General features: G+C 39.3%; 3 protein-coding genes across 4 annotated transcripts; 2 read left to right on the top strand and 1 right to left on the bottom strand.

Annotated features, from left to right (window-relative positions):
- Positions 1–38531: 38531 nt before the first annotated feature.
- On the top strand, positions 38532–48826 carry LOC127638363 (microtubule-associated proteins 1A/1B light chain 3B). Its single transcript, XM_052119851.1, has 4 exons — positions 38532–38771; positions 45357–45412; positions 46804–46910; positions 47200–48826. Exons 1-4 carry the CDS (start codon positions 38732–38734, stop codon positions 47372–47374), a joined length of 378 nt encoding a protein of 125 aa, XP_051975811.1. The 5' UTR covers positions 38532–38731; the 3' UTR covers positions 47375–48826.
- Positions 48827–49364: 538 nt separating this feature from the next.
- LOC127638351 (zinc finger CCHC domain-containing protein 14-like) lies at positions 49365–94758 on the bottom strand. Its single transcript, XM_052119834.1, has 13 exons — positions 93369–94758; positions 81580–81706; positions 64970–65040; positions 64691–64762; positions 64195–64280; positions 63666–63760; positions 62066–62102; positions 61626–61929; positions 59186–59274; positions 55649–55773; positions 55320–55463; positions 53483–54604; positions 49365–50861 (listed from the first exon to the last, which is right to left on the bottom strand). The coding sequence occupies exons 1-13, from the start codon at positions 94005–94007 to the stop codon at positions 50806–50808; spliced, it is 2967 nt and encodes a 988-aa protein (XP_051975794.1). The 5' UTR covers positions 94008–94758; the 3' UTR covers positions 49365–50805.
- Positions 94759–98741: 3983 nt separating this feature from the next.
- LOC127637906 (junctophilin-3-like) lies at positions 98742–143569 on the top strand. Of its 2 annotated transcripts, none has more exons than XM_052119148.1 (5): positions 98742–100139; positions 115064–115871; positions 133995–134119; positions 137984–138945; positions 142087–143569. In XM_052119148.1, exons 1-5 carry the CDS (start codon positions 99758–99760, stop codon positions 142165–142167), a joined length of 2358 nt encoding a protein of 785 aa, XP_051975108.1. In that variant the 5' UTR covers positions 98742–99757; the 3' UTR covers positions 142168–143569. The 2 variants fall into 2 exon arrangements, with proteins under 2 accessions (XP_051975108.1, XP_051975109.1); XM_052119149.1 differs by lacking the exon at positions 142087–143569 and adding an exon at positions 141111–141224.
- The last annotated feature ends 610 nt before the right edge of the window (positions 143570–144179 follow it).

Below are 144179 nucleotides of genomic sequence, written 5' to 3'. Positions count from 1 at the left end.
AAGGTGCCTGAAATTGAAGAACCCAGCAATGTAAACCCTAATGCTTAATATAATTAATTGTTTTGAATAGGGAAAAATGTAATTATCCAAATTAGTTCAAATAAATTAACCTTGATGAGTATTAATGACTTTCTCTTTCTTTTAAATTCATGAAACTGACACCTTTTAAGTAACCTGAATTGTTTCATTGTTTTGAGTTTATTGAACACTTCTCTTTAAATTTACAGTAACTTAAATTGAACTGAAACTAATACAAGGGATTTCTATTTCTCAGTATGCTTTGCATAGCACATGACAGGGAGAGTAAATGTTAAAGTTATGTGTGATACACAGTGCTGGGTAGTAGTGGAGTACATGTAATTCTGGAATATGTAATCAGATTACAAAGATCAAGAACTTGAATTGGTGGTGGCGTAGTGGGCTAAAGTACTAAACTGTTAAGCAGAAGGTTGTTGGTTCGATCCCCACAGCCACCACCATTGAGTCCTTGAGCAAGGCACTTAACTCCAAGTTGCTACGGGGGGGTTGTCCTTGCAATAAGGGCTCTGTAAGTCGCTTTGGATAAAAGCATCTGCCAAATACATAAATGTAAATGTAATTGGATACAATTATATTTTGAAATACTCAATCGGACCACGGTTACTTTTTATAGATTACATGATTCATATTAACAAGGCAATGACAGTAAATTGTTAATAATATATTGATCATTTTCATATAAATATCATATTCTTACCCTGAAGTGCAATAGTCTCACAGATGTACACAAATTCAACTGAAAAATGTGCAGCAATACAGAACAAAGCCCATCACTCTACTGTTACTGCTGATGCTGAGGCACCACTGCATAAAATGACATAAGAACCGGTCCACTACAGTCAAAACAACTGTGTTGCCATGGGAGGGGGGAGACCAGTTCCAAAGTCTCGAAAGGACAGGCGGTGGTTGGAGGAGCCCGGCTGGGGGTTCACAGGACGTCTTATTAGTCGCCCAAAAGGGGCAAATGGCTACAAATCGGCATTCATCCTGTGCTACTGATGGCCACCAGAATCATTGTCTAATGAGTGTCTGAGTTCGATTCACCCCTGGATGACAAGCGACCTTGGATGAGTGACTCCACTGTAGGATGTGCGGCAGATCACGGAACAAATAAACTTCAAAAAGGCCAATCATGGCGGGGGGTACTGTGTTTTGTAGCGCTGCATGGACTTTAGATAAGACAAGACAGCACAAATTTGAAATGCGTGAAAAATAGTGCCCAGCGAGCCTGCTTAGAGTTGAGGCATTTGGCACTACAAATATACACTAGGTTCTCATGATCTGTTCAGTCCACAAAAGGTACCCCCGAACCCTCTAACCAATGACACCACTTGCCGATGGCCAGCCGAGAGCCAATAATTCTCAGTTGCCAACGTTGCAATTCCGTTCAGCTGGTGATAAGAGGTGTGGAAAAAAAGCACACGGATGCATCTTTCTGTCCAAGGGAGAGCGCTGCGACAAGATTGCTCCGACACCAACCTCAAACACATCCAACTCCACCACAAGCTGACTTCCAGGATCGGGAGTAACGAGGATGTTGCGGTAGAAATCCGCTCATTTAATTTAGAAAATGCGGCCTCAGCTCACGGGGACCAACAAAAGTCAAAATGTCTGGAGGTGAGGTCCGTCAGAGGTGCGGCGAGCTGATTGTAGTTCCTTATAAACCTCAGATTAGGGAACCCAAGAAACCTTTGCAGTGCCATGCGAGAATCTGGGGTTGGCCAATCTGAGACAGCTTTAACTTTAGTTGGGTCCATGTGCACTCCCTCGGACAGAACAAAGAAAACCAGAAACGGAACTGACTGTACATGAAAGCACACATCTCTGCCTTGACAAACAGAAGATTCTCTAACAGTTGCTGAAGCACATGCCTGATGTGCTGTACATGGTCCTGGATATTCTGGGAGAAGATCAGAATGTCATCAAGATAGACAAACACAAAATGATCGACCATGTCTTTAAGCATGACATTCACAAGCCCCTGGAAGACGGTGGGGACATTGATCAAGCCGAAAGGCATAACCAAATATTCAAAGTGCCCACTATGGGTGTTAAAGCCGTCTTCCACTCATCCCCTTCCTAATCCGGACAAGGTGAGAAGCATTACGTAAATCAAACTTTGTAAAGACAGATGCTCCCTGCTCCCTGTACTTGCTTGATTATTGATTATCATCCCTGGCTAACTCAGTATTTCACATTAAGAGCAATTAACATGAATGTGCTGCGCAAAATCTTAATTTGAATATTCTATTAATTTAAACTTGTGAGTTTATTAACTTAAAACATTTTATGTAACTGATTGCCTAAAAAAAAAAAAATCTGCTAACTTATTAGGGTTTACACTTTACAGTGAGTCTTGTTGAGAACACCAGCCTTGTTGGAACACCAGCACACCAGCACTCTGTATTGTGGACCAGTATTTAAAACACAGCACATGCTGGTCCACCAGCTAGACAAGCATGACAACTGCTGGTTAAGCTGGTATTTTCAGCAGGCTATGTTTCTCTTGAAAGCATTGGTGAAGAGATCATTAGCTGATTAGTACGGTTACCTGGAAAGACTGCACCTTCTGCCAAGTAATCGGGGTTTCCTCGCAGGGGCTACTGAACAGATGCTGTTTCTGACTAAATACAATGAATTACTTATGGCCCTCTTAGCTAAACAAGGAATCACTCTGTACAGGTTTGCATAACACCAATACGGACATCTGTCAATGTGACTTTTGAACCGCCTCTGCCACTGCCTGGCAGGTAATCTGAGTCTTATCACTGCGTCGTTGGGCTATAGAGTAGATTAGGGCCACCCAGGGCACATAGATCTCTTTAATGAATAATGTAAACACCCACTAGCCCCAGCTGACCCTTAAAATGAGGTGATTTCTTCAGTATAATTGTTGTTCACATTTTAGAGATGACCAGCGATAAACATATTATGTACATATTAAAACGTCTATAAGTATAAAGTAACTTACATTATAGAGTCAGAGCCAGGCAAAACTGGCCCAACTTTTTTTAATCAAACCTATATATATATATATATATATATATATATATATATATATATATATAATTTTTAATTCTCAATTTCTCATTTCAGCTCATTATCTTCTCCTTAATCATACTGTGTGTTATAAAAATCAATTTTCTTTATTCAGTCATATATATATAGTAACTAACTACATTTTATTGGTATTTTGGCTATTATGCTTAGCATGAAAAGTAACTGTGTGATTTGAGATTACTTTTTTTATTTGAAAGGGGCACTTTCATACCTGTAACAAATTGGATCTCAAATTGCCCAGTTTTCCATGCATGCATTCCAGTAATAACATTGTATACCAAATGCCAATTTGCGTGTAGTGAGATTATTGGTTTTAATTAATTGATTGCCATCTCCATGATAAATACCCTCTTAATTTGGTGTTGATTACCCACATGTCATTTGTGTGGTGTGACAGCAAAAATACAAATTAATAGTGATTATGGAGGACACAATTCATAAGGGTGCCTCCAAACCCTTGTGTCTTCAGATGTGCTCTTTGTTAAATGCTGAGTTCTCATATTTACTCTGATGATTGTGTGATGTAGCTACGGCATTGTTTACAAACCATCTCAACAACTGTGCACTTGTGCTTATCACTGCAAATCTGTTATCAGTGCTCCTTGTGTAAAACGCATCAAGGATGAATGCTACACTGCTAAACAAAATCAATAAAATAACAGTACCTATATTGTAATCATCATACAAGCAGCCCTATACCAAAAAAAGGGAATAAAAATGCAGTATTGAAATACAAAAAACAGTCGTAAAAATACCCAAAAATGTACACACATAAATCTACAAAGGCCTCACAAAACAAACATTTGAGTCCCTAAGTAAACCAGAATAGTGTTGTGAACACAATAGGGGGACAAATAGCACATTTGTGCCTGAAAATAGACCTCTCGTGGCTTTTTTCAACCAAATTATGGGAATGTAAAATGGTTGTTTGAGCTTCCTTGCAGCTGCCATCTTCTAAGTGGATAAAATTCATGCTAAGTTAAAAACATAATTTCCCAATTTCTTTGTTGAACATAGACAGCACTTTATTCCCATGTATTATTGTGAAGGAGATTCTGGCACTTCAGATAGGCCCATCTTATGTAGGATGCACACAAATGTTCCAAGCTGAAACAAAACTGTGTTAGATTTAACAGGAAAAGTGGTTCATTTCCTTAGCTGGGGAAATATCAAGAATGACACACTAAATGTTGCTTAAATTGTCTCAGAGAGGAAGTCACAGTCCTACTGCATCTGTTTGGACATATGCTCACAAACATGTTACATGTCTTCAATTAGTCCTCTACTTTATAAAATCAATTATAAGGTGAATAATATTAGCCCCAAAAATCAACTTGTCTCTTGCTGTTGAAGGAGTCCATTTTAATGTATAAAATACTCAATTGGGTGTTTGTAAATAAGTATAGACAGATTTTAACTAAAGTCAAAGCACCTCCTCTGTGGACTCATCGGTGTCCTCACTGTAAAAACTGACTTTAAGGTTTAGTTGTATCAACTAGATTTTTTGAGTTGACACAACTAAAATTGTATGTACTTTAATCAGAATTATACTTAAAAACTCTAGGTGATGCAATGCATCCTGTGTAGCCTTGTGTGTCACAATGTTAAAGTTAGAACAAAACCTGTTAAATCCAAATAACTTGTTGTAAACGGTTGTGTCAATGGATTATCAAAACTTCTTAAGTTGAAAGAAATTGACATTTTTTGTTAATGTATCTTGACTGAGTCAAAGCAAAATGACAACTAGTGAGCAATTATTATTATTTTTTTTTTTACAGTGCTCTCCAATTGCGTAACATCTTCACTTCCTAAGCACACACTGAGGACATCGATCTCTTACTGGGGACAAACGGTCATTAGGTGTCCTTTATTGAGCTGAAAATTCAGCATCCCTGATTTATCACATCATAGGATTCATTCATTCATTCATTCATTCATTCATTCATTCATTCATATCTATCTATCTATCTATCTATCTATCTATCTATCTATCTATCTATCTATCTATCTATCTATCTATCTATCTATCTATCTACCTATCTATCTATCTACCTACCTACCTACCTACCTACTTCTAGTTAAAATAACTAGAATAAAATAATAAAATACAATCGCGTTCATAATTGAACCCTAGACCCTACTGTGCACATTTAAAATAATTTGTTACCACATGAAGAACTCTTTCTAGGTTAAAATACTGCCTTATAAATATATAATAATGAGGGCCAGCAACAGACAAACAGAATACAAATGGCTCTCCTGACAGCATAGAAGTAAAAAATACTCAGCCTTTCCTGTGCACTTTGAAAGAGTCCGATCAGGTTTTGTGTTTTAATTTGTTTGAATATTGATAGTATTGAACATGTGGCCTGGAAAGATGGTTAAACGATAAACCAGCTTTAAAATTAATTATTGATTTGTCAGAAGCCCTGCCCACTTGCATCCTTCTAAAATCATCTCAACCTGTGCGTAAAAGTGCATATAATTAAAAATAGTTTGTGAAGAAGACATAATATGATGCTAACCAAAAAAAAAAAAAAAAAAAATTAATAAATAAAAAGACACATTTGAATCAGTGATGCAGTATTATATTTGCTTAATTACACATGGACAACCAGTTTCGCAAAGATCCCTTGACACCGGTTCATCTCGTCGCTGCTCTTTAATGTTTTGACAGTGTGTAGCGCATCTGCTTATTCAAACAGGCAAAAAGGGACAGTAGGAATCTGTTGCAATAACTGTGTCCTATTTAGAGGCAGATGATTAACTTGCATAGCATTCAGTTCATTAAAGGAATATTCAATACAAGTTAAGCCAGGGCCGGCGCTACCTATAGGCGAACTAGGCTGTTGCCTAGGGCCTCGGCCTTGGAGGCGGGGCCTCCAAAACATACACATGCTTATCCACCAATCAAGAGCAGCAAAATACTATGCTGTTTGTCCATTGGATATAACAATTGTCATTCACCTGTCGTTAAACCAATTAATATCACCGTTTACATGCGAGTCACTCCCAACCTCTGAATTTATGAATGAAGAGATTGTAGAGGAATAAAATCCAACTTTTCTGCAAATTTATCTGATGGCGCCGAAGCGAACTCATCCTTCAGGGGCTGTTAAGTGTAAGGCTAAGCAGGCACGCAAAGAAAGTGCAGCTCGTGATTCAGGTATCATCTATTTTTGAGTGATTGTAATGTATTGTATAAAATAAACTGATTCTAACGATCAGCGTCATTTTGAGATAGATCATTTGACGGTTATTTCCAGTTCAAAAGAGCGCGAGCGCCGTTGATGGACTGAATTCGCTTCTGACACTTTGAATCCGAGCGTATGTAGTTACAATCGATTTCCAGCCCTAGTCAGGAGCTGACTCGCAAAACACTACAGAAAAAGTAAAGTTTGTCAGTCAAAGAGCAAACGCACTATACTAAAGCGTTGTTTATTATGTTTTAAAACAGTCTGTATATCTTCTAAAACGCAAATGTTTAGCCTACATTAACTGCTCTAGTCTGTCATAATAGACTATAGACCATAATAGACTTCATTTTTTTCGTTTTCCAATCATAAATACTGTTGCAATATTTATTGAAAATAAGTATGCAATCTTAAGCATATGAATAAGCACACAATTACAGTTGACGAAATTAACTTGTCTTTTCACTTCCACTAGCAGCTGATTTGTGTATCATAAGGTATTTCTCTATAATACATACCTAATGTGACTATATTTAGTCTATCAAAAACAAAACTGTTCATTATCCCAAATAGTGGGTTAGTGTGTTACCATAAATAAATTACTGAACAAATTACTGCAAAAAACTTCCTGACTGCTAAAAAAAAAAAAAGATGATTTTTTTTTTTTTTTTTTGTTTTTTTTTTTGTTTACCTTAATTAAAGTTACATTAATATGCACATTTAAGTAAAAATATAAAAATACTGATAACAGGTTTTGTATAAATAAAATGGTTAGGAATCATATTTGTTTTCAAGTCTTTTTTATTAAATGATGTTTTATTAACAAAGTTCAGGAGGAGCACATTCAGATAATCAACGAGATAAGAGGTATATATACTGCAGACTTACCTCTGTTCATTGACAGTTTATCAGCATCCCTTCACCACCCCCATCTCCTCACTTTGATTTTTAATAATCTCTTATTGGATGTAAACAACACAATCCAAAATACAATGCAATCCAATGTAATACTGTGTAAATCTGGCCAAAATTCAGAGCCTGGAGCCCTCCCCTGGACAGCATGCCAAATACGCATAATCTTTACTCTATTTAATTTGATGTAAGTGTGAACTCGTGAATTCTGTAAGGTGGAGGGGAGGAGGGCATGGCGGGGGGCCTCCAACATACATTTTGCCTAGGGCCTCCAAATGTCTAGAACCGGCCCTGAGTTAAGCTCAATCGACAGCATTTGTGGCATAATGTTGATTACCACAAAAAATAATCGTCCCTCCTTTTCTTTAAAAAAATTAAGAAAAAAGAAGAAAAAAAAAGTCAGAAATCGAGGTTGCAGTGAGACACTAACAATGAAAGTGGATGGGGCCAATTTTTTAAGGGTTTAAAAGGCAGAAATGTGAAGCTTAGAATTTTATAAAAGCACACATTAATTATTCTGTTAATAATCATGTATTATTTGAGGTGTACAGTTTAAATCGTTTTTACAGTCATCTTGGGGTTTTAGGCTTTGTTGACATTACGCATGTTGTAGTACAATTGGCTATATATGTAAACTTTACACAGGAAAGGTTTGTATGCAATTTTATTACACAAAACATCATGTTAAGAAGCATATTATTTACATATTACTATAGCCTACTTTTGAAATAGTGAGTATTTTAATTGTAAGTGTCTCATTGTAACCTATTTTTTCTTTTTCTTTTGTAAGAAAAGGAGGGCAAGTCAAATATATATATATATATATATATATATATATATATATATATATATATATATATATATATATATATTTAGTGGTAATCAATATACTACCACAAATGCTGTTGATTGAGCTTACCTTGTATTGAGCCTGGAATATTCCTTTAATTTATAAATTAAAGTAATTTAGAATTAAATAAGTGTGCCTTGAACTCACCCAAATGCATGCTCATCTCTGTGTATGTACACCATACTTTTTTATTATAATTTTTTACTTACTGTACTTCTTCCACCTTTCTATTCAGTGCTGCCCCTGACACTTGTAAGGGAACAGCGCAAACCAAGGCAATGCTGGTACCCATTTGCTTGACGCAGGGCTGCGGTGCACCTGACCAAAGTTAATCAAGTCCCTTCAGAGCAGAGCATTTCATTGTGCATCGTGCGCTTTTATAATTTTAAGACTTTTATAATACTGCTATAATGACCCAAGAAATAATGGGTCATTATAGTAGTAAGTGTAACTCTGATGTCAAAGGTAGGCTAAATCATAGGGCCTATATATTTCCATGCTTCATATAAATGCAGTTAAATGTAATAGCAAATAAAAAAAAACTAATTATTGAACGTGCACAGACAGAAAGAGCCTATATATCATACTGTGTTTTATTCAACAAGAACATCCACTTAGGTATATTTTGGTTGACTAGACAAATCTACAAATGCCAAAGAAAAGCACGATTTCAATTGACACGCCGCGTGCATGTCGCGCGTGGGTGGGCTCTTTACATTGCAAACATTAATTGCATGTTTTTAACCTTCTCGGTCTTCACTGGTAGCTGATGATTATATGTCATCTGTTTATAGTTGTATATTTTGAGCAAACCAACCAACATACTAACCAACCGAAAAAACCCCAAACATGTAATTAAATAAATAAAGAACTGATAGTTAAAAGAGAACAAATAAGACATAATACTTTTTTAATATTCAAAAATAAAACTCTCCAATGACTTTTATTATGAAAGTTGCCTCACAATGTTTTCAGCTATGCTATGACGTCATAGAGATCCACTAAATTGACAGGCCACCTGCAGGGACGCAGCAAGGCTTTAAAGGGACAGACATCGGATGCATAGGATGCTTTTGTTACAGCACATGACGAGAAGACGACGAGCTGTCATCTCCAGCAAAGCGTCCATCTCCACACCTTCAGCGAAGAAACGTAAGATAATTCATTTGACTTCTTTCTGTTACAGCACATTTGGTTTTCAAAAAATGTAGGGAAGACAATGTCAGGGAAAGAGAGGATAGAGTTCATGTAAGCTTTGCAAATAATGTCTTCTGAAAACATCCAACCGCCCAAGAAATGTAAGGCTGTGGACTGATTTGGGTGACAATTGATCTTAATATTTTCTCTATACGAATTAAATCCAGAAAACATTAATTTTTTTTATCACATGTATAAAATATGAGCTTTAAATGGTTTGATTTTGTATTTTAAATGTCTACTATATAAACAGAGATTGATATTGGAACTGAATGCATAAGTGCATGTATATGTGCCACAAAATAAAATTTGTGTTTTGGGGGGAAAGTTGCGAATAGAGGAGTGTTTATGATCCCGATCAACAGGTAGTGGACGTAATCCGATTGACAAGAGCATCAGCATGTTTTCTCTAAATAATTTTCTAGTTGTAATTTGCGTCGGGATTCGCATGAATAATGACGTCAGGAAACGATGATAAACGTATATTGTGAAACCATCGACCCTTATTAATTAGTTAAGTGAGAATGGTTCTATTTTTGGCGACGAAGAGCTTGATGGTCAAGATTAGCGACAATATTCATAATTATTATTATTATTAATATAAATATTAATTCCGTTCTCTCTCCGATTCAATCAAAATAATCGCTTTCTCCCCCAAGTCAATATGCTTGTGCAAAAGTGCCATTGATAATAGAAGAGGCGACCCTTCAAGATACGTAATTCCCCATCTGGTGTGCTGACCGAATGACTACAATTAGATTTGAAGAGCTGTTTATTATGGTTATCAGTGGCAAATCCAATATCGGAGCAGTCTTCAACATTCTCATTTTTCCTGGCGTGGCTAATCATATAGAGAGGGGTCCTGTTGGCCTTCCTTCAACGTTTATCACAAATGTATTCCGAAGGCAATTTAAAGCAATGAAGTGACATGCAGTCTTGGCCAAACTCCAAGCCCCTCGGGGTGAGCTCGTGGTTGGATTCGAGTGTTCAGCCTGTATCAGTGGGGGGATATTAGAATTCACGCATCTCCAGGTGGTCTTGTCTGTGCGTTGTTAGTCTTTCATATATCGTCACAAGATGCATTCAGTAGGCTACCATATGCAAGAAAAGGCTCGCTTAAGCAATTACGTTTATCTTTAACAAGAAAAATAACCTAACATTTGGATATACTGTAGCCTATCAGTTAGCGTACGTACTGTATAATTTAGGGGGGAAAGCTGCTAAAAGTGTGGATTATTTTGTGGTTGTCCATGTTGGGGAAAAATAATCAAGGAGGTGGACGACTATTTTTAAAAATCTCGTCCAAATGCCCACTCACAAAGAAATGTGCGTAGAAAAGGGCGCGTATAATTATCTTCCACCGGATATGCGCCTCAATCAATTTCAGCACCACAGTGGTGGACAGCTCACAATGTCACAGCGTTGAATGAGCGAGTCAATGGCAATCATTTCCAACGCCACGGGATCAGCCCTCGGGACAATTTAGCAAATTAATGAATTATGTGAAACAAGACACAATAATGTTAATGCCTCCCTTATATATATATATATATATATATATATATATATATATATATATATATATATATATATATAGGCCTATATATATTTGCAAATCGCAGTTGTGCCTCCAAAGTTTTCCTTTGATTGACTAATGTGAGCTCTTCAACGGTTCCGTCGTGTAGGCCTATGTTGGTGTGTAGTTACTTCACATTATATGTAAGAGCTTATAGGAATGGGGATATCATTTTAATTAGCTATTGAGTGACGTGTCCATTGCGTCCAAGTGCGAAAATAGACAATTAAATAAAAAAATAATAAATAAGTAAAATATCAGAGGAAGGGTACAGTTTGAACAAACTGTGCTGTTGGCTGTTAAATCTAGCTTTTAATCAGAATTAAAAATGTCTTGCGTGGGGTTCAGTGACGAACCTCTGTAGCGCTGAACAGATGTTCAGAACCACCTGTTAGAGGCTGACGCGCTCAAGTGCATATTCTGAAATGTTTAAAAATGATTAGCAAATTATGTGTTATGTTCTGTGCAGTGTTAAGTAGGCTACCAGTTTTGATTTAAAACAGTAAACAAACTGTAGGCTACTATCTGTTGGTGCTAAGTGTTTGTTGTTCTGTTGTCATGACTGTTACAGCTATACATCAATATGTCACTACAAAACGTTCGTAATGCTGTACTGCAACTTATAATGCCAATAAAGCTTAATTGAATAAAATTTAATTTGATGAATCAGCTTATCTAGCAATATATATATATATTGAAAACTAGCATCAAAATAAAACGTCTCTCACTCTGATATTCAATAACAATGAGAGAGAGAGAGAGAGAGAGAGAGAGAGAGAGAGAGAGAGAAGAGAGAGAGAGATAGAGAGAGAGAAAGAGAGAGAGAGATAGAGAGAGAGAGAATCCGCAAAAAACGTAATTAGCAGATAATATACAGCAAAATGATCGAGAATTCCTTGCTGTTTTTATTGACGCGTTTCGTCGCATCAGAGTTTATCGATCACGAGTAACGCGAGCAGGAGGAGGTGACAGGTTGTCTGTGAGCGTCGTGATGACACATTTACATGAAGAAGAAAAAAACACACAGCCCAAATGGTTAGGTTTGTGTCGCGGTCTGTTCATCTTAATAAAAGGGGGGAAACGTTTACAGCAGGTCGGTGTTCAAACAAGTGGGTATCAATTAATGCAATTAGATGCAGCTTGGCAACGCCAAAATTCTCGAGTAGGTCTTACTAAAATACAATGTGTTGAAGATAAAGTCACTTTGTCACCCAAAACCATTCAACAAAAGTTGCTTGCTGTCTTTATCATTTTCAACAGACGCTTTAGCCACTGCTTCTATTACACCGGCATACAAAAGGTATCCAATATCAAATAAAGCCTGTGTAAATGTATCAATCTTAAGAGTACCCATGTTTACTCAGTCCCCCAGTGGTAACAGTATCAGGAATACAGTACTGCACATTTGAACTGTTGCTCTGAATTGGATTTGAGCTTCAAGGACCTATGAGGCACCTCTTGTTAAAAAGATTGTGCATCGTAGATGATATAAACGATATTAGTCTGCAGGGTAGCCCTTGGTAATATGTGGAATCTATTGAAGCACCATCAATACCTCAAGGGCCTTTAAACACTACCAGCCTTTTTCACTTTGGCCCCTAACCTTGAGAAAATGACAATATGTTTTAAAGCAGAGCCTGAATACACACAAATGTATTTGCATGCTGCATTTCTTCAAAAGTAGGCTGAACATCAAAACATGATAGAATCTGTGTAAAAGCAATTGCCATTTGTGGCTGTGTTTGAAGTGTGAATACAATCAGGCAATGCCAGTGACAGCCTAGCAGTGGGGGTGACACACAAGGAAGGATGTGGAGCAGGGTTTGATCTGGCCCAGCTGTCCACTGGGGGACTGGAGGGAATGGGAGGGGTTCGTAAGTGGCCAGCGAGGAAAGTGTAAGGCCTTAAACCACATCCATTAGAGTAGCTGGTACATCGGTCAGTCCAGAACTGTTTGTGCCCCAAATTATGATTTCTCCTGTAAAAGGAAAATAGGCCAGGTTCTTTTTCCTATGCTGCCTGACTCAAAATTTTCACCTATAAACAGGTTTTTCTGTCCATGATTACTCTTCGTCTGGTGGTGGAAAATATCTTTGGTGCATCATTGTAAATAATGTAAATTAAATGAATGAATTGAAATTGTATTAATAAATCAGCATTTTTATTTAATTATGACACCATCATAATTCCTTCTCTCCTACACCTTGAAGAAAGACATCCACAACACCTCCTAGTGGACTCCATTGTAACTGTGAGATTTGGTAAGAGATTTAGAGGGGAAATGCAGCATATTCAGCGTTGCTTACGGCAGGCAAATGTTTAAAAGAAAATTAATTTGTGATTTCCGAGTAATGTTTTTAATAATCGATTAACTGGTGCAGAACGAGTTCTCAATTCCTTGATTACTTGTGCACATGCCTACTGGTCATGTAGCAAAACCTGCAACCATTAATTCAAAACACTTCACATGTTTTTGTTAATCTATTTCGGAATGCAGATTTTTCCTGTCAGAGGCTAAACGAAAAAGTATTTATGGTTCAATGTGTCATTTGCTTCTACGGAGAGATCAGCACACACATCCCAGGGGTATCCAGCCTAGAAGCTTGTCTTTCCTCCCAGTAAGAGAGTGTCTGTTAGGCCATGCAATTGAATTACAAAGCAGGAAGTGAGCAGGACTTAGATTGGGCACAGCAGGGTTCAGCAGCATTGGGGGAGATGCATGTATTCTGTGCAAATCCCAGCAGGTCTCGGGAGAGAAACTCAGAAGAGTTATTATCACATTTCTTTGCGGATGTGGTTTTAATTACAGATAAACATAGACTACGGAGACACTAAATGTATTGCATTATGTAACCATAATGCTAATTCTTGTGTTTCTTTTCAGCTCTTAAATAAGCAACTGAGAGAAATGCTGATCACGTCTGCCAGTGGTACGTAAGTATGTATTTCCTAACGTTTCCTGGAAAACAATCAAATTTTAACTACATCATAAGGCTGTAAATATAAAAAGCATAGCTTGATTTGTACTGCAGCATAAATCTGACCTGTGCATTCTACCTTAGCCTATACCTACTAAAACAATGCATTAAACCTTTTCGTCTTGGTTGCCTGGTTGAGATCAAACAGGTGTGGTATCCAGTTGCCACGATTCTCCTGTTGCTATGGACCTTTGTTCAGCGCAGAGCACAGGTGCACGCCACGAGTGTACACAAAAACATGCTGGAGGGACAAAAAGCATTTCACCTCACCGCTGTGGTGCCATAAACTGCCCAGCGATCTATCTGTGCTTCAGAAAGATTGATGGGGGTGGGGGGACCTACTATAAAGGGCGGAAAGGAAAAGGGGGATGGAGAGGAGAGTTATACTGAGATTCGACATCAGAGGTGGGCCCAGTGAGGGGCCTTGACTGGCATAGAAAGCTTGAATTCACACAGACACACACACACACACACACACAGCGCTCTCACTATCTACTGGCCTCCCACTGATAGCTGACTCCTTGCGTCCACCCTAGACAACACCCTGCTAGTGGGAGTGCGCAGCACTTCCCCCTTTCTGTTCGTTCACACACAATAGAGCCCACACATACGCACACACGCAGTTACTTGACACAGCAACTCCATTTGTTAACACTTGTTCTAACCCATCACACAATTTACAGCAGCTTTCTCCACCATCCTTTCTTTCTGTATCGAATCGAAATCAGACTACAGTGTTGCAATCCTCTATTTCACCATCTGAGTGTTTGATAACTGACATGGCACGATCAGGAAACTGCACCATCCCTCTTTTCATTAAATCTCCCTCAATGAAGCCAAAATGTGTTAAATCTCTACCCTTTGATTAACAAGAGACGTGCTTGTTCTGACACGTACCGCTATTCAAGTGAACTGAATTGATGGCAATGACTATAAGAGGCAGGTTTGATTTGAGCACAATGGCTATGACTTCATTGCCTTCATTGGCATTATGCAGTTTACAAAATGGCAGAACTGATTTTTGCAGCTATAAAAACAGGCTTGGATGATTTGCCATGGATGTACAATCATGTAATCTCATCGTAGTCAAGGAAATCTGGAATCTGAGTCTGAGCTTCCCAGAGGTTTTGCAACATAACACCTTGTAGCACCTACATGAATGTGTTTTTAAAGGGATAGTTCACACAAAAATAAAAATTCTGATATCATGTTTGTTCAAAACCTGTTTGACTTACTTTTATGAAACAAAATATTATATTAGGTAGCCTCAGTCACCATCCACTTTCATTGTATGGAAAAAAGGTGCATTGAAAGTGAATGGTGCCTACGCTTAACATCTGCTTTTGTGTTCCACTGAAAAAGTGGAAGGGTGAAGGGTGACTAAATGATGACAGAATTAAACATTTTGTGTGCATTATCCCTTTGAGTCGAGCACATGCTTTCAGAATTTGTAAAACCATTCCACACCCGCTGTGATGACCGCAAATGACAACAACCTCGAGTAGTAGAATAAGGCAAATCTGCATGCGTTCCCATTAGAATAAAAGAGAATTATGACCGACAAATGCAAAAATGGCAGATCTCTGCTCTTACACAGCTCACAGTTACTGTACCTCAACTAAAAGTTTATTTTTTCAACATCCCTTTGACAGGCAGATTGAGGGGGGGTGCAGAGCAAATTCACCACCTTCACATCTCTCCAATTTCAGCATTGTAAAATAAAAGGGAAAAACTGTAAAAGGCCGTTTCGACTGGGCTCTTGAGCATGTACAGGTAATTAAGTGTAGCTTCACTCAGCCCCCTTGTCAAGGCAATTACCCTAAATCATATGCTCTTACCCACGTTAATTACAGAGAAATTGGTCTGTATACCACTGACTGACAACCACGCGTTGGCCAGAACATATTTACAACAATAACAATTACCCTATGTACCGTTACATCTGTAACAGCCGTGGTCAAAATAGATGTTGCTTGTGAAATGAAACCACAGCTAGATTGGGAAAGAGGGGTGCTTCAATGTAGATTGCAGCTGCTGTTGGATCTCAATTGTAAAAACATATTTAATTTTATTGAGATTAGTTTGGAAAAAAATTAAGAGACCACTGAAAAATTCTCAGTTCCTCTGGATTTACTATTTATGGGTAATGTATGTGTTTTGAGTAAAATGAACATTTTGTTTTATTCTATTAAGTACTGACAACATTTCTACCAAATTCCAAATAAATGTTTTGTCTGTTTGAGCATTTATTTGCAGAAAATGACAGCTGGTCAAAATAATAAAAAAGATGCAGTGTTTTCAGGCCTCTAATAATGTAAAGATGTATATATAGATCAATAATGTTTTAACTTAGGAAGAGTTCAGAAATCAGTATTTGGTGGAATAACCCTGATTTCCAATCACAGCTTTCATGCGTCTTGGCATGCTCTCTGCCAGTCTTTCACATTGCTGTTGGGTGATTTTATGCCACTCCTGGTGTAAAAATTCAAACAGCTCAGCTTTTGTTGATGGCTTGTGGCCATCCATCTTCTTCTTGATCACATTCCAGTGGTTTTCAATGGGGTTCAGTTCTGGAGATTGGGCTGAAGAAAGAAAGTTTTCTTTCAGGATAACCTTGTACATTGCTTGATTCATTCATCCTTTACAAAGATGAATCTGCCTGATTCCAGCCTTGCTGAAGGACCCCCAGATCATCACCGATCCTCCACCAAATTTCACAGTGGGTGCAAGACACCGTGACTTGAAGGCCACTCCAGGTCCAACCATTAGGCGACCAGGTGGAGGATCGGTGATGATCTGGGGGTGCTTCAGCAAGGCTGTAATCAGGCAGATTCATCTTTGTAAAGGACGCATGATTCAAGTGATGTACAAGGTTATCCTGGAAGGAAACTTTTTTCCTTCTGCTCTGACAATGTTCCCCAACTCTGAGGATTGGTTTTTCCACCAGGACAATGCACCATGCCACACGGCCAGGTCAATCAAGGTGTGGATGGAGGACCACCGGGTCAAGACCCTGTCATGACCAGCCCAATCCCCTGACCTGAACCCCATTGAAAACCTCTGGAATGTGATCAAGAGGAAGATGAATGGCATAAAACCATCATACAAATCCAAGCAGCTTGAATTTTCACACCAGGAGTGGCATAAAGTCACCCAACAGCAATGTGAAAGACTGGCAGAGAGCATGCCAAGATGCATTAAAACACAGCATCTTTTCTACAAATAAATGATTTCAATGACTATGTTTTTAATTTGTACTTAAAAATAATTATTAAATGTAAGAAGAAATTGCATAACAGAAACCTTTTAATTTAGACCATAGGTTCCCACTGCATAAGTATAAATATATAAATAAAGACAAGCTTGAAACAAAAACATTATTCAGGCTTATTATCTTTACTATTAATTTAAGAAGCATCTGTTATAGTGAATCTGATTTCAGGCTTTACATTTGTGTTCAATATCTGCTAGGAGCTTATCTATTGTGATTTTGTAAGAGCTGAACAGTGCTGAGGAACCACAGGCACAGTTTGCCTTTCAATTCTCCAGCTCTCTCAACCCCACCCAGCAGCACTCAGAGAAAATCAGTGAGAGATGGCTTCAAGCATCTCTGCAGTGTTTCTTCCTCAAAGAATGAGCGAGTAGGAAGTGGGAAGTCACCTCCGTCACTGTAAGTCACCCACCTAATCAGCTCAGCACAGTGCCTGGGGAGAGAGAGAGAGAGAGAGAGAGAGAGAGAGAGAGAGAGAGAGAGAGAGAGAGAGAGAGAGAGAGAGAGAGGCAAAGAGAAAGTGAGAGAGAGGTAACAATTTTAAGGGGTGAATGAACAGCCACTTAAGGTGTTCGTGCTTTGTTCCCTCAAAGGACAGGTTCACTGGATGTGAAAGAAATCAAATTAGGAGAGGAGGACAGTCAGTGTGGGGGGCATAGTGAGGTCACAGACAGTGTTACTGGGGTGTTATTGCATTAAAGAAACATATCAGATATTGATTGCTTTTGGTTGGAATAAAAACAGGGCGTAATGTTTGCGAGCTAACAACCAATATATTTTCCCAGTGACAGTGATACAGTATTTGATGTTGTTTTATAAGATATTTTGGTTGACATTTCTGTAAGGGTTGGGGTTTGAAATTGGATTAGATGAAATTCAAAATATAGGTAGTTGGCTTGTGTTTTATAATTGTTTTATAATTATTATGAATGTAGCTTTAGTTATAGTGAGGCACATGCAATGGAAGTCAATGGAGCCACTCCGTAAACGTTAAAATACTCACCGTTTCAAAAGTATATTTCACTACGCCGTCTCATAGGCGTAAACATAGTATGTGTGTTAACATCATTTTAGTGTGATAAAATTGCTTACCTTGATGAAGTAACTCCATAAACCCTAAAATGACCATTAAAATGATCATTTAAGCAACCTTACAGCTTGATAGTACACAAGTATTAATGTGAGTGCTTTTATGAAATTATAAGCTTCACTTTTCAGCCTTTTTCAAATTCACCAAAAATTGGTCCCATGTTAAAAATCTTCATGTTAAAAAAAGAGTCCATGGACACTCAAATATTGTGCTTTATTGCTATGCATACCCTGAATTTTCCATATAAAATCTTTTAGGCCCCATTTTTTTTTTACACTTTTAAACTGATAAACGAGAACAGATTAATTTTTAAACATTTTATTTTGTCCATTTACTGCATTTAACCAAGCAAACCATACAGTAATGGTATTAGAATAATTTGTTACATTTAAAAAACTATTCATAAGTGACACACATTCACTATTTATCACTTTAGATGGAAATTATGCATTCACACTTTTATTGGTTGGATTGGTAATTGAGCTTTTTGAAATTAGTCATTATGGATGCTCCACATCTGCTGGGGAACATTTTCATTTAAACATCTGAACCTGACTCAAACACGTCTATGACAAGATTTTTTTCTAGCTAACTGACATCATTATCTATCTTTGTAGCTCCATAATCGGCCGCCCTAATGCATTTTTTAATTGTTTTTACCCCAATACCTTTCTAACACGTTCCACACGAGTACTATTAAATGAACATCTCGTCATCTGCCTGACCAGCTATTTCAGGTCCCTCCATTAGCGAGATGTGATAAATCCATCTGACGTCCAATCTGCCATGTTCCTGAGCCTATGAAGACCACTATAACATGCTCAACAATCCAAAAAATGGAGACAATTGATTTTCCTCTGCCAAGAATGATCGTAATAAAGTTTTACAAGCATGACGAATCCCCCAAGGTTATGATCTATGTGCGTACTCAAAGGAAAAAGATTTTTCTTTCTCCATTGAATCATCTTTAGACAAATGGCGGCGACAGTATAATTGGACATTAGTCTTAATTCAGATGTTATAGGAGCTGAATTGAATGCTTGCTCCTCTTGGCTGGACACCAAGCTCTTTTTCTCCACACGCTGCATTTCATTTTTCTAATTGTACCCAGTGAAAGGTGCCCATTCTAAACTGAAGAGCATAATTTAACTGGCCTTAATAAAGGATTACTATTCAACGTAGGAGCCCATTATTTTCCAGCTAGACTCCCGACCCAGAGATAAATAGGAACAGAACTCGCACCTTTTTTCTTTCTCCCACTTGCTCCCACTTCTCTGGAATCTTAAGTAAATGTATAAGTGCCTGCAGGAACCGGTTCAGCTACTTAAAGAAAATGAGAGAGAACACAAGAAAAAAGGAAGGCTCTATTTTATTCATATGAACTGAGAAGCCTATTATGGCTAATATGTTTTTTTAATGTGAAAAACCATAGTTGATCTGAGCTAATTTCCCTTGTGCTGGCTTGGGCTCTGAAAGTAATCCATCACCTCAGTATGAGGCGGTGACGTAGAGTAGCCATGTCTTTAATGAAACTCTCCTTCGGAGGGCTACAGAAACGCGCTTGTCAGTCTCCTCTCAATGCCACCTCCAACACAATGGCATCCCAATTGTTGCTTTATCTTTGTATGTGCTAACCCAAGCAGGGCCTTATACAAAATGAATGGGGCGATGTAACCTAAGCTTCGGCAGTCCCTTGTCATCCCAAATACATCAGTAATGCTTTTGTTGTCGGATACAGGTGAGTTTGACAGAGTACAGTGTTGTCTGAGACAAACATGCTGGTGTACACGTTTCTGTCTGAGATGAGCAAAGATGGCACTAGCGTGTAGGTCCGATAAGCAAAAATTCAGCGGTTCATGTTATGATGCATGTGTCGTGGACAAAGCTCCATGGCCGAGGAGAGTTTTAATTTGGATTTTATTGTTGTTGTTTTGTGGTAGAGCTCTTCATCTTCTGGACTGAAAGGAAAGAGAGTGTAGTTTTAGAAAGACTCATCGCCTGTGTCTTACAAGAATGGTAGAACTAAATGCACTCAACTGTCCTTCTTCAAATGTCACTATCAAAGGTCTAGGATGTGTGTGTGTATGTGCAGAAAGGTTTTTAGCAAAATAATGGACAGCTCGCTGCATCCTTCCTGCACAATCATTTGCGGTCGTTCTCTCTACTTGAATTGATCTGTCATTTAAAACTGATCACTTCAATATCTTCCCGAATGGCTAGCGTTAAGTGGGAGTCATGAGTATGCTTAACCAAGTACTTTCCTATTTATGGCTACCTTTTTATACCCAAGGGTAACCCCTTTCAGGGAATGCAGGACAAACAGCACTCAATGAAAATATTGTCGCTTTGAGGCTACACTCACTGTTATGGAGCATGAAATAATACATTTTTTTCATGTAATAAAGACATGCAGAGTCGGTGCTTTCCATGGCCAAGATAATATTATAGTTTAATTCTTTATATTGCATTTCTTTCCACTTGTTTTCTATTATTTATGTGTTTCAAACCTTTCAGGACTCTTCGAGCAGACCCTTTATTAGAACTAGGGTCTTGATGGCTGAATCATCTTTCATTTTGAATCTCATCTAACTGGACACAAGGACCCAAGGTTGCCAAAGTAGCCTTCAGATACGGGCGACATTTTGCAGGGAGTGTGATGTCTTCTCAATGGAAAGGGCAGATCCGCTTCAGGTAATGCCACATTATGAGCTCCCATCAGTCTGGATTTTGCTGGATTCACAAGCGAGCTTCGGCTTGGATTTCACGATGACATTGCCGAATACATTGAGAGTAAATCAATTTCATCTGATCTCCTATAAATCGTGTTTTGGGCATGCTGGTGGTTTGTGTCCCTTAAAGAAATATATATATTGAAAAAGAGATTACAGATAGCCTGTTCACAAGGATAATGATGTAAATCTTCTAATAAAATTATAATAAGAACTTCATTTCAACAGATACTGACTTCCAATTCAGTAGATGTTCAGCATTGGTCTGGGTCGCTGTGGAAGACTAGTGATTTTGTTGTTGTTCCTTCGGCTTTCTGACAACAAGTCACAGTCTACCTCAGTGACCAGGTCCCTTGGCTAATGGTCAGGTCAAGCAGATGCCTTGTGGCCGTGCCCAAATGAGAGTCTCGTATCCAATCAGATGCGTTTGTTTCCTGCATCATTAGAGCATACAGGTAAGTTGAGTCTGATTGTAGCTTGTGGCTAACGCTCATTATTAACTGTGTTTTGGACCCCTAAATATATTATCTAACAATACAGCTGATTAACTGGCTTTGGTTAAGCAATCCTGCCATTCTGAATTTTCAAATAGTGCTGTTAGCTATGTCCTTTCTCTAACCCGTATGATACTAAATGTGCTTGTACATCCCTAATGTGGCCTGAAAAGTTTGAATAAATTCAGCAGAGTTAATTTTATTTGTGTTGTTGCAAATATATCCCTGTAGGACCCGATCCTACAGGGCTGATTTTGTTTTGTATATATACCAACTTAAGGTGAATGTTTTTGTGTAGGAGGGTGATATTTTTTTCAAGGCCCCCGAGCTCTGAGTTGATCTTTTATTCATGCAAACCTTGTACAGTTCTGATGAAGCAATAATCCTGGAAGCAAATCTGAGCTTTTGTGTTGTCTGGTACATGATGTGCAATAGCCTCAACATTTTTATTTTAAACTGATTAAAGCCTTTTCTTACTAAAACCTGTTTGAGTTGCCTGTCTTTTTTAACACAAGTTCTAGGCTAGCCATACTTAGCCATATTAGCGTTGCATGTAATACTACCCGCATATAAAATGTAATCATGCTAGCATGCTAATTAGATTCACCCCTGTTGATTTATTAATCAAATCACAGAGTTTATTAATCTAGTCCCTCTTAATTTAGAGGCCATAGATAGGTGAATTGCAGAATTTGTAATGGTATTGTGCAGCTGATGGATACACAGACCAATAAAAGTGGTCGGTAATGGCTTCGCTGTGACTATGAATTTGCATTAGCCCAGCAAACGATGAACAATGAGAGTGGGTGTTACCTTCAACTCTCACCAAACAGTGTAGGATGTTTCCATGGCGACCACCATGGCAACCCATCACTGAATTACTAGCCTCGGCCTTTAGAGGGGCTGTTGTTGACAAAACTTGCTGCTTTTATCATGCTAAAACTACAGAATGCAGTAGGTTTTTACGACTCCATTACTCTAAGAGTAATTCATTTAATAAGATATTAGTCCTCAAAAAGCCCATTCAGGGTCAGGACGATCCTTGGATTGATCCGCGTGAACTCCTTCAGTGTTATTCAAGGGGAAAATGGATTGGAAATTGAAAGAGAGAGAGAGTGCGCCATTTTCATTTGCTATGATGCTCCACATTATGAGCAAATCTTTTCTTGGTCCTCTGGCCCTGCGATGGGTCAAAAGATTTCAATTACTTCTGCATGAGCTCTCCACATTCAGCGCCTGGATTATAAGAACAGGGTTCAACAGGTTCATAATTTCCGATTGCACTTTATAAGTGCAATAAGTGTTTTCCTTTTACTTCAAAATAAGAAAATAATAATTTCCAATCTTTTTACCCATCCAAAATGGTATATCTTGAGATAGTCACCCTACTGCCCAGATAGCAAAATTATTTTGGACCGAATTTGGCTGCAATCAGCCTGTGAGTTTGTCCCACAGGGGCCTACCGTCAATATATGTCCCTTGCAATGGAAGGGACTGTGGCCATCCCATTAACATTAAAATACACACTGTTTTAAAAGTATAGCCACAAGACATATACAAACTACATTTTAAAATTATTTAAATGTCGTAAAATTGCTTACTAACCTTTTCTTTGTAAAGTTATATCCAATATTAAAACTTTGCTGTAATGGCGACATAACGCTGGTAAACCCTGTAATCTGTAGGTATATATATATATATGTGTGTGTGTGTGTGTGTGTGTGTATATTTAAATATACTTTTGAAGGGGGAAGGTCAAAAATCCCTTGTCTCTTCGAGTTATATCGATACATATATAAAGATGTATTGATCACTATGTATCTATATTCTGTTGCTTAAACTTCTTTAATAAAGTGATGAATTAACTATATGCATTCGCACATAATCAATTTTATTTTTCTTATGCATAACTGAAATATACTTCGAATCATATGTGTGTTAAGAGTTAATTTTTGATTTCATGCACATTCCTTGAAGCCTCTCTCTCTGTTCTGCACGGAGGCTGACTTGAAGGTCGTCTTGGGAATAAGCTTGAGATGAGACACCAGGGAGAATGTTAAACATATGTTCCAGATGTATTCTGTGGTTGATTTTTACCTGTCCATGACTAATTATATGATTTAAAATCCTATGTAATAGCACTTGAATAAGTAGAAGTGTAAATGTTCTCTTATTATTTCTTTCCTCTCCTTTGCCTGAGGGGTGAATATTTCTTATCTCACTGTTTTAGTTAAAATGACCTGATAAATGTGTGCTCTGGTTCCCTTGTGCGCAGAGAAACACTGTCGTTCGTCAGTGTTTCGTGTGTGCGTATTGACCTTCTACCCAGGTTTTGAACCCAGGGAGACACAGCAGGCAGACTCGAAGACGCCCGAGACCATCTGCGAGGTCACTTCAGATGTAAATCTCGAGCCAGGACGACAATTGCGCTGATTAATGTTGATGTGCTATAGCTATCTATATGTTGTGACTTTATGCTCTGTTAGCCAATCAGTATACGTCTGAATAAAATATACGTCCTTGCAAATGGTATAATTGATGTAAAATTTTGTGTAAGGTATGAGTTAGCTTTCGATCTCCTCGTGAGACTTTGCTGGTGGCTCTACCAATTTCACTGCAACTATTCTTCAGTAAATTTTGGATTCTTTGATTGAACTTCTGACTCCTGGTTTTCTTTCTCCATATCTGATCCGGGTCAAAACTGTTATACCCCTAACACTTTAGACCTAAATAGATTTAAGCAACATTTTCATGAACACTTCTATTAGATGCATCCAAGATTATACTATATTTCAGGTTTACAGCACAGCTAGGCCTACTATAACTGCCAGAACAGAAATCTTTTGAGTTTCCTTGTTGATTTAAGTCTTAAATACTGCTATCACGAGAGAACAGGCTTGTTTCAGGAAACAAGATGTGTCATGAATGACAGACTGCCGCTCAAAGTCCCTTTAAAAGCTTGACGAGAATCAAGACGGACAGTGATTGTGCAAGAGCGCCCCCTACTGTACAATGACAAATCCTGCAGCTCCTCTGTTTATAATGATGTCATTCTGTCTCTTTTTCAATGTACGTAAGAACAGACGCCCACGCCTTAACGAACCTATGAGTACCTATCAACAATATGGACTTGGCCTATGAGGCTAACTGTGTTTCATAATTAATACAATTATAAAATACCTTATTATGCAAGTCAGAATCTTCATATGTGCGTGTGGTGTTCAAACCACAGGGATTTATAAAGATTCTACGCATTTTTGGATCAAAACTGAAACTGAATTATGTCCTATCAAGTGCTCAGTTGAAGCATTCAGTATTCATACTATGTCACAATGCCAAGGCAATGTAAGGGAGAGGGAGAGAGATCACAGATAAACCCCAGCCAACAGCACTTCCTACAAGACAGCTGCCATTAATTGAGTGCCCAGCCGTGAGTGAGCCAGTGAGCCTGCCCACCATCAGATGGCTGGGAGAATGACAGGAACATAGAGTGTGACTGAGAGTGATTCATAACAGACACGAGCGCGCGCCCGCGCCGCACTGAGAATAACAGATCACTCGGTACATCAGGGTCATGTGCTTGATAAAAGGAGAAATGAATAAACTGAACTGTCCTTTTTAGACACTAAAAAACGTATGCCCTTGTTCGTTTGGCTTTACAGTCTAAGAGCACATGTTGATCACATGCTGCAATTTCCACATACATCTCTCTCTCTCTCTCTCTCTCTCTCTCTCTCTCTCTCTCTCTCTCTCTCTCTCTCTATAAAAAGATTTGTGCACGTATGGGGATGAAACATAATGTAAAATGCTTTTACACAGACGATTTTGAAATCTGGAAGGCTGAATATGGATGCTCACAGAACATCTGGCTGACTTGAGTTGGAAGAAAACAGGCATTTACTGCAGAAATACTCATAGAATATGTATGACCATGTGTTTGCTGGGATTTATTCCAGATTAATCTCAGAGCATCTGTGACTCAAATAACAAAAAAGTAGTGGTAAAACAACTTTTTATGTATTAATTTATGTATGTATTAATAGTCTCCAAAATTGCCTCTTACATTGGTTAAAAGCTAATGGAGTCTCAGAATGCCTGGTGACAGAATATATTAGTACTTTTTTTTTTTCATTCATTTCACTGCATGTAAGTGTATAGCAATTGCAAAACATCCAACATAGCAGAAGGTAATTTTGAAAAATCTGTTGTGAGAGAGAATAAATTGATTTCTTTCAGCAAAAAAATACATTTGTTTCCTGTATTTTTGAATGAATCAATAATTTATATATATATATACAGGGTTGGGAGGGTTACTTTTGAAATGTATTCCACTACAGATTACAGAATACATGCTGTAATATGTAATTTGCAACATATTCCATTAGATTACTCAAGGTTAGTAACATATTCTAAATACTTTGGGATTACTTCTGGATTACATGTTAAAAATACATTCTCTGAAAAACCTAAATATCTTATGCAGTGTTGATTCTAAAACAAGATCTAATTGATCTTGTTTTAAGGATTTTTTGATATTTTTACATGAAAACAATACAACAATTATTATCAAGAATATGATTTTTGCCCTAATATCAAAAGTCTTACTAGAAAAAAAGAAATTATGATCCAACATGAATTTTCTTGATAAAAAAAATATGATCGTGTCTGGTAACGTGCATGTAAAATAGCTAGAAATAGCATTTTAGCTTAGCGTAAAGCTGACACTTTACACAAGGTTTATTTCTATTTCTTCTTCTGCATACTTACTTCAAACTTCTCTGTCTGCTCGTATGAATGTAACACATCATAAGAAAGTGTTTTGCTGCTGTTCACTTTAGATCGCATCATTTATATGTATAAATGTTTTCCATCTGAAAGGACTAAATATTAAATGAAACAAATGACAATAAAATGTAAAGTAATCTCTTCAGTAATCAAAATACTTTTTGAATGTAACTGTATTCTAATTACCAATTATTTAAATTGTAACTGTAGTGGAATATATTTTTCAAAATATAAGTTAAATTATGGATATCTGAAAACTTCCTCTTGCTTAATGAGGACAAAACCGAGGTCATTGCTTTTGGCTCTTCGTTACGTATCACTGACATTGAAAATCAGTTGGGTACTTTGTCTTTAACCATACACAATAGAGTTAAGAACTTGGGTGTCATCATTGATTCTGACTTATTATTTGATAAGCAGATAAATGCTGTTGGTAAAGGAAGCTTTTTTCATCTAAGGTTAGATTAAAAATGCTAAATTAAAAGTTTTCTCTCACAGAAGGACTTGAAAATAGTGATTCATGCTCTTATTACATCCCGGCTGGATTGCTGCAATGCCTTGTATGTGGGTCTGTCTCAATCTTCTTTCTCACGTCTGCAATTAGTCCAAAATGCAGCAGCTAGACTTCTAACGGGTACCAAGAAAAGAGAGCATATTACCCCAGTTCTCGCTTCCCTACATTGGCTTCTAGTTAGTTACAGAGTTAAATTCAAGGTTGTGCTGTATGTTTATAAGGCCTTGCATGGTTTAGCCCCTCAGTACATTGCCGATTTACTTCATCTACATTCGGCACCTAGGTTCTCTTCGATCATCAAATCAGTTACTCCTCTCTGTTCCTCGATCCTGTTTGAAAACCAAAGGTGATCGGGCGTTTGTGGTTGCGGCCCCCAGGTTGTGGAATGAACTCCCATTTGTTGTTAGGTCTTCTTCCTCATTGCCTATATTTAAATCTAGATTGAAGACACATTTTTTCTCTTTAGCCTATAATGTTGGTTGAGAATTATATTTTTTTTTGTGTAGGTTTTAAAATGTTTTATTAATTTGTTCTTTTTAACATTTTATAAGTTCTATTTAATTCTGTTATTAATGTTTGTAAAAAATGTTACATAATCCTGTTACATGCATTTTGTTACTCCCCAACCCTGTGTGTGTGTATAATATATATATATATATATATATATATATATATATATATATATATATATATATATATATATATATATATATATATATATATATATATATATATATATATATATATATTCCCCATAAAATATAGTATATGGATTATAGTACTATTTCAATGAATCTTCCGGGTTAAATACAAGTTAAGATCAATCGACAGCATTTGTGGCACAATGTTGTTTACCTCAATTTATTTCGAATAATGTCTCATTTTCTTTAAAAAATCTGGGTTACAGTGAGGCACTCACAATGGTGTGATTGGGGCCAATCCTTAAATGTAAAAATTTGTGTGATATAACATTTGCTAACTTTTTCTGTGTAAAGTTTTATCCAATTTTACAACGTTTTTGCCACGATGACATAAGGCTGTAAACACTAAAACCCCAATAATAAAATTACAAATTTTATCTAAATAATTCATAAAAATTCAGTTTAATAGAAGTATCGGTATTGATATCAGCGATATTGGCCTAAAAGTACTTGGTACTGGATCGAAATGAAAATATCGCCCATGCCTAGCTTAGGGAGGTGTTGAAGGTGTGTGTGAGATCAAAGAAACACAAGCAGGAGTTACAGAAGAAAACATGGCTGGTGACTCAGATGGGATGTCCCAATGTACAGATGATGGAATGAGAAATGAAGGGCAGTGGTCAGACGTATCTGATATAGCAAGAGTGGCTGAAAATGATATGTATACTTTTGAACAGATCGACTCTTTTCTAGTTGAAACAAAAGGAAAAGCAGGTGTAGAATTGAGTGATTGTTTTTCCAGATCTTGAAAAGTTTATTTCCTCTATTATGTGGGTGAGTAGCAATGAAGAGCTCTCACAGCAGAAGAGGTTTCATTAAAAAAAAGCACATTACTGCTATAACAGTTATTACTGTTAGTCTTGCGGGTGGGATCCCTTAATGTTAATGAGATGAGGGATGGGAGAAAGAATAGGTTACTTTCAGTGGTTATACATTTGAAAGATCTAGGTGGGATTTATTACAAGAGACTCATAGGCCTTGTTCAGACTGTCACTAAAAATCAGATATTTTTGCATATGCAGATTGTATCCAGATACGTTTTTGATAGTTTGGACAGCAAAAAAACCACATGAAGTCGGATTTTTCAGAATCTGATTCAAACCACATCAGGAGGTGGCTTCAAATACAATTGAAATCAGATTTTTTCTCAATCTGGATGCTCTGGCTGCTCAATTTGGATTTCAAATGGTCTTTTACGTCACTCTTAACGTGACACACAACAATGACGGCAAAAATCGGTGACTGCAGCACCGAACATCACAATATTTACCAGTCTCCTTTTTCGCTGAGTTTTTCTGGGTGCGACGGAGGAGTTCAGCATCGCGACTGGACAGGGCGCTTATTTGGAGAGCGAGACAATGCACCTCCATTTTTCCCACATCTGTTTTGAAAGCATCGTCACGTGGGTACGCCTACATCATTACCAAAGCAACCCATGCAGATAGGTTGGTTATGTCTGAACGCGCCAATCTGATTTGATCACTTGCAATTAATTGTGTGGACAGTCTGACTGAAAAGATCCGATTTGAGAAAAATCTGATTTGACTGCAGTCTGAACATAGCCATAGTGATCAAAACAATGAAGCTGAATGGGGCTTGTTGTGGGAAGGAGAGAAAGTCCTTAGTCATTGGTCCAATTTGAGTGCTGGGGTGGCAGTACTTTTTTCCCCCTATAGTTAAAGTGAACATCTTCAAAAGTTGAAACAGAGAGATTGCTTATTGTGAGGGCAGAAATTATTTGTGAATGTTTACGCTCCAAATATAGGTGCAGAGAGAATACGCTTGTTCACTGAACTAGAATATATTTTAAGACAGTAACGTGACAGAGACCTCATTATTTTAGGGAGAGATTTGAATTGTACATTGGATTTTACACAGGGCATGAATGGGGAAGAACCTCATGCAGAGTCTGCCTTGTGCTTAGCCAATATGATAAAAAAATTTAACCTCTCAGATATATCGAACATAATCTGTTTACACGTCAATATACATGGGTGAAGATTAGTAATGAGAAGGTTTCTTCTCCATGGTTGGACAGATTTTATACATCACGCAATATGAGGAATAGAGTTGTAAATTCAACTATTTTTCCCACATCGATGTCTGATCATAAATGTATCACTATTGAGTATACCTTGCTATAAAAAGAATGCATAGGAGTCATTATTGGCATTTTAATTTAAAATTATTAGAAGATAAATATATTTGTGAGAATTTCAATTTGTTTTGGGAGTCTTGGAAGAGTGAAAAAATTGCTATGAAAATTGCATTCAATGGTGGGAAATAGGGAAGGCACAAATAAGGAGTTTTGGCCAACAATATTTATCACATACTTTGTTGTGTATAAAAAGACATTGGAATGGCTTGAAAAAGAAATTATTGGTATTGAGCAAAGTATGATTGCAAATGACTCTGTAAACCTTAAAGATCTGTGGACTGAAAAGACGAACCAGCTGAGCTCAATTTTAAATGAAAGAGTGAAAGTAGCTCTTGTGAGGATTCGGTTTCTAACAGCAAGAGACATGGACACTCCTACTTTTTTCAACTTGGAGTGTAAAGCAAGACAAGAAAAACTGATGTACTGTTTAAAAGACTGTAATGGTCGAGACACTTCTGATCAAGTGGAGATGCGTAAAATTGCTGTGGTTTTTTATTCCAGTTCATACACTTCCGAAAATTCAGATGAGCAATGTAGAAACTAACTGCTTTATGGTTGCTTTATGACCTTCCAATTTTAACTTCAAAGCACAAAATATTTCTAGAGACTGAACTTGCCTATGAAGAAGTCACTGCTGCTGTTATGGAGCTTTCAATAGGTCGTACACCTGGAATAGATGGACTGCCTGCTGAATTCTATAAGACATTATGACCTGTTATTGGACATGATTACTTTAAGGTTCTTCAACATAGCATCAGTGAAGGAATCCTTCTTAAGAGCTTTCAGTGTGCAGTTCTAACGCCGCTCCCTAAGAAGCCGCTTTCCAAATGTTTGGCAAATAGATTAAACAATGTACTGAATGTATTCATATGTAAAGATCAATCTTACAGCATAAAATACAGATTTATTGTGATTGTTTTGATAACAAAATTGAGATGGGCTTTCTGTCTTTAGCTCAGGAGAAAGCTTTTGACAGGGTGGATCACCTTTTTCTCTTTGACACTTTAAAGGATTTTGGTTTTGGTGATAATTTTCTTTCAATGATGAAGTTGTTGTATACTAAAGCCACATGTAAGATAAAAATGGATGGTGGCTTAAGTATTCCTATGAAAGTCCAGAGGGGGAAAAGACAGGGTTGCCCTCTTTTAGGCCAACTTTATGTCATAGTCATTGAGCCCCTGCTATGTAGACTAAGAGGAGAACTAGCAGGTCTACAAATACATTTTCTAGATCCTCAACCATCTGTCAAATTATCAGCATATGCAGATGATGTTACAGTCTTAATCAGAGGAGATAGTGATGTTGAAGTGCTAAAAGATGCTCTAGAGTGTTATGGGAGAGCATCATCAGCCAAAGTTAACTGCCATAAAAGGGATGCTGTGTGGTGTGGCCAAGCTGTTAAAATTCCATCACTGCCTGGTGGTTTACTCAATGTACAAATGAGTACAGAAAGCAAAATTGGGAGGGCCTGCAGGAGAAAGTGTGTGCTTGGTTGCCTCATTGGAAATGGATGTTGCCCCAGCTGTCCTACAGGGGAAGGGTGCTGATATGTAATAACCTCTTCGCCTCATCCCTTAGACACAGAATGATGATCCTTGAACCTCCAGAAGTCCTTGTGAGACAAATTCAGAGATATCTGGTGGATTTTTTCTGGTCAGGACAGCATTGGCCAAAGGCTCCAATGCTGTATCTGCCCAGACAGGAAAGAGGACAGGTCCAAGTTGATATCAGATCCAGAGTAAAGCCCTTCAGACTTCAAATGGCTCAGAGAATCCTCTATGGGAAGGATGTGAACTGGGCTGGGATAGCATGCAACTTATTGAGGAAAGCAGGTAGCATGGGTCTAGATCACCACTCCTGATGGATATAAACAATTTAGATCTTGCAGGATTAGCATAATTTTATAGATCACTCTTAAATGTATGGACACTTCAAGTTCTCTCAGGAGCCAAACAATGCCCAATGTCTTTGGCAGAGAGAAGAACCACTGCTATTTAACTCTGCACTGAATCTGGATGTTTTTAAGGAAACATCTCTCAGGAAAAGTCTGTGGGCTGCAAAAATCACAAAAGTTGGACATTTAATACCTATAGACATTACTCAGAAACTCATAATGGAGAGATGGACATATCTGACTTCCAAGAATTGGGATTTTCAGCTGAGACTGAAAGCTGGGAAGAAATTAAGGGTGGCCTGTTATCTTTTAAGACACCTCAGCTGGGAGTTTTCAGCAATACAGGAAGAAATCACTGTACACACTGTGTGTAAAAATACTGCATCTTCATGCTCCTGCAAACAAAAAGGAGTCCAAATGACAAGAGGTGTTTGGGATAAGTGCATCCCCCAGGGGCAGCTGGAGGACCTTGTACAAACCTCTCATTGTAAAAAGCTCTGGAGATCCTCAGTGAAGGATAGTGCATGGTATAATAGCCAAAACCGACACAGAGCACGTCTTGATCCACAGGTGAGGGAGGGATGCCCTTTCTGCAGGGTACAACAAACTGTTTTTCATTTATTTTTAAATTGTGCTAGATTACATTTGTTGTTTCCAACAATAGATAAGTGGTGCCAGGCCCTGAGAGAAGTCTTTTCACCTATTTGTTTCATATATGGACCTAAATATAAGAGAAAAAAAGAGTCTTGTATTTTGCTAAACTTTTTATTTGGGAAAGTTAAAATGACTGCTTGGTTGTCACACAAAGAAAAAAACGATGTGGTTGTAAGGCAGGTGCCAGTGAGTCTGGTCTACTCCTCGAGAAAACAAAAGGCTCTCATGAGAATTAACATCTGAACTCTCTCTTGCATATGTAACAGCAACATCCAAGATGCAACAAACTGTGCAGCTAACACCTCCCTTCTAAAATCTCTTCATCTCACTCCTTCTCCTCCTCATTTAAAGCTCACTAAAAACCTATGCAATGTGAAGTGTGTACAAAAAAGTAACTATAACATGTATCATTTAAAGTGTCTCAGTGCACCTGGCAAACTGGTCTCATCCTCCCAGCCATAATGAAAAGCAAAAAGAAGTAATAAAATATGAGAACTGTGGTGTGCCCCTTAAAGGTGTGCCCTCCCCCAGATCCTCCATACCTCCTGTATGTAAATCTACAGGAACCCCCTCAATAGGGGACCAAAATCTAATTATAATGACAGACACCACCATTTGGTAAGCATGTTGAATTATCTGGGTATTTAAGGAGATGTGACACATTGTTCATGGTTCTCTGTGGTCAGACGATCCCACACAGTTTACTGTGTGTAATTTATATCAGGTGATTGCAGTTCGAATATCTTAGGTTTTGATTAAATGTCTAAATTTGATTATCACTGTCTAATTGGAATTGATTAATTGATTATGTTACCTGGTCAATAAAGTGTAAACATTTAATTTATTCTTGACTGACTCTGAAATAGTTTTTCCCAAACAGATAATATAATTAAAGGAGTTAAAAAGAATAATCAAACATTCGCTCACTTTTAATAATGCTCAGATATCATTAAAACCTTTTTCATTTATGGAGTCAGATGAAATAACGAGGTAATACATAAGAGAAAATGTATTTCATTTAATCTTGTTGTGTTGCGTAACAAGAAAGACAGTAACGCTCAGAGACCTTTACCCGTATTATTGGAGACCACCATTGGACCGATAAACGGGCTTACACGGTAATGAGTCTTATGTAGATTCAGTCCTAAGGACTTTAATAAGATTACAAATAAAAATGTAATATATGTAATATAAACTGGTTAATGACCTTGAAACTTTTCAATATAAATGGGGTGTAAATCAATGCACATGTGATGTTGCTCATAGTGGCAATTTGCATATTTTTTTTTTTTTTCTCATTGCGTAATGTGATGTTTTAAGATGTGCTATTTAAGTGCAAGCAATGATATTTCTATGAATGGAAAAACTTTTGGGTATTTTAGTCAAAAGTCTCATTGCAATCTCTCTCTCTCTCTCTCTCTCTCTCTCTCTCTCTCTCTCTCTCTCTCTCTCTCTCTCTCTCTCTCTCTCTCTCTCTCTCTCTCTCTCTCTCTCGGATCTGTACATAAAAAGATTTGTGCACATATGGGGGATGAAACATAATGTAAAATGCTTTTACACAGACGATTCTGAAATCTGGAAGGCTGAATATGGATGCACACAGAACATCTGGCTGACTTGAGTTGGAAGAAAACAGGCATTTACTGCAGAAATACTCAATACTCAATTATTAGTCTCCAAAATTGCCTCTTACATTAGCTAAAAGCTAATGGAGTCTCGGAATGACTGGTGACAGAATATATTACTACTTGTATATTAGAAACAACAGATGCAGACATTGGAAATAATATTTTGGTAAGTATACATTTATCTTTAAAGATTTTTTTCATTCATTTCACTGCATGTAAGTGTATGGCAATTGCACAGCATCCAACATAGCAGAAGGTAATTTTGAAAAATCTGTTGTGAGAGAGATGAAAAGAGAAATCTGTGTCTGTCTGTCTGTCTGTCTGTCTGTCTATCTATCTATCTATGTCTATCTAAATAAAATATGAAAAGTTGTAACCTGTTTAACAAGCTTGACAACAGATGCAAAATAGTTTATTTCTTATTAGAAAAGACAATGAATACGCATATAAAACACAGTCTTGTTCAGCATTGGTTTGTTTTTCCTCTATAGACGGTGTCATCAGCACATTCAAAACAACACAAACATCATGATTACTGTTGTAACCTCCGTTCCCTGATGGAGGGAACGAGACGTTGTGTCAAATGTAGTGACACAAAGGGTCTTTCTTGAGATTCTCGCATACCTCTGGATTTGAGAAAAGGCCAATGAGAAATTGGCAGACATAATTTGCATGTCCCGCCCCTGGACATACGGGTATAAAGGGAAGCGGACGTGCGTCTGTCAGTCAGGTTTTTCACTGAGGAGCAGAGTGTATGGTTCGGCCGTTTACAGTGGTAGGTCTAGTGTCGTGGCAAGAGGGACACAACGTCTCGTTTTCTCCATCAGGGAACGGAGGTTACAACAGTAACCATGATGTTCCCCTTCTGTCACTCACTCAACGTTGTGTCGAATGTATTGAAACAATGGGTCCCATTTAAAAACTCCATGCAAGCTACTGCATGCTCAGGTTCCCAGCACCCCTGAGGTGTTAACAAGTGACATGACTATCATGGGAGCAAGCCGGCCAGACGCGGCCTTTTCTCTCTCTACGTTTCTCGTCATAGAGCATAAAGTGGCTGGGGCTATCTTAACGCTATAAAACGCATCGGAAAGGCGTTTTTTTTCCATTCCTATTCTTTCAGGGGTAAAATACTCTGCGGAGTATATCCTGCCCAGGCTTCAATGCGTCACATGGGTTGTCAAGCCACACATGGAAGTGCGCGCAGTGGTAGGTCCTACCTAGAAAGGGAGGAGCTCTACAACACAGTGACCGGGGGCAAAGAGACTGCCCAAGGGAGACGTGGGTCCGCCAACAGGGGGACCGTACCACGGAAAATACATCACAGGGAGTTGCCTGAAAAGGGAATTAAGCCTGTGGAGCCCTACCCCAGTAGAGAGTACTTGAAACTCATAGTGGGTCTAGTCGCAAATTCCTCTGCTAAATTAGCAGGCCAGAGGGCTAGGGAGGAGTCATCCAGTGAGCCGAGTTAGTGTGATCTCCTGGGATAAGAGCGCACGTGTTCACGTCAGTGGAGGGGAAAGGCGCTATGTGCAAGCGGTACACCTGGTCAGTTGTTCCGCATTACAGAGTTCTACCGGCTCGGACCTGACAAAACACGGGACGAGACCGACTCAAACCTGAGATTACAGAATCTCGGCTTTAGGTATTGGGTGTTGTCCAGCCCGCTGCTTTGTAGATGTCTGCTTAGGGAGGTGCCGTTGACCAGTGCCCACGTGGATACCACACTTCTCGTCGAATGGGCTCGAACCCACAAGGGGGTGGGCATGTCCTGGGTCTGGAAGGCCAAGGAAATGGCATTGACGACCCAGCGGGCAGCCTCAGTTTGGAGACAGCATTCCCTTTCCACTGTGTACAAAAGCAGACAAGAGCAGCTCAGAGCCTCTAGAGCTCTGCGTGCGGTCCAAATAGATATGCAAAGCATGTACCAGACAAAGCAACGAAGGCTGGGTTCATGACCTGGTCCCTGAAGGGGGTCGCAGGAAACTTGTGCACATAGCCTGGTCGCAGTCTTAGGATGACATGAGCATCTGCCGGACCGAACTGGAGTTCAGTTGCCTGGAGGCAAGTGTCGCTGACAGAGAAGGAGGGCCATCTTTGAAGAGAGGGCCTTGGGCTCAACTGAATCAAGCGGCTTGAAGGGGGTTCTCTGAAGGCCCGAGAGGACCACTGAGAGATCCCAGGAGGGGAACAAGCTTGGCCGGGAAGGATTCAGTCTCCCGGCACCTCTTAAGGAACCTGATAATCAGGTTGTGCTTAACCAAGGACTTACCGTTCACTGTGTTGTGGTGGGCTGATATAGCGGCTGCATACACTTTCAAGGTGGAGGGGGGACAGCCTCCCCTCCAACCTCTCTTGCAGGAATGAAAGCACTGACCGAACTGTGCATCTCTGCTGGTCTTCAGACAGGGTAGAACACCAATTTGCGAACAAGCCCCACTTTAGGGCATAAAGCTGCCTGGTTGAGGGAGCTCTGGCTTGGTTTATCGTGTCTACATGATCACCACCCACCTGCGGGTGGTAGGTCACTCAGATCCTCCACGTCCCATCCAAGGGCCAGACGTGGAGGTTCCAGAGGTCTGGGCGCGAATGCCAGAGGGTGCCCCATCCCTGAGAAAGCAGGTTCTTCCTCAGGGGAATTTGCCAGGGAGGTGCTGTCGCAAGGAGCATGAGATCCGAGAACCAAGACAGAGTGGGCCAGTAAGGAGCCACTAAGGTGACTTGTTCCCCATCCTCCCTGACGTTGCACAGCACCTGTGCAAGAAGGCACACTGGGGGAAATGCGTACTTGCGCAGCCCCCCGTGCCAGCTGTGTGCCAGCGCGTCTGTCCCGAGGGGGGACCAAGTTAGGGACTACCAGAGTGGGTAGTGGAAGTTGTTTTGGTAGGTAAAGAGATCTATCTGTGCCATGCTGAACCGGTCCCAAATCAGCTGGGCTCCAATCATCCAGCCTCCACTCTCCGCTGAGTGAGACCTGCAACGACAGCACGTCCACTGAGTATGTTGAGGTTGCCCGGGATATGAGTGGCGTGCAGTGACCTGAGTCGCTGCTGACTCCAAGGGAGGAGATAGCGGGTGAGTTGTGACATATGACGAGAGTGCACGCCGCCTTGACGGTTTATGTACGCTACCATCGCGGTGCTGTCTGAACGGATCAAGACGTACTTACCCCGAATTAGCGGGAGAAACCTCCGCAGGGCAAGGAATACAGCCAGCAACTCTAGGCAGTTGATGTGCCAATACAGCGGGGGCCCTATCCAGGAGCCAGCAGCTGCATGCCCATCTTGGGACTCAAGTCTGAAGCAAGTGCTGAAGCGTTCTCATATGCATTAACCCGAGCGGCGCAACCATGGCCGAGGATACCATATGCCCCAGGAGTCTCTGGAATTGATTTAGAGGAACCACTGTGCCAGCTCTGTGCTGGGTCCAGTGGAGACAACGTACTGGCCGCGAGGAGAGCCGGTCTTGCGTCAGACCCGAACGGAAGCAAACGAGCATGCTGGGGGGGGTTAGTGGGGATTTACCTGGCGAAACCAAGCCTGTTGCTCTCCCAAAATCGCCTTCATCGCCGGCCATGCCAGCCTTAATCTCGTGGGAAGAAGGCGCGGTGCACAGCTGAAGTGGCTTTGCCTCGGATGGAAGAAAGCCGCCGATCGCAACGTTGCCATGGCTATGTTCTTGCAATGAGAATATAAACCATTCATAAGGCCGTAGGAAGACTCTCCCTTGACCAACAAGGTATAAGTGTATAAACTTATACACTTATATTTTTTAAGTGTATAAAGACCCATATTTCTTTTAGTTTTTTCCTTTATAGCAGTGGTGCCTTTTTGACTCCCCCATTGTATGAGAAAATATTCGAAGACCCCCCATGTAGGCTATTAGATATTTATATTATAAGATTTTCCTTAAAACTTGTGATTCCAGAAATTTCTAGAACTGTATATTCTTCATAAAAAGCAAGCTTCATTAAGATAAATTATAATAATTATATTCAAATGATAATTATCTATCACATTTTAAATAATTTTAAGAGTTCTTGAGGCCCCCTGGAACTGTGCTGAGGCCCCTAGTGGGTCACGACCCCCTGGTTCAGAACCACAGTATATAATATAAATAAACAATATATATATATATATATACTCCTGCATACACTCCTGCACTACCAACAGTTTGGAAATCTGACAGTCTGTGAAAGAATGTCTTTACATCTATGGAAGATAAATTGTAACAGCTGTTTTCCCTCATATTTATTCAAGAAGGTGCCATAATCTATTTTTCCAGGAAGTCTCATTTGATCACATTCAAGCTTTACCACTGACTTATTTAAAGGTGTTTGTTTTTGTGTAGGCCTATATGGTATAGAGATAGTTGTATTGCAAGTTCTGCACAGCAACTTGCATAGGGCCTATATCAGTTGCATTGAAAACATGGAATATGTCAAGTGAATCATTCAGTCTGTATTGACATATGTTGATTCAATTGCAAACTAGGTTAAATTTAATCGAATGCAAAATTGTGTACTGTGTAGATTGAAAAGGAAACTCAATCTATAGTTCATTTAATGTTGAAAAGTAAGACGTTGAAATAACGTCGCGATATCAACGTTGATTCGTTTTGAAAAATCGAAACCAAATTCAACCTTGATCCATGACGTTGGTTCACCCGTGAATAAACGTTGAAATGCCGGCTGGGTTAACTTAAATAATGTTCCAGTGAGGGGTCAGACATTAAAGTGACAACCCCCAAAGCGCTTCCCCTTTCCCCTATGCACACTGCATTTGCACCATGACGTCATGGATCAGCTGACCTGTTTGTTTTGCTTGGTAAGACGGACTTCACAGGGTCAAATCAGCGACAGGAAGGAGACTGTAACGTAACAGAATTACACGATTTTGGCATTTAAAAGCCCCAACAACAGATCAAGGTCTACTCGGAGAGAGATACATTGGACAAATAAGGCAGGTTTGCCTAAAGAAGACACTGTCTGACCTAATTTTTTTTAAAATGCCTACAGAAAAGACGTTCAAACAAAGGAGGGCATTTGGTAAGTGCACCGAGTTCATCTCATCCGTGATAAACGCATATCAATGTTTTGCGTTTTATATACAAAATCAATTAGATTGCGTTCAATTTACAGCATGATACTTAGTCTTTTTTGTTCACGATTGTTATTTGTATTTATGATAGTGTATAATCTACTTATTGTAAGTGTGTTGAAATGTACTATATGTATCTTATATTATAATAACTAATTTTTGTGTTGTGAAAAAAATAGGCCGAGTTTTGTTGCTCTCTCAAAACAACACAGACAAACTAGGTTGAAAGGGTGTCGGCTGTTTATAGTCGTTATCTCAATGTTCAGACAGTAAAGGCATGTAACAACAATACCGAATTATAATGATAACATGAACATCATAAAGAATGTGTAGGATGTTATTTGAAACGGATTCTGTCGCAACCTATTTGTGGACAGATGTTAGCGAAAAACAAAGGACTGCAGGATTGGGGGATGGGGCTCGTCGTTTAAGGTTATTTGAAAGGACTCAAGTAAACAAACAACGATTGCAACGCAAATATTTGTAAAATGCTGTTCAACGGTTTTTCGAATATTTTTGTGAGTATCCGGCCTATTATTATCGCATTCACGCTCTGTTGGAGGACTGTTGAAGGCCAAGGAACGTCGTTTTGAGTTGTTTTCGTTTTCTTTACCCCAGATTAAAATTGATTTTAATTTTTTTACCTTTTGTTGGGAATCAACTGGAAAATAGTTGGCAACCTAGTGAGCTGCCTAACTACATCTGGGGTATTAATAGCATATACTAAAGTCTTATAAGAGCCATGGTGTTGATTCATATTTATATATATATATATATCAACTCATACAGTCGAAGTCAGAAGTTTACATACACCTTAGCCAAATACATTTAAAATCAGTTTTTCACAATTCCTGACATGTTATGATAGAAAACTTTTCCTGTCTTAGGTCAGTTAGGATCACTACTTTATTTTAAGTATGTGAAATGTCAGAATAATACTAGAGAGAATGATTTATTTCAGCTTTTATACTTTCATCACATTCCCAGTGGGCCAGAAGTTAACATACAATTTGGTAGCATTGACTTAAAATTCTTTAACTTGGGTCAAACTTTTTGGATAGCCTTCCACAAGCTTCTCACAATAATGCCTCCTACACACTACATGACTTTCAAAGACGTGGGATTGTGGTACCGTTCATATTACACAAAACTGTCTGTCTTGTCATGAAAGTCGTTGGGTTTTCAAATTACACAAGGAATCGGTGACAGGGGTGAACAAAACATTTCACTATTGACAAATCTCCGATTACTCTGCATGGACTCCAAATTAAGTTTCACGACGGAGTACATATGAGATATGAAAACAAATGCATGATCATCAGAATATTATGTGTATGTTTTTAATTGCCTAAAGGTAACATATATTTTATTGGCTACAATATGAAAAAGTACCTCATACAGAAAAAGCTTCCTATTTGCTTACCTGACTGTCCAAGAGAATTGGCAATTTCTCTCCAACTCTTCTCTTACTCCACCCGGTTGTGAAACATCAAATAGGCACTGGTGCTCCTGCCAAAGTTCCACTAATTTTTCCTCCATTTCTTCGGTACAATTAAACTTTCTTGATACTGCAGCCATGCTAGCTGATGTTCTGTTGCAGGTACATCAGGACTCCTCCCACTGAAACTTCCCGTGCCCTGTTTCTTGCTCTCTCATCGACTGTAGGTCAACGCTGCAGTTGTATTCAGTCAAAACACATTTCACATTGCATGATTTGGCAGACTGGTCCAGATATTTAACATGCTAGATATCTCGCTGATCATTCATATATTGCGTTCGTCGCTCATGGGAGCGAGCTCTGATTTGCCTATGATTTCGGGCTTTTGTCGGCGATCTCCATAAAACTGTTGGCGAGTGAAAATCGAATAAAACAAAACCTGTGTTCTGTTTCATTTGTTGCGGTGCGTCTACATTGTTTTTTTTTTTAGCACATTTTTCACAAAGATTTAACGTTCTGAACAAGTTCAGGTTTCATAGAGGTGACTGTTACAATGCTTAACATTATTCCAGATTATTCTACACCAAGCAAAGTTTCTGTGCTTTCAGGAGTGGTTTTTTTTTTCATTCTGGTCTAGTGTGCTGAGGGGCCGCCATGCCTTGTATGTCTACTGTTACAATACTGTAACAAATGTTGCCAGTGATTCTAACAACATGTTTAACAATACACTGCAGTGTCAGAATATAAGGTCCTGGTGAAAGTAAATTAAATAAGACAGAAATATATTACTTTTGTAATATCCTCACAAATATTCAAAGTAATAATAATAATACTGTATTAAATTATAATGACAATCTGGACAATGATAAATTATTGTTGGCTTATAATAATAATTATAAATTATTATAAAGTAGATTGTATACACCCTGTTCATAAAAAAAGAGTGTTTTGTAAAAATATATGCAGGTAAATATATATATATATATATTACTGTATTGTGGAAAACATGCATAAACTTAATCAATTAACTTGAACTAGATTTTTATGTTTCAGTAAACAATTTGAATGCACTTGGCTACAACGGCTGATAGGATGAATTTAAAATTATGATTTAAATCAATTTTATGTTATTTTTTTAAATGGGCCCCTGAGTTGATCGGTTGCTTGGGGTCTCAGAAATCATCTGACTGATGTCTTGAGATGTTGCTTCAATATATCCACATCATTTTCTTTCCTTATAATACAATCTATTTTGTGAAGTCCACCAGATCCTCCTGTAGCAAAGCACCCCCACAACATGATGCTGCCATCCCCATGCTTCATGGTTGGGATGGTGTCTTTGGTGTGCAAGCCTCACCCTTTTTCTTCCAAACATAACGATGGTCATTATGACCAAACAGTTCAATGTTTTTTTTTTTCATTAGACCAGAGGACATTTCTCAAAAAAGTATGATTTTGTCCCCATGTGCACTTGCAAATTGTAGTCTGGCTTTTATATTGTGATTTTGGAACAGTGGTTTCTTCCTTGCTGAGCAGCCTTTCAGGTTAAGTCGATATAGGACTCATTTTACTGTGGATATAGATACTTGTCTACAAGTTTCCTACAGTATCTTCACAAGGTCCTTTGCTGTTGTTCTGGGGTTGATTTGCACTTTTCGCACCAAACTACGTTAATTTCTAGGAGACAGAATGCATCTCCTTTTTGAGCGGTATGATGGCTGTGTGGTCCCATGGTGTTTATATTTTTGTACTAGTGTACTGTTGGCACTATGGTACCTCAGGCATTTGGAAATTGCTCCCAAGGATGAAACAGACTTTTGGAGTTCCACCATTTTTTTTTTATGAGGTCTTTGCTGATTTCTTTTGATTTTCCCATGATGTCAAGCAAAGATGCACTGAGTTTTAAGGTAGGCCTTAAAATACATCTGCAGGTACACCTCCAATTCAGTACACCTCCTATCAGAAGCTAATTGTCCAAAGGCTTGACATAATTTTCTGGAATTTTCCAAGCTGCTTAAAGGCACAGTTAACTTGTATGTACACTTCTGACCCACTGGAATTGTGATATATTCAATTAAAAGTGAAACAATAAACAGTTGTTGGAAAAATGACTTGTCATGCACAAAGTAGATGTCCTAAATGACTTGGCCAAAACTATAGTTTGCTAATATTAAATATGTAAATATGTTAATGACTGTGTAAACGTCTGACTTCAACTGTATGGCTCATTTCCATCACTCAAGTTGACACAACCACCCCTAACAATATACATTTACAATATAAGAGGGTTTAGAAGCTTTAGTAGCAACAAAAAAAAAACGAAAAAAAAAAAATCACATACTTGCTCAATGTACACACTTGCACGTGGGGTCATAATTGATCAACTTGTTCTCAGACAAGTTCATGAACCCCACCCCGACTTCCGTCTTTTCTTGATTGCCTCAAATTCTTTGAAAACATGTTTACCCCCCAAAAAATATCAGCGTGGTGATGTTTTCTAGAATTTGTATGTAGGCCTAGATGTTGTTTTATGGTTGCTGTAGATACTGGCCTGTCTTCTCATGATGAGTCATGTCTTTTGTTCAGATTCAAGTTATCATGCATGGTACAGAGAGGACTTCCTTGTTTCTGTTTCTGCTTGTTAACTCATTAAGTGAAGAAAATGTGGAACAAAGGATTCTACATAAAAAAAGTTAACTAATTGTCTAAGCAATTTTGCCCAGTTTTACTTGAAAGAGTGACATAAACACTGGAACTGTTGTTGAATATTTTCTTAATGTCCTGAAAGAGAAAATTGTAGTAATCTGGATTAAAAGCATCTGAACAGTTTATTGCCAGGACTATTGCTCTGTCTCGTATGCCAACAGCTGGACCAGAGCCTTCATAGTGTTGGTGCAAGCTTTGGTCTAAGCAAGTGGTTCTCAATTCCAGTTCAGGGGACCCCCAGCACTGAACATTTTGGATGTCTCCTTTATCTGACTCACCTGATTCAGATCATGAGCTCATTAGCAGAGATCTCCATTTCTGAACTAGGTGTCAAATAAGGGAGACATCCAAAATGTGCTGTGGGTCCTGGATAGGGATGCACCGATCCGATACCCGGATCGGTATCAGCTCCGATACTGACATTTTAAAACGTATCGTGTATCGGTCCGACAAGCCCGGTGTGTTAGTTATGTTCATTACCATCAAGTAAAAAAAATGACATAAAAGAACCATTAAAACACACTTAAAATAGTTCATATGACTCATGCATTTTATTCAAAGCCACTTGAAGACGTGCAATAGCTCTGTGAATTACAAAAGGCTGTGTTTAATAAGTAAATATATAAAATGCACGTGCAGCTCAAGCACTTTATTGAATGGCGCTGGTCTGTTTACCTACACGTGTGCGCCTATTTTTTTAGCCTTCACGTGGTGTGCAGTTTTTGAGCGCTACTCACGAACATCTCAGGTGTAGATGCTCAATAGTTTGATTCACTTATATGCATTTAGAATGGCACTGGAGGTGTTGTTTTTTTTTTTTTACCAGATTTTGAATAAGAAGCAAATTAAACTACTGTGAACTTGCCTACAAGCAGACACATACAGGACTTCTTGGAGAGTTCAGAATGTCAATATAAAAGCGTGAGGGTTTAAAAGTTAAAGGTGTCACAGAGAGACTCACGGAGGCAGAGATATGAAGTTCCAGGGTTTATAGAACAGATGATTGAAACAGTGATTTAAACATGGTGAGTAAATCCAGTTGAGCAGAGTGGCAAACAACAGGTGAGTAATATCCAGACAGGGTAAAGACATGATGAACAGATAACTCACAACAGTCTTATGATACTTGCAGGCAAGGATGTAGACACCGGTATGTTTGGCATTGTAGAAAGTTTTGGCGTCGCAGTGATACTATGGATGTGAACAGACAAAGAGTGTGTGTGAAATCGGGGTATATATATATGCAGTCCTTGATTAGCCAATAATGATATGCAGGTGTGTGTAATCAGAACTCAGGTCTGAGTGAGCACTGTGACTTATGTGAGGAAGGAGGAGAAAGAGAGACCGGTGGGATCCGTGACAAAAGGTGCACGATTGAGATGTATTACTCACGAACATCTCAGGTGTAGATACTCAATAGTTCGGTTCACTTATTTGTATTTAGAATGGCACTGGAGGTGCCACCTCCGCGTCACCGTTAAGCCTGGTTTAAGCTGTGTCTCATTTGAAGGCTGCGTACTAGCTAGGACGCGGTCTTTGAAGGCAGCGGTATACCGAGTACCTCCTTTTAAACGAATCGGCCTCCGTTGGACAAGCGGAAACAGAACTTATCATGGAGCCTTTATGGCGTATGGGCCCGAAACGAGACAGCCTTATACTCAATAAAAATTACTTCATCGCAGCATTGGCAGACGTGCACTTTGACTTTGCTAGAGCCCAATTTGCACGGTGGTGTGCATCCCATTTTTGTAACAGAGCAAACAGTGGGCGCGGTGCCTCATTAAAAATTATACCAGTAGGGCTGGTCGATATGCTGAACATGCGTGTATGACATGAACGGTCAAATACATTTCAAAATTATGCCAAAATGCTCATGTTCATGTGGTATTTTGGTAAAGACAGAGAGTGTTTTCGGGTGATGGGAAAAGATATGGCAGCTTGCCCATCATAAGCGTGCGCTGCTCCACACAATCAGTTTCTATGCTAGGATGTGCAGTTGAGTCGAATATGTACATCTTGGAAATTTACATATGCCAATTTTAGCCACAGGAAGTGGGGGAAAAACAGGAAAGTTTCAGGAAGTGAAAAAAAGATATTGCTTTAATTCTGTACATTTTTTTTTTTTTTTTTTTTTTTTTATGCTTTCAACAGTCAACTGTTAATCACAGAAATTAACACATAAAATTTACCAGCCCTGGTTAAAATCTAGTTTTTCTATTAGGACGAAAACTAACCTTATGCTAGGAACCATTAAACCTAAGCATACTGAATTTATTTATATTTGAGTCTCAGACCCACCCAACCTCTCATTGAAATTTAAACAAGCAAGTACACTGCACCGATTATGATCTGCCTGTATCTAATATCCGTTCTTTTTTCCTCTGTACAGAGCAGCGTGTGGAGGATGTACGGTTGATCCGGGAACAGCATCCCAGCAAGATCCCGGTAAGCAGATTAAATGCATCTAAAGATCTGGAGAGGAATTTTCAGATTTAGAACCAGTAGAAAAGGCATCCACACTTAGTGTGAGTGGTTTCTTATGTTCCTACCAATACATACCACAGTTCCGTTTTATTCCCCAATGTCATTCTTTTAATGTCATGTTTTCAATTTACCTTCCGTTAAAATATGTTTGTACGTGCTTGTTTAAATGCCAATTTTTTTAGGAAGTTAAATTAGAATTGCTAATGTTTTTTTTTTTGCAGCATGTAATGGTCATAATAGGTTAATCTTATGGAGAATCTCAAAAGAAAGCAGGACAATAGACCTGGTAAAACAACTAACCTATGAATGTCTGTGTTTGCATTTATGTAAAGTGCACCTTTTAGTCTCTTAAAGACCAATCATTGGTTTTGAGGCCTGGAATCACCTCTTTTGACAGTGCCTCAGGGTTAGCCATGTCTATTGTTATTCGAGCTGACCAGTAAAACGTGGCAGTCAACTTCCTATCTGCTGTATAGACACAAATCACCATCCAGAGCATATGCTTTGAATGATCCATGTTCTCATTCCCCCTTAAAGTTATGGAACACATTCAGTGTTGTTTTAACTTTCACTTACATTGTTTCTAGTTATGTACAACTACCAACTTTGGCTTGAAAATGCCAGGCCTGAAAGTTTAAAATAGTTTGAAAAAAGAAGGCTTGGTATTTTTGTTTGGATTAACAAGCACAAAAGTCAGACAGACAGACAGACAGACGGATGGATGGGACATAGATTTGAGCTGTTAAGAGTTTAAATTGTAGATTTTATGGTCATTTTAGGGTTTACAGTGTTATGTAGAGTCATGGCAACAAAGAGAAATTCGATATCTTTACACACACACAAGGTTATTTTACCACACCTAAATAATGTCAACACCTATATTGTTTACATCTTGTGGCATACCTTTTAAACTGGCTATTTTAACGTTTACGGATTTGCCCCTTTCACTTCGAAATATAGGTTGAAATATATATATATTTTTTAAATTAAATGTATATATTTTTTGCGGTAATCAATTTTTGAATTAGAACATTCCTTTAAAGGTCTTGTGTGTGTTTACATTTGAACGATTTGACAGTTTGATAGTAATTACGAGTATTCTGTGGCCCATTTGAACATTCTGTCAATGTAAATCTGTGGGATTTGTGGGATTTTTGATCATTCATTACATCAAAACTGTAAATCAAATCAGTTAGAAAGTTGGGTAGATGTAGCTTGAAAGCTCTAGGAGGGGATACAATTAAAAAAATTTGTTCTTGGTTTTGGGAAAACCCTAATAAGCTTAAAGTGTCGAACAGTATGTTGACTTTGTCGAGCCAGCATAATAATTTTGCATGTTGATTTTGTTTCAGGTGATCATTGAGAGATACAAGGGAGAGAAGCAACTTCCAATTCTGGACAAAACCAAGTTTTTAGTTCCTGACCACGTAAACATGAGTGAACTTATTAAGATAATCAGGTAACGTCTGCATGGGATGTCTTGATTTCATGCTTTTACCTCTTTCCTTCCATTATTTGTTTATTCCTTTGTTCATTTATTCATCCTGAAAGCCACCTTCTGCTAACTTTCTTTGCAATAAAATGAAAATCACAATTTAAAATTGCTAATTTAAATCGCAATGTCAGAGCAAATGATTTGACATCATTCAATTTGACCCTGAATTGAATCCATTCAAAAAAATCTGGAATTATGTTAGACTTTGCTATTGCATCTCTGTGTATTTTATCTTTGTATTTGCTTCCAATAGGAGACGCCTCCAGCTCAACTCCAACCAGGCTTTTTTCCTTCTTGTTAATGGTCACAGCATGGTATCTGTGTCTACTGCCATTTCCGAGGTCTATGAGCGCGAGAAAGATGAGGACGGCTTCCTGTACATGGTCTACGCCTCCCAGGAGACATTTGGATCTGTGGGCTCTCAGTAATAATGACATATATGATTGGCTTTCTTTCTTGGACAATAAAACAACCTACCCCCAAACCATGTGTCCCTTAAATCTAGCCCCTCCCCTTACCAACAGGACTGTAGGAACCAGCTGAACTTTAAGTCCTTTTGGCCCCAATCCCAACTGAATCCTAACCATTATCCAGAGCTAAATCCTAAATTCCTTTTCAACCCTTTAACGTTGAATTCCCTATTCGTGTTATCATTATGTATGATTCATCATTTGTTTGGTTTTTGTCATGTTATGGTCAGCTGGACAATGATCCAGTGTGTTTTAATAAGATTTACTCAATCTAAAGCTTGAAATAATGACCTCTGGGTATCAAGAGATGGGATCATCTCTTTCCCTTAGTGGTTACAAAAATTATCCAACACATCTAGATGAGGCATCTGTTACATCTGACGTTAAGCAACCAAATAGTTTTGTAGGTTTTTGGTCTGGTCCATTACAGCTTGGCTGGGGTTGGGTTGCTGCTAGTACACTTTGGCAAATTTCTAACCCTCTTGTTCCATGACTAATATTTGGATGGCACGCTTTGTGGACTCATCTTTACTCGTTGAGTTTGGCAGACTTTCTTACCCATAGATTACCCATAGTCATTACAAAAGCTGTTTACGGCTGATAACCGCATTCCATTTCCTGCTAGAGGAAACTGTGTCGTTTCTAACCCTAACCCAAAGGTGTAGCTAATTGGGTCGTGAGCGTTGAGGTAAGCCAAGGTTTGAAATAACAGCCGAATTGCATTCAAACTTTTCAGTGTGTTCCACGGAAAGTAGATGTTTACTTGGAATTAAATTTTGTTTGCTATTATACAAAAACAACAACCCAGCTTTGATTGTAGTATGAAGCTTTATAATGTCAGTATAGAAAGGTCAATAAAAATAATTATCTGACAATGGTACATTGAAAGACAACTTGAGCGAATGAATGTGGCATTAGCGTCATTAATGTTGTACAATGAAGCGATTGTGGACCAGGTAGACAGGGCAGATGTAGCCCAGTCTATATTGAAATGCGCCTGAACATCCTTGCTGTTTTAGGTGCACGCTTTTAGTCTACTCAATTTTATTATAGAATTATTTACATACTTTATAAATGCATAACTGTGAGCTGTTGTAATCTTTCCATCTGTATGTCATTTACAGTTAACTATACAGATAAGATTAGATGCCTTTTCTCCTGAACATTTATTAGCAATTTAATTGTCTTGCTCTTATTTAAAGAGATGTTATTGTTTTGTTTGTTTTTCTTGTATAAAAAATAAATCATATGTGATTTTATTGTGCAATTTACAAAAGTGACTCTTTAACTAAAATTATCAACCCGTTATCAAACTCTTTTCTGCATTTCTCCTGCGCTCAGATGTCAGATTTACAGCAATATGACACTTCTAATAATGTTGGTATTTTAAAAATAAAAGAGGAATATGCATTCTGTCTCTGCGTTTCTTTGAATGCCTTAAAACTTTAAGAAATGTTAAAGCTACTCTACTTGAATATCTTGCATTACATTTTCCTATAACCAGACAGATATATATGATATAGCTGTTCGAAATGTGTCACAAATCTTTGTAAATGGTTTGTAATCAGCAAAAACTATTCTGACTGCAGTTTGTGTGTGAGCCAACAAAAAAAGCTTGGTGGCTGCTCACAACCAATGGCATGAGTTTGAAGTAGGTCTACCTGCAAGACATGGGGAGTGTTTGGGAAACCTGTTTAGAATAGTTATTTTTGCAATTTACTTTGATGCCACAGAAATAAGTTTAAGTTTAAAGAAGTTTACTTTTAATTTGTATTGCTGGTATTGGCTAGTTAGGCAGATATTTTACATTTTAATGCCATGTTATCTGTTAGGTATATGAAAAGAAAATTTCAATGTATAGGGTCTTATGATTATTCACTGTTCAAACCGTTCTACCTAGGAGTGACAACCAAACAAATTGCATTCACACAGGAAATTTTATATTTTTTAATTTAAATTGAAAATTTAAAACAAATTTACTTTAAAAATAGTCAAATTGATACATTACAAAAACAACTTTATCATTCAAACATCATTAAACATTCACCTCTGAATACAAAATGGCAGCGTCTGCATTGTCATTTTAAGTCAAAAGACTTGCAAATACACTAGACTTGAGAATACATACAGCATGTAGTAATGTATAAAGCACCATGCATAGCCAGCGATTGTAAGATCTTTGTAAATAAAAAGTACAGAAACATTCTGTTAGAGGCAGCTATACGCTGAACAAATACTTGGATCATAAATATACATTTTGCTTTTAGTTTTCCATTGAATGAGAAAATGGGATGGAACCTCTTGGGTCTTATGTTTAAGGTGGAATATTTACCTTTTTTTAACAGTATGGAAAACCATAACATAACATGGGAAAACCCATCATTTTTAACTTTTCAATGTGACAAAATGATTTGTTTCCCATCAGAACTCGAATTACAGAAATCTTCAGACCATTTAAGCTATAGAGCGCAACAGTCTGGTTCCGGAAGTAAAAATCCCATTCATTTATCCCTTTCAATGATAACTTGTAAACCTTTTTAAGGCAGACCTACTGTGAGCTACGAGACTGTTCATCAATGGTATATGTATACACATCATTTAGCTGAGCACCATGGTGACATGGCACTTATTTATCCTTTATGAGCAAAGAGATTATATAAAAAAGAATATAGCAAACATTCCAAAAACTAGAACATTAAAAAAAAATACCATGATTTCTACAAAAAACGGTCACTAACATATAACACATATGATGCTTAAGAGGCCTTCCTGGCAAATGTTTCTATTGGTAGTCAAAAAAGCAAAGCATGACCTCTTCAGACACTTTCCTCCACAAAGTTTTAAAATGTCAAGTTGATTTCACAAGACAAAGAGATTTCAGTTTTTCCTTCTTTTCTCAATAATCTCCATAAGAAAATGCCAGTATCCTATTCTCAAAGGTTGACTCATAGACACACCATGAGCAAAAACACTGCCATCATTGCACATTATTTGGCGAGCATGATTGGTTGGTAAACCCCTTCTTGTTTTGCTTCCAAGAATGACATGTGAGGCAAATGTTGACTGATACACTACTGGCTGCTCCACTGTGACTTGCACAGGCAAGTTTGAAGTGTGATTTTAACAGTGTAAAGAGAACTGAAGAACACAAATAGAAGAATGTTTTCGTACTCCTCCAAATATCCCTTTACAAAGATCCTAGGTGCCATGCAAGATCAAGCCTCGATTCTGTAGCAAAAGGGTTTCACTGGAAGCCATGACTGATCAAACTCGATCACTTAATCCTCCTGAAAAAAGATTCTTTAATGTCTTTACTCAGTGAGGTCTTGCATGGAAGTGTATTTACACACTGAGGACATTGCAGATCCAAACCAGTTCTTACACAACATTTAGTCCCCAGAGTCCTGGCTGTCTGACTGCGAAGAATATTTCAGACGAAATATCCCTGCAAAAAGAAAATATAAAGAAAGGTTATTTTATTATCAATATTAATGTTTAAATGCAAAAAATGACTAGACTATTGTCTGAAAAAATGCGAGTGGTGCTTGTTCGTGCAAAACTGCCATGATGCGAGGTTATTCTGGAAGGTTGCTATGCTGTTCTGGGTATTTAACAGGGTATTGCTATGTGGTTGCTAGGCTATTTGTGGTGGTTGCCAGGGCATTGCTATGTGGTGCAAAGAGGTTGCTAGGGCATTCTAGGTGGTTGCTAAGGCACTGCTAATTGGTTGCTATGCTGTTTTGGGTATTTGCCAAGGCATCGCTATGAGGTTGCTAGACAATTTGTTGTGGTTGCTAGGGTGTAGCTTTGTGGTATAACACAATTGCTAGGGTGTTCTGGGTGGTTGCCAGGGCACGGCTATGTAATGCAAAGCAAATGCTAGAGTGTTTAGGTAGTTGCTAGGGCACTGCTAATTGGTTGCTATGCTGTTCTAAGTATTTGAAAGGGCATTGTGGTTGCTAACATGTTGTAGGTGGTTACTAGAGCACTGCTAACTGGTTTCTATGCTGTTCTTTATTTGGCAGGGCATTGCTATACAGTTGCTAGGCCATTTGTGGTGGTTGCCAGGGTGTTGCTATGTGGTGCAAAGTGGTTGCTAGGTTGATCTAGGTGGTTGCTAGGGCATTGCTAATTGGTTGCTATGCTGTTTTGGTATTTGCCAGGGCATTTCTACGTGGTTTCTAGGCTATTGATTATTGTTGCAACGACATTGCTATGTGGTACAACACAATTGCTACACAATTGCTAGTGTGTTCATAGCAACTAAATATTCTGGGCAGTTGCCAGGGGATGGTTATGTGGTGCAAAGCAGTTGCTAGAATGTTTAGGAGGTTGCTATGACATTGCTAATTGGTTGCTCCACTGTTCTAGGTATTTGCCAGGGCATTGCTATGTGGTGCAAAGAGGTTGCTAGGGCATTCTAGGTGGTTGCTAAGGCACTGCTAATTGGTTGCTATGCTGTTTTGGGTATTTGCCAAGGCATCGCTATGAGGTTGCTAGACAATTTGTTGTGGTTGCTAGGGTGTAGCTTTGTGGTATAACACAATTGCTAGGGTGTTCTGGGTGGTTGCCAGGGCACGGCTATGTAATGCAAAGCAAATGCTAGAGTGTTTAGGTAGTTGCTAGGGCACTGCTAATTGGTTGCTATGCTGTTCTAAGTATTTGAAAGGGCATTGTGGTTGCTAACATGTTGTAGGTGGTTACTAGAGCACTGCTAACTGGTTTCTATGCTGTTCTTTATTTGGCAGGGCATTGCTATACAGTTGCTAGGCCATTTGTGGTGGTTGCCAGGGTGTTGCTATGTGGTGCAAAGTGGTTGCTAGGTTGATCTAGGTGGTTGCTAGGGCATTGCTAATTGGTTGCTATGCTGTTTTGGTATTTGCCAGGGCATTTCTACGTGGTTTCTAGGCTATTGATTATTGTTGCAACGACATTGCTATGTGGTACAACACAATTGCTACACAATTGCTAGTGTGTTCATAGCAACTAAATATTCTGGGCAGTTGCCAGGGGATGGTTATGTGGTGCAAAGCAGTTGCTAGAATGTTTAGGAGGTTGCTATGACATTGCTAATTGGTTGCTCCACTGTTCTAGGTATTTGCTAGTGCATTGCTATGTGGTTGTTGGCTATTTTTTGTGGTGGCACAACACAATTGTTAGGGTGTTCTGGGTGGTTGCCATGGTATGGCTATGTGGTGCAAAGTGAATGCTAGAGTGTTTAAGTGGTTGCTAGGGCACCACAACGTTGTTTTGGGTATTTGACAGGGCATTGCTATGCGGTTGCTAGGCCATTTCTGTGGTTGCCAGGATGTAGCAATGGGTGCAACATGATTGCTAGGGTGTGACAATTGGTTGGTAGGGCTTTGCAATTGGTTGCTATGTTGTTCTGGGTATTTACCTAGACTTTGCTATGCAGTTGCTAGGGCATTTATGCTGGTTGCTAGGGCGTTACTATGTGGTGCTACAAGATTGCTAGAGTGTTCTGGGTGGTTGATAGGGGATTATTATGTGATGCAAAGCAGTTGCTGGAGTGTTTAGGAAGTTGCTAGGGCACTGCTAAATGGTTGCTATGCTATTCTGGGTATTTGCCAGAGCACTGCTATGTGGTTGCCAGGACATTTGGGGTGGTATCTAGGGCAGTTCTAGGTGGTTGCAAGGATGTTCTAGGTGGTTAGCCAGGGCATTGCTAGGCAGTTACTAGGGTGTTGTGGGTGGTTGCCAGGGCGGTAATACTTGATTGCTAAGGTAGGACGCTGGCAGTTTGGTTTACAGTAGGGCTCAGCCTTTCAAAATATACTCTTTTGATCAAAATATGCACACCACGAATGCTTTGTGATCCTCATTTAGTACAGTCAACACCAGGCAAATGTGCACATGATGAGCACAGACACGGACTGTCATCATGCAGCCCACCGTAGTGTACTTTGGCCTTAAGTGAAAAGAGCCCAAGTCTCTATAGCCATGTACACACTACAAAGTTACGGTAGTGACAACTGCATTTAAATGCTGAGTGAATCCCCTAAATTTTCATTCCATGTGTAATAGTGACTAATAAAAGTCTATTACCTTGTTGTGCAGAATCCATTGCTGGCTGCTTGCAGTCTTGTGCACGATGTCCACTCAACCCACAGTTATAGCAGGACACATTCCCAGTTTTCTTATGCCCAGAGCTTCCATTTCCCATCATTGCATGTGGCTGGTACACACCTCCCGCTAAGAAACCCTGAACTGGTGGACACACAAAGTTCTGTTGTGAGTCATGTGATAGGCTGTTATTGTAGATGGGTGGGGCCACCAGAGGGTATGAGAAAGGGGAGGCAGTACCACTTCCTGTAAGCAGTGGACTAAAATGTAGCAAAGGTCCTAACGTGAATACTGACGTACCCGAAAAGGGGCTTGGAAAGTATCCAGCGTAACTAGCTGGAAGTGCCCTGTAGGAGCCGCAGTTACCTCTACAACCACAAGAACTACAAACACACAATGAGGAACTAGAGGTAGAGCTGTTTGCTTGTGAAATGTAGCCAGTATTTTCTGTGGATGCTGGACTAGAACTGGGCGTGACTGCAGGTGTATTGTTTACACAGTAGGTGTTACCAGGTACCGCTGCCATTGGAATGCTGCTGGCTGTTGCTATGGGTACTCCAATGACAGGTGAGAAGGAGGGCCTGGAGGAGGAGCTTGATGAAGGGCAGGACAAAGGGGTGGAGAATGGGTAAGATCCAGAGAGTGGAACAGAGGAAGACACTTGTAGGTGTAAAGGAGGGTGAGAGACAAGATGATGGGTGTTGGACGTGGCGGTGAGAGCACTGCTGGTCTCCACCATCAGACCAAGAGGAGAACGAAGCACTGTGAGGGGCCCCCGAGGTCCCGAAACATCCTGGTGCCCAGTTGAACTGTCAAGACTCAGTCCAGGGAAAATGTTCTCAAGTCGGACACCAACAGTAACTTCAGAACCCATTTGTTTGGGACGTTCTTCTGAACAGAGAGGAGGTGGGTGGGGTTTGCGGGGGGAGTTGAGGACAAGGTCTGGGGAGAGGAGGGGCAGGGAGAGAGAGGGTAAACTCATGTGGGAGGGATCATTCTGGACTGGGAGGACTTGGGCAGTGGGACGGCTGGGACCGGATACAGCTGGATTGAGGAGAAAACATGACCGTTTTTTCTCTCCAGGATCCGAAACAGATTCTACTCCTGAAAGAGCATATAGACCAAGAATCATTAAACAGCAGTATACTTACCCTTCATCCAGGGAACAATTCAATAATATATTAAACATTTTGTTTACATTTTTACTTTAATTGTTTTACCTTTATGTATTATAGGTACAGCTTGAAAAGAGAGCTGGCCTGGAAAATTCATGGAAATTATATAATTTTGTTATTATTATTAAAATTTAAAAAAACGTCATGGAACTTTTCTTTTATTTATACTTATAATTAAATATAACTTATAATATTTTATTATAATATATATATATATATATATATATATATATATATATATATATATATATATATATATATATATATATATATTTATTTTTATTTTATTTTATTTTTTTTATCTAAAGTATTTAGAATATTTAGAATACTAGAATATAAATATATTTATATTTTAGTGTAATCTCTACAAAATAATTTTTTAAAATCTTTATCCAGTCATTTAAGATTACACTAGCATATAAAGTATTATAGAAATATTATTTAGAATATATTTTAGTGTTAAGCATAACAATCAAAATTATATATACAAAAATTCCCATGAATTTTCCATGACTTTTTAAGATTAAGATTAATTTCCCTGATTTTTCCATCACCATTTTAATATTCACTGACATTTCCAGGTTTTCCATGACCATGTCAACCCTGTATATAGTTCCATAAAAAAAATTAACAAAGGTTCATACGTCGGTGGGGGTCTTTGACCCGGTCAAAGGAAGCATCACGTGATAAAGGGGTCATCGGACTAGAAGGAGCGCTGGAATATCCAGAGGAGGAACTGCTGTCCCGTTGAATGGGCAATGAGCTGTTCTCTACATCTATTCGTAGCTCTGAACAAACACAAAAAGACCACACTGTAACCTTTGTTCATATGTATTGTATTTCAAACAATTAGTGGTCCATCCTTTGAGGATATGTTTTATTAGCGGCAATAATTTAAATGTATAACTTTGTACAAAGGCAGAATGTGTTTGTGCTTGAGTATATGTGTTTAAGATTTTTCACAAGGGTGTACCAGTGCCGCTGATGCCGCTGTGGGTGTGCGTTAGTGGTACGATATGGCTGGAGGGCGTCACTCTGGCCACCCCACCACAGAGAACAGGAAACTGAGACACCACATATCTCTTCTCCAGCTTTTCTCTGACAAGAAAGAAACAATATTTTTTTTATTTTTCATCCTTTTCTCCCCAATTTGTAATGCCGAATTCCCAATGCACTCTAAGTCCTCATGGTGGCGTAATGACTCGCCTCAATCCGAGTGGCAGAGGATGAATCCCATTTACCTCCGCATCTGAGACCGTCAATCCGTGCATCTCATCACGTGGCTTGTTGAGCGCGTTACTGCGAAGACATAGCGTGAGTGGAAGCTTCACGCTATTCTCCACTGCATCCACACACAACTCACCAAGCACCCCACCGAGAGTGAGAACCACATTATAGCAACCACAAGGAGGTTTACCCCATGTGACTCTACCCTCCCTAGCAACCGGCCCAATTTGGTTGCTTAGGAGACCTGACTGGAGTCACTCAGCACACCCTGGAATCGAACTCGTGACTCCAGGTGTGGTAATCAGCGTCAATACTCGCTTAGCTACCCAGGCCCCAGAAATATGATTTATGACATATGTTATTGATATATTCCTTGATTGTAACGTTACTCAAATTTTAAGTGCAAACAGGGCAAAAGCAAGGCAATGCAAGCTTTTTAATATAGCTATACATATGACAATGGTCATATGTATAGCTCTTTCTCTTTTACATAGACACGAAAAGAGAAAAAAAGGCACATAAAAGTCCACTTTAAAACCATGTAAGAATTTAAGATTAATATGGTAAAAAAAAACGAATTAAATATTATTTAAAATACTATTTAAAAACCAAACATTATTTTCATTAAAAAATTATAAAAATGAGCAAAATAAAACTAAAATAATAAAATAAAAAACAATCAAAAAAGAAAAAAGATCATTTATTTATTAAATATAATATAATACACAAATTGTTAGATTAAAAATGAGTAATTTTTAAATCTTGTTTTTATTGATTAAAAAGTATAAAGTTAAAACAAAAACCCAATAAAGAGAGGTTTCAAAAGATGTTTTGCACAAAACATAATGTTCCAACAATGACTCCTAGATGGCGCTGTGTACAAAAACATCCCACCATTGACTTGCTGTACAGTGTCCTGCTTGGTTTAGTCAGCTTATTTTTGATCAAAGACAGACTTTGCTTTCAAAAAGTAGATCTTAGTAACTTAAAAGATCTACAACATATTGGTGGCTCACATTTCTGAGTACATAATAAGTTGTTTTTTAAACTGTATTAAACATAAAATCTATCTGTATGAGCTAAATAGTACACTGTAAAAAAAGTCTGTAATTTTAATAGTAAAAGACTGTTAAAGTGCTACAGAAATAAAAAGTTAATTGATTAACGAATATTAACTGTAAAATATACAGTAAAAAATAATAAATGTAATATATTTTAAAAGACAATACAGTAGTTTTTACAATAAAATGTTGTTGTTTTAGATGTAAAAAGTATGATTTTCCTGTATAATTAATGGTAAAAATAAATATTTTGTTTAACAAAAGAGTACATGTAAATTATTGTTGAAATTACAGTAAAAAACAAGAATCAGGTGTTCCCACAATTCCCTGCATGACCCATCCTATTTCATTATATTTTATGGAAACAGTTATTTTTCTTCTTATTTTTTATATCAGTTATGTACATTGGTGTGTTCTCTTTTATATTTGATGTAGTTTAGTTCATGTTTATTACATTATCTAAATTTCATGTGTGTTACCCTGATGGTGTTTGTGTGAGTGACACGGAGCACTGTCTCTACATGTTTATTGGTCATTGCTCCTGGAAGAGCCACTATTGGTGAACTTCATGTCATTGTGTACTCTTCACATGATTTCACGTGTCATTTTTACGGTGATTAACAATACCTTATAAAGTAAAAAGCAGATTTATACAGTTTCAGAAGGTTAATATCAAGTTTTTACTGTAAATTTAACAGCGTTTATTTTAACAGTGTCATCGTAGTCATGTAAACCATTTAAAACAGTAACATTTACAGGTTGTTCTGAAAAGTTTAAATTTTTACTGTATTTTTTTACATAATATTTCTGGCAACAACGGATGCCAGTTTTGTTTGTTTTTTTTATTAAATTTTTTTACAGTGTATTTCTAAAGCTCTTCTAATGCTTTAAAGCATTTCAAAATGTTTGAGCGACAGTCCCAAGAAATATTCTCGTAGCTTGTGCAAGTCTTCAGTCAAACTCTTTTTTACTTGAAAATGTGATCTGTGAACCCAGCATGACTTTGTGTTTGTTTCCAGGTACAGCGTGGAAAACTTCCTATGGATTATTTCCTGTTATCTGTCTGATATCTCGGCTCCCACAGCTCTACCTGAGCATTGGAATTCCTTTACTGCTGTGCTGATCTTGGACCAAATTCATTAAACTAATCTCTGAGCTTATCCATTATATGAAAAAAACTTAATATACAGCTATGAAAGTGAATAAAACTGTCACAGGAAGTAATTTGTGTCCATCAAAAGCTTATCCCTGAAATTGTGCGAGTTGACCATTTACTAACACAAACTTCTATTCGCTCAGAATTTCACGAATTGTCAAAATGCTGATGGAACAAATGCTTAAATGAAGTAGTATTAAAAAAAAGTATAAATAATATTGGTAACACTTTATAATGAAGTTCTATTTGTTCACACTCTGATGATGAACAAAATATTTTTTACAGCATTTATTAATCTTGGTTAAAGTTAACTTGTGGCTCATTGTTAGTTCATGTTAGTTCACAATAGATTCATGTTAACGTATACAACTTTTTATTTTTAAACATGTATTAGTATAGAGCAAACATTAATAATAAGAGGTAACAGTTAATAACCTAGATTAATAAGTGCTGTGAATGTAACTAATGCTTAACTAATGTTAAAAAATACAACCTTATTGTAAAGTGATCACATAAACTCTACTCCAAAAGATATAGTAAACAGTAAATGTGACTTTCTTATGTATGTGCTTATAGCTTATCATGCCATCAAGTGCTATATGTCAATGTGAGACAAATGAAGACAAGTTTACAAGTTATATGAGGTAAAGAGGGCAGAAAATACACAAATATAAACAAAAATGATTGATCAATGCATTGGATACACGTGGAGTTCATCACACTAACTTTTAAACTGCAAATACATTTCTCCTCATTTTGAATAGTATATCTATTGTTTTAATATTTAAATCCTAACAAACTCGTTTTTTATATGTTTTGCTTGAAAAACATATTTATGCTATATTTCTATAAAATAAATGCCACTTGGTTGGATAGTTTGTTATATGATGCAATGACAGTCATGCATTTTTAGCTGTGTCAAAATGCATTTGGAGCCACTAAATACGCATACCTTTGAGTGAAATGCAAGATGTTTTGGAATCCTAGATGTTTAGGGAGTTCACTTGGCATAGTCACACTGATCAAATCATATCGGTGTCATAATATGAACACAAATCACACTCACTTCTGAAGCTCCAGCTGAGTCTTTAGTTTCTTCTTGGCCCCCTGAGTGAGGTCATACTTGTTGAGATCCTCCTCTGTGAGCGCGAGGAACTGTCAGAAAGAATAAAGAGATGGTTATTTAGATCACTTTTAGTGTGAGAGATATATCAGGAGGGATATATTTCTGCTTGGCTGGCTTAGATGTCTATTCCCTATCTACCAATAAATAGCTCTTAGGTTGTCATCTATTTCATGCAAGTTTGGAAGAGTCATCAACACTTCCTATAATTCCTTAATTGAAGATCATCCTCACACTAAAAGACTTTGTTGCACAAGGACTAGTAGGTTCAGATTAGAATCAGGTTCAGATTCACTTTGGTGTTCTAGTAGAAGATATTTTCTACAAGGGTAATACGGTTCTACTAGGCAAGATTTGAACTCCAAAAGTTGAAAAAAGCTCCATCGTAATAGGCTGGATGCTATGCAATTTCAATGATTCAGGTTTTTGTCATTCCACTGGGAAACAAAGATGTGTTGACAACGTTTGCATAAATTGTGGCATCGAATAAAACTTTAAAGGGCACCTATTATGCCCCTTTTCACAAGATGTAATTTAAATCTTTGGTGTCCCCGGAATATGTCTGTGAAGTTCAACTCTGGTTCAACTCTTATCTCTCAGAAAGGTCTTTTGAGGTAGCATGGAGAGGGGAAGTATCCAAGCCACACCAGTTACTTACTGGGGTACCTCAGGGATCAGTGCTTGGGCCACTTCTCTTCTCCATATACACAACATCACTGGGACCCATCATCCAGTCACATGGTTTCTCTTACCACTGCTACGCTGATGACACGCAACTCTACTTGTCTTTCCAGCCCAACGACACCACAGTGACCGTTCGAATCGCTGCCTGTCTGGCAGACATCTCGGCCTGGATGAAGGAACACCACCTTCAACTCAACCCTGCCAAGACAGAACTCCTTGTCTTTCCAGCCAACCCTGCTGTTGAACACAACATCACCGTGCAGCTGGGTCCAACTACAGTTTCGCCTTCCAAAACGGTCAGAAATCTAGGGGTAACCATTGATGATGAGCTAAATTTCACAGACCACATTTCAAAAACTGCAAGATCTTGTAGATTTACACTCTACAATATCAGGAAGATAAGACCCTTCCTCACTGTACATGCCACACAACTGCTTGTTCAGTCCCTTGTCATAACTAGACTGGACTACTGTAACGCTCTCATTGCAGGCCTTCCTGCATGTGCTATTAGACCTCTCCAAATGATCCTCTCCGCCCAGAGACTAGGGCGGTCAAATAAAAATTTGAAATTTAATATTTGTCGATTTGAAGAAAAAAATGCACATTTGAATGCTAAAACTGTGTGTTCTAATTTTGGCTGTGTGCAAAGCACTGATGATGACTTCAAAATGATTGCATTCTTGTGGTAAAAAGGCTAGACACAGCACAACAAATGCAGTTCAACATAAAGCAGGAGTCTCAAGAATTCTATTTTGTTAGACACAGCATCTAAAAAAACAGCGATCTGTCTCGAACAGCCCCTTAGAGTAGTCTTTGGCTGTTGCGTTTTGCTCTTTCATAAGCTTTTCTGATTAAGCAATTAATTTTTTTAAACACTTTGTCAGGAAAGGTGTTCAACTTAGAAATGTGTTTGTCTCAAGATCCTCGCATTCGGTTTCATTTTGTTGTGTTCTGTCTGTTTGAACAGCCCCCGGCCTGGGCTCATAGTCTGAACCGCTTCACCACCGAGTTCAGCCGAATACCCTACATACAACTGTAATTAATAAAAAAACAATGGGGTATTTCGCTGTTATTATTTCCTATAGTCTGGGGTAGAATACTGTGGCATCAGTGCAAGTGTAACACCATGTGAACTGTCAATTGAAGCGTCCCCCCCCCCCCATTTAACTTTTGACAGACAAAACATTTTTACTGAATTTTTTTATGCACATTAGTTGAAAATAGAATGCTCTTTTTTAACAGCTAGGAATGTTATTTGCAATAATATAACACGTGCCGTAATGGTTTATGTATTCAATGTGCCCTCTTATGGACTAAGGAAACAATGTCAATTTAAATAGCTGCCTTTAAATTTCAAATTTAATTAAAAACTAATTTAATATTTAAGGTAAAAATTCTAATTTAGTGCCCAATTTACAGGGTGAAAAAAAGGTCATTTAATACTGTATTATGACTGTTTGTTTTGCAAAAACCTTAACAAACATTATAAGTGAACCTCAAAGAAAGTCAGGTTTTTAAGCTACCACTGTGCTGCACACTGGTCCATTATTGTGTTATTGATTTTATTTGATGGTCAGATTGTCTTACTATCTAAGTGGGTTGTTCTTCACTAGAATAACCAGTAAAGTAGACCAGAATTTATTCCACTTGTAAAAAATTTCAACTAGACACAAGTTGCAAGCAACTTTAAGGTGCCTACCTCCTCCATGGTCAACTGTTTGAAGACAGGGTAATATTTATGCAGTCGGAGTTTACGAAGCCAATCAAGGATGCCGTTCTGCTCCGGGCTGGGTTGGGACTGCTGGGATTGGGGTTGATGTTGGGTTCCAGGGCTTAGGGGGTGTGCCTGTGGAGGAATGCCCTCCCCCATGGGTACAGCACTATTGGGGAGGATAGCTACCGCTGTCTGAGGTGGGAGAGGAGGCAGGTGGGCAAGAGAGCTCTGAGAGAGGGGGGCATGGAGGTTTAGGACAGGCTGGATGCTGGCAACACCACAGATGTGCCTGAAAGAGAGAGTAAAACAAGGATGGATCAATGGATGGAGCGAAAAGATATATGCTGTGAAGTGATAGGGTTGATGTGAACATAAGATGCATTGATATATGAATGAATATTGGGGTGAAGGGTGGCTAAACTCACCTGCTAGCTCCCCTATATTGAAGCAGACAGCCAAGATCTGCAATATATGGAATATGGCAAAGCGTGATTGAGAAATACAGCTTGATCTGACATAGAAAGAATTGATTAATGGGCGAATCTCAGGGAAACGGGGTCATAATTCAAATTAGAATCCTTAATCCCTAATCCAAAATCCTTATTACTTTAAGATGTCTTACTTTTTTTTTTATATACTGAATATTAATTATATATAATTATTAATCAATGTCAATGATGATTAAATTAGATTCAATTTCCATTACTGGAATACAGTCATTTTTACTGCATTACAGTTATAAAAATTACTGTAATACAATTTTACATTTCAACAAATGCTATCATGAAAAAAGGGCAGTACAAAAAATATATAATTATTTTAAAATACATCCTTTAATATTTTTTCAAGATTTACCCTAATACAATCTCAGTATGAGCTTTCAAATCAAATGAAGACAAAATTATTGAATCAGTATTTCACCCTCTTACTAAGAGTTATTTCATTCTCATCTACACACACTTTATTTTGAGTTTTTCCCTATTGAGCACAATTCAAGAAGGCAATAAAATCACCATTTCAAAGCTATAAAAGTGGCACAGTCCCAGCCCTGCACAAAATGGGCCATTTGCACTGACATTATTGCAGCTACTGCCTAATGAGCTGTAAAACATAGCACTACTAATAATAATAAGCATCCTCATAGATTTGTTAGTTTTGTTCTGGTTTTAAAGTCAGACTAAATGCAAACTACATTTGATACTCAGCATCTCTCTGAAGAAATGTAGCCCTCTCCTTTGTATTTAACAGTTCAAGTTGAAGTGTCATTTAGTCAATGTTAAAATACTCTTTCCTATCCCAGATTAATATGCAGACTACTAACGACTTAATGTAAGCCATCAGTTGCTTGAATTCCCCGTAAAAGTTTAAACACTGTGGCGCTATCAAAATATAAGCCCTGTTTTAGTATCCTAACCAGCCTGCCACAGCAAAATTGGGTCAACCAATGGTGTGAGTTTGGTGGGGGGGTGGGTGGTTGGTGGGGGTATTGGGCAACCAGTGGCTGAGGGAAGTGTTCGGTAAACCTGTTTGAAAGCAATCATTACTTTTACAATTCCTGTTGGTATTGCTAGTGCCACAGAAATTACATACTTCACATTTCAGTCAGCCTCCAAGTTATATCTTAACTGAAAAATAAACCTGCAATAACTACTCAATTAAGTGAGCTTTTTTTGTGCCATGACTCTATAGTGAAAACCAGGGACTGGGGTGCTAAATTACACCAAAGTTACAACACAAAGTTTGGAGAATTAAGAATTTTTCCTTTCATTTCTATCGACAGAGATTTCCATCCCTTCCCCCCACGACTAAAAATACTACCACATTAGACACATCTAGGTCCTATTAATAGTTTCTCAGGATGAGATCATCGCTTTTGAGGCCTCCTAGCAAAAGCAGGTCAAATAAAATTCCCTCCAAACCGAAATAGAATTCACACCCGTTTCCCCAAGAGATGGTCTGATCTGGAAACAAATCTCTATGTGATGAGAGAAGGATGCATGATTGTGAGGGGGGAGTAAGGCTTACTTGTGCTACTGGGGAGTTGAGGTGTGGACGAAGTGCTGAAGAAGAAACTGACTTTGTCGTGTTTCAGGACTTGAGGTGGAAGCGATGTCATGCATCTGTGTGGAGTCCAGGAAAAAGCAACAAGTTTAATCAAACTTCTTAGACTGTTTCAATATAGAAAAAAACTAGGGTTGGGCAATATATTGCATCTTTATATTATCTCTCACTGTAACCTCGATGTTTTGCTTTTTAAATAAAAAAAATAATATTCCTTTGAATTTATCTTGTCTTAACGCCCGCATACTTGCAAGTTGCGAGACAAGGAAAGATCGCAAAAGGATACGCTCTTCAGGAACCTTTATGACAAAATAAAAACATTTTAAAATCTTTGTGATTGTCATTACATTGCTTAATTTTATGTCACCAGAAAAAATATATTTTCAATATATCATTGCTAATATATTGTGAATAATCAATATATTGCCTATCCCTAGTAAAAACCCTTGCATTTATGTTTATTCCATATAAGGATTCAGAAAGATAGAAATACAGAGGATCTAGCTCATGAATGGAGTCAAGTCCAGGCATCTGAGGCAGAAGTTTCTCCAGACACTCGTCAGGAAAGAGTTGAGAAAGCTGAAGGGAGAGATCATATACACTGCTTTACATCTTTACTACCTATGACAAACTCAGCTACTGTTTTGCAATTTTACAACCTGTCAGAACTGATTATAGTATAAAGTCAAAGCACTTGACGACTATACAACTAATCAATCATAATCAGCAATTTACAACAACCTTTCATCTCAAACCACCTTTAATTAAGCATGTAAAAACAGTTACATAGCTTTGTGTCAGACGTTTTAAATGTTTTGCAGAACAAGGACATTATAATGTGCTTGTGATATCTTGTTGAAGATCCAGTATTATGTGCACTAACAGATAAGGCTAGTTGATGTTTAGAACTTTTCGACTTAACACAATAGCTCGACATTTCTCGCACACATTTAACACAGCACACACATGACTAGCTCTCAGTTACTCACCTGGGAGATGAACTCTGTCACTTCCTGAGAGGTTTTGCTGACAGCAGACAAGGTGGAGTCTGACCACAAGGCCTTTGAGACCAAGGGAAAAGTATAACAGACATGTAACCCAAAAACATCTAGCATTCAGTTATAATTTTTCTTGATCAATAATCTCAAAATGTGACATGCTGACAATACAATAGAGATAACATTCTGGAAATTATTGCACAATGTTCGTAATGTTTTCTTAAGATTACGAGACAGCTAAATTGTACTAAACATGGACAAATAACTCACCTCTAGGATGTATTCTCTTGGTTTGTCTGTTTTGGGTGTGACTCCTTTCAGCTCAATTCTTTCAACATAGACTGAAAAAGTGCAATGAGTTTGGGTTTAGGTGGACTTTATTACAAAAATCCAAGAAATAAATGTCTAATGTCATATTGGTGTGGGTTTACTGTATGTTAATAAAATTTCGCAAAGCCCAATTTTATATTTTCCTGAGAAATAGGTAATTGACCACGTTTACATGCACTTTTTACATGAAAACTGTTTATTCAAGGGTTTTGCAGTAAGCTGAAATTTTATGTAAACATGAACGCCGATTTCCATACGCCATTTAAGAGATTAAGAGAAAGCGGTTCAACACATGGTTCATTCTCCTGGAGAATGCTGCTTAAGTGGCCATGTAAACACAAAAGCACCGTTCTTACAAGTTTCTGAGGAGTGTGCATGTGTGTGATTTACTTAAGAGGGAAGCCCCACTATTACAGGGCAATTCCACAGCAAGTTGCATTAGAAAGTTAAGGAAACAAACACAGCAACAAATCTGGAATATCTGTAAAAAAAAAAAAGAGAAGAACAAGGGCATAAAATAGTGAAATCTTCCTCAGATACCATGTTTGTTATGTACACAAACATCATGGGGAAATTATGTTGCTGTGGAGAAAACTGCTTACTGACCCAGCCATATGCATACAGGAGTAAAGAGTGCACCGTTTATACTGTACAGTGCATGTAAATTGGAACGCTGTTTTTTCACAATATGCCACTTTCTAGCAATGAGCCGCTTTCTGGTGTCCATGTAAACAGTCATTTCACTAAGACGTCTGAGAACCATGTCTATTTTTGGTGCCAAATATAAACTTAGTTCCTGCATTTGCAGGGATTGCACCAGCAGATGATATCAAAGAGCCATAGCTAACTTTTAATACTAGCTATGATTATGCAATTTTGCAAACCCACATGTGCCTAGACTTGGCACATACTTGCACAAAAATACCAAAACTTCATTGTCATGCCCACTGACTTTGCGCGTATGACTTATTGCACACACACCTGCACTTGAATGAAAGAGAAAAATTATCTGAGAGGGTTTCAGCTAGCTGTGCTTTAGCATGCTAACAGTCTTAGTTAACAGTAGCACAGTTATTTAGCCTATTTATGTGTTGAATTTCTGTACATGTACATCCCTATTCAATACTGAGTGTGGACTACTGTCAATTGAAATCCTCATGAAATTTTACCTCAAATAGTCTGAAATTATTCTATACGCAGAAAGGTTGTGCATTAATGTAAAAGTTTTGTTGCAGTGTGCTTTTCACATGTTACACTGTAATGCTGTATGAAATCATACCAGCTTCAAGGCTGAAATTTATCCTGAAATGTTAGACTGTTGTTTCTGTCTAATTGCAATTGCATTTCATGAATAAGAATTATACTGTATATATCCTCTAATAATTGAATACAAATTTGTTACATTTACTTTCAAAGCCTTGAATAAGAATTTTGTTTTTTTTAGAAGGAAATATTTCTACACAGGAAAGAAAACTGCGATCGTCGAATAATTTCACAGGGTCTTAAATCAGCTCCATGTTCACCAATGTAAAGCTACTAATTTCAATCACAAACACAGACATCAATCTCATAAATAAACACATGTTGGTGCGGCTATCCTTATGAGGACTCACCATAGGCATAATGATTTTTATACAGTATGAACTATAGATTCTATCCCCTAACCCTACCTAACCTTCACAAAAACTTTCTGCATTTTAATAATAAAAAAAAAAACCAACATAATCTAGTATGTTTTTTAAGCGATTTGAATTATGGGGGCACCAGAAATGTCCTCATAACCCAAATTTTTGCATAATACCCTTGTAATTACCAGTTTGTAACCTAAAAAAATTTCCTCGTAAACTACCCAAACCCATCCAAATACACATACACACACACACAAGCGAGCAGGAACGCATCTGCTCATTGTACACATGGGCGAGCCTGTTAAATATACCCTGCAGAGTCAGCACTTCCTGTAGTATGTGTGTGTGTGTGTGTGTGTGTTAATGCATCCGATTAAAAGAGGACAGTAAACAGTATCTCTCACTTATGCACTCTGTTTCATTCACAGAAATGAAGACGCATCTGCATCTCAGACTTCCTTTGATCGATTTTGCTATTAACAAATTGGAGTGCCAACACAGTGACGTCAGAGCGCAAATCTTTAAAGGTCTCTTCTCTTTTTTCATCTCTGGTAGGCGAGTGTGAGCCCATCTGGAATGTTCCGGAGAGACCTTTCCCTTCGGGAAAAGAGACTACTGCCTGCTCCTCCCAAACCACCCACCAAACCCCTCATTATGCTGTATGTGTTTTTATGTGTGTGTGTGTGTGTGTGTGTGTGCACGTGTGCCACAGAGTGAAAGTGAACCACAAGCCCAGAAGGATAACACCAACAGTGGAGGAAGAGATTTGTGAAGTGGTTTGAAACAACAAAAACTACAATCACACAGTGTAAACAGACAAAGACAAATGGTTGAAGTATAAATTGAACGGAAGTATAGACGGAATCGTAAACTGATCCTACTGAAAACTTATTTCCTTCATTAAAATGAAAGAAGTTTATTGTAAAACAGTTTACTGATCAGAATCAAAATGGGTTTTTATCAGACAGATGAAACTCTTTATACAAATAATATAGTATAGCCAGTATGATCTAATGAAATTACGTGACAATGGCAACATTTTTGCAAACCAAAACTACGTGTTTTGATCTAACAACATAGCAATGAGTAATAGAGTGAAAATAAGTGTTTATAAAGTCCTTAACAGCCATAGTACCCATGATTTGTGTGAAATTCTATAAAATGCACAGTTGTTGTAGCGTGTTCATTTCACCAAGAAAACTGCAGCTAAATGTAGAAAGCGGCATGTAAAACCCAATTTGCTAAAATGTATTAATTCTATGAGACTACGCTGCACATGGCAGTTGCTGATAGTCAAGAAGAAATGTAATGAATAAGTGAATGGCAATTCTCCAATACTGTATAAACTGTATAAAAGTATATATGCATACTTGTTCTTAAAAACAAATAAATATAAATATAAAAAAGTGAATTTTTTTCTGGAATAAAGATGTTTTAGAGCATTTGCTCATCTGGAATACATTTATAAAAGGTTCCCTAGCAGATGTTGAAATGACAGCTGGAAGAGACCATTTTTAGGCATTAGCTCATCTGAAAAGCATGGCTAAAATTTTCGCTAATGAATGACAACAACAACACTTAGCAGTTTTTAATGGTATTTATGACTTAACTAGAATGTATGTGAATCTTCTTTTTAACGATGTTTAAATACATAAATATTATGCTTAAAATAGAACGTGATGAAGAATATTAACCCTTACAAAAATCGAGAGTTCGTGGCAAATTTGCTGAAAAACTTGTCGCAAATTCGCCACTGATTATTTTCGAATGCAAATGAGCTTTGCAGAAAACTTGCAGCAAATTGTCCATTGTTGCCAAAGGTTTGCTGCAGGTTTAACACTACCAGTGAAGAACTGCAAACATTTGCAGCGAATCACGAGCTCATATGCAACTGAAAATAATGAGTGGCAAATTTGTAGCAAGTTTGAGGCCAATTTGACATGAACTCTTGATTTTTGTAAGGAAGCTACAAAGCTGAAACTTAATTTATTTGAAAAGTTTAACAGCAACAATTCTCATTTAGACCATGATCAGGTAAGGCTAGGGTATACAGTACTTTGTTTTTCCACATGCCGTTACATCTTGTGCACGGTTAAGGGCTTTAGCCTTTCAAAATATACTCTTTTGGCTAAGTCTTTACGGATGCGTTTTTGTGTCTAGAAAATTGAGCTGAGCTGGTGATAAAATTTACACTATGTCACATTGTGGACAAGCCATGAAAGCTTTAGCCTTTACACTATTGTTGTAAACAAAGCAGCCAATTTAAATATCACATCGAACTAAAATAAATGGCACAAAAAAAACAATCCTAGGTAAGAGATATGTCAATATTTGGTTTCAATATTATACATTTTAACTATAATAATATAATTGTAAATAGCATAACTGGTGACATATGAACAAGGGCAAATCTAAAGCAATAGTATTTAGCTTTGAGGACACGCACACACATAGTTTACCATCCTCCCCCTCTGTCTGACCTTTCACTGCAGGCATCATCATACTCTTCAACCTTACAAATACCCACCTGCCATCTCTCCTGTCCTCCCACGTGAGCTTTTTACACTGTGCTCTGATGAATCATGGATCTACACAGGTGCAGCTGACCTGAACTAGTGCTTTTATTTATAAAAGGTAAGCATGTGAGTTCTGTAATAAATCAGTCAGTTGTGTCTCCCAGCATGAGCCTTAATCCTGAAGTTGCCCATTTAAAGCCGTTTAAAGATAGCTTTGGTAATGTATTAGGAATACGAGCAATCACAGAGCGCTGTTCTTTTTAAACAGTGACTAACGGATTCACTTTATGTCACCAACTGGCTCATATTACTAACAAAAAAGATCTTTTACCACCACCTGCTGGCTAACATATGTCATTTCAAAAATAAAGATAGTAACTCTTAACACATATGCACTACTCTTACACTTTAGTTTAGAACAGTATGAACACAAGCGGAGTGATACACACACAGTGAAGTGTCCGAGTGCTGATGGTTTCACACCATCAGTGCTCATGGAACGTCTCTCGTCCAATCAGATTTGAGGACCGGAACTAACTGTGGTATATATATATATATATATGTATTATTTGCATGTTTACTGTACACTTTCACAATATAAAATCTTTTCTCTTTGAGAATACCGGCAGTTCAGCGAGCATCACATAAATGTTGCGGTTGAGCGCACATTAAAGAGAGCTTCTTTCCCTGAACGTTTTTTTTTATTTATTTATTTTTTTTATCAACAACTGATTGTAAAGGAAATTAAAAGAGACATTCAACAACAAATGGATTGTGTGGATCATGTCTTTGAAAACGAGTCAAACAAAACATTTACTCAAAATAAGCTGAAGTTTTTGGCCACTACAATATTCAATCACTGGTGAGTAAAGACAGTGGATAATCATAGACATTTGTAGACACTTAGCATGCAATTTGGTTGCATATGTGAGTGAGTGATATTACTGGGATTCAAAACTAGAGATTGTTCAAATGAGGATCTGACTAATTTGGCAAGCTTCTACCAAGTGATAGTTTAACTGTGAGTTAAACTGGATGCATTGCCTTTTACGTAAAAACCAAAAGACAAGGAATGAGTTGTCTCCTCTGTTTTTAAAGTTGGATATCTTTACAATCCTACCCTACAAAGCCAAAATCACACAGTAACTATGCCAACACTGAAACTGCGAAAAATTGCTTTTTGGCTGGCCTGCCAAATATGGATTACAAAATAGTCTCACTCAGTCAGTCAAACCCATCTATCACAGGACAGATCATAGACTTTGAAAGACCCGATTTCTTGTTAAAACTCAATTTTGACAAGATGTGCAGAAAGACAAATGCAATTATGAGGTAAGTTGCATTTTATTATTTTCCTTAAGCAGAAAAGACCCACTGGCTAAAATCTACTGCTCTAAAGAATATATACACATCTCTCTCTCACTTCAACATTTAAATTCATGCAAACAAACACACACACATACTTTACTATGTGTGCTCTGTATGCTTTAGATTCCCTGGGGCTTGCAGTTGTTGCATACCTGACGCCAGAACGGCTAATCCAAGGCATTCTCCAATTCTTACAGTTCTGGTTACCTACCGAGCACTACACACACACACACACACACACACACACACACACACACACACACACACACACACACACAAGAGCAGACATGCAGATCTAGAGCTGTTGCACAGACACTCACATGCATTACAATGTTAACCCTACAAACAGTATTCATGCAAGAACACCACGAGAAGCCTGGCAGAATGTCTGGTAATGTCAAAACCACCCGAAAATGTCTTTGTTATCACAGTGAGTGATCTTTTGAAGTGCCCCTGTGATGAACAGCTGTCTCAACCCCTTTGATCCAAGACACTGCAGCTCAGATGTACATATGTGTACACTGTGGCCCCCCCAAAAGAATTCAGACACTAAAGCCACACTTTAAAATGTATGCATGTCATTGTATTATTTAAACCCAAGTGGCATTTAGGCCTATTATTTAAAAAGAAAAGAAAAAACACACTTTTGAAGCAAAAGATTTCACAAAAAGAACTTTAAATGATAAAACAATAGATACATAGTTTAGAATAAAGACAATATGTATTTGAACACTTTTAGTTGTCAAACCTTTTGGAACATGTCCATAATTAATGTGTTGATCTACACTGGTGTGAACTTAATGTGAACTGACTTCATACACCAACTGAAAAAAATTATGTAGCTCTGAGAAAAGCTCTAGCATCATTTGAGCACAGATGCCACTTGGTTTGATATTTTTGGTATCTAATGCAATGACATTAAGGAATTTTAAATGTGACTTAGGTGTCAAACAGTGTCTTTTTCAGCCACTGTTTAAATAAACAAAGGCTTTTAATATGCCAATATCCAGTATTCAGTGTACAGAACGTTAGAATAAAGCCTCACATTTGCATGGGTTCAAATGAAGTCTTGCATACATGTGCAGGTTAATGTATGTGTTTGTGTAAGTGTGTTGACGGACAGCTAAGACTCCAGTTGAAAGCATGCGGTGAAGCTCATGAGGTAATGCAGCAGAGCAGCATTAAATTACCAGCAGAAAAAATAAGAGCATGTCTCTGCTCTGCCCGACCCGCTGCGTCCAGTCAAACAGCACTCGATTTGAATGATCAGCGGTTCAAGCACGCCCGCTATGCGAAAAGCCCTTCCTTACCGGTCATTTCCATTATGTTATGGTATAGATATGCAATGGAGTCCAATTCATCTTCTGTTACTGAGGCCATTTAAATATTTACCCGACCAAAGATTATGTCTTAGTTTACCTTCGGCCGTCTTAGCTTTTCACTGAGCCTTCACGTAAATATTTACAAAATGTCTCTCTGGAGGAAAAACAAATTATATGGCAAAAATATTTTTGAAATATAAGACGTTTCCTACAGATTTCTGTTTTTGCACTGAGCCATATACCTGTTTATATGTTTATTAAAATATCATTTATTACAAAAAACTTTATTACATATGAACAACCTGTCAGTTATGATCCTGAATTAACATTTACAAATTTTTATGTATACAAATCAGCTCTTGCATCATTTCTGAAACTAGGCTAATGATAACTTCAGATCAGTAAGTGAGTCTGATGTTGATTCAGTAACCACTGTGACTGATCCCATGAAAATTTTGTTAGACTCTTTCAAACAGGTAACTTGTGTATAATCTTTCAAAGAACCGGTTTAAAAGAGTAATTTGCACGTGAAACAGACTACAATGCCATGAGGACAACTCAAAAAAAGACGTCTTTTTATCGCATTGCATTCATTTGAGGCTACTAGATCACTACTGGGCATGGGCAGTGCAAGGATGCGATTTTTGGGGGGCCATTTTGAAACTTAGTGTGTCAAACTGGCTGTCTCTTCATTGGGGTAGGGGCGTGAGAAGTTTACCAATGCCCTCCCGGCCCCCCTTAGATCCGCCATGCTTACGGGGAAAATGTATTACAATTATTTATTTTGCTGTGGATTCAACAGCGCCACTGCCAGAAGGCAGTGCAAGAAACACTGATATATGATGATGCCTATATTTAAATAAAGCAAGTGTAAAGTAAAATATTAAAGTTTGTATCTTTGGAATTACCACCAAAACGTTCCATGCACAGAATGACACTTGCGTTTGTCTGCCACGAATGCATTAAATGTGCAATGATGTGAACAATATTAGCAAGAGCCCATGGATACATTGCAAGAGATGAGAAGAATGTGAGCTGGTCCCGAATTGCGATCAGGAGCCTTCAAAGACACAAATGATATGTCATCAAAAGTGGTTCACTTCCGCAAATTAGCAGGATTGCGTTCATACTGGCAGCAAACGTACTGGAATTCACATGAACCCTTCCCCAGGACAACCTTTTCAAGCAGACTGTGTGTGGTTCTCCGGTGCACACATCATTCAAATGAACCAAACATTTACGTCATTCAAACCTGGGTGAGCAGCAAAATTGCTAGTGATAAAGCACCCTTAATGTTTTTTTTGTTTGTTTTTCGTTAAACGAAAATGGCTTTGACTGCATTGTCTGGCTTCAGAAGACTTGGAATACAGTGCATGAGTCACATAAACTACTTTTATGGGGTTTAAATAGCTGCTTTTTGTCCTTGTTGGGGCTTGACAGCCCTGCTGACTTTATGCTTCATTGTATGGAAAAGAGCAGGATGAATATTCTATTAAACTTGTTTTATGTTCCAGGTAAGAGTGAAGGTAATATGTGTTTGGAACTACATGAGTATGAGTAAATGATGACAGTATTTACATTTTTGTGTGAACTATTGTATATTGTAACTGTAAGATTAGGTTTTGGCTAATTTATATGGCACTCTGGCATGCACACATTTCAAAAAATAAAGTAAAAGGAAATTGTTCACAGTTGGTGGATTCTTAGTGTGTGAACATGACATCTGGTATTATCACAGAGTGAGCAAACAGTGAGTCAAAACTGTACCAGAAATACACATTCTAACTACAAACATTTGCAATCACAACAGTGTGCTCACACAACTTCTGAGTCTGTGTATTGTTTCTGAAAATATAGAGTTTTTAACTTCCATACACACAAAGACACTGACTCAAGTCGCATATTCTCAAGACACTCAACTCTCATATTCCAACAGCAATTTTAAGAATGCAAACTCTGGGAAAATATGTCTATTTACACTCAGTCCACGATAAGACACAAACCCAGCTTGGAGTTCACATAGACACTACTGGATCAAACTACAGCTAAAGACCCCACTGAACCTGATAAGCCAACACATATGAGCAAGGCTCAAACTGGAATCAAATAAAAACAGAGTGGATTTCATGCAGTGTGTATTTTGATAAAACAAATGGTTTCAATTACAATACTTCTACTATAAGTTACTCTACAAAGATTTTGAATGTAGTCTGTATGTTTAGCAGTTTGAGCCGAATAAATAGCAGATATTTGTCGAAAAGAAAGTTTTTACAATAATACTTGAGCTGGAGGTTCCACAGACAATTGTTACCACTAAATGACTAGTATGATGTGTTAATAGAATAAATGCTGATCTGTGCTGGTACTGTCCTGGCTCAATCAATTTGAGAGCCTGATACATTCTGAAAGCCATTTTACGTGATGTGTGCTGTGCTTGGAAAAATCAAATCCCCTGTCTGATTTCTGCCAGAAGCCTCACCCATCTAATTATTCAATTATGGAAAGGAATAATTAAAAGTATGAAAGCTGGTTCTTGACAGGTTTGCCTGAGGATAGGAAACCAAGATGAGATGTTGTGTGAACCGACAAAAAGTTTTAAGACATATTTGGTAATCATAATAGATGCATAATTATTGTTTATGGTTTAAAAATCAATGTGGTTTTGTTTTAGTATTAGGATCTGGGTCAAAAACATTCAGTCTTCACCTTTTTTGGGGAATTTTTGGGTCAATACCTAAGTTAAGTGCATTTCATATGTTAAATAATCTAATAGTGTGACGAAACTAACATATCCTGTTAATACATTTAATGCAATCCAGCAATTAATTTTAATTATTAAAGGAATATTCTAGGTTCAGTACAAGTTAAGCTCAATCGACAGCATTTGTGGCATAATGTTGATTACCACAAAAATTTATTTTTTTCTTTAAAAAAAAAAGCCACAAATACTGTCGATTGAGCTTAACTTGTATTGAAACCGCAGTGTTCCTTTAATTATTTTCAGTGCACTTTTCAACAAAGAGAACAGAGTGCAATAACAGGGCACAAGGCTTGACTTCTGGATATTGCAAGAGTTTCACTACCGGTTGCTCTTGTGACCTCATCTAACAACTATTTTCTGTGGAAACTCTCCTTCAAGTTAGATGGGTTGCGTTGTGTACAGAAGATTTCAAGTCGTGCCACAGATTCTCAATTGGATTGAGGTCTGTGCATTGACTAGGCCATTCCAAGACATTTAAATGTTTCCCTTTAAACCACTCCAGGGCTTAGGGTCATTGTCCTGCTGGAAGGTGAACTTCTGTCCCAGCCTCAAATCTTCGGCAGACTGAAACAGGTTTTCCTCAAGAATTGTATATAGTGCCATCCAGCTTTCCTTCAATCCTGACCAGTTCCCTTCCGAGGGAACTCGCACTGCGTCGTTGAAAACGACTCTTTGGGGAACGCTCCTTAGCGTGCGCCTCTGAAGTATGAATGAAACTATTCCAATCTTGATTGGTGTTGCGTCATGAGGTAACATGTGACGGCATAACCGGATGCATAAAAGTGACGCCGCACACACACACACATTAGCTTTCGCTCTTCAGCAAGCGCTCTATGTATATTGTTTGTCTTATTTGGTGTTGTTTGTACTATTTAAAAGAATTATGGCCACCGAACAGTTCAAGAAGTGCGTGCACCCCTGCCCTCATTTTATTACGGGTAGGGACACGCACGATTTGTGTGTGAACTGTTTGGGAGCGCAGCACGCACAGGCAGCTCTCGAGGGATCTGCCTGTGAAAGCTGTGAAGCACTACCCCTGAGAGTGCTGCGCTCCCGGTTGGCGTGCTTTGATGAGCACGGTCAGGCTCGTGTTCCCCACGGTTCTGGTCCCGCGTCTGTTGAGGCAGCGCGGCGATTGAGATCGTGGGGTTCGCAGCGGGATCTTGCAGATGAGAATGAGACTGCTCCGGCACTTTCTCATTCTTCGTTTGAGGATCCCGAGCCTACTGTGAGTGGTGCAGAAGCCCGCGTCGCGGCTTCTTCTACCCACGATCAGGTCCCAATGCTCGAGCTCTCTGCTTCTGAGGAAGTGGAAATGCTCAGCATTGATGTGGAAGACCGTGAGCCAAGCACGCCGGGTTTCGGCCAGGCTTATGAGGAGCTGGTTCAGGTTGTGACGCGTGCTGTGGCCAGACTTAACATTAGCTGGCCACAAAATGAGCAGGGAACGCACGTCGGAAGCAAATTAGACGAGCGTTTCCTGCAGCACACGTCACAACCCCAGCGCCGGGGTTTGCCGTTTTTTCCCGATCTCCACAAAGAGATCTCGAGATCGTGGGATAAACCACATTCGTCCCGTGTCTCCACCCCCAGTGTGGTCGATTACAGCTATGTTTTAGGGGCACGGGATATGGGCTATGGGAAGATGCCTAGTGTGGAGGAGGCTTTAGCCGGTTACCTCTCTCCTGAGTCGGCATCTTCCCTTAAAAACCCGGCACTACCTAGTAAGCCCTGCAGAGATACATCTGCATTAATAAGCAGGGCTTACATGGCGGCAGGTCGGGCTGGTTCATGCCTGCACTCAATGGCGATTTTGCAGGCGTACCAGGCCGATCTCCTGAAAGATTTAGACGAGGGGAGGGCCAACTCCGAAGATATCGCGGAGTTGCGCAGAGCCGCAGATCTGTCTCTCCGGGCCACTAAAGAGACGGCCCGCGCTATTGGCCGCTCTATGGCAGCTATGGTGACCATGGAGAGGCATCTGTGGCTAAATTTGTCGGGAATAAAAGAAAAAGACAGAGCTTTTTTGCTTGATGCCCCGCTCTCGCCCTCTGGCCTGTTCGGCGACGCCGTTACATCGGTCGTCGACAGGTTTCAGGAGGCGAGGAAACAATCTGCGGCATTCAAGCAGTTTCTCCCCCGTAAATCCAAGTCTAAATCAAGTAGGGTGGGGCAAACAGATCAGCCCCAGCCTTCAGTCAGCTCCTCGCACCACGCAGAGCAAAAGGAGAGCGTTTCCTCTAGAGCCCCTCCTCCAGGAGCTTGGCAACAGAGGAAGCGCTCCCAGCGAAGCCCTCCAGCCAGGGGCCGACCTGAGGGACGTCCTTAAGGCTAGGAGGGCTTCGGGAAGAGGTCCTAACCGGGTGGTAGAACCTCGGAGGGCTGCCCCCGCTGCAGAGCAACTCGCAGCGGAGCCCTCAGGAAATCGGTGTCGGTTTCCCTCGAGAGGCTGGTTCCCTTAGTAGATTTTGTAGAGGCATGGAATCATCTTCCCAACATATCTGCATGGGTCCTGCATATAATAAAATCACGGTACAGACTACAGTTCGGGCACCGCCCCCCCAAATTCTCTGGGGTGGTGCAGACTACAGTGGTTCCGGGGCAGGCTCAGGTGATGGAACAAGAAGTGCAATCACTGCTGCTGAAGGAGGCCATAGAACGTGTTCCTCATTCAGACAGGGAGTCCGGTTTTTACAGCCGGTACTTTATAGTTCCAAAAAAGGATGGGGGGTTGAGGCCGATTTTAGATCTCAGAGTTTTGAACCGGTCTCTGAGGAGGTTCAGGTTCAAAATGCCTACTATTCCTGTCATCGTGAGTCAGATCAGATCCGAGGACTGGTTTGTCACGACAGATCTAAAGGACGCCTATTTTCATGTATCCATCCTTTCATGTCACAGGAGGTTCCTGAGGTTCGCTTTCGGGGGCGAAGCTTACCAATATCGGGTTCTTCCGTTCGGCCTAGCACTATCTCCCCGCACATTCACCAAATGTATGGATGCAGCTCTTGCTCCACTGAGACTTCAGGGCATCCGTATACTGAATTATATCGAGTCTCGAGAAATGGCGGTTCGGCATCGAGATGTCGTTCTTGGCCACATTCGAAGTTTGGGGTTGAGACTCAACACAAAATAGAGTGTGTTACAACCATCCCAGTGCACAACATTTCTGGGCGTTGTGTGGAACTCGGTTACGATGCAGGCACGCATGTCTCCTGCACGTATCGAGTCCCTTATGGCGATGGTGGCCAGGTTAAAGCTAGGCCAGGCCATCTCTGTAAAGCAATTTCAAAGACTGCTGGGCCTCATGGCAGCAGCATCCAACATTGTACCTTTGGGCCTTCTACACATGAGGCCCCTCCAGTGGTGGCTGAAAACCAAGGGGTTTTCCCCCAAGGGGAATCCATTTCGTATAATCAGAGTAACGCGCAGGTGCCTTCGTTCTCTGCTAATATGGAAGAAACCTTGGTTCCTGTCCCAAGGGCCAGTGTTGGGAGCGTCATGTCACCGGAAAACCGTTTCGACAGACGCCTCCCTCACTGGCTGGGGCGCGGTCATGGACGGCCGCTTTGCCAGGGGTCTGTGGCAGGACCATCATCATTCTTGGCACATAAACTGTCTAGAGATGTTGGCTGTGTTCAGGGCTCTGAGGAGCTTCCTTCCAGACATCAAAGGTTACTAGTGTCCTAGTACGTTCGGACAATACATCAGTGGTAGCTTATCTGAACCGACAAGGAGGACTCAGATCGCGCCCTCTGTGCAGACTGGCGCATCAGATAATTCTTTGGTCCCAAGGGAAAATACTGTCTATCAGAGCAATATATATTCCGGGGGTTCAGAATCAGGGAGCAGACATCCTGTCGAGGCAGGGGCTGAGGACCGGGGAATGGAGACTTCATCCAGAGGTGGTGAAGTTGATGTGGGACAAATTTGGACCATCGGAAGTGGATCTATTCGCGTCTCGAGAGACGTACCACTGTCCACTTTGGTTCTCCCTCTCACATCCAGCCCCACTGGGGTTGGACGCCATGGTACAGGCTTGGCCGAGGCTTCGCCTGTACGCATTTCCCCCGATCGCTCTGCTCCCGGGAGTCCTGGAAAGGGTCCGCCAAGAGGGCATCAGTCTTCTTCTGGTTGCCCCGATGTGGCCGGCCCGAGTATGGTTCTCAGACATAATTTCACTCCTGATAGCTCCGCCATGGCAGATTCCTCTGAGGAGGGATCTGTTGTCTCAGGCAGGGGGCACAGTCTTCCACCCTCGTCCAGAGCTGCGGAAACCGTGGATCTGGCCCCTGAGGGGGTTCAGTACCTAAATGCTGGTCTATCAGCGGGGGTGGTTGAAACCATACTTAGCTCTAGGGCTCCGTCTACTAGGAGATTATATGGCCTCAAGTGGAATGTGTTCTCCACTTGGTGTAGAGAACATGAATTAGATCCAGTTAACTGCCCGGTGGCTTCAGTTCTGGAGTTTCTTCAAGATCGTTTCTCTGCGGGTCTCTCCCTTCCACACTTAAGGTGTACGTGGCTGCCATTTCGGCGTTCCATGCACCACTGAGTGATGGGCCTCTGGGGAGGCACCAGCTGGTCATTCGTTTTCTCCGTGGTACATGGAGGATGAGACCGGCAACCAGGTCCAGGGTTCCTGCCTGGGACCTGGCGGTGGTTCTCGAAGGGTTATCCCTGGCCCCCTTCGAACCCCTTCAGTTGGCTTCACCCAAGGACCTGACGTTCAAGATGGCTTTTCTCTTAGCTATTACCTCTCTAAAGAGGGTGGGTGATCTTCAAGCCCTGGCAGTGACGCCAGCTTGCTTGGAGTTTGCCCCTGGCGGAGTTAAAGCCATTTTGCACCGAGACCTGGCTATGTGCCTAAGGTGCCGTCTAACACGGCACGGTCTACGGTCCTGCAGGCATTTCATCCTCCACCTCATGTGTCGGCAGAAGAAGAGAGGCTCCATTTGCTCTGCCCTGTCAGAGCTTTGAGCGTTTACCTCGAGAAGTCCTCTTCCTGGAGGAGGTCGGACCAACTGTTAGTGTGTTTTGGGTCACCTAGGAAGGGGCTCCCTGCCTCGAAACAAACCATTAGTAATTGGATTGTTCAGGCTATTATCTCGGCCTACAAGGTGCGCAATTTGCCTTTACCTTTGGCCGTAAGGGCTCATTCAACTAGAGGCATGGCGTCCTCTAGGGCTCTCTTATCGGGAGTACCCCTCCAGGAGATCTGTGAGGCAGCCGGTTGGGCTACCCCGCACACTTTCATCGGGTTTTATAGTCTGCACCTCCCTAGTATGCCTGGCGACGCGTGTGCTCTCGTCCTAGCTGAGTGCCTGAGTTCAGTTTCACCCTAGGGCAGGCCTTTTTTCGGTGCGTGGCCTAGTGGGCATTCGTTCCCCAAAGAGTCGTTTTCAACGACGCAGTGCGAGTTCCCTCGGAAGGGAACGTCTCGGGTTATGACTATAACCCTTGTTCCCTGAGAAGGGAACGAGACACTGCGTCATCCTGCCACGCCCCTCAAGGCCTGAGAGCGGCTTGCTTCATCGCTAGGCTAATGTGTGTGTGTGCCGGCATCACTTTTATGCATCCGGTTATGCCGTCACATGTTACGTCATGACGCAACACCAATCAAGATTGGAATAGTTTCATTCATACTTCAGAGGCGCACGCTAAGGAGCGTTCCCCAAAGAGTCGTTTTCAACGACGCAGTGTCTCGTTCCCTTCTCAGGGAACAAGGGTTATAGTCATAACCCGAGACGTTTTCCAGTCACTGTCTATGAAAAGCATCTCCACAGCATGATGCTGCCACCACCTTCATTGCTTCATTGTGGGAATGGTGTTCTCGGGTTGATGGGAAGTGTTGGGCTCGTACCACATATAGCGTTTCCCATGATGGCAAAAAAGTTCAATTTTAGTCTCATCTGACCAGAGAACCTTCTTCCATGTGTTTGGAGAACTCCAGATGTGTTTTCATTTTTTATTTTTTTTAAAGCAAGGGCTTTTTTCTGGCCACTCTTCCATAAATCCCTGCTCTGTGGAGTGTACGGCTTAAAGAGGTCCTATGGACAGAATACTCCCATTTCTGCTGTGGATCTTTGCAGCTCCTTCAGTGCTATCTTTGGTGTCTTTGTTGAATCTCTGATTAATGCCCTCCTTGCCTGGTCTGTGAGTTTTGGTGGGTGGCCTTCTCTTGTCAGGTTTGTAGTGGTGCCATATTCTTTCCATTTTGTTATAATGCCTTTAATGTTGCTCCATGGGATGTTTAAAGTTTGCAATATTTTTTTATAACCTAACCCTGATCTATACTTCTCCACAACTTTGTCTCTGTCTAGTTGGTGATCTCTTTGGTCTTTATGTTGCTTGCTTAGTGCTGTTGCAGACTCAGGGACCGTTCAGAACAGGTTTATTTATACTGACATAATGTGACAGATTATGTGACACTTTGATTGCACACAGGTGGACCTTAATCAACTAATTATGTGACTTCTGAAGTTAATTAGTTGGACCAGATATTATTTAGGGGTTTCATTGCAAAGGGGGTTAATACATACTTACATCTTTTCAGGTATTTTCTTCATTCCACTTCAACAATTTGGACTCTTTTGTTATTACAAACCTGTATGAGTTTCTTTCTTTCATGGAACACTAGAGGATGTTAACTTCTGTTTACCTTTCATTCTGTTTTTCATGCCTGAATTTGTGTTCCTTAGAAGACAGAAAGTCAAACAGGTTTGGAATAACATGGGGGTAAGTAAATGATGAAAGAATTAATTTTCATTTTTTGTGTAAACTATCCCTTTAAACAACTCAGCATGGTTGACACACAATGAAATCTACTGCTCTTGCAATGGAGCATTGCTTTTTAGGAAGCTTATCTGGTATGACCTTTGACCCTGTCCTACAAGACACATTGTGGAGAGCATTTGTGAATGGGATCAGTGGGATTGTCCAAAGTTCTACAACTTACCTTTGTTCGGTTTTCCAATGTGCACTTTGAGTGGAATCTCTTGGCACGAGAGTGATGGACTTGGGGGCATGATCTCAGGACCTAAGCCTTCATCCGTCTGACCTCCCGTGACCTCGTGTCGCATGGTCTATAGAAGAGATCAAAGGTCAGACAAGTGTCAGGACTGAGAATGCAATGCGGATTGTCCCGTCATAGCTGTCAAACTTGGTCAAATATGTCTAATTTTAGTCTCCCTGACAGCACACACTATTCATTTTGCACACTCTGCTACAATTTGTTATTTGTTCATTCTTAATTTCTGAATCTATCAATTATCTATATATATAATTTGTAAACTCAGATGAAAGAATTAATTCGTGGTAGTTTTTTTTTTTTTTATGTAGTATCCATATTTTTAATAAATGGTCTTTGTACCATACCCACTCTGGATTTGTCTTTCCTTATGAAACATGTGTAAAATCAGGGTCCTGAAGGAAAAACTTGCTTCCCTAAAAATCAATGTCTTTGACTTACATAAAAAGTGTGTCAGTGGTTTCCTGGTAGTACATGACTGGTCTATAATTAGTCATCCTGGTAATCAGGCCAACTCTGGAACATGTGCCATTATCAAATTTTTTATACTTATGTTTATCCATGCTGGGTCCCACTTTATATGAGGTGTCTTCAACTACTATGTTATAGCATACATTCAAATTCATACAATGTACTTATTGTGTAACTGCACAAATTATCAAAAGATTCACATTTGCTGCACCTAATATATGTTGGTCTCCACGGTTAACAATTGGTGCTGGAATTGAAAACAAACATTTAAAATCAATATGTTTTCCTTTCTTGGCTTGTCACCTAATCAGATTACAAACCATAACTTACTCTGTATGGTTACAATGGTTAAAATACTTTAGGCCCATGCCTTCCAGCTTGCTAAAGCATAGCAGGAGCAAAAGGAGGTCAGTACCACATATGCTCAGCACAGCAGTAAAGCCCGGCTCTGAAACCAATTAGGACTGGTGTACAGTACACCACTGCCACATCCACATCCCACACTGCCAAATCTCCGCTCCTCTCTTCCTCTCTTTGAAAAACATGCCCTTCTATTGGACGCTCAACTGAAGCGTGAATCATAACACAAAGAGAAGCGGTCCTTGGAAAAGTATAACTGTGTAAATCGATTGTGAGAAGACAGAAAAGCAAGGCAGGAAAACAGTAGAAAAAAGCCTTCATAAATCAGGCTTACTTTCAGGTTTGAGGATTTTGAAGGCTGTTTATGATGTAACCAAAAACACTGTATTTATTTCACTTTGAAGATACATTTCTGTGCCTCTAGCAAAGCAAATGGAACTGCAAAAATAAGGATTTATTATGATAGTTTAGCACAGTGTTTCCCAGACTTTTTTTTGCCATAAGTACCCCTACAGTACCATCAGAAAGGTTTTGATACCCCTTCATCGACACAAAACCAAACATGTGTACTAAAAGCTAAATATAATTTAACGTTATCATTAATATTGTAATATCACTGATGTACAAAATGAAAAGATAAAGCTGCAAGTTATGATGTTAATTCATCAACAACAACAACAACAAAAAAATGGGTCATATGAGCTGTATATATATATATATATATATATATATATATATATATATATATATATATATATGTTTGGAACAGAAGAAATAGAAATAAACCTTGTGTAAATTGTCAGCTTTATGCTAAGCTAAAATGCCATTTCTATCATTTTACATGCACTGTAACGCATTTCCCTGGAGATAAATGGTTTAGTCTGACAAATCACGGAGCCAAACAGCAAAAGTCTGTATTCCACACATTTAATGGCAGATACACAGGCTGCACGCTCTTGTCATACATGGGAAAATGTTAGTGTCTTAATGCCCGATCCACAGGTGCATGTTCATTAATTGTTTATGGTTCATTGAACAAGCATGGAAAACATTGTTTAAACCCTTTACAATAAAGATCTGTAAAGTTATTTGGATTTAAAATACAGTGTCCTGAAAAATGTATTTAAAAAAAAGGTATTTATATATATATATATATATATATATATATATATATATATATATATATATATATACACACACACACACACACACACACACACACACACACTCACTAAGGACTTTATAAAGAACACATGTAGACTTACATGCAAATATCTAATCAGCCGACCATGTGGCAGCAGTGCAATGCATAAAATCATGCAGATACGGGTCAGGAGCTTCACTTAATGTTCACATCAACCATCAGAATGGGGGAAAATGTGATCTCAGTGATTTACACCTTGGTATGATTGTTGTAGCCAGACAAGCAGCTGATCTCCTGGAATTTTCATCCACAAGTCTCTCTAGTTACTCAACAACAGAAATTGCCCTTTGAAGGGACAATAAAGATGTACTACTACTACTCAGAATGGTGCCAAATACAAAAAACATTCATTGAGCAGAAGTTCTGCGGATGGAAACATTTTGATGATAAGCGAGGTCAACGGAGAATGGCAGGTTCGAGCAGACAAAAAGGTAAGGTAACTCAGATAACCACTCTGTACAACTGTAGTGAGCAGAATAGCATCTCAGAATGCATAACATGTCGAACCTTGAGGCAGATGGGCTACAACAGAAGAAGACCATGTCAGGCACTTTATTAGGACTGTAGTGCTCCTAACAAAGTGCTAAGTGAGTGTATATTGTCAGGCCTACATGTTTATCTATTTACAGTACAAGTATTTAAACTGATGTGTAGAACAAGTGATTAAACGGTACTGTCTCTGTAAGAAAACAGGCAGTTCAGCACATTTTAAAGCTACACTGTGTAACTTTTGGCCTTCTAGCAGTTAAAAAAATTAAACTGCATGCATCTTGTGGAAGAATATTGTTTTGGTAATGATGCAAGTTGTGCTTCGGCTCTGCTCCTCTGCATGAATGAATGTGGTGCGAGGCACCGGTGTACACATAGATACAGGACATCTTATCAGAGCGAATGGACAAATAAATAAGGAAAGGAAAAGACGGATATCCGAAAACATGTCATCTGAGCAGGTAAGTACCATATCTTAATCTGCTGTTTTGACTTATTGGAAACATTGATGTTTTGACCTTACAAAAGTTACAAAAAATGATTGCTAGTCTGATAAGTTAAAATAAAAAAAATGTTTTTATAACTGCAAGATATTCTGGCCAAATAGACCACGGTAGTAACTAATTTATAGATTGTCATTGTTACTAACCAGTGGTCAACATCATTTCAAGCCTCACATGTCCTTGGCAGGCCTAGGACTAAAGGATTTAGTTACATTAATGATTGCCGTTAAAAAGAAAAATACACACGTGTGCTAGCAAGTGAAATATTCTGCACTGATTACAGCATAATTATTGTATTTCAGTACACACAGTGTAGTGGTGGTGTAGTGGAGTGGTGGTGGTGTAGTGATCTAAACCACATAACTGGTAAACTGGTAATCAGAAGGTCGTTGGTTCTATGGATAAAAATGTCTGCCAAATGCATAAATGTAAATGTAATTGTGTGATTACACAACTATACATAAAGCATATCAATAAAATATCTTACCCAGTGAGTAAGAAAAAAGCCATCTCTGGGTCGCTTTTAAGTTGTCGCTACCTCTGAAAAGCCAAGCTGATGTTGATTCAGGTTTTATTACAGACTCTGTCGCTTTCCCTTTTTGCTTGTAGACTCAGCTCTGTTCGGGGTTTCTTTGTTTTTACAACTGGTGATTCCCCGGAGGTTTGCCATTTTGAATGATTCATGGTAAATTTTTCTCGTTCATTGTGACAACAAACTTTCAGCTTCATGCTACTCCCACACCATACACGCGCTACAGTAGCCGGAGCTTATTTTCTCTGTGTACGGATATGACGTGAACACGTGAACATGCAAGTGCAAATGATGACTGTATGCAATTTCCAACAAAAGCCATATATTTTTTATATATGGCTTTAATAGCTCTAAATTATAAATAATTATTATAGGTTTATGAAAGTATATTTGGGTAAAGTAAAGACATGGTTTGGAAGATGGATTTTTGTTGCACTCTCTCATTAATAACATTTTGTTATTTTTTAACAAAAAAGTTACATAGTGTAGCTTTAATAAGAGTGTCAGCTTTGAATGCCCAACACCTTCTTGATTACAATTAAATGTTCCTTTTTTGTTGCTTTTGATTGTCAACTGATTGTAAAGAACAGAAAGGGTATTAAATGACAAATATATTGCATGGATCTCATATTTTGACACACATTATATGGAACAAGTCCAACCAAACTTTTACTCCCAACATGCAATGAAAGGATCTCGGTGCTTAACTTTGCATATTAAAAAATCGATCTTGGGATTTAAAAAATTAATATCTAGAAGGTTCAAATGAGGATCGTGATTAATCAGAAAATCTACATTTTTAAACAGCCCTTCTTCTTCCTCTTTCAGCTGCTCGCATTAGGGGTCACCACAGCGGACCATCAGTGATCTGCATATTTGACTTGGCAAAGGTTTTACACCAGATGCCCTTCCTGACGCAACCCCCAGTGGCTGGAGGACTCTATTTTTACCCAGCTCTAATCCTTATTATTTAAGTCATGCATTTTGTTTTGCAGGATAAACAAATCAAAATCCAATTCTTTTCACGTACCCCACAGTTGGGAATCACTGGTTTAGCAAACAATCCTCTGTGTTACATTGGTCAGAAAAAAAGATAGTCCTGCCCCAAACTCAGGCCATTAGTTGAGCAAATATTTCTAAGTGGGTTCGTTGGCATGCTCAAACAAACAGAGCAATTTTTTGATAGCAACTCAATGCCACAATGTTTACACTTTACGAGAATAAACCAACGAATGTGTTACTTAAAAATGTCTCTCTTTGCGGTAAGGTGGGATAGTGAAAAGTATTTTAACATTGAAAATAATTAATCACTTTGCATTTCAAGTCAACATAAAATGCCATTTACAACCCATTTTACTTCCATTACCTGACATATTTCTTAGTGAAACAGGATATTCAATGAGAAAATATGTTGGGCAGGATTTGTTTGTATCTATCTGCAATTGATTATACTGTGAAAATTGCCAGTTACATTCTAGAATGGAGCCAAGTGGCTTTGGATTCGTCCACACTAATATGTTTTCTTTTGAAAGCACATTGATTTTGCTACATTTACGCCTCTCATCCAAACTAAAATGCCGGTTTTCTCTAGGAACAATTTAGCATTTTGAAAACCTTACATATATACATATACATACTGTGAAAAACGAAAATGGATAAGTGTGGTTGTGGCCTTAAAAATAAGAGGAAATGGGTGATGTCTGGCCGAAATTTTGTCATGCACTCGGAGACAAAGAATGTGTATTAAGAAAGTAAATAGTGTCAATTTTGATTTCATGTAGACTTTAAAATTAAGAACGATGCCATCAATAACACTTTATTCCAATAATATGAACAAGGGACTCGATGAAAGCATCACTATACGCACTTGACAAAAGAGTGCATGTTTTTATTGATGTTTGGGCAAGTGTAAAGGGTTTTTAAACAAGCGAGCTATCGGTGCTTCCTGATGAATCACAGGAGGGTTACACAGAGGGCTGATTTAAGCATGGAGAAATGTGCTGAGCCTTACTTCATGAAAGCCAAAACCAACAAATCACTAAATAGACCAGCCTTCTCTGCCTTCAAACGGTACTTTCCCCCTACACCCCCTCAAACACAAGTTTCGACAGCATGTGTGTAGAGCTCTGGTCTGTGAAGAAAACATCTTTGATTTATAGATTTGACAACACGCCGATCCACTTTTAAAAGGCTTAGCTGTTTTTAGTAAAGTTATTTATTTCATCTTATCAATCAGTTTTCACGTGTTTTTAAACCACTGAGTTTTGGTAAACAATGATTTGTGCCTGTATATACGGTTATGTCTTAAACAGCCTCACAATAATCCTACATATAAGTAATTACAAAGGCTGTAATCACATAACTACATGGCATTTTAATACTAAATCATGGTTCCAAAGTAAGAAATCACACAGACAGCTAGTAAATTAGTCTCTACAGACTAAAAACATTTGGACAAGACCATTACGGAAGCCAGTCAGGAGCCATTTCCAAAGTGATGATGAAAATATGCCAGTGGGATAACTATCAACACAAAATACATAGAAAAGTGGTGTGGTTCCTTTCTTTGCAGTGTTATCTCACAAAAAAGTCTCAGTGGGGGTATCTTGGTCCCTGCTTAGACATGTCAAGAACAAGCAGACATGTAAAAGCAAACAAGATGTCATAAAAACATGCAGTCTCGAATCATATCAACTAAGAGCAAATAAATAGAGAGCTAGGCTATGCAATATTCTGATGAACTCATGATCTCATTGTGAGATCTATTTATTCAAGAACTACTACATAATACCATAATCCATAATCCAAATTGTTTTGTATTATGTTTGTTGATTCACCAAGCTGACATTTTTTAATTACAACATAATTACACATGTCATAACATGCTGCATTTAAACAAGTGTAAGTGTGAGTCTTCTGTCATAGTAAAGGCATCATTGATTCATTGAGAAAACGTGTCAGTTACTAACGTAACCTCCTTTCCCTGATGGAGGGAATGAGACGTTGTGTCAGTGAGTCGGTGAGACACTAGGGGTCGCTCCTGGGGAGCTTAAAAGCAGACATCTGTATGCCTCGTATCCAACGCAGCATAACTACCTTCAACACACTGACAGGCATGAAGCGTTCCCCTGCACCTTGGGGAACGGCTAACTGATCAGAAGTATAATGACTGGCTGGCCCAGCCGTGGCCTTCTCTGTATTGTTCTCCCCAAAAAAGGAACAAAATTGTTTGGCTGGGGGTCAATATATGGTCCAAGCCGGGGGGTGTCCCTCCAAAGAGGGGGGGGATTTTTAAGTGGAATACAACACACGGTCTTACAGAGTATGAGCGGAAGCACATTGTGCGGAGCGGCGTCGTGGTAGATCCTACCCGAGGTTGATGGAGTTACTACAGACACGGCGACCAAGGACAGAAGGCCCTCGGCCCAAGGAAGATGCGGTTTACCGGCGGGGAAACCATTATGCGGAAAATACGTCACACGGGGTTGCGTAGGGAGACAGCCAGCACATGTGGAGCACTTACCGCAGTACGGGGGCCTAGGTGACGCCCGTACTGGGGTGGCGGCAAATCTCTCCGAAGACTCGTCGGCCGCTAGGCTAGGGCGTAGGAACTTCCAGGGTTCACGCTTCTTGCGAACGCAACTGGGGAAAGAGCGCACATCTTCGCTTAAGGGAGGGGAAAGGCGCTATGCACAAGCAACACACCCGGCCAGCTGACCCGAACTTACCTGTTTGTGTCACCTGATAACACACGGGATGAAACTGGCTCAACCCTGAGGTTATAAAACCTTGCAAAGGTGTTAGGTGTTGCCCAGCCCGCAGCTCTACAGATGTCTGCTAGAGAGGCGCCGTAGGGCAACGCCCAAGAAGCTGCAACACCCCTGGTAGTATGGGCTTTTAGGCCAGCAGGGGGCGGCACGTGCTGGGCGTGGTATGGCATAGTGATGGCATCGACGACCCAGTATGCGATCCTCTGTTTGGAGACAGCGCTTCCCTTCCGCTGTCCACCGAAACAGAGAAAGATCTGCTCGGAGCTTCTAAAGCTCTGCGTGCAATCTAAGTAGATGCGAAGAGCGCGCACCAGACACCGCAATGCCAAGGCTGGTTCACCATCTGATCCCTAAAAGGGTACCTTGGGCACGTAGCCCGATCAGGGTGTCAGGATGACATGAGAGTAAGGTGGACCGAAATCTAGGCACAGTTCGCTGACAGAGAATGCCTGCAGGTCCCCTACCCTCTTGATTGAGGTGAGCGCCGTCAGGAGGGCGGTCTTCAGAGAGAGCGCCTTTAGCTCTGCTGACTCACCACGCAGGACCACGGAGAGGTCCCACGAGGGAAAAAGGTGTGGCCTGGGGGGGTTTAACCTCCTCTGTGCTGTTGAGGTGGCCTGGGATATGAGTGGCTCGAAACGACTTGAGCCAGTGCTGACTCCAAAAGAAGAGACGGCGGGCGAGTTGCAACATACGACGATAGCGTAGGCCGCCTTGGTGGTTGATGTACGCCATTGTCGCTGTGTTGTCCATCCGGACCAACTTGTGCTTGCCCCGGATCAATGGCAATAGCCTCCTCAAGGCAAGTAGTACTGTCAGCAACTCGAGCAGTTGATGTGCCAGAGCAGTCGCGGGCCAGTCCAAGGGCCGGCGACTGAGTGCCCGTTGCACACGGCACCCCAGCCCCACTGGGAGGCATCTGTCGTAACCACGACGTAATAGAAATAGAGCCCAGGGGCTAAGGAAACTGCTGTTTTTCTGAAAATGTGGGTACCGCAGCACGTTGGGCTGGGAGGGAGTGATCTGCTTACCAGCTCCCATGGTGCAGTTTCCTGAGTCCCGGGGCTGCCCGTCTCAGGGGCGCTTTGATGCGTTCTTGGTGGCCGGCCGTGAGGCGGGTGGCGTCGCAGTCCTGCGGATAGCTCCATGCCGGGGCCGGCCCCGAGGGGTGGGCTATGGCGGAGCTGGTGTCGTTGTTGGCACCGCAGGGGGACGCCCTGGGCGACGAGCAAACGGAGTGCGGGCTCTGTGGCTCAGCCTGGGTAGGATGTGTTGTATGGCCTCTGTCTGCTTCCTCACTGTTGAGAACTGCCGGGCGAAGTCTCCAATGGTGTCGCCAAACAGACCAACCTGGGAGATGGGGGCGTCAAGGAAACTTACCTTGTCAGCCTCTCCGCTGGTGGCGTTCCTGGACCACCAGGGTGGACATTGCCTGCTCGAGAGTCCGCGCCGTAACCTTCGTTGCCCGGAGGGCGAAGTCGGTCACCGAGCGCAGCTCCTGCATTAGTCCCGGGTCAGGACTACCCTCGTGCAGTTCTCTAAGTGCCTTGGTTTGGTGCACCTGCAGCTTGTGGCCGTGAGCGGAGCTCTGGCCCCAGGAACCAATCATCGAGCCACGAGGGTTCGGGGGGGGCGGAGGATTACACTCGTGGCTGCTCGGGCAAGCATGGCCGTAAGCTGCCGCACCCGAGGGTGGGAGTCCAGCCGAGTCCTCAGCGTCAGACATGACGAACCCGCTCTCCGATGCCGCGATCAACAGCTCATTACGAAGTCGAGCCGCGACCGCAACATAGCCATGGACATATCCTCACAGTGAGGACATGAACCATCCACAAATGCTGACTCCGCCCATTGACCATTGGACGGGGAGAGGTATCGACCGCAACCAGGAAATACACACAAACGGAAAGGCATCTTGAAAAAGACGCTTTCCATTTGCACCACTCTTCTAGAGGAATTAAGTGCTTTATATATGTGTATATATATACGTAGTATAACTATATATATATATAGTTATGTTTTTCTGCTGCTGAAGCACCCAGGGGTGTTTGCTCAGCACAACCGTGGTGTGCGAGGGGGAGGACCGCTGGAAAGTGCCGTAGATCCAACAGCGTAGAGAGATGAATGGAGGCGGCAGAGGAATTCAGCTCTGTGAACTTGCTCGCTCGGCTCCGAAGAAGATATCTGATGTGCGTTTGCAGCATCACTCTTTTTATACCCGTATGTCCGGGGGAGTGGCATGCAAATTCCACACGGCAATTTCCATTGGCCTTTTCTCAAGATCAGAGATGTCAGAGCTCCCCAGGAGCAACCCATAGTGTCAACTCACTGACACAACGTCGAGTGTGTGACAGATAGGGAACTCCCAAACTTAGAACCCCCAGGAGAGTGTGAGCAGATCCAATAAGATAGTAAACACTTGTGTGAAATCTCAGAGCTGAACTGCTTGTCTGTGCCAGCCAGCTGACCCCAGTTCATTATTGTTGCTTTAGGTGCCCTCCCATAGCTGATGAATAAATGTTTGATAAAAGGTCTGACCTATATATCTTGGGGTGGTGCGACCTAGCAGTTTAAGATTTAGGCTAGTAAGAAAGGTTGTGGTTCAAAACCCAAAGGGGTGATCTACAGTATTAATAATTGTCATTGCACTTAACACTTAACCCAATGCGGCTCCAGCTGTTACTTTGGATAAGTGTCTACTTAATAAACACAGTAGTGTTATATTAAACAATTAAACACACTAACAGGATTTAGCTTACAATTACTGACTTACCATGTTATTTATGTTATTTACAACCTAGTAATTTAGTAAACTAAATACTGTAAATACTGAACAAAACTGTTTTGCTGAATGTTAGTTGCTGTTTCCATACAATGAAAGTGAATGATGAATACAATGTTTACTGCCAAGCTTCAAAGAGGACAAGAGGACCAAGAACGTGGCATAGAAGTTGTCCATACGACATGTACGCTATATTGCGAGTCTTCTGAAGCCATAAAATAGCCTTGTGTGATGAACAGACCAAAAGTCATTATTTGAATATTTTCTCACAGTAGCTCTCAAATCTCATTTGCTCTTCTGGGTAGGGTTGCACAGCTGTGAGTAAGGTCTCAAAAAAATGTGGATGTAAAGTTTGCACTAAGGGCTTACTAATTACTAGTTAGTTTGTAAGTCAGTGCTTAATTTGGTTGCACCACCTGTTCTTAAGGCAAGTCTTAGCTAGTAGGTTGTAAGCTAGAACATAAAGCATAGTCACAAAATATGATGTTTAACTGTACTGATCCAATAAACAGCCTTCTAAATTGAACACAGAAGTGTTAAAAAGCCATGCATTTCAGTTTTACCTTGTTACGGTTGATGTTCAAAACTTGTTTGCGCACACAACTGTCAGCTGTAATAAATTATATCCCCATTGAAATACGATATGTAATAAAAGTAGATTTAATAAATGTATTTAGCCTATGTAAACAACAATATTCAGTAACTGTATCTAAAATGAAAAAGGGGCAAAAAATGAATGCTAATATAACAGGCTGGAAAAATTTACATTTATTAATTTTAGTATCTCATAGCCTATATTTTGTGTGTTGAAACTTGACACTGGGCGATGCCCTAAACGGAAAGTGCACATATAGATTGGTTTTATGCTGAAGAGCCACTAAAAAGTATGTAATGTTCTCTCTCGTAAATGGAAACGAGTGTAAATCTCAACATCATCATACAGTATACTGTATGTCTAAAGGATTTTAATCTGTCATGCAAAACATGAGCTACTTTATGTCATTAAATTAGTTTGCATTTTTATCTCAACCATTATTCCAGGTTGAAGGCTTCCGTAAAAATGTTGTTTATATGCAGAGTTACGTTCTACCTAAGGTTCATGATGCAACGATAAAATATTTAGTGCATAAATTGTGACTTAGAGAGCCCACATACGCCACAACTAGGCAAAATTGTAACTTAAGTATATAAGCTGCTGCAACTGGCCCCTGCACATTCAAACATGCTGCATCGTGCTTGAGACACGAAATACAATTCAGCATCACAACAAACCTGACATGACTATGAGGCTGGTATGAATATATAATATTTGAGAGCTGTGGCAAAGGGGAAGTCTAATTACTGTATTAGTGAATAAGCAATTACATATTGGTCTGTTCCAAAGCTCTCGTATGGCTTCTGAAGACTCAGAGTACAGAATACAAATTGTGGACTAATCTTATGGTACTTTAGTGATGCTTTTGGAGTGTTAAGCTTTCACTGTATGGAAAACAGAGCCTAGAACATTCTTCAAAATGTCTCCATTTGTGTTCAACCAAAGATGTGAGGAGGTTGAGTAAATAATGAATTTTCATATTTAGGTGAACAACCCCTTAGTGCTTCCCACCTCAGTACAGCACGGACATCCGGTCTGGCATGAGTTGAAGGTGGGCGCGGTGATGAAGGAAGGGAAGGTCGCGCTGTTGTTTGAGAGCGAGCCAACGCTGGCCCCGCCCCCGTGTGACGTCGACGGCGCTTCACCAACGGTCACCTGTAGGATCTCCTGGATCTGCCTCAACTCCTGCCTCAGCACCTGCTTTTGATGAAAACTGAAAGCCGGGTGGTTGGAGGCCATGGTGAAGAGGAGCAAGAACTGCTCTCCCGTCTGACCGTCGTTAAGCTGAAGCCCGTAGTTGTTTATAATGCTGTCGATATGGGTGAGTGTCCGAAACAAAACTCCCGCCGCCACACGGTTGTCTGAGGTGAGGAGCGCGAGGGAGACGAGCAGCTTACTCCTCACGACCTCGTCCGTTATGTTGGTCAGGTTGGCGAGGTCGGCCGGGTTGTTGGCTTTGATTTCTGCATCCCTTAGGGAGTGGTAGTCTTTTCGGGCCAGGTCCTCCATGCAGGAACCGAGAAAACGCAGCTCAACGGGCACACAAAGGTCCAAAAGGCCACAGAGGAACTCAGCCCTCTGCGCCGAACTCAGCACAGAGAACCAGCGGTAAACCTCCTCTCTCTGAACAAAGCATCTATTCTCAACCATTTTAAGCAGCACTTTTAATATGCCACATCAAATTGATCTGATATTAAAATGCAAATTCTATACATCAAAATGTCGGACTGTAAACTTTAAAAACTTCGCAAAGTTGCATATCATTCACTGACGTAAACATCCATTAACTTGTAGACAGCGGTCAGTCTGTGGGTATCAAAACCTCTACAAGAACAATTACAACAGCGATCCCGGCGTTTCCTTCGCGATTTATAGTACAAAAGTGTTAGCATTATCACATGAAAGCGTATTGGGATAAGAAGATATTGATGAAACGAAGTGTGTTTACTGTAATCCCAGACGCGCGGCGGCGCAGCCCCTCTTGCCCGACAGTGTCTCTCGTTTCTCGTCCAGCCCCTCTGCGTGATCCCCACGTCAGCCAGTTATTCAATAGACTCCAGTAAAAAATATAAGATAAACACCTTAAAGTCCTGCTCCAGAGATTATAGTCTTAATTGCACTCGATTGTCCCGATTTCAGTACACCCTTTAAAAAGCGAAAGGCACCGTCAATAAACATCTCATGTGGAAAACTCCACCATTGAAGTTTCACTGCCCGAATTGACGGTAAGCGACACATATGACCGTGTATTCCTCCATCTGAAGTCCATTCAGCTGGAGTAGCTATTTTGTATGTTTTGAGAAAAGTGGCATGTATTTTGTTTGCACTTCAAGCGCTGGTCGGGACGTTTAATCAACGATTAATCAACGGGTTCCTTGCCTATCATTATCCTGTGGCGAAGTCGAAGTGAGTGTAGTTCACTATCCCGAACTTCACGAAAACCCCGCCCACTGGTGGTTTTGATTGGATAAGCAGCTTGTCCGTCATCATACTCTGCTCTCTGATTGGCCAAAGCGCCATTATCATATATATTTTCTCAGACGCTTGTGGTCATATTTGAAGTGGGCTGTAAAATATTGTATGATTTAAAGCGCTAGGTAAAATGACCTAACTTATATTGTTTAATCATAAGGTAGTCTGTTCCAGTATTATACAAGTGTCTAAATAATATAATATTGTGGTGGCGAAAGTACAGATAACCCCCGTTTTTCAAGCAGTGTGACATTGGCTACAGGCAAATATGGGAAAACCTCTTCATTACGTCAACTTTCCAGATGATGGCGCCAACTGTCCTAAAGCTCTCAAGTGACGATGTTGTATAAATATCCTCACCAATCTAAATGAATTATCATATAAAGGAATATATATATATATATATATATATATATATATATATATATATATATATATATATATATATATGTCAGTATTTTGCAAAAGTCTTAGGCACATAAGAAGTTTCAAAAAAGAAACTTAGGTGATCAACTTAAGATGGTTATTTATATCTTCAGCATTTGTGTGTCAGTAGGAAATATAAATGTTAGACTACCAAACATTACTTTTGCAACAGATGTCATGGCACCCACAAAGCCCCCCACTGAACATTGTGTCAGTCTGAAATTGCATAAAGAGATAGAAGAACTGCAGTGAATTCTCCAAGAAGCTTATCTAAACATCCTATCTGCCAACAACCAAGAAAAACTGTCCTGGTGTACCTAGGAGAAAAGGTGGCCACACCGAATATTGATTTAGCTTATTTATGTTTACTTTGTAAGTCATTATTTTTGAAGGCATCCTCACTATGCAAAATTTTTCACAAGTGCCTAAAACTTTTGCACAGTACTGTGTGAGTGGTGGTGGTGTAGTGGTCTAAGCACCATAACTGGTAATCTGGTAATCAGAAGGATGCTCGTTCAAGCCCCACAGCCACCACCATTGTGTCCTTGAGCAAGGCACTTAACTCCAGGTTGCTCCAGGGGGATTGTCCCTGTAATAAGGGCTCTGTAAGTCGCTTTGGATAAAAGCGTCTGCCAAATGCATAAATGTAAATGTGTGTAAATATATATACTTACGTACAAACCTGTCAGCCACAACATTAAAACCACCTGCTTAATATTGTCCCCCTTGTGCCTCCAAAACAGCGCCAACCCACATGCTGTTCTTCTCACCACAATTGTACAGAGCAATTATCTGAGTTGCCATAGACTTTGTTAGTTCAAACCAGTCTGGCCATTCTCTGTTGAACTCTCTCATCAACAAGGCGTTTCTGTCTGCCGGTCACTGAATGTTTTTTGTTTAAATAAATATATCAATTTATTTATTTATTTGTTTAAATAAATAAATCATATTTATTTCTATATATGAAAATTCTGTATTTTATATTTTTTCTGGGACTTACAGTAAAAAATGTACTATTGGTGGAAAAAGGTCTTATTAAAAGCTATGTAGCATTCTGTTGTCATGTGACAACAATTTTAACAAAACAATTTATAAAAGGAGACCCATTTAGACCCTCATGACTGTGTCACATTTTTTTAAAAATATCAAATATTTTGACATTACAATGAAAAGGCACATTTTGTTCAGATCAAATGAAATAAGCCTAAGAAAACTTTTTGATATCAGTGACAAACATTATTGATATTAGTAAAAAAAAACAAAAAAACATTTGAAATGATTGATTAAGTTGTGTACACTTGTATTTAAGGAGCGATTACTTGATTGTTACACCACTTGACATATTTAAAGTCATTAAATCAAACATTTTGTGTAATTTTATTTGCTTAAAATAGATATTATAAATGGAAAATATAGAAATACCCAACTGATAAATTATGATCATACTCAAATTAAGTAGATGAGGAAACTTCACTATATTCTAATAAAATAAGTTCTGTTAATTTGCTGTTCACAAATGCACACTGGAGGGAGCCGTTACCTCTCTCTTGAAGCATGCCATAGCACAACATTTTCTATCAAATCTCACAGGTTGTGGTTGTTCAGATTTAAAGCTCAAGAAATCTATGAACCAAAAACTAGTCCATTAGATTGGGTGCAAAAAATCTAAGATGGTTTATGCATTATGGTAATTTATGCATCAATTGCACTTTCATTTTGATTTTATATATATAGCTTTTGCTGCCCTGAGTTTAAACAGTTAAGGGAAGCTAATTTGATAATTCTACACATTTTTAATAACAGCCTTGAATCTTTCAATTGTGCTGCAGGGGTGTGTGAGTCATTACGACCTGTTTTTCTTACATGTCTGAGTGATGGTTGTGTCTCTGGGCTTAAACTAATAGGAAAGCTCCTCAGGCCTCAACCAGTTCACAGCCATTATGTATCTGCATCAAATCTTCCATGGTACAGTGGAAGCTACGCAATCTTCATGTTTAAAATGGTATCTGCTAATCCCTAAAATTTTGTGGAGTGTATATATTAACTAAATTTAGAATATAATTATGAATAAAATGTTGCTGAATGCATAAGTTTATGTGCTTGGTGAAGTCAAGTGATTTTTATTTACATAGTGCTTTTCACAATATACGTTGTTTCAAAGCAGCTTTACAGAAAGACATTCCTTAGCATCTTTAAGCCCCCATTGAGCAACCCAGTAATACAGGTTTGGAACAACACAAGGGTAAGGAAATTATGACAGAATATACAGTTTTGGGTGATCTATCCCTTTAATAGTCATATTGATTTTAAATGTTGATAGGATTTTTGAAGGATCGAAGGGTCTAATTTCAGCGTTTAAAGGCAACCTGTGTGTGTTCAAGAGACCAAACATACATCTGTTTTGCACTTTATTTATGTTGTTTCTTCATTTTTTTTTTTCATGTTATTTCCTTATTCTTACATACACTCACATGGTCTTCTGAAACCACCGGAAACAATTTGTTAACATTGCTCAGTTAAACAACAAGTATGGTGTAATGAGTAACATACATTAAAAGCCAGTTTGATTCGGAAGTCTAGGTGATCCGTTTACCATGTGAAACCTGGGATATCAATCCCTGCTGAGCTGAAGCAGCATGTCAGACCTTGCAGTGTATTTTTACCCAGCTCTGTCGGAGTTGATCACCTGTAATTGAGAGGATAAATATTCCTCCTCCTCTTCACAATTCTACAAACATAAGGTGAAACTGAAAACCGAAGGGATAAAATATACAGATTATTTCACAATATACCTTGTTTTCATTCATATAAAACTCATATAATTTATTTTGAAGTACTTCATCTCTCAACCAAGTTGTGCCGTGATAGTTTTGCAGATGGGCTCTCTCCATTATTGGATACTAATGATGAAAAGCTGTTTAAGAAGGAAAACAGATCTTCTGAGTCTTGCTAAAGACACCAACAAGATGCAAGCATTCAAGAACAGCATGATACTCTGCAATCTGTAGCGCTGTTATATGTAGTGACTTGTTCTAACCCATAACATATTCTGGCTATGAATTATATGAGTCACAACATTAAAGGATGCCAATTGGCATGGCCAACAAATATCATGGAATTAATGTCATGATGATTGTGGCAAGTGCCATGGACAACAAAGCAGATTTCGCCTCACCTGCAACAAAGAGATTTAATGCATCATCTCAGCCCATTTCATTAACTTACAAATGCCATAATTATTCTATGAGGGCAGAGCAATGGAGATTGAGAGGGAGGGTAGGGGGAAGACTAATCTGGGCAGTTAGGAAAAGCAATCATTTCTCCCTGTGGTGGATATAGAGCGGGAGATAGAGCAACGTGTATTAAAGCAGTGCATGTCTCTTTAAATTATGTGTGTGAGAGAGAGAGAAAGGAGATGGGGGAGTTAGCTATGTTGGAACAGTCCATCTCTAATGAGCAGATTTGAGAGACACCAGTGTAGGAGAGAGAGAGAAATATGGAAGAAAAAGATAACGGCAGAGAAAAAGACAGTCAGTGACACATGAAAATCATTCAGACAACATTCTGGAGTCAAGGAAGTATAGAAGAAGAAAAATCAGGAACAATTAATCTGGTTTTCACACCTGCAGTCAAACTGAGCACAGAATTTTAATACAGACCAAAAGAGAGCAGAGGAAAGAGAACGGTAAAACAGTGACCAGATAAGGAATTAATCACATCAGATTGTTTGCGAGCAAGCTGTGCACTCCGCCTGTGCTGGAGAGAGCGTGCGTATATATGCATGTGATTGTGTGTGGATAGAGACTGCATTGACGCTTACTGACGGAGACTGAACCTCGCAGAATCCACCACTTTTTTTTCTTGTTGCTCTTGCACATCTTCCTGTGTGGCATCAGCATGTCAGGGGGATTTGGCAAAACACAGAGCAAGCTCCTTGGAAAAGGAATGCGTTGGTAAATGTTCTGAAGATTCACAGGTTTCTAGGTGGAGCCTGGTGGTCTCAGCAACTGGGAGGGGAAGTGAAATAGCTCAAACCCCCAGAGAGGGACAGTGGGAGTCAGGGTAGGTGTGTGCTGGCACAGGGGGTCTGTGTGGATGCAGGAAGGAGGAGTGGGCCACAGCACTGGAAAAGAGAGAATTGTTGCTGCGTTGGTATCGGTAGAACAAGGCGCATGGCTGGTGTGGGCCCACTTTCAGCAATGAGAAGCAGCCGCAGAAGAGCAACTCATGAATAACAAGCTCCACTCCTGGAGAAGGATGGTCTGAGAAGCTTCAAGCTACTCCTGCCTGGTCTGACAGGAGGGGACTACTCCCCAGGAGGGCGCTTTTTTCTTTTCTTTTTCTTTTTTTCTTTGTACATTTTTCATAGTTTTTTATCATCTTTAAAGGGAGTGTTCTCCACCAAAACCCTGGCTTCTTTTTCAAGACTGATTTTGTTTGGTTCTTCGTTGCTTTTCTCTTCTTTTTGAGGTTCGGGGTATTTGCCAAAACCTATTTCATGCATGTCCACTGGAGGCAGGTTCAATTTTGATGATGGGGGATCATACTGTGGAGGGTGGGAAGAGGGAAAGGCCCATGGCCATGGAATCTGCACAGGACCCAAGGGCCAAGGCGAGTATGCAGGCTCCTGGAGCCACGGCTTTGAGGTGGTGGGCATCTATACCTGGCCCAGTGGGAACACCTATCAGGGGACATGGGCACAAGGCAAGCGTCATGGCATTGGAGTTGAGAACAAGGGCAAGTGGGTTTATAAGGGTGAGTGGACACATGGATTTAAGGGACGCTACGGTGTACGGGAGAGCACAGGAACCAGCAGCAAGTATGAGGGTACGTGGAACAACGGCCTACAGGATGGGTATGGAACGGAGACGTATTCTGATGGAGGTAATGTCTAATGTCTAACTTGATTAGCTAGAGTGTTTGAGTTCAAATTAGTTTCAAGTCTTTCAATTAAGTTATTTAAGCACTTTGTAGGTCATATGATGTCTGACATATGGACCATCATCTTCATGCAAACACTTTTACAGCAGTAACATGACCATAAAGGAAATCGACATGCTGCTTCCAAAAGTTCAAGTATCCTGATATCATCCCCATTCTGCTGAACTACTGACAAGCACCATCCCCCATCAAATATTTTTGAATAAATTCAAACATAATCACCTTTCCCTGTAGCACTACTGAAAGCTAGTCACTATTGTGAGAACAAAGAAGTAATTTAACCACATAAACAGTGGTGTGTGTGCGATTCAGAGGTTGCATTTTCACTTAAAAATATATATTTTTTACTCTGACGGCTAGGTATAAGTTTGAGTTTTGGGTTAGGGGGTAGAGTTAATGAAATGTGCATTCCTGTTTTCTGTATAACAAATTACATTTACAACTCACTTTTCGCACCATATGGTGGACATTTTACCTGGAAAATGGAGCTCAGATGTGCCCTTATGTTCAGCGACATGTTGATCGAAAGCACAGACCAATTTCAGAAGCAGAACATTCAGCCTACCTTTTCCAAATTCACAGTCGCCACGTGCACATTGCAGCTAAATACAGTTGTCCACCTTTTAGTCTTTAATCCTGTTCTGTACACACACAGATCGGAAATTTGCTGGAATGATAACCACAGTCTACAACTGAAATTAGCTCCTGAAAAATGAAGGTAGTGACAACCAAACTTTTTTATAAATTCCACATAGTGTTTACAGAACAGAACTGAACAACTAGTTGTTAATGACATGATCAATAGCACGTGTGAGATGCGTGATGCAAATCACACTAACAGAGGTGTGTGTGTCTTCACCCACACATTTCAGTCTCTCTTCACTGTAGTTCCTCTCATCAGCCCTGCGGTCTCGGGTAGCCTGTACATCACAGCCCAAAGAAAGCGTGCACTCTGTTTAACAGTAGCTTCTTGTCGCACATAAACAAAACAGCAATTCTGTTGAAGGTAGCCAACTAAACATTGCCAGATGATAATGAATCTCTGGTGGATGATATCAAAAATAGCATACACAATGGGTTAAACTAGTTGCATTCGTGTTTCTTGTTCCCAGGTGCGAGACATGGCAGAGTTTTTACGGTTATCACAGGTCAATCATCACAATTCTGGGTAACTCCTGTATTTCTTACACACATGAATAGAAAATTTAGGGGATTCACTCCCACATTTAAATGTTGTTGTCACTCTTGAAACTTTGTAGTGTTTATGTGGACAGTGTGACATGTCTGACTGCAGAGATAGAAATTTGTAAAATTCCTTGTGATTTAAATTTGCTCACCACCCATCACTTTCTGACTTGTTGCCTCCAATATTTTTTTAAATTTTTTTTTTACATCCTCTTGCCCTCATCATTTTGACATGCTATTTCCTCCATTCTCTAGAAGCTACAGAGGATATAAATCTGGAGGCTCAAATTAAGGCCAATTTTAAAATCTAGAGAGCAAGAGGAAGACAGTGAGGCAGTAAGAGAAACAATGAGAGATCCCAGTCAACCTGCAAGTCTTGCAAAAGCTCTTGACAAAATGCCGGAACACCCCATTAGAGCTGTATGTATATATGGTTTCCGGTGTACTGCCAAAACAATAGTTTTTTGAAACAGAAATTTTGTCTGATAACTTACCTCTGGTGGAATCCAATGTGAAGGCCACATAAGTGACAGAGACAAATGGCCATGAAAGTAACATTTAGACCTGAGGCTCATTTACTTGAAACAAGCACAACTATAGTGTAACTTGACATAACACAGATGCAATCGCCTCACTCTAGCTGTCCAAGAGAAAGAATGGCTTCCAGACAGAGGCCATGATTATACTAAACCTCTCTGAGTAAAGTTAACTTGCTGAATCACAGTTGTCAATGTAAATGCATGCTTGTCCAAACATCGTCACCTGAGCTGAGCTATCTCTAGACAAACTATTTTGAAAACAAAGTTGGCCTTGGTGCCTTTGCTAGTAAAGCTGCAGTTTACTAAATGATGGGAGGTAATGTTAGAGTTGGTGTGCGTAGATTGGTACAGTGCTTTGATTTATTTATATATTGATTATTGTCTCCTCATATAAGACCTAAATGTAGTTGAAAGTAAATATGTGAGGAAACATACTTAAAGTGTTATTTCACCCAATGATTAAAATTCTGTTATCATTTACTCACCTTCATTTTGTTCCAAACCTGTGTGACTTTCTTTGATGAAACACAAAAGGAGATGTTGTTCAGAATGTTAGCATCAGTCACCATTCACTTACAGAGTTACTCAATGAATGAAAGTCATATGTTTTATTTAAACATAAATGATGCAAGAATGTACTTTTTTGGTTGAACTATCCCTGTAAGTTGATGTCAGTGTGAGTTCTGGTAAATGAGGCATACCTATATCAACATATCATCTATTTGTGGAGTAGCATAACCTCTCCTCCTTTTTTCATTCTCTTAATCTCCATGCACTATGGAAGTGTTGCCTGTGTGTCTTTTACTGCAAGTTTCTGTGGTAACGCACACAGACGCAGGTCAGCATGTCACTGGAGACTCAGTGCTCCCCATTTTGATTGGCTGGCTGACTCGCTAATGGTGTTTACTTACATTGGTACTAATCTGGGCCACTTAATCACAACCACAGTAAGCAGTCAGAGAAGACAGAGATTGAAAGAAAAAGAGCCAGAGAAGGGAGAGAAAATAGAGGTGGTGGTGTATTGGTCAAAGAGAGGTAATAGTGGCATTATCAGCTCTCAGCACCATGGCTGAGTACACTACAGCTGACACGTGTTAAAGCATCTGTTCACATTATGACCTGAATTCCCCACCACACTGAGGACAGGTTACTGAGGTTTAGTTTATTTTGGCTTCTGATGAAGAAGAGACTTTCATAGTAAAAAAAAAATATATTTGATAAATTACTGTAAAAATAGCATTTGTTTTAATTATAAACTGCCATATTTTGGCCTGCTTTGAATTGATCCTTGTATGCAATCCTTTAAGTTATTAACATTAATCATATGCAATAATCTTTGATTTGATAACATGCCATGACATGTTTAACCCCTCTGTCAGCCCCATATGGATTATGTTTATACAGAGAATGGCATCACACTAAGGACGATACATATTTGGTTTTACAGCGGATCTGAATTTAGCCCTAATGATTATTCAGAATTTAGAGATTATAGTACTTGTATACATCAATGCGGAGCTCTGTAATGCCCAAGGCTAGCAATGGCATCATGTCCATGCAGCTTAAATATATAGCAATTCTCAGCAACCTTATATGACTAAGACTTGTTTTCAAATGCTGATAAATCTGGCCTCTAAAAAGTTTCATTCTACTCAACCCAAAAGCAAATCGAAATAAAAGTATCAGACATGTATTAACATGGTTTCATGGCTTCAACATTCATTTCGATGAGGTCTATCCTAAGTCCAAGGTTCAGGCAATGGCATATGAAGTATCCCATGTCTTATGGTTGGAGTTGGCATCAGTTCATCCTCTGAAGTCTATCGTAATAGACTGAAGTGATGTTTGTCTGGCACCAGCTGCATCATCACACAGCAACATGTAGTAGTGGAGTCTAACACGAAGCAGGAATGGACCTGGATCCAGCCAGTTCTGGTGACCTCAGGATAGGAGTCCCGAGGTTGATGTAGGGAAAAAAATAGAATATTAGCATAGATGCCATTCAATTTATTGCAGAGTTATAGATCAAGATCAATGTTTCTGGTTTCTTGTTCTGGCAGACCTAACTAAAGCAGCCTAATTGTGAGTTGAAGGATAAAATAGGAGTATGCCTGGCTAAATAGATGAGTCTTTAGCCTAAATTTAAACTGTGTGAGTGTGTCTGCAACTCGAACAGTGTTAGGGAGACTATTCCATAGTTTAGGAGCCAGATATGAAAAGGACCTCCTTTTGTGGATTTTGATATTCTAGGAACAATTAACAACGATAAAATGGGACTAATATGGTCATATTTCTTGGTTCTAGTCAGCATTCTGGTTTCTGCATTTTGAACCAATTTGAAGTTTATTTATTGATCTTGCTGGATATCCTCCCAGTAATGCATTACAATAATCTAGTCTTGAGGTCATGAACGCATTAATTCGTTTTTTGGCATCAGCAACAGAGAGCATGTGTTGGAATTTAGCAATATTTCTTAGGTGGAAGTATGCTATTCTACAAACATTGGTAATTTCATTTTCAAAGGATGATTGTTTAAGTGTGTCTTTATTTTGAATTGTGGGATTCGCTATGCCCCATTTACAGAATACATTGTGTGAAAACACTTTTATGGTATTATATTGGTAATATTGACAAAGCCATAAAAACATTTGTTTTGCATCATGGCAGAGTCACCCCTGGACTCATGACCTGCCATGCGAGGCAACTAACAAGCTATGATGACTGGCCAATAGATGATTTACATTAGGTTAGAACCAACCAGGACTCATTGAATCACATGAGTCCTGGTTGGTTAAGGAACTATAATGTTCCTTAATTTTTTGCTTAATTATTTTATCAAATAAATACTAAAGGCACTAAAATATATTTTACACAAATCACAAGTAAAACTTCAGATTATTAGTTCATAAACACTTTTCACCCTGCTCCTCACTACAGTGCATGACTTAAGGCGATACATTTTAACATTTGCATTACATAACCAACTACATTTGCAAGCTTATTTGACTGTGATCAAGTTTCACTGTGGCTGATAGAGCATTGCAGTTGCAATGCAGTGTCAAGAATGTAAAACAACAGTGTCATAGAAGCACCACAAAACAATGGCATGCACAGAAGGGGGGGCAGCAGGGGTGCGTTCACAAATTTAAAGGTACCCTTTTGGTCGTGCAGAAAAAGGGGGAAATTTTCCCCTTTACGCAGTGCCTTTCAAGGGTGCAAAAATGCCATTGGAAGTGCTGTTGCCTTACACGAGAAACAGGTCAGATAAAAAAATCCACTCTATGTTCAGAATTGTAGTGTAAGTTAATAATAATAATAATAAAATACTTGATTGCTACTGCATTTCCGACATAGTACACTTGCTCTGTACATATTTTTACAAATTATAATGAGAGCGGCCACATCGTTTTTGGACTAGATAGAAATTCAATATGTCTTGCGTAGAATACTGCCCATACTGAGGCCACAAAATTATAACATGGTTGCTTCAGCAATTGTGTTTTGCAATTCACTATCGTTTACGTTTAAGGGTTGGGGTAGTTTGGGGTAGGTTTTGATGATTTAAACTTGACAGAGCATTAACCTTAAAGCTGTTTGGGAGAAAATGTAACTCTTTTAGCGCCACACAGTGGACATTTCACCTCGCATCTGCCGCGATACGTCTAATGAACCATGTAATGTCATTTTGCAAAAATGTCACCACAGTCAAATTATTTTTATGAGATCAGGCTGGTAAGAACACCATTAGTTATTATTTTATCTTACCACAGATTATGAATGAGAGATGTACCTTGGTTTAAATATATATGGCTACAAACACTGGTCTCATTTTGAAAAAGCTAGTAAATGCACTGTCCTGGATTTAAAGCCACAAGCAATAAGCATGGATAACAGATGTGTACTCTCTGAAAGCTTGTCCCTCACTTCCCCCCAATCTCACACAGACACACACACATGCAACAATTACTCTGAGGTGCAATTGCTGACTTGGTGAAAAAGACAGAGATTAATAATTCATGGAAGAACCGATCCAAACACTCTCTGCTTGCTTTGTGGGAGACTGCCATTTCCTGGCATGAATTCTACTTAGTATTGTATGTAGGATATTTTGGCCAACAGAGCCACGAATACTGTCATTTGTGTAGATGGATAGATCGCTGATCGTGATACAGCCTCAGAACAATGTCAGATAAAAAAGGGAAAACAAGACGTATTCAACTTCGAAACAGATCAGTGTGCAGTGTTAAAGAAACGATTATAAATTCAGCCTGGGGGAAGGCACGTGATTAAATCTGTCCTGTGATGTTTCCGTGTCTTTGATCTTTCCGCATTAACCATTTCCGTTCTGTGTGCCCCATGCAGTTGCACAATGCATCTCATGAGCCTCCGGCAGAAACGCAAGCGAATTCGTTTTGACATGTGGTTTGCTGGAATCATAGAATGCCAATACAGGACAACTAATCACATAACCATGTGACCCATGTGAGACGTCCCAGGCACAGAGAAGACTACTGCTGTGTACATATGCACAGCATATAGTATGATAGCAAATCAAAGACAGCTCTAACAAAGTCTGAGACAAGATTGTCAGTTTTTGTGTTTTAATTTTAAGTGCTCCATTTTCAAAGCTGTACAGTGATTCAGTTCTTCTGATTAATACTAACATTTGAGTCCTCAGAGAGTGCTCACACTCATCATTGTATATTCACTCTTGGCATGTTCAAATAGACTTGTTTAGTACACAAAGCAAGAAACCTGGAATATCTTATTTGATATCTCAACAAATTAACAGGCAACGCTTTACAATAAGGTTCTATTAGATTACATTAGATAATGAACTAACAATGAACAGTGATTTTCTTTTACAACATTCATAAATCTTGGTAAATGTTTATTTATCAAAATGCTTCTGTTCATGTTAGTTTATAATTCATTAACTAATGTTAACATAAACTAATTTAAATGTAACAAAATTATTATATGTTGAAATTAACATTAACAACTATTTGTAAATGCTGTAAGATTATTGTTCATTGTTAGTTCATGTTAACCCATAAAGTGTTACCAACTAATCTTCTGAGACCTTTAGCCATTTATATTATCATAGTATTTGGTCAAAGCAAATTACAAAAAAAAAGTTAAAGTTTTATTTTATAATTTATTATATTAACAAAATTATTACATCATTCGATATACAGTTGAAGTCAGAAGTTGACATACAATTTAGCCAAATACATTTAAACCCAGTTTTTCACAATCTCTGACATTTAATTGTAGAAAACATTTCCTGTCTTATTTCAGCTTTTATGATTATCATCACATTCCCAGTGGGTCAGAAGTTTACATACACTTTGTTACTATTTTGCCACATTCCTCCAGTCAGAACTGGTGTAACTGAGTCAGGTTTGTAGGACTCCTTGCTCGCATATGCTTTTTCAGCTCTGCCCAAAAATGTTCTATTGGATTGAGGTCAGGGCTTTGTGATGGCTATTCCAATACCTTGACTTTGTTGTCCATAAGCAATTTTGCTACAACTTTGGAGGTATACCTTGCCCATTTGGAAGACCCATTTGTGACTGAGCTTTAACTTCCTGGCTGATGTCTTGAGATGTTGCTTCAATATATTCACATAATTTTCCTTCCTCATGATGCCATCTATTTTGTGAAGTGCACCAGTCTCTCCTGCAGCAAAGCACCCCTACAACATGATGCTGCCACACCCATTCGGCTTGCAAGCCTCACCCTTTTTCCTCCAAACATTTCTATGGTCATTATGGCCAAACAGTTACATTTTTGTTTCGTCAGACCAGAGGACATTTCTCTAAAAAGTCATATCTTTGTCCTCATGTGCACTTGCAAACTGTAGTCTGGCTTTTTTATGGCAGTTTTGGAGCCGTGGCTTCTTCCTTGCTGAGCAGTCTTTCAAGTTATGTCGCTATAGGACTCGTTTTACTGTGGATATAGATTCTTGTGTACTTGTTTAACAGTTGCTGGAAAAATGACTCGTGTCATGCACAAAGTAGATGTCCTAAACGACTTGCCAAAACTATAGTTCGCTATTATGAAATCTGTGGAATGGTTAAACATTTTTGGAATGACTTCAACCAAAGTGTATGTAAATTTCTGACTTCAACTGTATTATAATATTTTGTATGAAAGCAAAGGCCAGGATGCCCTTTTCAAGATACAACAAAGACTTCAAACAGTGGTATTAGAGTTTAACAAAAAACTGATGTCCACTATAGTGAACAAAAATGAATTGCTGATTCTCAGGAGGGTATAAAACCCACTGAAACAGGCAGCAAATACTCCCACTCTAATCTTCAGAACCACGGAGAGCGCCAGCAGCACACAAATGTCGTGACTGTTTTTTTTTTCTCTCTCTCTCTCTCTCTCTCTCTCCCCAAGTGGAGCTTTCCCACGATATCATAGTAGTACAAGAGAAGAATTCATAATGATTATCTAACAACAAATTTTCTTCATTACTGTAGGTCTGTCTGTCATGCTGTTTATTTAATTCAACTGTTTAGCCGTCTCTTTTAATGAGACGTTCTTATGATTACCTGCAGAATTATCAAAGGACCATTGGGTTGCATGTGTTTGTACCTCAAGAGATTTCACTTTCCCTCCCCTGTATGACCTCGCTGGGGAGATGTACATAAGGGACACTTTAACAATTCTTTTCAACCTTTAATAAACTACTGTTTAAATGTCAAAGGTGGACAGACATTGTTTAGGTAGGCCTAAAAATTTGGGTAGGCCTATCTAAGTTCCACTTTTTTTTTTTATAAACAGGTGCTGTACAAGCTGTTGATTTCTTCCCCAGTTGTTCCCGTTTCATTACAGTGAAAAATTATTTCAGTTATGGATCGATGTGAGAAAAAATTGTTTGCAAACAGCTTTCTGTAAAAGATTAGCACCTCTCTTGTGCACACAAAATCAATCTAGTGTAACACATGTGGCTTCCTAGCGATTATCTGCAAGCAAATAGTGGCATTTGGTACCCTGTGGTGTTTGCATAAAACATAGAGAACACCTCTCTTTGTTCCGAGGACTTTGCGTTACTTTTTACATTACATTGCATGTTTTTACATTGTAATACTGTAATATACTTTTAATGTAATTATTTTGCGAAGCTGCCAGTATCAGAAATAAACTTTCCATTAAAGGCCAAAAAAGGGGCATTTTGTACCTTTTTAGAGGTCTTTATTTTTTTTATAACCAAACACAAAATATACAGTGCCATCATTTTATGGCAAATACTGTTATCAATTGATAACCTTAAATTCTCAATATTTCGATGGCATCAGTGGCATTTTGCCCTAAGCCCCTGTTATTTCTGACAATTCTCTAAATCTGACCCTGGAATTTAAGTAATTCAACATTTTATTTAAACCTAGAAATAAACAAGGTGTTATATATATATATATATATATATAACAAAGAAACTGTGACAAGGCATGCAAAGAATGAGGATCTAAACACAGCTTTATTTCCAGAAGAATAAACAAACTAACTCAGAATATAATGAAAACAAAACACAGGGACCCAGACACAGAGCATCCAACAGTATGCAAAGACTGACAAACTAACCAGGGGGGAAAAAGGCTTAAATATACAAGGGAAAACAAGAAACACCTGGGGAAACAATCAGGGAATGAGGAACACCTGGGGAAACAATCAAGGGAAAACCAATCATAAAATGAAACTACTAAGGACTACAAATATTAACAGGAAACAGGAACTAAACAAGAATTACAACATAAGAGACAAGACCCAAAAAAAACAACAACAGGGAATATGACAGAAACATAATGACTTAAAATGAATTAGAAATATTTAAGATTTCTTAGTCATTACCCGGTAATTTAATCTGCAAATTTGTGACACTGACCATGTTAACTCCTTTGTACAAATGGTCAGATTTCCTTGCTTCCAGTGAAGAACACAAGATGATTTAAGGGGCTAAATTGTGACATTTTAAATAATGCCAAGCTATAGAAAGTCAGCTTTCTTCTTTTTTTGTTGTTTTATTTTTTCAGAATATTTTATTTTTTCATGTTTTTAAGACTTTACAGACATTACAGCTGATTATCTGTAAAACTGAATAAATAATTCTGATTCAAAGTTATGGCCAGCATCATCCAATCACTGCCAACCATGTTAAATTCTGAATCTTTGTACTGATTACCATTATCCCATGTGCCAAACATGTATGAGTGGTCCAAACATCATCTGCTACCTGAAACTGAACTTTTAGTCGGAATTGTAGGAGTGAATGGACTTAGCTTCATAGAAAGCTATAGGAAGTCCCCTTGCTCCATTGCTCCCTGTTTAGTGAATTACTTAACCTCCAGTATGCTTTCTATCTGCACTGGTCTCAGGTAGAAACGCACCTTATTTACATCCTAACTCGATATATAGCCTCAAAGCAATATTTTTCAGGTTTTAGATGAACCCGTTGATTCTCAGTGTGAAAAAGCACAGTGAATATAGGAATGCATTTACTAATGTTAATGAATAGAACCATATTGTACAGTGATAACAAAATAAACCATAACTAAATGTATATTAAAATTAAGCAAAATAGCCCACAGTTATCTAAATGAACTAATATGTTTTTCAACTTTTGTGGGAACACTTAAATGATAGTCTAGAGTGCTGTTAACAGTATTCAGTCGGTTTAATTATGCGTTGCGTATAGCGAAGCCCAAATACATCATACACATGTGCATAGGGTTGCACAAGGTTAAAGCAAAAGGGTGACATATGAAATACTAATAAATTATAAAATTCTTACTTTTAAAATTCAACTTTTCACTCAAATGGTTATATGCTAATATACAATTTATTTAGAAATAAAAAATGGACCGAATCCAAGTGGATTCAGACTTTTGAACCCTAGTATGTATTGGTACTATAAAAATATGTTTGAAATTATATATAATATGTGCAGCATGGACACTATAATGTAAAGTGTTATCAGTCTTGTTTTTCTTGCACATCTTAGTCAGAATATATGAACACGGTTTAATTTCAGTCACTGTTACTTGGGACTGTGTCCGTTGCCTAAAGGCTAATGAAGTTCACGTTACCTCTCCACATACTTCAAACAGGAAGACATAGTGCTCAAAACAGTTACTTTCAGCTGGTGGGCGGAACTTGTCCTTAGACTGCCAGACTCAGAAGTCTCGTGTCAGTGCGAACGCTGTGCCAATCAATCAGAACACTAGAGACGTCAGCATTTTTACATCACTGTCAGACACCCTTTATTCTGCAGGGCCTGCCAATGCAACATAATAAAAGATTCTCTCTCATTCTATAATCCATTTAACTACCTATTAGGTTTGTCCTTGTTTTTTCAGTAGATTCTAAGGGTTATCAACAAAAACAATTGCTATACAGTGAGTGTGCAGAGATTCATGATCGTGAAATATAAAATTGATTATTTAAATCATGGACTTTTGTAGATTGTAGCTACAATAATATTATATAATTATATTTTATATAATTAAAAATTAAAAATTTTGAGTGAGACTTTTCACATCAATCCTGCTTTTGTGTCTGTTTACACTGTTTTTCAATAGTTTTTTTTTTCTCCGTAAACATGCACTAAATGGAGGTGTTTGACCATTTCAGCATGTTTTTGTAGCATCTTAAACAGGAACAGATAAGTTCAAATCATACCCACATTTTTCTCCTCATTGAAATTAGATTATATTAGTAAAACAGGCTGCAAACTTTTCATGTTGACTTCAAGATATAGATAGAAGATTTCAGACCTTTGAACATATTGCCAGAATTTTCATACAAGAATATCAATTCTGCACATAATATGTAGTCTTTCAACTTTGCACACACACACACACACACACACATACACACACACAACCATTGAAGCAATATCTCTGTGTACCCCATGAGCATATGCATGTAGCAGATAGTGAAAGAAAAATTGTGTGTGTGTAAGAACTACAATGGGAATTGTATGGGAATTTTCAGAGCTAATCCCATCAGTTTTTGCCTATATTTGATCTACATATCACACAGCTGCTGCATGACAATATGAAGCAAGAATCAGCCAGATGTTGAATCAGCCAGCAACTGTCAGCCTCTCCGTAGAGCACAACATCAGAATGATGTTCTTACTCTAACACTCTCCATCTACAAGTATCATTCTTTTGATAAAATTAATCCATAATATAATATAATAATACCCTTGGAAGGCAAAGTCTCCATATTCCCCGCGGAGACACTAACTGTTGTGTTGTAACTTAGAGAAAAACGTACACTGATGACTTCTCAAATACTGATTGATTAGCACATTATGGATGGATTGGTGGATGGGTGGATGGATGGATGGATGGATGGACAGATAGATAATTCAACATGTTGGATTGCTAAATATTCAACATGATGGACAGACAGATCGATGGATGGACGGATGGACGGATGGCAAGGCTGTTTGCGAGCCAGGAGAGTACGTACATTTATGTGGGGGGCTGGGAAAATCCACCATACATGGTTCCAGCCCCATAGAGCCATCCAGCAACCCTCACTGACATACCAACCCACAGAGTTCGATCAATACAGGCAGAGAGAATGGGGGCGTTCATACGGCTGAATGTGTATGCATGTAGCTAACAGGAAGAGAAAGCTTATATTGTAAAGACAAAAGGGATGAGGGAGAAGAAAAGTGGGCATGAAGGAATATAAGGTGGGAGATATGGTAAGATAACGGAAGTAGCACAGTGAGCTCTGTGTGTGTGTGGCTTCCACAGTAATAGTGCCATCATGTTCTAGAATATTGGCCAGGATGAATCATCAGCATGTAGGAATAGTGGTTACATCAGAGGTGATTTCATAGAGCGGGAAAGAGTACAGGACAAATCAGGTGGATCACGAATATGAGTGTGTCAGTCTATAAAACCTTTGCTAGTTGAGCACAAGCCATTCAACTTGTCTCTGAGAGAAAGAGAGAGCTGTCCCAGATTTCAGCACCAGAGGTATTCTGCTACTGAACACCGTAGTAAGTGTGAGAGCAGAAAACCTAGATAAAGACACAAACTAGAAATCTAAACTAAAAGCTCATCTCTATATGGAATCATAATATTCCAAGCTATGTCCAAATGTAACTCACAAGCAGATATTGCTAGCCTACCTTGCAGTGACATTGCAAACAAATTCCAAATCATTGTTTTTCAAAGTTTTTCCATTATTAAATTCTTTCTCTGATTCCAGCTTAATAGAGACAACTATAAGTAAACCATTACTGCACATTGAAACAGTAATGATGCAACAGCTGTAGGTATTAAAATTCACGTTTTCTTCTAGTGACACCAGTTTCAGATTAGGGCCCCATCAGCGCTATTCTTATCATCTGCAAGAACCTTACGATTATTGGTCAGCCGTGTCACTTAATAAAAAATCCAAAATGGTGATCCATCTAGACTGCTGGCAGAAAGATCAGGCTGCCAGGAAATTTTACAGAATGCAACATTCCAGTATTTTGCAGGCACACTCACCAATAAATAACATGGCTGGCAGTTAAACTGATGGACATTGTGATACCTCATGGACATGAAGATAGATGAGATGAATACTCAGTCCCCTGGGACCTCTATCACAATAAGAGAAGTAACGGGCCAGGTCTGGAGATCATGGCTGCCAAAAGCACTTCAAGTACTGCTGCTATTATGGCTCTTCCTGTGTTTTATAGCAATTACTGTGCTTGCTATTAATGATGTTGACCATGTTGGTGGCAATGCTACAAGTCATCACAAAAGTGTACCGAGAGTTGTATTGTAGTGTGCCTTCAGTGTCTAACTTATAGTGTCTAAAAATGTTGCATTAAAATGGAACAGTCTAGAGGCACATTGTTAAAAGTTTAAATTCTTCTAACTAACGTTTAAATGCATCTAAAACACGTGGCCCTACTTTGCGCATGTTCATATAGAAAATCAATTGAACAACAGGACAAACAGACAGACGTAAAGCAATACTGAAGCTATTCTGAAGTCAGAGATGCCTCTTCCACTTTGTTTCTTGTCCATTTCGCTTTGTTTTTTGTACTGTTAGAGTGCACCAAAGCAATGCAAGCAATTTATTGAGCTCACGTGGATTATTACTGTTTGTGCCTAGAGTAACACTTACTACATTTACTGTACTGAGTTACTCAAAATGCAAAAACATATTATCGAGATGTGAATTGCATGATCTTTCTTGTCTTTTATTGCTTCAAGGCACGTAAAAAGGTAATTATCTTTTCAAAACCTTCAATGATTCTAGCAACATTGTTGTTGTCTTATTTGGACCTTGACTGTTGGTTCTTAAACAAATTCATTTTTAAACCTGTTTTATCAAATCGAATGGATATCACACAATCTCAAGGTTTTAGAGATATTTTGACCTACTTGTTCAGTGACCGTACTATAGATCATTTTAGGTCCAAAAGATCCCTTTGGACTTTTGATAGAAATATTTTTAATTTCAATACAAAACTATAAAGGTGGTTTAGGATCAGGGATACTCTGTAGAAAGTGTGACACTTAGGCCACATCCACCCTAACCCATTTTTGGCTGGAAATGCACTGATTTTGCTACGTTTATGGCTCACATCCACACTGGAACAGCATTTTACTCCACTGAAAATGACAACTTTTGAAAACTCTCTCTAGTACTGCATAGTTTTGAAAAACGATGATGTTAGGAAATGGTAAGCATTTTCCACTTAAAACGTGTTAGTGTGTATGTGTATCATGGTAATGAGTTAGTAGGAACTTTGCCTGGTCACCCAAAAAGCATTAAAGAATATCAAAATTTGCCTCTGTTACCATTGCTACCACTAGGCAAGTCCAAGCCTATTAGTAAAAGTCTATTTCTCTCTATATTGTGCTTTTCACAACATTGTCACGAAGCAACTGTGAAGAGTAAAGAGCTGAAAACATTAGGCAACTCTCCAAACTCTAAAGAAACATGAGGGCAGCAGACTCAGCAGGGGAACCCTGGGTTTTACAGCTTGCATCTGCTGCAGTTCAGCAAAATCTTGCACGAAACAGCAATCTTCATTCTCAAGTATATTGTTGATTCATGGTGCCTGAAGTCGTCTCTCTCTCTCTTTTTTTTTGGTACTTTTTATTGTAGGTACATACCAAGGCCAATGGATGGGCGGTATGCGGCACGGCTATGGTGTACGGCAGAGTGTTCCATACGGCATGGCAGCCATCATCCATTCACCTCTGCGTACCTCCATAAACTCTTTACGTTCCGAGCACAGTAACGGCACAGCGCTGCTGACTGGCGATCGGGCGCCTGTAGCCGGAGTAGGGAGCGGAGGTGTCCTAGCAGCGGGCAGCCCAGCAGTGTCCCGCGGAGGCTTTGTGCTGATGGCCCACAGTGAGGCTGAGCTATTGAAAAACAAAAAGAAGGGCTTGTTTCGCCGCTCACTCCTGAGTGGCCTCAAGTTGCGAAAATCAGAGTCTAAGAGCTCTTTAGCCAGCCAGCGCAGCAAGCAGAGCTCCTTCCGTAGCGAGGCTGGCATGAGCACTGTCAGTTCAGCCGCATCCGACATCAACTCGACCATCAGCCTGGGGGATGGTGAAGGGGAGTCACCGGTGGGGGATGACGACGTGGATGCCACTACCACCGAGAGTTATGCCGGCGAATGGAAGAATGACAAGAGGACTGGCTGTGGGGTGAGCCGCCGTTCCGACGGACTGCAGTACCAGGGTGAATGGTTGGGCAACAAAAGGCATGGCTACGGATGCACCACCTTTCCTGACGGCACCAAGGAAGAGGGCAAGTACAAACAGAATGTACTTGTCAGTGGTAAACGCAAGAACCTCATACCGCTACGCGCCAGCAAGATCCGTGAGAAAGTGGACAGGGTGGTAGAAGTGGCAGACAAGGCAGCTGACATCGCAAAGCAGAAGTCAGAAATTGCGCTGTCAAGGTAAGACTCAAGGTACTTAATTTGAGAAAGTATTGGTTCAAGGTCATGTTCCTTTTGCAAAGCTTTTTCATTAATTTTGTGGTAAGCAGAAAAACAAGTTCATGAGATTTCAAATGTTTTATTGTTTTAAATGACCCATGTGACTTTCTTCCATGGAACATGAATGTAATGATGATGACTGGTGAATGAGGTTAATATTCTGCATCTCCTTGTGTGCTTCTGGAAAGAAAGTCATTGTTTGAAACAACATGAGGTTTGAGTCATGCCACTAGTGGCCTAAAGACAACAAATTTTAGGCTTGACATTCAATAAAAAAATTTCCCACTAGGAAACTGCTCAATGGAGACTTTAAGACATTTAAGACATCACAACACGATTTTCCAAAAAGCTGCTTTGAAACAGTATGTATTGTGAAAAGCACTGCACAAATGACTTTAGTAAATTATATTAATATTTGTATGAACTATCCATTTAATGACTAGTGTGTCATTTAACAACATCTATCCTCCCTGTTCCTCTTGCTCTTTCTTTATTGATTAGCCAAACACAGGGCCATATATCTAGCGGTTGCTTGGGACTTGTTAAAAAGGCCTTGCTGGTGCTGTTATGTTGTGTGGTTGCTAAGGAAACGTGAATGATTTGTGTTGGTCTTAGTGTAGAGAGAATAGATAAGTCCAGTTTCACTTAATGAGAGTCCTGTAGATTCTGGGTGTATCAGCAAGCTAACTGATGTCTGTATTGATGCAGAGCAACAGTGGCACAATCAATAACATGGACGTGTGGAATGCCATAGTCATAAATTGTCTGATGCTGTTAGTGAGTATGTGTGTGTGTGTGAGCAGTGTGTGTGTGTGTGTGTGTGTGTGTGTGTGTGTGTGAGCAGTGTGTGTGTGTGTGTGTGTGTGTGTGTGTGTGTGTGTGTGTGTGTGTGTGTGTGAGCGTGTATTTATCACTTTATGGCGACCAAATGTCCCCATAAGGATAGTAAAACCTGAAATTTCTGACGTTGTGGGGACATTTTGTCAGTCCCCATGAGGAAAACAGCTTATAAATCATACTAAATTATGTTTTTGGAAAATGCAAAAATGCAGAAAGTTTTCTGTGAGGGTTAGGTTTAGGGGTAGGAGTAGGGTTAGGGGACATAATATAAAGTTTGTATAGTATAAAAACCATTATGTCTATGGAAAGTCATTATGCAAATTATAGCAAAAAACACAATTTTCGATTATTGCCCTTGATATTGTTATCGCAATTATTAATGTCGATTAAAATATTAAATTACTGTGACGTCTCAAAGTAAGCAACAGTGCGGTTTATCCAATGGTGGATATGAGCTGCGCTCCAGTTTCTTTTAAGCATTAAATATTGTAATAATGTTTCATAATGTTAGGCCATGTAAAAATTATTTTAAATGGACATTTAAGAAATAGAATACATTTAATTATTGCTAAATTACTGCTTAAATTATTAGTCCACGTACAGTAAATAATATGACATATTCAATATTGAAACGTATTAACAGCCGATTTAAATTGACCAAGTTACTTACTGCGTTCATTAACTACTATGATGGTGAGACAGGTGCCCATTCATTCCGTTAGATCTTGTTCATGTAAGATCATCGTTAGATAATTTTTGGCATTAGTGGTTGCACTTTGGAAATTAAAAACAGTCATTTGCCATTGGAGTTTGTGCGATTCGTGAAATTGTTAAATGTACTTATACCAGCTGCGTGGCAAATGGGTCTTATTAGATCAGATGCAATAACAATGACGGCGATTCATGAAATACGTTATTTATGCCATTCTTTATGGTGGCTACGCCTCCAAAACAAACTAAGAACAGTTAAGCTAAATTACTTTATTGCTATTTTGTACAAATCACATTCACATTGGCCTACTTATTAACATGACAAAACATTTTTAATAAATGTAATATATTTTTTATAAATTGTACACAGAAATCAAGCAACGCCACAAACTCTTCCATTACAATGTCTGCCGTCACTCACTGTAGGTTTACACTGTTTGAGATCTGCATTTCGACGCAAGCTCAATGATGCTGTGCAAGTTCTGCATACTCATGAAAGCTCTCATTAAAAACAAAGCCGTGTAAACAGCATAATACCTAATGTTTTTCAACCGCGTCTACCTTGATTAGAACGGGAGTGTTTTTGTTTTGTTGTGTTGCTCATTTGCAGTGTATTTAACATCTACGTTCAAAGCGAGCGGTGCAATATGCAATGAATCCAAAATAATTCCAAAGTGCTTTTCGCTCTTGCTCTACAGCTTCTTTTCAAGTGTCAGGTGATGTTTCTTCAGTATTCATTTCATGTGCCACTGCGAACAGAGGTGGAACATAAAGCAAGCATCTTGGCATTCAGAAGGTTTAAAACTAGTGAATTAGGATCAGTTAATTCCTGATAGGACGGAGGAATAATTTAAGCGGCTCTGATTGGCTATTGCCATTTCATTGCTCAACGGACATGTTAGAATACTCAACCACTGCAAAAATACATTGTAAATAGAAACAATTGACGAAACAGGAGCAGACTTAAATGGAACGCTGTAATCATCAGTTCCCTGTCTGTCACTCACTAGGGGTTCACTCTTGAGAGCCCCAATCACCTTTGCTTTATTCAGAAAAGGCCAATGAAAATTGGCGAGTGGAATTTGCATGCCGCTCTCTGCCGTGGACATAGGGGTATAAAAGGAGATTGCGTACACCATTCACTCAGACTTGTTCTTCAGAGCATGTGTGTTTTCGTCCCGTCACCTTGCTGTCTGCTGCTGGAATTACGCCGCATATCCCTCACACGGTTGAGTGTTGTGCTTTCCCTCACAGGTGTAAAAGAATATGTTCTAAAAGAGTATATTTTCTCTAAAAGAGCTCACACAAAATATTGGTGTCTTTTTGAAATGTCCTTTTGCCTTTGTGCTAATGGGTGTGGCCATTATCTCTCCCCACCGGATGGCCACGAAATCTGTCTCGAGTGCTTGGGACGCCAGCACGCCGAGACAGCTTTTGTGGAGGGATCATGTTCTCACTGTGAGAACATTCCTATTCTTCCTTCTTTGTGAAGCAGAGAACCACCACAGCTGCTTCCCGGCTCGGTCCGTCCTGGGTTGAAACTCAGACGGCAGGGTCGGCGAGCACCGCCTCAGGGTGGATTAAATGTCTCGTTCAGGGCTCGCGACGAGGGTGAGTTATCGGTAGCTGCAGCAGAGGGTGGGCTTCTGCTTTCGGAAGTGGACAAATCTTCTGAGCTCCCGCCCTCGGCAGGCGCTGACTTGGCAGCCGTGCTTGCCTGGGCGGCTGCAAACATCGGGCTTGAGTGGAACCCTCCGCCCTGCCTTGAGCGTTCGCTGTTGGATGATTGGTTTCTGGGCTTGGAGAGCAACTCACGGCCGTGGCCCGCCCCAGTGCCCTTCTTCCCAGAAGTGCACGAGGCACTCACAAAGGCCTGTACATGCTTTGCGGGCTCGTCCACCCTAACTACCCTCAACGGTGGAGCAGCTAAGGAATATGTCGAACTTCCCCAGGTAGAGCGCGCTGTGGCAGTGCATTTATGCAGCCACCTGGAGGAATCGACCAAGGCTCCCTTTCAAGGCGTGTAAGGTTTCTTCGTCATTATTGGCAAAGGCTTTTGATGCCACAAGTCAGGCCGCCTCCGCCATGCATGCCATGGCTATCCTGCAGGTTCATCAGGCGGAGATGCATGACGCCGAAAAGGTTCACTTTCTCGATGCATCTCCCAAGGGGGGCTCTTTGCGACACTGTCGAGGACTACACCCATCAGTTCTCGATGGTGAAGAAGCAGACAGAGGCCATCAAACATGCTCTGTCGCAGCACAACTCAGCCACCTACAGGCCTCCAAAGTCCCACGCCTTGCCTGCCTCTTGCCAGGGCCGTCCTCTTGCGGCACCGGCCCCGGCTCCCCCACCACCGAAGCCTGCACACCGGCCTCTGAGAAGAAGATCCTCCCAAAGGAAGGCGGTACCACCTGCCCATCAGCCGGCCACCCAGAACCCCGGACGGGCTTCGAAATGGCCCTGAGACAGGAAACCAAGGGATGAGGCGACTGACTGGCCTGACCCAGGTGAGCACATGGGCCCCACTTCCACCCGTTTCAGCACGAGATGAGTACCTCGCTACATCGCTGTGTGCTTTCTGGGCCCCAGCACCCTATTTGTCAATAAAAGATTAGCTTCCTCATTCCTCATTCCTTCGCGCTCACGACAGCCAGGGCCTGGAAGATTTACCGGTTAACGAGCGGGATGCGAGTGGCGCAATTTTTTTACAAATAGCATTTTGTACAAAAATATTTTATGACTTTAAAAATATAATGTGGTACAACCATCAAGTAAAATGTATTAAAATTGTTTCGTTGCACCTTGAATACAGTGTACACAACTTTCCAAACGTACGTTTCAAGGTGAAAAATATTTTTACAAATATTATGAATTAAGAATATCAAGAAGTTTTCCCATGGTTGCACTAAATGACCTGAACCAAATGTGCCTTTCCATTAAAATGTCAAAATATAGATTTTTAATGATATGACAAAATCTATTATTTGTAAATCTTCACATGGTCTTGTGGGTCTAAAGAGATCTTCTCCATTTTGTGATTTTTTTTCACATGACAAAATATTTCTACCTACAGTCGTGGCCAAAAGTATTGGCAGTGACACCAATTTTGTGTTTTGCAAAGTTTTCTGCTTCCGTTGTTGTGGTGTTTATTTACATTGTTTCTAGATTATTGTGCAGTGATCAGATGCATTTTAAATAATTGCAAAAAGCTTAATTGGCCAAAAATATTTACTTTATCACAAAAACCCAAATTTCACAGTTTTTTGGCCCTGGCACAAAATGACCAGATTGCTATAAAAGGAGGGAAGAAGTGAGGTTCATATGGTTACTCTAAAGAAATGTGTGCAGCCATCATCATTTGCATCAAAATGGCCTCACATGAAAGGAAATTGCTGTGAAGAATATTGCACCTGAAATTGCTTTATACACTCACGTCACATGTCACAACTCGCCCCCCACCTCCTCCTTTGGAGTCAGCAGACGTTGAAGTCTCTGCAAGCCACTCACCTCCCGGGTGACAAGAGAAAATTTTGTAGGACAGCATTCTTCCACCTAAGAAATATTGCTAAATTACGACACTTGCTCTCTGTTGCTGATGCCGAAAAACTAATTCTTACATTCATGATCTCAAGACTAGATTATTGTAATGCATTTCTGGGAGGATGTCCAGCAAAATTAATAAATAAACTTCAATTGGTTCAGAATGCAGTAGCCAGAGTGCTGACAAGAACCAAGAAATATGATCATATTTGCCCCATTTTATCATCGTTATATTGGCTACCTTAAATTTAGTTAAATTTCATATTAATTTTCTAATTCTGTTAACTACGTACACAGCTTTTAATGGTCTAGCTCCGCAGTACTTAAGTGACCATCTACCACACTATATTCCATAACGTTCATATTCTGGCCTGTTAATAGTTCCTAGAATATCAAAATCCACAAAAGTAGGTAGATCCTTTACATATTTGGCTCCTAAACTATGGAATAGTCTTCCTAACAATGTTCGAGATGCAGACACAGTCACTCAGTTTATGTCTAGACTAAAGACTCATCTATTTAGCCAGGCATACACCTAATTTATCTTTTAACGGACAATTAGGCAGCTTTAGTTTAGTTTGTTGGAACCAGAAACAGTGATCATGATCTATAACTCTGCAATAAATTGAATGGCATCTATGCTAATATTATTTTATTTGTTTACCTGTATCAACCTCGGGACTCCTATCCTGAGGTCACCAGAACTGGCTGGATACAGCTCCATTCCTGCTTCGTGTTGGACTCTACTACTATGTGTTGCTGTGTGATGATGCAGCCAGTGCCAGCCAAACATCACTTCAGAATATTACGTTGGACTACAGAGGTTGAACTGATGGTAACTCCAATGAATAGACATGGGATACTTCATATGCCATTGCCTGAACCTTGGACTTAGGATAGACCTCACCGAAATGACCAGCCAGGTTGAACTGCGATGCACCTCACTGATCTCTGCCTGCATCACCTTGCTATAATTATGGACTACACTCTTGAAATGGAATACATAGACTATCAATGAATTGCCTACAAAACCCTTTTTCAGCCATCTAACAAGGACAATTGCATCTATGTGAACTTCTGCAGTTAATCCAGGATGGAAGACATTAATCATTAATCTTACAGTTCATACAAAATATTTGTTTAAACATTGACCCTTAACACTTTTAGTTTAATAACTAAAATAGTTTAATAATTTAAAACCATGACTTGCACTATACATAAGTAATATTGGCATTATATTCATGATGTTAGCCAGAGGGGAACTGGCCCCCACAGTGAGTCTGGTTTCACCCAAGTTTATTTTTCTCCATTTACCAACAGCTTGTGGAGTTTTGTGTTCCTTGCCACAGTCGCCTTTGTCTTGCTCACTGGGGTTAGAAATTCAATTATTATTTAATTACTTATTTTTAAACACAATTCACAATAGTATTTTATCAAACTACACAGTGATGACTCTTAAGACATTATATACATTACAGTTTTATCTTCTGTTAATGCCTGAACTTCTGGAAAGGTGCTATACAAATAAAAATGACTTGATTTGACTAGAACTGGTTTCGACCTGATTGTTACAGGGTAACAACAGGTAGGCCGGGCAGCCGAATGGGTGTATTGCTTGCATTTGCACCTTTCCACTTTCAAGGTGATAATGTGCGCTATCTTGTCCAACAAGAGAGCCGCAATGTTCTCATGGGAATGTTCTCACAGTGAGAACATGATCCCTCCACAAAAGCTGTCTCGGCGTGCTGGCGACCCATGCACTCGAGACAGATTTCGTGGCCATCCGGTGAGGAGAGATAATGGCCACACCCATTAGCACAAAGGCAAAAGGACATCTTTAAAAAGACGCCAATAGTTTGTGTGAGCTCTTTTAGAGAAAATATACTCTTTTAGAACATACTGTTTTACAGGATCTACCTTGACCACTGTTGCTGTGTACCCTCTCTGTAGATAGGGTCCACCCAGTGGTTTTATTACATATGTGAGCTTCCCTGTCAGTAAGTCTATGTGAGGTATTCTCCATATGTTAACCTCCCTCTGGTAGGATGTGGCCTCCGTAGTGCTCTTCCTCCTGGAGTATGTCCGGGGCGGAGAGCGGCATGCAAATTCCATTCGCCAATTTTCATTGGCCTTTCCTGAATAAAGCAAAGGTGATTGGGGTTCTCAAGAGCGAACCCCTAGTGTCACTACATCGACACAACATCTCATTCCCTCCATCAGCGAGAAGAGGTTACATCAGTAAGTCATTTTCACGATTACATAATCATGGCAGCCGTAATCGCGATTAGTTTTTCGATTAATTGTGCAGCCCTAGTGTGTTATGTTTGTTTGTGTTTATTAGATGAATACAATTTGGCTCAATATTGAATGCAAATTGAAAAATGGAAGAATTAAATTTGAAACAACCTTGTTGTCTGTATGTCCGGTTTGGTTACCTAATTCGAAGACGTGCTCTAGATCATTCTTGAACCTTGAAGTACCTAAACAGAAATCAGTTAATTAAAAGTGATAGTTCTCCCATCAATTTAAATTATGTCACCATTTAATCACAGTTATCTCGTTCCAAACTGTTTTACTTACTTTTTTCTATGGAACACAAAATGAGTTGTTACAGAAAATGTCACTTTAATTGAAAAAACAGCATTGTTCGTTGTTGTATTTCTTCTAGTGTTCCATCAACATGATCACACAGAAAGTCGGCATGTTGTTTCCCAGAGCTCCAGTAACCTTGTAATGCACACATTATGCAGATTCACTCAAGTGACATCTACCATAAGACAATTTTGCATCGGCTCAAGAGTGTATGTCTTCCCTTGTGGCATGACCGGAAGTGCATTGTTTAGAAAAAATAACTGAGTAAACCTTTAAATATCCTTAAATACTGGTTGGGAATTTGTTTCCTGTAAGAGTTTGTGTTGTTTGGGTAACTCATAAAGACAGCTCAGCAGAAGAAAAGGGTGATAAAGATAGGGCACATGAAGACAAACAAGGAGAAAAACGAGCGAAACACAGAGCAACAGAGATTTCTGCATTATTCTAAGAGTGTTGCCGACTTGCCGGAAGTAGAACAGGCAGGCAGAATTGGATCAAAGCCAGATTTGCCAATTCTTTTCTTTCTTTTGATCTCTCTCTGAAACACACTCCCACCCTTATTGCTTTACACGTTGCAGACTCATGCCATGTGCATCCTTGTGATCTGCACATACTCTATATGTTAGGGAAATGTGTGTGAGCACATATGTGGGTTAATGTGCTTGCGCCTGGCCTGATGGCAGCTACCTATGTTTGTGTGTGCAAATGCGTGTGCTTACTAACATGCATAGGTATGCATATGCTATATTAAGAGCATCACTTACCCCACAAATCCCATTGACCTCATTATATTTAAGCAATGCTATCTCTACAGCTTAGCACTGCCCCTGCCAGCACAGAGCAGACACAGACACACACAGGGTTCTAATAGCAACCAATGAGACATGAGTTACACAGTGTTTATTTTTTTTGCTAATTGCTAAACTTACTACAGAAAAACATTTGACTTAAGATTCTTTAGTGTGTCAATATGAAATATACATTTTCGACTCCCAAACAGGGAGCCCTGCAACAGATGGTATGGTCCCCACAGAGCCCACCACTGAACATCGAGTCAGTCTGGGATTACATGTAAAGAAGCAGTTGAGACAGCCTAAATATATAGAAGAAATGTGGTGAATTCTCTAAGAAGATTGGAACATCCTATCTGCCAACAACCAAGAAAAACTGTGTCCAGGTGTACCTAGGAGAATTGGTGCTGTTTTGAAGGCAAAGGTGGTCGCACCAAATATTTTTTGAACTTTGTATGAAGTTAACTGATAATGTTAATGACATTAAATGGGAGTGGTGGCAGCATAGTGGGCTAAAGCACAGAACTGGTAAACAGAATGTTGCTGGTTCGATCCCAGCAGCCACCACAATTGTGTGCTTGAGCAAGGCACTTAACTCCAGGTTGCTCCGAGGGGATTATCCCTGTAAGAAGTGCACTTTTATGCACTTTTGATAAAAGTGTCTGCCAAACGCATGAATGTAAATGATAAATGAAAACTATTTATGTAATAATTTTTTTAAGAAATCGTCACTATGCAACATTGTTCACAAGAGCCTAAAACTTTTGCACAGTACTGTAGATGTGTACTATTTTTGAAAACTCACGTTCATTAGTGCTCCCATGTTGAGATCATATGATCATCCAAATATTTCTCGCTTTATCCCAATAATCCCCTAAAAATGGACTCATGTCACTCACATAATGAATTAATCATGGCTTACCACAACTTGTGCATTTCTACAATGGCATCAGCAACTGAGAACATCAGTTCTATCAGGAAGACTCACAGACTTGAGTGAAATTTAAGATTACATTTTTTTGATGAACATAAAACAGAAAAGTAATGTCTCTCTTTGACGTAGGCCCCGTCTGGCGAAGTTGTACTCTGAACCATCATATCCTGCCGGAGATAGGAGGCAGGGGCGAGGAGCCTACCCCCGTGCAGGATGGGACTCAACTGGTGCTGGTGGGGTGGTGGAGGTTGCCGTGTTAGCACGCTGAAACAGCCATGTGATAGATTGTGAGCAGACTTATAAAGCAATGGCTTACATGTGATTGGCTAGGAATTACTCAGCTAATGGTGCGATGCTGTACAGCTGCTAGTCTTCCTGCTAGAACTACGCTGCGCTGACATCTCTTGCCACTAGTTGTCCACAAACAAAATCAAAAGAATTACTGAGTGCACCTTTAACCAGACAACAAGCAACTTGTCTGTTCACACTGGACGTGAAACTGCTGCGTGACGTGACACAGCCAATCAGAAGCAAATTGATGTTTACAGTTATGAGGAGCAGGATTTTGGATCAAAAAGATTATACTGTGGGCAGGGCTACCCAGCATTCCACAGAAATAGAAACAAAATTAACAACAAAGTGTCCTTTAACTTGTCATGGCTGGTATGTTGTTTTAGTTTAATCAGGCTATATCAATTGGGTCAACACATTAGTTGTTTGTCCGTTCGGCTCTATTTTGCAGCCATATTACATATGAGCATCTTAAATTTGTTTTTGTTTGTAGTGTTTCTTTGTGGAAATGGTGGGTACTCTATTTTTAAGCACACCTAAAATAATTTACCAAGAATGGAGCACCCCTTTGGGTGCACTGAGTGACCCTTAGAGTAGAGAAAAATAAAAGGAATGAGAATTTTTAAGGAATGCCTAAGTGTTCTAAAGGGAGTGATAGTTCGAAAGAGGTTTTGACATGAAAACATAAAAAAATGCTTGCTGGAGTCAACCTGGTATAGCCAACAACCATTTTATTTACAGGCCTAGCTGTTATTACACTTGCTATAATACTTGATAATATATATATCTGTATATAAAATAATACATTTAGTCGAAATCTGAACTTGATTTGATCTTTACACTTTTTTATTTTTTTATTTAAATGCTTCCTCCTACCCCATCTTAATATACAGAGACAAATATAAGTAAGCTATTCTTAGGTTTATTCCCCCGAAAACTATATGGTGTTATCGAAAATTAGCTTATTTTGAGCATAGTGACCAGCCCGGCCAACAGAGCAACATTGGCTCAACCAATGGCATGAGTTTGGGGTTGGACTATATGTTCCATCCTGGGAGTATTAAGGAAACTTCTGAAAACAGTCATTTTTGAAATATTGCAATTTCAATTGGTGCTGCTAGTGGCGCAGAAATCCCCTTTAAATAAAATTTCCGGGTTCAATAAAAGTTAATTCAATACAAGTAATTTTCTGGGTTCAATGGTGTCCTTGCGCATATTGTGTGAAATTGATCTTGTTTACTGGCTTTACATGGTCATGACATGAGTTGAAAGATTGAATATAACTTAGTAAGTGATTTAATATAATGGACACATGATAACAAGTGTAATATTTAAGTCTTGTGGCTATACTTTTGAAACTTTGTGTTTTTTAAGAGGTCCTATTATGCTTTTGGGGATTTTACCTTTCCTTTAATGTGTAACATAGCTCTATGTGCATGTAAAAGGTCTGCAAAGTTACGTAGCACAAAGTCCACTCAAAAGGGTGCTATTCTCTCCCACAGACAACACTGCTTAAGAACTACACGAAACGCCTGGTTTGTAGTCCATCCATTTCTTCCGTAAAAGTATCTACGTCACTATGTAACAAATTTGCGTAATCCAGGGCTACTTTGGACTGTCCTCAAACAAACATAGTTATAGCAGAGGCCAGGATGAGTTGGGTTAGTGTTGTCGCCATGTTGAGAAGATGCTATATTTTTCACTGTGAAAGCAAAACCTATTTGAATTGGAATCAGTGGTTAAAATGTATTATAATTATTTAGCAGTACAACCATAACCAGTGCCGGATTTTCAAGTCACTTAACCCTGAAAGATGGTGCATTTCCCACTTTGTTGAGACAATCTGGCACTTCTGGATCACAACCTGTATGTATGTTTGATTATTTGTGGATTTATCTGCTACCGATAGTTCAAATGCAGAGTTTTGTGTTGCAGCTACGGTGTACACCCAGTGCACAGCTGTAGGCCTCTGCTAACCTGCTAGCTAATGTTGAAATAGTTTTGCTAATCAGCTGCGGGCCACTTTTACCTACAATTGTGTAGAATTATGCAGATTGTTTGTTGATCTTACTATCGTGAATAGTGATCAAGTGTGGAGATGGATTTATTTTTACAGTCAGTAATTTTACATCTGCAATCCACGGTAGTGCTCGGCTAACTTGCTATGTAAAGTTTTTGTTTTGGTAAGGGTTTACTATTCAGCTGTGGGCCGACTTTTACCTAAAACTGTGTAGCAAAATGGTAGATCTCAAGAGTCTTATATAATTATATAATTAGAAGCTGTAATATTACTGCCACTATTCACGGTAGTCCAAGCCTAACTTGCTCACTATCTCTCTAATACACATGGTAATGTCCAACCATTATTATTATTATTATTATTATTATTAGATTATTATTAGCATAATATTGGCTCTTTAACATTTATCCCTGTGCAATGCCTTGTGCTATAGACTTCCATTGTAAGTACAATGCTGTCGAAATAGCCTAACTTGTATTGAACCCGAAACATTCCATTAAACAAAGAATACATTGCAGAACTTGAAGTCACACACATCCAGTAGGTAATTAAACAAACATGCGCACATACACACACAAACAGGATGCAGGATAGACTAGTGAAGATCTAGATGACTGAGAATATCACATAACAGTTAATCTGATTATCTTGGCAGGGTCAAAGGAGCTGCTACACCTGCACTGAGGCACTAATGCCGGAAGCAACCATGAGTCATCTGCAACTCAAAGCTTTGTTCTGATGGTCATGGGGCGGCTTATTTGGGCCATCCTTAGAGATTAGTTTATTGTTTTCACACTAGCTCCACCATCTCTTTCTGAGAATCTCTGACATTAATCAAATTCCACAATTTATTATTAAAGTGGCCATAATCTACACTTTTGTTGCATCATATTTTGGCAAGTCCACTTACAATGTTAGTCAAAGATTCTTTGTATTATAGAGTGATTAAAATGTTCTTAAAAAGATGGAACAGTTGTACTGTAAGTCGTGCGTGTGTAATTGATCATGAAAAGGAAGGGAGAGTGTTCATAGCTTTCTGTAAAAGTCAAGAGAGGAGAATGTGAATGAGAGGCAGGGCTTTGTGAAAAAAATAAAAAGAGTGTGTGTGTGTGTGTGTGTGTGTGTGTGTGTGTGTGTGTGTGTGTGTGTGTGTGTGTGTGTGTGTGTGTGTGTGTGTGTGTGTGTGTAAATGAAATAGAGTGAAAGAACTAGTGGGAGGTGCCGGCACGTGTTTGAGCACAATATGTAGGACGAAAGGAACAAGGGAGTGTGGACCTTTGTTCGCGTTATGGAAGGGTGAGAGTGTTTGCACGTGAATAAGTGTTAATGTATGTGACCAGGGGTGGACTGGCCATAGGGAGCGCTGGGAATTTTCCTGGTAGACCAACCATGAAACAGAGCCGAACGGACGAACACCCAATGTGTTGACCCAATTGATTTAACTTGATTAAACTAAAAACGTTATTGCAAGAAATCCAAATAAGGCAACTCTCTTATAGCTCTATTAATCAGAATAGAATATTAATTTGTATCTGCTCATGTCCAAACAAAAGTGATTTTGGGTGCTATGAGACACCGGAACTTGTGAGACTACATTGATCAAAGAAACACATTATTGGAGCACAAGTAAAAGAACATTAATACATTTTCACTAAAGATGATAAGCGAAAGAATCATAACAGTCTCATGGCTTACATTTTGTCATTTATTGTAGTCTTTGTGTATTATATTTATAGAAAAATAAGAGAATTATGTTGATTAAATTACTATGCAGAATAGCTAAAATGCATCTAAATTAATGGCAAGAACTAGAATCTCCAGTATTTCCAGAAGATAATAGTGGTAAAATACTTGGATGTCTTGGTTTATTCGGAATATGCTGATTGCACTGTATACAGGCACGGATTTAGAAAGCAGAGGCCTCTGGGCACAAAATCTTGGGCCCCCCCCCCCTCCCAGAAATTTTCAGAAATATGCTCGTGGAGACAGAGACGTCTGATAGCTCACCCTTTTTGTTTTCTTTATTTTACAAAAGCACAAGGTTTTGTTGTTAATGTGAGTGTACACAAATAAAAGTAGACCCATTATAGTCTCTAATGACGTCTTACACTTTTCTGTATGCCCCAAAATGACGGAGAATTTTATGTTGTTTCCGCTGTAATGACGACGTAATGCCGGCGCGTCCGTTGACCCCAGAGGATTAATCAGCAGAAGGTTCTAAAAATATTAAAAACAACAAAGCGATACTTCTCTGCAGTGAACTGACGGAATAAGACGAAAGATATTGGCTACTTTTAAAATATTATGTGAAATATTATGTGAAAGTACCCTGAACTAGAGAATGACTCCCACATATTATGCATTGATAAGCCTAGACCGCATATCTGGTCATAAAAATTAACAGTCAACATTAATACAACAACGTTACATGATTTAAAAAGCAACTTATCATACGGGGACAGAGGGGTGGTGAAATACGGGTGCTGGACTCTAGCGAAATCAGAAAAAATATTGATTTAGTTGGGTCGGTGCACAGAGATTCGGAAGGCTTCAGCGCCAATCCGGGCATCTATAATAATCAGGGTTTTTAATAAGGGGAAAAAGTAATAGATAGAACTACATTTTGAGGCTGTCCAACTGGTAATGTACGTTTACCTACCCGTCACCGCCGGGTCTCTGCCGCCTTCAGCAGGTGTCTGTCTTTCCAGCCGGGCTGTGGTTCTTTGTCTTGTCGTGCTGGTGCTGATGCTCAGGTTCATCTGAAATAGCAAGGCTGGATGTTGTGCTAAACTTCGCTAGCATCACCGCAGGCACCGCGCTAAATAAAGGCTCTTTATGGTTGGAATATTTCTCCTAATTAAATCCTCTCTGCTATCCTTCTCCCTTTTAGCTTTCCATTTTGTGGCTCCACTGCTCCACCGTTTTTTATCCATGTTGTTTGTTTTTTTCGATGTACTCAATTCTCTTTTTCTACCGCCGGTCTTGCCGCTATCAACAGTTTCCGCGGTAACCTGACTCATTGTCATCATCAGACACAGCCGACACAGCCAAAAAACTGATCATGATACTTTGTGTCCAAATAAATGATTGTTAACGCACATACACACAAACACACACTCATTATTTAATTTTATTTTAACTTAATTTTAAATAAATAATAAAAAAAAAAAAGGATGAGGCCACACAGTTAGTGGGGTCTTGGAGGCCCCCTACAGGTCGGAGGCCCCCGGGCACCGGCCCAATCAGCCCGGTGGTAAATCCGGCCTTGACTGTATACATGAATATATTTATTCTATATGCAAAATTTAAACCAAGATACTACTACAATATTTTTGTCTATCAGATATACATAGTATATTTATATGTGTTTCTTTGATTGCTAAAATGTGTATGTTCAGCACAAGGTGTTTATGTGACCCAGAATTCTAATTAATACAGACACAGGCCAGCTGTCTTATTCAGATTTCTAGAATGTTAAAAACTTGAATTATTGCAGTCACCTTAATCTGTTTACATATTGATAATATTTTGATATAACATTTTTAGTGCTGTCAGTCGAAAACATATTTATTGTGATTAATCCCTTAATATTTCATGGTCTTGCAGATTTTGAAAGTGTTGAAATGTATCTATATATATATATATATATATATATATATTTCTTTTCCTGTCAAAATGCATTTATTTCCTATTTAGGAAAGAAAACTAAACAATAAGTAACAATTTAATGCTTTATTAACATTTTCTTAACAAAGTCTTCCACAGTATAAAGATAGAAATGCACTAAAATAGCACCAATTCAAGTAACATTAAACGTTTCACTAAGTCTAAGTGGGAGAATGACTAATTAAAATAACTAGTCCCCCCATAGGCTGCAAATTCATTGCAATGGGCATTAAATATCTTAAACCCTCATCCTCCACAATATTAATCAGCTGGCATCAGCTGATTGCTTTGTTAAAGCAATCATGAAGCTGCGTTCATGATTCGCCGCTTTGAACTCCACATGAAAAGCATTTGCAGACAAACAAATTCTCATTCTCTGTTTTGGTGATAGTTAAGCCTTGACGTGCTTCTGTGGTAATTAAATTGCACCTTCACAATAAAAAAAGAAAGTCTTAATTTATTCTGGATACCCTGATTACCATGCAAGAATGTATACAGGAATATTCACTATATAAATAGAATAAAACCAGTACATCTCCTCTCACAGAACCTATGGATCAGGATTATTTGCATGCATGTGTGTGTGTGTGGTATATACTGTACATGCCGCTTACAGGCCCTCTATTAGTGAATGAATGGTTTCTCACTTGCAGCCGAGTTCTGACTGTACTCTCAACACCTCCAGACGCATCCCACAATCCTCCTCTCATTCTCCTCTGTTATCTAATTGTTTGTCCTTTTTATACCCCACGCCATCTTATGCTCTCCCTCACTTTCTCTACTCTCCCGTTGCCAGGACAACCGGCAAGGCACTGAGTGAATGCAATCCTAAGATCTCTTCATCCGACCTACCTCGCCATAGCTCACCATCACACACTCATACGCAAAACTCTCCGATACACTCACATACACTCTCATACGCGCTCATATTCTTGCTTTGGCTGACTGGGTGAAGATAGCCTAGAGCAAAAGAAAGAGATCACAATCGATGAGCATCGTCATGCAATACTGCACCAAGACAATCACTGCACAAATAAGGAGAGAGAGAATGAGAGTGGTAGACCAAGGAAAAAGTTCATAGAGAAACAGGAAGTATCCTCATGGCTTGGGTTCATGTGTTCCTATAGCTCATCTGGATGGATGGATGGATGGATGGATGGATGGATGGATGGATGGATGGATGGATGGATGGGTGGGTGGGTGGTTGGATGGATTCATTTATTTATTTATTTTAATTTGGGCAAACTATCCCTTTAAATGCATTTCAAATACTATTTGTATAAAAGTGCCTTTTTATGTGATCCAATCAAATATTTTTTTGATGAATAAGATCTATGGTGCGATATTTAATATATACTTAAAGATACATAACAAACTTACAGTTACAAGTTACAGACTATCTAACACACCAGCATAATATTGTGCGTCATCATCAAAGCAGAAGTCTCAATCGAGAACAGGTAAAACAGATGTCTGTGATGAATGGGGAATCACACATTAAAAGGGGTGGTTGTGAAAACTAGCACACTTTTATTCACACAGAAACACAGACAACATTGATTTCCTCAGTGAATTATTTAGCAGGCACAGCAAGCAGCACTGTTCACTATTCTTAGAGGTGCACTTGGGAAATACTGAACAATAGTCATGTATTGCACTGCATCTTGGTAGAAAAAAATTGGCTTGTGAAAAAATACCATGCTTGTTTTTTCAAGACTGTTGGCAAGGTTTCTGGAGTAAATTGCAAAAGCACTGCATAAACCATTCTGCAACCACCTGACATCATGAGATATTTAGGCTACATTCCAACATAGTTATTAAAACTGTAGTGAAAACAGTTTTACAGGTCACAAAGTAGAGTCTTGGCAAGTTTACACCATAAAAACAAGTGAGAATTACAGTGTCAGGGAGGCATGACTGTGTTGGGTCCTCAGAGCAGCACTCCAAGTGAGGCTGGGTGACTGGTGTGTAATTGTTTGCCTTTAGGCTGTATTTATCATCAACCCTTGGATAATCGGACTGTGAAGGTCTTGCTAGTCACTGATGCATGTTCCTTATAAATGTAATGACTGGATTGCTAATTTGGGAAACCATATGTTTATATGTGGTCAGGGTTGTTCAATGAAAACCAAACAACAAAACCATTTAAAAGAACTTGATAATTAAACATGATAATATACTGTAATGGTATATTAAAATACACTTTTGGTAGAACATTCTGGTGTCCTTAGGAATTTGCTTGAACACAACATGAAATCAAAAACGACCCTATTTGCTTTCTTTATAAACATGCATGAATTATAAGAATGCCATGAATGTTCATTTGTCCTTGTTACATCAATGTAAAAAATGTAATAACTTTATCCACTTCAAAAACTAATTTTCTGCTTCACTGATGTAACTAAGACCATTTGGGTGGGGAAAAATTATATTTACAATCATATAACAGCCTTACATTTCACGCTCCAATAAAATCCTGAAGGATAAAATCAAATCTTGTCTACATTTATCACTCTGAATATTCTGTTTAATCCGTAAATAAGTCACATAATGTAAGTTAAATGCATTACGAATGCCTTGTCGTGTTGTCTTTAAATATTTGTAGGTTTTAATGCAGGTTTGTCCACAAATCCATTATTTTGCTCTTTTCTAACATGGCTCTTACTGTGTCTTTCTCTGTACAACTCAAACCTAAGGACGGCTCATGCCAGAGGGAAAGCGGAAGCAGCGACAGTAACAGCACAGAAAGCCCAGGAAGAGTGCAGACTGGCCCGGATCACCGCCAAAGAGTTCTCCCCCTCTTTCCAGCACAGAGGAAACAGTGAGTGCAACCAGCTGAGTCTGGAGACTAAAAATAACTGGGACTTCAAACTGTTCGACAGTGCTTTCCAGTTAGCTCTGAACACTAAATACTCTGACAAGATCACTCCCCCCTGTGATTTGAATGCTTAAAATATCTCTCATCGATTCTTTCGTTGCCTTACACTTACAAATATAGATGAAGAGAATGATTTAGTGCTCATAAATGTTTTTTGTTTTTTTTGCCACCTCAAGCTAGAAAGGTAGATGTTAGGAATGGGTGGTATGGCCAAAATCGTACAACACTGTATGAGTAATTTTACATCACTTACAGTAGATATAACAAAATAGTCAAACAAAATGTTCTTTTTTTTTTTATTAAATAACTATTTGGTACCATGCCTATTTTTGTATAGTCCAGTGAATGAAATAGTTATCAAATGAAAGGTACTTCATCTCATTTGATCATTATCTGTTTTATGTGGAAAATTGGGTGCATAATAATTACGTGACTGTGGCGAACGTTTCGCAAATTTTTGGGGGGTTTCTTACATGTATCTTGGCAGTTCTGAGGCAAAACATCAACTGAGTGGTGCAAAAAGTTAATGATCTATTGAGTTTTAATTTAGCAACACCCACCTCCCTACCCTAAACCTTAAACCTAAACCTAGCCGATAAAAAAGCAAATGCAAGATGAAAAATGCAATTGCTGAAGCAACCTCATCATTTTGTGGTGCTCCTATGACACCTATGCTTGTAATCTGCCGTTTTACTAGTGATTTGTGTGAAAGTGAATAAAAGTCATCCTTGATTTAGCATCTCAAGTGTTCATTTCACCAGGAAACATTGAGTCACCTAAAAGTGAAGCAAAGATGTAGGTATAGTGTTTCTATGAGCCAGGTTGTGCAAAACTATCTTTACATTTTGTAATGATACTTGAGTTAAAAAAAAACAAAAGAGTCAAATCAGTACATTATAAAACAAATGTCCTGCCCACTGATAGCCACGCAGATATATCTACGAGGAATAAACCATTTAGCAAAATCTCTCCCATCAAACATTATACAGTATATTTTCATACCATCCAGCCCTAGTAGATGCATATGATTGTGTTAATAATAGCCCAAGTAGAACAGCAAGTATGACAGGGGAAAAAGATGCTGAGCGTGTAGGTGCGGGAATGGTTCCGGGCTGTAGGGGTCAATGCCCCCACCGTGCCGTGCGGGGGTAATGAGTGATAGAAGAGGCAATAAGAAGATGAGGGGAGGTCAGTACTGACCTTTCCAATGAGCCCACGCGAAACAAGCCGACACACACAAACCGAAATGTATGCATGCACACACAATACCCACACACATTTTCACACCACCCACATGCAGTCACATAAACACATATACAAAGTCACACATTTGGTAGCTGTAATACCCCCACACCTATTGGCAGAGTTGTGTGTATACACAATTTATACACTCTCAGATCACATCCCATTAAATCATACAACACGATTTACAGTATAGGAGAGCTACAGTATAAGCGCACATGCTGTGCTGGATTAGTGTATGCGACCTCCTGGAAGGGTTGATATTTCTAAGAACACATCCATAGTAATCTATTTTCAGTTTCCTAATGTCATCATTTACCAAAGTAAGTAGTAATGGAGAGTTTTTTTGAAAACACTGTTCCAGTGTGGATGAGACGCGTAAACGTAGCAATCAAAACGTTTTCAAAAGAAAACTAAAATCACGTACAGTTTAAACTGGAGCCAAACAAAGTTGTCAATCCTTTTCTGAGTTTTTAATCCTGTCCTGTTTGATTATTTATGGGAGTCTCAACTGTCCTGCTAGAATACTGTGTGTATTAGGGCTGGGCATTATGTAAAAATTATTTTATTGATAATTGCCTGAAAAAACATTGCAATATCCGATTACATCATCAACCCCTCTGCCGAGGGTCAGTGAAGTTGTTTGCTTTATTGATTTTGCTTTAAAATTTTCATTCATTTATTGAAATACAAAAAACATAAACACTAAGACATTTCTAAATTGAAATTGCACTTTAAACTAAACGAAAAACAATAAAATAACAAAGTGATCAAAAAATCGTATTTAACCACCTTATTTAACGGCTCCATTTGCCATCACGCAAGCATCCGTCAATGACACCAGATGGAAAATTGCATATAGCCTACAGATTAAGAATAATTTGCAGCATTCTCATAGATTACATTATTCTTGCAAACAGTTTTCAGATGAATGAAACAGAGAAAAAAAGAGTGAAAAATCTTTACATGCACTTGTTCCACGAGACATGTGTGTGTTCCACTGTCCACATGACAGGCTCGCGCTGCACGACTCTGAACAAACAGCAAATCGGACACAAGCAGCTGCATATCTGTTCTTAAAAATAAAATAAGCGCGTGTCTTTGTAATTAACAGCATTTCTTGTCATGTGTCACTCCGATACGTCGCCCACCTGTTGCAGGTAGATGAGAAAAATTACCAACGCATGAAATATTTGGATTTGGACGAGGAGCTTGTGAACTGGATTCAGCCTCATAGCATTTTGCGGGTGGAGGGTGCTAGTTTCACACTCTGGCCACTGTTTTATATATTTGGCGACTTCCCATGGTTTTCCATTTCCTAAAATTGTCGATCATCGCCTATTCGCAATCGACATCAGGATCTTTGTAAGACATCGTCGATATCTATCGCCTAGCCCTAGTGTGTATGAATGAATAACTGAAGTCAGGCCTTTTCTATTCTTATGGTAGCCATGAATAATGGCTATAAACATAGTCAAGAGTGTTGAAGTAAATATTAAAGATGGTGGTGGCTTCCAAAGCAGCAGAAAGCAGCTGTTTATCAAGGCTTATCAAAACTCTGCAACACTTAACAGAAGTTTATAAAATAAATTGTTGAACGAAAATAGTTTACATAAAATTGGTTAAACTGCTTCTTGTTGTCATTTGGCATGTAATGTCCTTCAAAATGTTAGAATAAACTTTAGATGTGCTAACTTGCAAAAGATTTGTAAATGCTAAAAACCATATTTATAGTTGGAATTAAAAGCCTTTTGGAGTTTAAATGAAAGATATTTACTTAGGGGTTTGTAGGGATGCGAGCACACTGCCTGTAGCTTATATGTTGGTAGCTAATGTCTGAACAAAAGGATTTTGTATGAACTGTAAGGTTAATGACAAAGTTTTTGAAGTCAGTCCTGAATTAACTGTGGCATGTACACAGATGCATGGTTGGCACAGCCTGCAGTTAGTAGACATCAATCAGCAACACACAGCAGTGGGAGTTGGATGTCAGGCAGGACTGGATCTGGATATGCCAGGCTTTGAAATTCTCAGGATATGTATCCCAAAGTTGATACAGGGAAACAAATAGAAGTATTCCATGTAATCTCTCAATTATTATCAGGTCATAAAATCAGTAAACATGATAAGTATAGAAGGATCAACAAAATTCTGTTTAGAAGTTATAGGTTGTGTAGAACATGTTGACTGCAGGACATGTCAAATTTCTTGTCTACTACCCATATACAAAAATACATGTACAATGGAATTTATTGGGCAACCATTGTAAGCTTTCCCCATAGACTTCAATTGTAAGAGCAGAGTGGTCAACACATTTTTTGTTTATACAAACTAAGGGATGAATTTATTTTGATGAGCTGATTTTCTGTGGTCAAAAACAGAATGCCACAAATCATTTTTTATATTGTCTTAATTAGATATGCATACATTTTGTCTGTATAAGACAGATGGAAGCTTCTCATCACCTACACACATTTGCAGAATGCTATACTAAATTTCAAGCATGTGGCATGCCTACATGCTTTAAAATTAAAGCTCTGACTCGTCTCTTTTGTCTCCGAGTAGGAGTGGAGTGCCAGCGACCCAAACAGCAGAACTCCAGTGAGAACGACGTGGAGGTGATCTCCAGCGGAACAGCAGACAGCACCGAACTCTATATGAAGGGCTCCACGCCCCCGGACCTAACTCCAGATGTGAGCCCCACCCCCAGCCGGCCCTCCACACCTCCCCGAAGCCCCACCACCAAAGTTTCCCTCCGCACCAAAAACGCCCGCTTCCTGCGGCAGAGCGCAGTGGATGAGGAGCGCGGAGGAACACAAGAGATCCAGGTGCTGATGGAGGGAAGAGGTGGTGGGGGTTCGGGTGGAGAGAACTTGAGGGCGAACAGCTGGAGCGAGGACAAGCGCCCCTCCCAAGGGGGCAGTAGTAGAGGGGGTAGCCGGGGCAGTAGTCGCTCCACAACGCCCTCAGTGCAGGATGAGGTGCGGGCTGGGGCAGCACGGGCCAATGGTCACAAGCACTCCTCCAATCACAAGCCTCGAGATCACAGTTTGTCCAATCACAAAGCCTTGCGGGACAGGAGGGATGGTCCCTCAGCTTCTTGGACCTCGCAACGGATACATGGGGACAGTTTGGCCCACTCCCGCCTCCTAGAGCAAGACGAGGAGAAACTGAGCAATTACGAAATGGAGATGAGGCCGTTGCAGCCAATGGACTCCCATAATTCACAGAAGCCCTATGGGCACGGGGAGGAGTGGCACATTCACGTGGAGTCACGTGGACATATGCTACAGCGACGGGGCAAAAATCGAGAGCGGGAGCGGGATGTCCGAGATGCCTCAGGGGCCAGGGACGCCCGGGAGGGGCCGGCCCAAGACTCAGTGCAAAAGTTGGACAGTCTACGCGTTGGGGAAAAGCTAGAGGCTCGGCCCCTGCGTAGGGACCTCACACTTTCACCCCCACAAAAATCCCCACCTATTGCACTAGAGCACGATGACGAGAATCAGTCTCAACTCAAAGTAAACTCGGTAAGTGATTAAGCACTACAACAGCAACAAATAGGTCTGGTGGTACAATCATGTACTGTCTGCATATTGTTTAAAAATACTTTCAACTATTTAACAGCCTTAAAAGTCAGCATGAAATCAAAAAGGAACCCTCTTTAAGTTCTTATAATTTAAAAAAGGCCTGTACCACTAGTATCACCAAATGTCAGAAAACAAAGACCAAATGGAACTGCAAAATTAATAACTGTTTTCAAACAGATTTCACAAACAATCCCTTTACCTGCCATTGGTCGCCCAAATAGATAGTCCTGCCACAAACCCACGCCAGTGGTTGAACCAATGTTGCTGTTTTGGGCTGGTCTGGTCTAGATGCACAAATAAACAGAGCAATATTTTGAAACCACAGTGTTGAATATTAAGCAAGAATAGTATTGTAAGAAATAAAAAGGAAAAAAAAGAATCACACACTTTAATACATGTTCCTGGTCTTATTATGCACAGTCATCCAATGAAAAACTATTGTCTTTATTAACTTTTTTTTAAATGTAAAGATTTGCCCACTAAAACTACTTTTCTTTATCAGCTGACGTCACCTAGCCCTCTTATTTTTCAACCACTCTCCTGGCTCTACTCTGTTCTCTGCTTGCTTTATATGATTCAATCATTTCCCTGATGAAATCAAGTCCCGCCCCACATTTTTATCCTGTTGAATCCAGTTTCACTTGGTAATCCTCCACATTACGGAGTAAAATTTGGGGAATTATGAAGTTTTGAATGCCTTTTTTTATGGTGACTTTAAAATTAATAAAATAAATGTGAACATTTTCCTGAATCATAACACCAATTAATTTGATAGTAATATTACATCATTTTAAATACTAAATACATTTCTAATTAACTGCAACCATTCCAGGTGCTTTTGCATGCATCAGTGCCTGAGAGCACATAGGTAGGTAAAACAACCTCCACAAACACAGTGTAGGTGTGTGGAGTCCCTGGGGAACATGCGAGCCGACAACAGTCCAAGACACGACCTGACTACATATCCAAACTTTAAACTGTCCCCTTTCACAGCCTAGCGCCATGCAATCTTTAGCTGCGCTAAGAACACCTTGGTAACAGCAAATTGGCAAAGTGGCTCCTTCCACAACACAGCTCTACATTGGCTCTCCCACACTCAGTTGCTAGGGAACAGCTTATGCCTTGCTCGTGTTGCAGCCAATCAAATGATGAGAATGAGTTCCAGGAAGGAGGGGGTTTATGTTTGTATCTGCAGAGAGGAAAGCAGTGCAGCAGACTTGAGTAAGACAGGTTAACATGAAACAGAAACACATGCACATAATAGTTTGCCCTGACAAACAAATAAAACATATGGTTAAACCAAAATTTAAATTCTGTCATCATACACTCATGTTTCCTTCAAATTTTAAAAGAGAAAAAAGTTATATGTGTGTGGAGTTATCAAATAATGACAGAATTTTCACTTTTTGGGTGAACATTGTCAACACTTACAAACATCTTTATCGAGATACATAAACTGCAGAATAGCTTAGTACAAGAAGAGGAATAACAGGCCCTATACAGCATACTGCTATCTGACAGTAAAATAAAACATTTTGGGAGTGAAAAATGTACTGTAGTTGTTAAACCTGAAGACACTAAATGTGACTCTGTAAGATATACTTGTCATAATTCATTGTGCAAAATCAGCAATCAGGGCATCTTCTTAACAGTGCTGCATCCGGTTCGCTTGTAACAGCCTAATTTCATGCCTCACATGTGTCTTGCATGTGCAGTGCGCGTGTCTCTCTGCTCAGCGGTTGTAAACATTGTCCACGACACACTTACATGAGCCCATCAATTAAAAACCGTGGTTGACAAACTTGTCTCTGTGCAAATGCACTCATCTTTATGGGGGCTCATCCAATGCAGCACAGGCTCTCATTTCCATTCAGATAATACCACATCTCTCCATTGAGCCGAGGGGAACGGAATAATCAGCTTTCTTTAAATATGCTCTGTGAGTGTGCAGGTGTTTTTTGGTGGTCTAATATGTGTATGGCTTAATAAACCATTTTAAACCAATTTTGCACTACTGCAGCAAGTGGTGTTTTAGCTCAAAACCCTGTTTTAGCCACAAATCATCCAAAGAATCTTCTTCTTCTTCTTTCGGCTGCTCCCGTTAGGGGTCGCCACAGCGGACCATCTGTGATCCGCATATTTGACTTGGCACAGGACTTACGCCGGATGTCCTTCCTGACGCAACCCCAAGTGGCTGGGGGACTCTCACTCAAACCTACGGGGCAATTTTACAGTCTCCAATTCACTTAACCTGCATGTTTAGGTAAGATGGTGCCCCCCTAGGGAGTTGGAGCCCTATGCAGACTTTTGCAATATGCGTATAGGGAGCGGCGGTACTGATAGCAACCTTCAGCCTTCTCAATCACAATTTTTGATTTTAATGCATCTATTCTTCCACTACAAACTCTTCAGGCATGTTTGTAAGTTGTGTTCTCTGGTTTGTTGTTAATATCGCTGGTGGTCCTGTTGAAGCGAAAATCAAAACAAGTTTTCGCTTGAACACCACATCTCACACGTGCTGCGTATCTACTGTTGCCCTCATGTAAAGAGCTCTAAAGCCTGCATGCAGATTCATGAATGAGCACAAGAGATTAACGGTCAGTGAAAGTTTGTACTTAATAATACATATGATTTCGGTTTATTTCGCACCAAACCATATCGTATACTTTCATAACAATCCTGAGTCTCATGGAGTAATTTATTAGACTTATGAATTATACCTTTTGAAGAGGTGGTCACCATAAACTGCCATTGTATATGACATCAATGAGCACAATTTTCACAATTTCTAGCTTTGTGTTAAGAAAAAGAAAGAAATTCATATGGGGTTATAACAGCACATGGGTGAGTAACAGACTGAATTCAGAAGAGGCAAGTCTAAATACATTTTTGTGGTAATCAACATTGTGCCACAAATGCTGTCGATTGAGCTAAACTTGTATTGAACATGGAATATTTCTTTACTGATCCGGTTGCAGTGGTTCTCAGGTTTACAGTTCTGGAGAGAATGATTCAGTATTTTAAATGAGTTTGGTGACAAATACTGATGTTTTCCTTCTTTCTCTGTTTTTCACTCAACAGGGCTCCAACTCAATTCTGGTTGTCATGGTGATTTTGCTCAACATCGGAGTCGCCATTTTGTTTGTCCATTTTTTTATTTAAAAAACACTGCATTGCCTATAATTTCCTCTTGTTCGGCTATACTCTATTATCAAATCATTTATCATGACTGATATGGCCCAGGCCTGTTCTTTTTTTTTTTAAACAAACAAACAACCAACTACTTCTATTTATGTCACAGCATGTCAATATGCTGAGGATGGCAACACAAAACGGGGCTCAACAGTTCTGTCTGCTTCTCTGTCTCCAAAGAGCTATTTCATTCCTTTTTTTTTATCTGAAATATAGACTTAAAAGCATCCTTCTGAACTTCTAGTTTTAACCTATGTATTCAGTTACTCATTAACATTGTTCTAAATCGATATACTTGTTTCTTTTTTATTTCATATTTCCTTACTTGCCTTTTCTTGACAATGCTGGTGGCTTTGTTTCTGTTTTCATTTGGGTTTGGTTTGTATTTTGGGTGCTGGACTGATACGAATGGTGGCTTTGGTGAGGGAGGGTGCGCAAGGTGGTGTAAGGGTGTAAAGCGCAACCACCATCGACATCTTATCGTTTGACGGCAATGTTACACAGCCATGATATCAACAGGTTCAAAGTGATGGATAAACGGCCCCTGTCTAACCCTACCTGCCTTCCTCTTGCACCACTCCTAAGCATTGCTTATGTTTCTCCATGTCCTCACTTTTGTGACTCATCGGAATCAGACACCAAGTGTTCTTCTCATGTCCTATACACCTTCATTTCCCCCTGTGTGGTACATCTCAAACTACAGTGCAAGTGGGCCCAGAATGTCATGGTGGGCCAGAAATGAAATTTCAAGCTGTTGAATGATTTCTCTTTTTTATAAGTTGGTTTCAGTCCTCTAATCTAATTGGACAAGAGTTGTTCCAGAAGTGCTGATATTTAGTAGTAGGGCTAACAACTTAAATTCACTTGCTAGTAGAAAATGTTTCAAATGTCAAAAATCAATCTGGCCAACAACTGCTAAAAAAGCTTAAGCACAGCTACACTAAAGTGGGTTAGTAAAAGTTAAAATTTGGTTTTCACAGAGGGAAAGCACCACCAATTTATCAGTATCTGTAGTAGTGGATGTAACCCACATGCATTTGAAAAAAATCCAAAATCCAAAAGTTCTACGATCTGAAAGGGCTTCATCATATATCATGAAACATTCTCAGCAGAATAAATCATAACACACTTCGAGTGATTTATCTTTCTATAAATAGGTTCTGCATTTATATGATTATATTGTGCATTCATTAAGGCATTTAATCTTTTGAAACACACTTCTCAGTTTGAGCTCTAGACAGGAGAATCTCATGAAACCCATCTAGAACATGCCCAGGTCATATTTCACCCCAAAATCTAAATAAATATTTAGCAAAAAGAAAAAAGATAATTAAGCACATTTTACACAACCACAAACCCATCATTTTCAATACTGCGATAAAGTATTTATTATTGTTATGTATAAAAGTAAGTAAGAAATACTACCATACTGTCTAAATACTAAGTAAATTCATTAAATTAAACACTTCATAATTTTATATATATATATATATATATATATATATATATATATATATATATATATATATATATATATATTATAGGGCTGTTGATATAACGCGTTAATTCAGTGCCATTAATTTGACTAAAAATAACGCATTAAAAAAATTAACGCCATTAATCGCAATGCCCCCCCGGAATGTAATATGGAAGACTCCTGAGAAATGCAAGCTTGTAGTACCACCTGTTTACTCAAGAGGGCAGTAAGTGAAACTTCAGCTGTATGGCAATGCGCAGTTTATACAGTGAAGAAAAACACCCTTGAGCAGCAGAACAACAAAAACGTGCGTTACGTTCTTGCGTTCAAAACACTTGATGGAGCGCAAATCCGAACTAAGGAATCTCAGGATGTGTTCTAAGTATTAAACTATATTTAACTGGACACAGTGACCTAAAAATTTTATGTTTATGACGCAACACATCCAAGACGCTACACAAGCATGTCTGACGCAGCTGTTCATTGACGGATCCTTAAACAAGCC

Source organism: Xyrauchen texanus, chromosome 46 (assembly GCF_025860055.1).
Source record: "Xyrauchen texanus isolate HMW12.3.18 chromosome 46, RBS_HiC_50CHRs, whole genome shotgun sequence".
In the NCBI taxonomy this organism is placed as follows: Eukaryota; Metazoa; Chordata; class Actinopteri; order Cypriniformes; family Catostomidae; genus Xyrauchen; species Xyrauchen texanus.
The sequence above is the reverse complement of the archived record's forward strand: the minus strand, read 5'-3'. Positions and strand labels throughout refer to the sequence as shown.

Bases quoted from the DNA above. Each gene is read 5' to 3' on its own strand.
- LOC127638363 (XM_052119851.1), top strand. From the start codon at position 38,732: ATGCCTACAGAAAAGACGTTCAAACAAAGGAGGGCATTTG. The intron at 45,413-46,803 runs GTAAGCAGATTA...ATTTTGTTTCAG, and splicing joins AGCATCCCAGCAAGATCCCG to GTGATCATTGAGAGATACAA. The intron at 46,911-47,199 runs GTAACGTCTGCA...TGCTTCCAATAG, and splicing joins GAACTTATTAAGATAATCAG to GAGACGCCTCCAGCTCAACT.
- LOC127637906 (XM_052119148.1), top strand. From the start codon at position 99,758: ATGTCCACTGGAGGCAGGTTCAATTTTGATGATGGGGGATCATACTGT. The intron at 100,140-115,063 runs GTAATGTCTAAT...TTTTTATTGTAG, and splicing joins GGAGACGTATTCTGATGGAG to GTACATACCAAGGCCAATGG. The intron at 115,872-133,994 runs GTAAGACTCAAG...CTCAAACCTAAG, and splicing joins TCAGAAATTGCGCTGTCAAG to GACGGCTCATGCCAGAGGGA.
- LOC127638351 (XM_052119834.1), bottom strand. From the start codon at position 94,007: ATGGTTGAGAATAGATGCTTTGTTCAGAGAGAGGAGGTTTACCGCTGG. The intron at 64,763-64,969 runs GTGAGTTATTTG...TTGGTCTCAAAG, and splicing joins CAAGAGAATACATCCTAGAG to GCCTTGTGGTCAGACTCCAC. The intron at 64,281-64,690 runs GTGAGTAACTGA...CTCTCCCTTCAG, and splicing joins TGACAGAGTTCATCTCCCAG to CTTTCTCAACTCTTTCCTGA.